The sequence below is a fragment of the Pelobates fuscus genome, chromosome 2 (genome assembly GCF_036172605.1).
Source record: "Pelobates fuscus isolate aPelFus1 chromosome 2, aPelFus1.pri, whole genome shotgun sequence".
NCBI lineage: Eukaryota > Metazoa > Chordata > Amphibia > Anura > Pelobatidae > Pelobates > Pelobates fuscus.
In genome coordinates, this window is record NC_086318.1 from 85,250,650 (window position 1) to 85,394,828 (window position 144,179).

Here is a 144,179-nt window from a genome sequence, read left to right on the forward strand (position 1 = left end):
TTCTTAAATATCCAATCCTTGTGTTCCATTTGTCACCACCATTTATGCAAGCGTGCTATTGGGTTTCCAGCTTCAAAAAGCCTTTTTAAACACTCTGTGAGCCATTAAACTTCTGGCAGGCCTGCATTACCTGTACTGGATGAGCTGATTGTAGCTTTGATGTAAGTTCTCCTCTTCTCAGATTACAGCGAATTTACCTTGTATTGAAAGCCCTGGTTTGTTGTATTTATCAGATTTCTTACTCTACTTTCACTTACATGTTCCTGATTTCTGTAACTCTGACTCTTGTTTCCACCAGAAAATGGTAATTAAACTAAATGTATAATCAGGAATGAGACAAAAGTTAAGGACACAAAAAACCATAAAGAACCTAGCCAAGTCAGGGATGTTAGAGAAAGAGAGTCCGAGAAACACGGCGAGTGAAAACAAAAGCACACACAGCAATGAGGAATGTCACAAGAACCACAAAAGTGTCTGATAACTAAATATGTCATCAGCCATCTTCAGATAAGCTTCTTAAAGCGGCTCTGTCATGACTAGACCAGTTTTAAAAATACTCTTTACCCATGTTTTTGTCATTCTTTGTTTTATTGAAGCAAAAATATAAACATACAGGTATTACATTATATTTTTAGCTCTGTTTTCTACCTGGCCCAGATCTTTTTTTCAATACACCATCTTCTAGGTACTGGCAATGACGAATTGTCCTCGCCCTCGCCTGCCCAGCAGCAGGAAGGAAGACGAGGTTGTACTGGAAATGTGCAAAGTTTGGGGAATACTGCAAGGGATGCTATGGTCAGCTTAGCATTATATTAATATTAAGTTTGACAAACTAAGTGGAGCTCACCTTAAAGCGGAACTGTCATGCCGAACCTACCTTTCCCCAATCGCTACCTCTTCTCTCCCTTTCTCAGAATCTGTTCTTCTTTTCTTCCTATCTCATCTAGTTTTCTTTTTTTTTTACTCAATAGACGTAGCAAGTGTACATCAACTTTTGGGCTTTCGCAGAAGCCAACTTGAATACAATTCTTGGAAACATAATGCAGTTCAACAAATACAATACATAGCCATTCCTTAAAAACCATTGGCACCTGCCGTCTACCGAGGGTTTTATATTTTTATAAGGACAGGCATTTAGGCGGTATGAGTAGCCCTTTCTATTCAATAACTAATCTTACTCATGAGCTACCTTGTTCCTCCGACAGATCTAGTTTTCTTTAAAACATAAGACAAAGGAGGGACTATTTTGTCTTTTGTATTTATCCTACGCTTGACCAGCTTTGACCCAGAGGAGGAGCTAAGTCTGCTCCATTTTCTGTGGTCAAATAAATTATGTATTAAAGAAAACTAGACCAGATAGGAAGAAATGAAGAACAGATCCCGAAAGAGGAACAGAAGAGGAAGCGATTGGGAACAGGTACGTTTGGCATGACTGTGCAGCTTTAAACGGCACCCTTTGTCAAGCATTGTCAAGTATAGTAATTTGTAAGGCAAAGTAGTCCTGCTTTGTGTTCTGTATTTTTTTTTTTTTCAAATTACTTTTTATTGAGCATTTTCAATTTAGGGTACAGAAAGGAAAGAGTGTGTAAAAGGGGGGAAGGGATTGCAACAACATTGGGTAAGACATAACTGTTTGTACAATCAGAACTGCTACATTTAGGCAGCGCAGTGCCCTCGTATGGTTTTTATTTCCAATAATCTTGTTCTGAGCTTGACATTTTCATTTTCTGTCTGAACCATATACACATATTTCAAATGTTACTTATTGTCATTCTCTCTATCATTGTTGCGTCCTACCAGGAGTTTTTTGTCCTCCTGCATCAGCGACTCCTCAGTGTGTAGCACTCTCTCTACTTGTGCCACTTTCCGCCCCTATTTTCTCCCGCCTGCTCCCGCAACCCCCCCTGATCTTAGAATCTCTTCTCCTTTTCCCCTTCCCTTGCTGTGTATTCCTCCCATCTGTCCCTGGCTTTTATCATGTGTGTCGATGCACCATAATGAGTAGTGAGCTTTGTTTCATACATCAGGTTTGTGCTAATTTGGTTCAGCAGATCAGTTTTTTTGGGTCTAGTGGTCTTTTTCCATGCTCTTGCTATCAGAGTGTTTGCTGCTATCAATATATGGAAAAGTAGTATCGCCTGAGGTTTGTTGTATGTCTCTAGTGTCATCAAGAGCAGTCCGCACTCCGGTTGTAGGTTTTGTTCCAAATCTAGGGTATCCCTGACGATTCCCTCCACCTTCTTCCAATATGGCGTTATCTTACTACATGTCCACCATATATGGTGCATGGTGCCTTCCTCCAACCCGCACCTCCAGCACTGTTTTGTTGTGTGTGGATATATGCTTGCTAGTCTGGTCGGCACCATGTACCACCTGTACTGGAGTTTCCTCATGAGCTTGAGGTGGGAAGTGCACCTGGATCTCCCTTTATGAGCAGAGAACGCTCTCTGCCATTGGGTGTCGGTGAAGGTTTTGTGTATGTCTTTTTGCCAGTGCTCTTTGAAGTTGTCTGCTATTGGTGTTAATGTGTTCTGTATTTAATTTAACGAGGGGAGGAAGAGCAATGTATTTAAGGAAGGTAAGTATGGCATGACAGAGCCACTTTAAGATTGCGTGCAAGCATCAATACATATTTGATACACAGGAACATATGGGGACAAATTAATGGTGCAGACTAGGGTTATACATTGACACATAGTCCAATATGCCTTGGTAAGTACTGATTTCACACGTGCCATGACATGGTGTAAGTGGTTCTCCTGACTAAGGATTATATAAAATGACAGGATTACAGGAAGAAGGTGAACAGTTTATAACAGTAAATAGGTGAGTCAAGGTATACAGGTAGGTATTTAAAAAGAGTACACATAACCTAAAATGGAATAAAGCAAGGAATGAAAATTTGGTGAGTGTTCTTCTTAAAGGGACACTATAGTCACATGAACAACTTAAGCTTAATGAAGCAGTTTTGGTGTATAGAACATGCCCCTGCAGCCTCACTGCTCAATACCCTGCCATTTAGGAGTTAAATCCCTTTGTTTATGAACCCTTGTCACACCTCCCTGCATGTGACTTGCACAGCCTTCCATAAACACTTCCTGTAAAGATAGCCCTATTTAGGCTTTCTTTATTGCAAGTTCTGTTTAATTAAGATTTTCTTACCCCCTGCTATGTTAATAGCTTGCTAGACCCTGCAAGAGCCTCCTGTATGTGATTAAAGTTCAATTTAGAGATTGAGATACAATTATTTATTTAAGGTAAATTACATCTGTTTGAAAGTGAAACCATTTTTTTTTGTTTTTTTTTCATGCAGGCTCTGTCAATCATAGCCAGGGGAGGTGTGGCTAGGACTACATAAACAAAAACAAAGTGATTTAAAGTTAAAAGTAATTTAGGTGACTATAGTGTTCCTTTAACGACTTCCATACTAGTTTTGCAACAATTTTTTTTTGTTTAGTTATACATTTTTTTGCTTTTTGTCCCTGGACTTATTATATAATTTTCACATGTGATGTTAACCACATGCACATATTTATAATAACCTTTATATTTAAAAAACATTGACATCTATTGTGACAAGTGGTGGGCTTTGAAATCAGGTCTATATCTAGTTAGCTTGTACTTGCCAACCTATTAACTGATCATTTTTGCATTTCTACATCCAGAATTTGGGTACATCTTATCTTTATTTTTTATAACTAAGATTTTAATCAATCTAAATAATAGATAATAATAATAACAGTCCAAAGAGTATGTATGTAACAACAAGAAAAACAAGGGTGGGATGTGTGGTACTCATATTGAATGGCGGCTGAATACATGATAAACCATATAGCAGCAAGTTCTAGGATTATAGGAAGTCCCAGTGGGGTCAAATGATCATTTCTGAGCTCTCCTGCTACATATAGTGAAGCCTTGGCATTGCAGACTTGTAAATTAGAGTAGTTTGGGTCCATGGGAGGCTTTCCAGTTAGCCGTAGAAATTGCTGATTAAGGTGTCAGGTTAACACTTGACTATTTCTCCTGTTGGAAAATCTGTTCACCAAAAACTGTTCAGTTTATCCTCTCCTTGTTCTGAAGCTGTAAGACCAGTTTTCTTCGGGTACATTACCAGAGACAGATAAAGGAAAGCCATTTATCTAGCCAAAAGCTGTAAAACAAAACTGGTTTTCGGTTACAAAATATTGTTTAAATATATTAGCCCATCAGAGCTAGGATATTTACTGATCAGCCACAACATTAAAACCACTGACAGGTGAAGTGAATAACATTGATTATAATGTTACAATGATACCTGCCAAGAGGTGGGTTATATTAGGCAGCAAGTGAACAGTCCGTTCTTGAATTTCATGTGTTGGAAGAAGGAAAAATGGGCAAGCGAAAAGATCTGAGTTTCTTTAACAATGGCCAAAAGTGGTGCAAGGAAGGCTTACAGGGGAGCTGGCATCAGGGTTATAGGTGCCTAAGGCTTATCGTGGCATGTGAGGAGCAAAGGCTAGTCTGTCTGGTCCGATCACATGGAAGTGCAGCCAAAACACACCGTGTATGGCAGTTTGCTGCGTATGGGGCTGTGAAGCCACAGGCCGGTCAGAGTGCCCATGATTACACCTGTCCACCTCAGCACCTTCAATGGGGATGTGAGCGTCAGAGCTTGGCCATAGAATTATGGAAGAAGGTTACCTGGTCTGATTGCGTTTCCTTTTAGATCAGGTGGATGGCCAGGTGCATGTGCGTTGATTATCTGGGGAAAAGATGGCAACAGGATGCAGTATGGAAAAAAAGGCAGGCTGGCAGAGTCAGTGTTATGCTATGAGCAATGTTCTGCTGGGAAACCTTGAGTTCTGGCATTCATGTGGATGTTACTTTGACACATACCATCTACCTAGAGAGTGTTGCAGACTACGTGCACCCCTTCATGGCAATGGTGTTAACTGATGGCACTTTCAGCAGCATAATTCACAATGCTACACTGCAAAAATTGTTCAGGAATGGTTTGAGGAACATGACAAAGAGTTCAAGGTGTTGCCTTGGCCACAGGGCACAGGTTGCATTCAGAGGTCTTGTGGAGTTGATGTCTCAACACATCAGAGCTGTTTCGGTAGCACTGGAGGGACCAACACGATATTAGGCAGGTTGGTTTAATGTTGTGGCTGATCAGTGCATGTTTTTGGAAGCCACTAAAATGTTCTAGGATTCTTACAAAAACATTACTTTGCTAGCTTCCGAACTTACTCAGACCAAAATCTATTCTTTTCTAATAAGAGCTATTTTGTACCACTTTAGGATGCATGCTCTAAACATTTGATCAGTGCACTATATATCAAGGATAATTGGTTTTCAGTGGCAAGACAATAAAACTTGAGGAGCTATTCACTATCCCTGAGAAGGAGCACTGTATGGACACCAATTACTAATGTTTTATGAAGTTTAAAATACATGGAAATTCAGGATGCTGAGAATCAGATTATTATGCTGCTACATTATACACATGGTCCAATCATCTTTGAGTAGTTCCCAACCAAGTACCCTAGCTACTGAAAGAGAAATTCAGTGTAGGACAGTGATGGTGAACATTTTTGAGCCGAGTGCCCAAACCGCAATATAAACCATTTTTTCCCCCTCAAAGTGCCAACACGGCAATTATACACACTCTCACTCACAGATACACACACTGACACACACATACTCACAGAAAAACAGACATTTACAGATACACATACCTAAACATACACATGGGCAAACACACAAATTGCAATTTACTTTTGTTAACCATCCTCCTGTACCTTTTTGTTTGCAGGCAGGTTAATTCCTGGGGCTGGCTGATGATGATGGGAGTCTGAAGGAGAAGCTGCAGAGCTCTCTCTCCTGCCGCCTCCTCCTCTCTCAGTTGCTTCTTCAGTGTCCTGTCAGCCCACGCGGTCTATATGCTGGCAGGAAGTAACAGTCCCTTCCTCCCAGCACTCTCTGCAACATTAAAGGGGCCCGGTCTGCCAAAGTGATGCAGCACCCAACCGGGCCCCTGGTGAGGTAGTTCCCCTATGGGAGCTGCACAAATTTCTCAGGAGGGGCAATTGCCCCGTTGCCCCCCTATCCCCCCCGTATCCGCCACTGCAGCTGTGGCAGTGGTGCAGCTCAGCTCATTCTGGGACACGACATTGTCCCGGAATGAGGGTGCCCGGGATAGACTCTCAAAATGTGGGACTGTCCTGGGAGATGTGGGACTGTCCTGGGAGATCTGGGACATGTGGGCACCCTCAGTGGTGTATTTTTCATTTGTGCTGCCCTAGGCATGAACAAACTCAGGCACTCCCCCTAATTTAAATTTTCCCCATCCCTTCCTGTCAAGGCCGCTCACACTTTGACTGACAGACACTCCCCCACTGCTGCATGCACTGAAATACACACTGTTTAGCCAACACACACACTTTCACTCTGACAGTCACACACTATTACGCAGACACACAGACAGACATACACACTCACTGACAAACACACACTGACAGTCACACACTCATTGACAGACGCACACACTCATTGACAGACGCACATACTCACTGACAGACGCACATACTCACTGACAGACACACACACACTCATTGACAAACCTATACTCTCACTGACAGACACACATTCACAAACACTGACACACACACACACTGACAGACACACACACACACACACTCACTGACAGACACACACACTCACTGACATACATTAACTGACAGACACACACTGATACACATTTCCCCCAACACTCACAAATTACTATTATTATTATTTTTTATTTAAATGTAACTTCACCCAGCCTTTATGGGAAAACTGGAATGGATTCCTCACCTGGGGTCCAGTAGGGCTGCAGGAGCTGCTTGTGCTGCAGGACAGGCAGGCAGGGGGTGAACTGGCAGAGTAGGTAGCGAGGGAGCTCTGATCTTCCTGCTCAGCTCCCTCGTGCGCCGCTTAGTGATGCCATGAGCCGTTGTGATGTCATATTCCGGCTCCCCGTCCAACTGCAAATCAAGCTGCCGCCTGCCTTGGGGGGTGCCCAAAGGTAGACAAGCTGGCCAGCTCTTGGGCCCCTCAGGACACGAGGCTAACAAGGCATCCGCTGGGGTGTTTGTAAAAGTGCTGCCCAATCAAATGCCTTGTTAGCCTCGCGGTAAATACACTGCTGGGCACCCTACTGGCGACCTATGGCTGCGTGCCCACAGAGAGGTTTGTGCCATATGTTCGCCATCTCTGGCATAGGAGATCATTTAGGAAACCTACATAATCCATACAAAGTCATGTTATGAGAGCTATCATGCGCTGCAGTTAAAGTTTTAAATTCAAATATTTAAATATTCCACTATACTTCTATACTTGTTGCATCATGGTTCTCCAGTTATCTAGGTCCTTAGAAATGAATGTACTAACTGGACGATGATTAGGGTAGGTGTGGGATGTTAGAAGATAAATAGTGGCAAATGTAGTGTTATAGGGTTATTCACTAAAGTGAGAATTCAAGATTAAGTCAAAGAGAATTTCACATTTAAAGGGACACTATAGTCACCAGAACTACAGCTTATTGTATTTGTTCTGGTGAGTAGAATCATTACCTTCAGGCTTTTGCTGTAAACACTGTCAGTACTGTGAAAATGCAGTGTTTACATTACAGATTAGGGATAACTACACGTGTCACTCCTCAGATGGCTACTAGAGCTGCTTCCTGGGGCAGTGCTGTATACTGTGCAGCACTCCCATTCAGTGTCTCCACCTTCTGCATGCAGACACTGAACTTTCCTCACAGAGATAAATTGATTCAATGCAAATGTGTTTGGCTTGTGCTGGCTCTGCCTCCTTGACAAGCACAGCAAATCCAATGCTTTCCTGTGGGAAAGCATTGTGATTGGCTGAAATCACCACTTCTGATGATGTCAGCCAAGCCGGCAGATCAGGGGCAGAGTCAGCACCAGCAGATTGGAAAAAAGGTAAAGTTTTACTATATTGGGGGGAGGGGTAGTGGGCTATATTGTGTTTTTAACACTATAGTGTCAGGAATACATGTTTGTTTTCCTGGCACTATAGTATTCCTTTAAGGTCAAAATAGTCAAAATGGAAAAACTCTCTAACTCAGCTAAGCTTTCCATTCAGATTCTCTGGCCTTAAATTCACTTTGAATTATCACTTCAGTGAGAATCCTGTTAGTCTGCATATTTACCAAAAGAATGGTGGAAAAAAGAAAAAAATTAAATAGCATTTATTTTCCAGCTTTTTACTTTTCTGCTCCACTAGTCATCCATAAACACAAGTAACACACAGATATAGAAACTAACATGGGTAAACCAGCACTAGTTGGAAATATTCAGATAAAAATATATAGTTTTACACACCAAAAACAACATAAACATACAACGTTCCATTCACCTCGGTAATGAGACATTCCAGTTCATGTCGGCTCAGTGTCAGGTTGTGTCCTGCAGCTTCAGTCGGAACCTGGGGACAATGACACACTGAAACATACAGGGGTTCATTTATTAAACATCGAGACGTGCAACGTTGATAACAGACTTGCAATATGTAGACAAGAACAAATATTCTCCTGTTTTAACCTGCATATTGAAAGTCAGTAATCAACTCATTACATCGCACTGGTAAATGAATAATTCCACTTGTGTATAGGACAAAATCACTTATTTATCTTTCTTAAAGAGATACTACAGCCATGTTTCTTACTAGCATTAGGCAGACTCCAAAATGGATTGCCATGAGAGTATATTTGCAAAAGTAGGTGAGGAATAGGTTCATCTTCTACCTTTACACCTCCTGGTGCCTACCTGACATCTAAGGAAAAAATGTGACCAGCAGAAGACTGACATGTCTCGTCCACATTCTGACTGAAAATGGTGCGGGGAAAAAAAGCTACATAGTGAGAATTGTTTGCCATTTTTAAAATGTAAGTTATGTTTGTGAATGCCATTAAAAGCATTAAGTGTGTGTAACACATTAAAGCACTATAGTCTTGATTTCAGATTGTTGGATAAACTTTTAAAAATATTTTTTCAAACTATTAAAATATCAAAAAAATATATCATAAAAAAAATTCAATAGAAATACAGTAGTTAATAAAAAAACATGCTACGTTGCATGAGTACTGCTGAGATCATGATTGTACAGAAAGCATTATATTTAGCGTAATGGTAAATATATGTTTCTAATTAATATGCACAGATTTGTGTATATATGTATGATCTCATAATTGGTTTTCTCAACTCAAACTGCCCTTTATTAGTACATTTTCTGTGTGGCATGCATTGATCTCCCAGCATGCTGTTCTCTACATTATATGCTTTGGTGCAGTCCTACTTCAATTTGCGAGGTACAAGCTGGTTTATGAGTGCTGTCTCAGGCAAACCTTTGATGTTATGTAAGAGAATTCTTTTGTCCCAACACCTACTTTTAGTTCTATAAAACACAACAATAAAAATGAAAACAATATAAAACTATCTAGTATAACTGCAACAATCCTGGAAAATATACATCTAAAAAAAAAAAGAGAGGTACATGCAAAATTACCATTGCGATGAACTATATGAAGACTTGGGTAGCATTGCAAACTAACATTTATTTTCAAATAATATATATTTTACTTAATTATTATGGCTTTATTCACGTATGATCCCTGCAATTAAAAGACGTGGTAATGACTATGGCAACTCATCTTCAACAGTTGAATAATTAAAGCTTTTTTCCTGTGTTAATAGTTCGGGTATGAGTTGCTTTGCCAAAATATTACTCACCTTAGTTTCTCCTCCATCTGTATGCAGTGCTACGAAAGGAGGTCTGATATCTGCTTCACCTAAAGAAGCAGCAGGTCCAGGGTCCGTCCTTGATACTGATTGAGAGCGAAGGTCACATTGAGACAGAGAAACAGGTTTGACTCCATAAGGGGGTTCATTAGGGCTGGGACGAGGGAGACTAAGTTCGACCTGAGTCAAAGGACATGTCTCCTGCTGAAATGCAGATTCTGTGCTATTGAGTGTCTGGGCAAAGGGTATGGTGCAAATACGTGTATGATGCCCAGGTGGTGGGCAATTTTGAGGCTGGGTAGGTGGAAGAGACATATGGGGTACAGGAGTGGAACACCGGTGAAGATGGTGTGTGTATTGAGAACTCGGCTGAATATTGTGTGTGGTTTTTACATGAGACTTAGGTGGGATCTGGGGGCAACTCTGCTGTGTGGGAGCTTGAGTACCAAACATACGTAACAGGGACTGAGGACAGTACTGAGACAGTTTAGGTGGGATGGGTGGAAGCTGATAGGTGGTCTGGGAATTTGGTTGTGGGCAATTTTCAGGCAGAGACACAGGAGCAACACAGATCTCAGGCTGAGATGGAAGTTCAGGGCATATCGGAGACTGATCCGAGGAGGTCTTTGTATTTGGAATTGCACTGAAACAAGAAAAATTGATAACAGATCACAACAAAAACCAAAACAAGCATCAAAACAACTTTCTGTTTAGTGAACAAACCTCTAAGTGTTCTAGTATTTTCTGAATTGTAGTCCTGAGGGTGATAGAGGGGGGCGGATTTAAGATAAAAGTTGGCCTAATGTCAAATGTCTCCATGTAGAAAATTAATATTAAACCAGTCCTTACTCTTCTATTAATCTAAAACCGTTTTTTAGTGTTTATTTAAAATAAAATAACAAGTTGTGATCATCTGAGTGTAGAAAACACTAAACTACATTTCCTGTTTGATTCTTAAAGGGTTATCCTGAGCATCATAACTACTACAGCCAACTGTAGTGATTATGATATTAAAAGTAAGCTGACGCTTTTTACTGGTAATGGTGCAAGGAATATGGACATAATTGACATTAGCCGAATGTGGAGTTACAACCTTTGGCAGATAGCCTAAATCTTAGTATGTGTAATACTTCTTGGGAGAAATTTATTTGGAACTCAACTGCAGGTGAACAAATAAATTTGAAGCTGTCACTTTAAGGAAATTTAATTTATTTAAATAAAGAAATTTAACTTTGGCAGACTTCTGCAGCAATAAGGTTTTCAAATAATAATCCATGAATATTTGTAATCTTGTTTCAAAATTGCATCACAAGAATATAGTATATAAAAAATACGGAAATGCTTAAATAGCAATACAGCCCATAGACTTCAATAAAGTCAATAAAATAGACTTCAATAAAATCAGTAAAGAACCTATTGTTAATCCCTGTAAGAGGAGAATTTATCTTGCATTGAGTGATGAGGATGAGGGTTCTTCCAGGATAGAGTGGATTATGGTTCCTTGAGGTATGTGGAGAAAGGCAGGAATCAGTAGTGAAATCTTGTTCCAAGTCAGGGAATCGAGAGTAGAGCGTAGTCAGGATCAAGCCAAGAGATTCGGCACACAGGAAATTAATTAGAAGCTCGTCGGTAAATAGGCAACAAGGTAGCAAGTATGCAAGAGTATCAAACACAGGAAAACATTGATTGAGCCATTTGGATGTGGTCGCGGCTTCCTTTTGAAGGGAAGCGTGTGACATCAGACGCATGGGCAGAGAGACATCGGCGAAAGCTGGAAGTCATACGGGTAGTGCCGATCTGGCTAAAATCAAACAAGGAGGAATTCTGAGAGAATAGGGAGGAATCCTAACAGTATGTGAGTTCCTGGCTGCTAATCACACAGCCGTAGGTGGACTTACACCTCTGTCAGCAAAGTTAATTATCTCTATATGTACACCATTTCTTACTAAAATGTTGCACACACAGACCCAAAGCACCATAACCAGTTGACATCACTGAAGATGTCACTGTGCTTGGAGTAACCATTTAAATGTAAATGTTTATTCAGTAAACCGTTATTTGCAATAAATTGACAGGAAGATTGCAAAAGCAAAATTGAGTTTAAAATAGTTGAGTTGAATAATTTTTTTGAATAGACTGACTATAATATAAAGTTCATCACTGTTGGCTAAAGGCCCAATGATTCAGTTTTTAACAGACACTGTTCTAGTTAATGTGCAGTTCTGTTACGCTGTATAATCTGTTAAATCTGTTGGTTTACCAGTAAAGTTAAATTCCCTTGAGCTCACATTTTTGTACTGGAAGAACTAAGGAGATATTGTTTTGAAGTGTATCATGACTGCTGGAAGAATATAGAAAGGTGGACACATCTGCAGTGACAAATGTAAATAATGGAAATTATCAGCTGTGGGAATTGGAGGTGGAAACTGTTTTTCAAAGCTGATTTGTGGGATGTGTTACACAAACTACATGACCTGTCCACAACCTGGGAGAATGGGAGATAGAGATCATACAAGCAAAAACAATTATATTAGTATATTAGTAAAATATTGTCACCCGATTCACACCAGAACTGTACACACCAAAACACATATGAGCAGTCAACTTTAAACAGTAAGTAGCATTTAAAAAAAAATTGTATTAAATAAGGCTGGGAAAATACAAGAACATGTTAGCATTATACTGGAAAATGTGGAAAGCTTTTAGCAATTGGTGTAGATACAGAGTGCAATCATATAGTTGCAATTTAGCATTGCAGTGTTCCAGAGTAACTCACTGATCGTATAATGTCAGTACAACCTAAACCTCCATGATAAATTACACTAGAATATGCCAAAGACAATTTAATTGCTATTATTATTATTATTTGTAAAGCACTAACTTCTTCCACAGCGCTGTACAATAGGTTCATAAGACATACAAATAAGTTCAACTGAGAACTGAGGGGGCAGGGCTTGATTATCATTGCGACTGGACGTGTTTCCAGAGAGCTCCTCAAGAAGCACTGAATACATTCCCCTTACTGGCTGTTTCAGCACCAATTTTAACACGTGCACATACTCTCCGTTACATGTATCTACAGTCCGACTGGGGAACGTGTCCCGGGGTCTTCAGAGCCCATCCAGACGGCAATTACCAGTGAAGCCTAGCAGGCGCTCAGGAGGGGAAAGGAGGCCGATCTCCCAGTACATTGCAGGCAGGACTCTAACTGTTGTTTTTGCACCCCGCTGTACTCCCCTTTGGACCGAAATCATCAGCTCTCAAGCCTTATCAGGGATCTGTGGTGATGCTGCAAAAATCAGCAGTGACAACGGAGACAAGTGTAAAATGGTGTACACAGCGGATACCCCACATCTCAGAGGAGAGGAGTCCACCACTCTTCATCGCTTAGAAGCAATATTTGCCGCATTCTGGCAAAGGCTGAGACTTCATCTGTCCCTGAGCTTGTGGCAGCTCCTTCCGGACCAGCCCAACACAATCTAGGTTCTCCAGCAGCTTCGATCAGGGGCCCAACACGCCTGAGGTGGCCAAGGCTACACCAGTGTGTCACGAGAAAAACAGATAGCCAGTAAGCACCAAAGATGCATAACCCCAAGTTGTCAGGGTACCTGAAGTCTCTACCTCGGAGGAGGTTAGACTTCCCGACGTCCGTTCTCTCAGCGGGGCTGATTCATCTAATCCTCACAGCTCTCATAGTCATTCCCACGCCGGCCGCGAGAACCCCACTTCCTTTTATGACACGACGCTCAGGAGCCGACGTCATGACGGCAATCACATCCTGACCTGTCAATCTGGTTCGGAACAACGAATCAGGGCTCGGCAAGGGCGGAGCCATGATTTAGAGAACCAGGGTATAAAAGAGGGATGTGGCTAATGGTGCATTGCCCTGTCGTGGTTCTAGCTTGTCTGGTCCCTCAGTGCTCTTATGTTTATCGTTCTATCTGGTTTTGACTCGGTTTGTACTATCGTTCCTGTTTACCTCTCGTGTCCTTTGACCTCGGCTTGTCTCTCGCTTACCTGTCCTCTCGTTCCCTCGACCCCGGCTTGTCTCTGACTATTCTCTGCTTTCTCCTTACGTTAGTCCGGCCATTCTAAGGTCCGGTATACGTACATCTCTACTGTTCGTACTCTGCGTGTTGGATCCCTGTCCTGATCCTGACACAAGTCAAGCGTGAGGGAATTCCAGATGATTGGAGTGCGGAGGGGAAAGCAACTGAAGACACAAGAGCTACAGCTATCATCTTTAGCCATGAACCTGAATACCACTGCTCTGTAGGACTGTGGTCTACCTATAGTGGGAGTAGGCTCACAAACATTATAAGCTGCTGATATAAGTCTCATCGCAGTTTGCTGAGTTTTCTTGTAATTTGCTTTTTATCTTTTCCTGCTTGAATAATTATTTTAAACACTCCACATCAGCTAGGTCCAGAAGACCATGCATTACTATTTGCTAGTTCTGTTTAACCCCTTAAGGACCAAACTTCTGGAATAAAAGGGAATCATGACGTGTCACACACGTCATGTGTCCTTAAGGGGTTAAGGTGGTTCACTCTGTTTTCTATTTCTACCATGTCTACTCATATACGTTAATTAGCATTTGACATGATTCTAGATTAGTATGACCAACATGTTTAAGTAATAACACAAAATTGTGCATAAGTTTCATGTGCCATATATCTGTTTACTTATGTGTTGTATCGCACTTGCTATAGCTGTTGTGGCATCGCAATTCTGACTGTACTTTTTCTCTGCACAACAATAAAATGTAAATTAAAAAAAATTCAACTGAGAAGTTTGACTTACAGGAAAAAGAGGTAGTGAAGGAGAGAACAGAGACCATTCTCAAAGCCCATGAGGATACAAAACAAAATGAACTGTGAGTGTGAGATCCTCCATAGAACTTATCTCATGACATGTAACTTGAAAACGAAAGTTCTGACTTCTGTAAAGTTTTGTCAGCCGAGGACATTACTATAATACAACATAGGAAATATGCAGCAGCTAAACTGAAACTGAGACTTGTATACTTCCCAACATACGCATCAGGTCAGGCACTCCTGCCGTTGCCAGTGATGCCTACAATGGTCTTGCACTGTTCTCACCCAGAAATGGGGGCAGGTCCGATGAAGAGGTGCGCCAATCTGACATCAAGCATGCCAGGCTGACAGATCTTCACACCAGAACTGTACACACCAAAACACATATGAGCAGTCATATTGTCAGGATCGGGACAGGGATCCAACACGCAGAGTACAAAGAGTGGAAAGGTACGTATACCGGGCCTTAGAATGGCCGGACTAACGTACCGAGAGTAAAGAATAGTCAGAGACAAGCCGGGGTCGAGGGAACGAGAAGACAGATAAGCGAGAGACAAGCCGGGTCAAGGGATAACAGAGAAACAGGGTAGTACAACGAGCCGAGTCAAAACCAAAAGAGCAAACTAGAATACCAGAGCACTGAGTGACTAGACAAGCTAGAACCACGACAGGGCAATGAGCTGAAGTGAGAAGTAAGCTTAAATACCCTGGCTCTGGATAGTAATCACGCCTCTGACAAGTACCGATTGGATATCGGACACTTGAGTGACAGGTCGCTCGTGATAGCGTCATGACGTCACGTATTGAGCGTCCTGCTAGAAAAGGACGTGGATTCCTCGCGGCCGGTGTTTAAGTGACTGGATGAACCGCGAGGAACGGAGGAAACAGCTCGCCTGGACGGATAAACCACCAAGTCTCTACCTCCCTTAGAGGTAGAGGCCTCAGGTACCCTGACAGTACCCCCCCTCTCAGATACGCCCACCGGGCGGAATGAACCGGGGCGAGATGGGAAGCGGAGGTGAAATGCTCTGCGAAGGCGAGAAGCATGAACGTCCTCCTGAGGTACCCAACTCCTCTCCTCAGGACCATAACCCCTCCAGTTGACCAGATATTGCAATTTTCCCCTTGAAATTCTGGAGTCAATGATGGAGCTGACCTCGTACTCCTCCCGACCCTCCACCTGAACAGGACGAGGTGAGGAGACCTTAGAGGAGAATTTGTTGCAAATAAGAGGTTTCAACAAGGAGACATGAAAGGAGTTAGGAATGCGTAAGGCAGGTGGCAGAGCAAGGCGATACGCAACCGGATTGATACGAGTGAGAACCCTGTAAGGGCCTATGTAGCGAGGAGCAAACTTCATAGATGGAACTTTTAGGCGAATATTCTTGGTACTCAACCATACCCTATCCCCCGGAACAAAAACAGGAGCCGCTCTTCTATGCTTGTCAGCGTGTTTCTTGAACAGCGAGGAACTATGTAATAGAATTTGCCGAGTCTGATCCCATAATTTCTTCAGGTTGGCGACATGATCATCAACCGACGGTATCCCCTGAGAAGAGGAAACCGAAGGAAAAATCGAAGGATGAAAGCCATAGTTCATGAAGAAAGGGCTAGAGCGAGTTGAATCGCAAACAAGGTTATTGTGTGCGAACTCCGCCCAAGGAATCAGACCGACCCAATCGTCCTGGTGTTCGGAAACAAAGCAACGCAGATACTGTTCGATCTTTTGATTAGTACGTTCAGCAGCTCCGTTAGACTGAGGGTGATAGGCAGAGGAGAAGTTCAATTTGATGCCCATTTGAGAACAAAAGGATCTCCAGAAACGTGAGACAAATTGAGAACCTCTATCAGAAACAATCTCTGAAGGGATCCCATGTAGGCGAAAAACTTCTCTCGCAAAAATCTCCGCCAATTCAGGGGAAGTCGGAAGTTTAGGTAATGGCACGAAATGAGCCATCTTGGTAAATCTATCCACCACCGTGAGAATAACAGTCTGTCTTTTGGAAGCAGGCAAATCAACGATAAAGTCAATGGACAAACAGGACCAAGGTTTCTCAGGAATGTCCAAGGGGTGTAACAGGCCACATGGGGATGCATGAGATAGTTTAGTCTTGGCACAAGTCTCACAAGCTGCGACGAACTCCTCAATATCCTTACGAAGTGAAGGCCACCAGAAATCCTTGGATATCAGAGAGTACGTCTTGCGAATACCAGGATGACCAGCTATTTTACTTTCATGAAAACATTGTAAGAGCTCCAGTTGAAGTTCAGGAGGAACAAAGTTTCTTCCCTCAGGAGTGTTTCCGGGAGCTAGATGTTGTGACTTCAAGATCTGGTCAAGTAGCGGGGAATGAATTTTGAGACTGGTATTAGCAATAATATTGCATTTGGGTACAATGGAAGACAAAAGTGGTTCAACTGAAGCAGAGGGTTCATATTGGCGAGATAGCGCATCGGCTTTAGAATTCTTTGACCCAGGTCTGTAAGTCAGAACGTAATTGAAATGGGTAAGAAACAACGACCAACGAGCCTGCCTGGAGGACAGACGCTTGGCCTCTCCGATATAAGACAAGTTTTTGTGGTCTGTCAGGATGGTAACAGGATGTAATGTACCTTCCAATAAATGTCTCCATTCTTTCAAAGCCTTGATAACCGCTAGTAATTCTCTGTCACCAATGTCATACCTGCTTTCAGTACCGGTCAATTTTTTAGAGAAAAATCCACATGGATGTAATGGTTTATCAACACCCAACCTTTGGGATAGAACAGCACCTAAACCAGTCTCTGATGCGTCTACCTCGAGCAAAAATGGCAGAGAAGTGTCAGGGTGAACTAAAATTGGAGCGGAAGCGAAAAGCTCCTTGAGAGTTTTGAACGCAAGGAGAGCTTCAGTAGTCCAATTCTTAGTGTCAGCCCCCTGTTTGGTCATGTTAGTGATAGGTGCAATAATGGAAGAATAGCCCTTAATAAAGCGCCTATAATAATTGGAAAAACCAATAAATCTCTGTATGGCTTTAAGACCTGTGGGTAAAGGCCACTCTAGAATGGATTGGAGCTTATCCGGATCCATCTTAAACCCCTCCCCAGAGATCACATAGCCGAGAAAGGTTACCTGGGTTTGATCAAAGCTACATTTCTCCAACTTGCAGTACAAGCCATGCTGGAGAAGCTTGTGCAAAACCCTCCTGACTTGTTTGTGATGAATCTCAATGTCACTAGAATGAATGAGTATATCATCTAGGTATACAATGACGCACTCTTGCTGAAATTCCCTAAGAACCTCGTTAATCAGATCTTGGAATACTGCTGGTGCATTGCATAACCCAAAAGGCATGACGGTATATTCATAGTGGCCATATCGAGTATTGAATGCCGTCATCCACTCATGTCCCTGCTGGATTCTCACCAAGTTATATGCCCCTCTGAGGTCTAACTTGGTGAAAATTGTAGAGCCCTTCAAACGATCGAAGAGTTCGGTGATCAAGGGAATCGGGTAGGCATTTTTAATGGTTATCTTATTCAGGCCTCGATAATCAATACAAGGTCTCAAAGAACCATCTTTCTTTTTAACAAAAAAAAATCCAGCCCCGGCAGGGGAGGAGGACCTCCTGATGAATCCCTTGTCTAAATTCTCGTGAATATATTCCTCTAGGACTGAGTTCTCCTTTATAGATAATGGGTATACATGACCTCTGGGAGGCATGGTACCAGGGAGTAGGTTAATTTTGCAATCAAAGGACCTGTGTGGGGGTAAGGTATCGGCTTTCTTTTTGTCAAATACTGCCTTTAAATCTAGATACTGAGACGGAATTTGTGTCTCTGTAGGATTGTCAGAGGTATTCGATGTATTAGTTAACCCAAGAGGTAAGACCTTCCGCAAGCATTTTTCTTGACAATTCTCTCCCCACGAAACTATCTCCCCTGATTCCCAATTAATAATAGGGTTGTGTCTCCTCAGCCAGGAGTACCCCAGAACTATGGGAATAGACGGAGAAGAAATGAGCATCAAGGATATATCCTCTTTATGCAGGATGCCAACAGTCAAGTTAATCGGTATGGTCTCATGAAAAATAACAGGCTCAAGTAACGGTCTACCATCGATGGCCTCAACAGCCAGAGGTGTCTCTTTTAACTGGGATGGAATAGCATGCTTGGCAGCAAAACCCTGATCTATAAAGCTCTCAGCAGCTCCAGAATCGATTAGTGCCATAGCCTTAACTACTCCCCTCTCCCACTTTAAAGAAACGGGTAACACAAGCCTGAGCTCCTTGTAGTTGTGAATAGAGGACAAAGTAGAAACACCCAAGGCCTGTCCTCTAGAGGAACTTAGGTGCGAGCGTTTCCCGAACGATTGGGACAACTTAGGCGTAAATGACCCCTGACTCCACAATACATACATAAACCCTCCCTTCTCCTGTACTGTCTCTCCCTTTCAGTGAGATGAGTACTGCCTATCTGCATAGGTTCAGGAATACGTAAGTCTTCGAACTCAGAGATTTGAAAGGTAGGCGCTAGTTTAAAGGAGGGTCTACGGGTCCTATCTCGAGTGTTCTGCCTCTCTCTTAAGCGTTCATCAATACGAGATATAAAAGAAATTAAATCCTCCAAATTTTCAGGGAGTTCTCTAGTAGCGACCTCGTCAAGAATTACATCTGATAACCCATTCAGAAACACATCTATATAAGCCTGTTCGTTCCACTTAACTTCTGCCGCCAAGGATCTGAACTCTAGTGCATAATCCACAAGTGTTCGATTGTCCTGTTTAAGGCGCAACATTAATCTAGCTGCATTGACCTTTCTGCCAGGAGGGTCAAAAGTTCTTCTAAACGCAGCTACAAAGGCATTATAATTATAGACGAGTGGATTATCATTCTCCCATAAAGGATTGGCCCATCTCAAAGCTTTTTCAATGAGCAGAGTAATAATAAATCCAACTTTTGCTCTATCTGTAGGATAAGAGCGGGGTTGTAGTTCGAAATGGATGCTAATCTGGTTTAGAAAGCCACGACACTTCTCCGGTGACCCGCCATAACGTACTGGTGGGGTAATACGGGAAGAAGCACCTACAGTGGCTACCTCTAAACCTGAGACTGCAGGAGAGATAGAAGGAGTACGTGTCTCCTCAGGTGGATTACTAGCACGGGACAAAAGTGCCTGTAGTGCCAAAGCCATCTGATCCATCCTATGTTCCATGGCGTCAAACCTGGGATCCGAAGAACCAAGCTGACTGTTTGTACCTGCAGGATCCATTGGCCCTGTCGTAATGTCAGGATCGGGACAGGGATCCAACACGCAGAGTACAAAGAGTGGAAAGGTACGTATACCGGGCCTTAGAATGGCCGGACTAACGTACCGAGAGTAAAGAATAGTCAGAGACAAGCCGGGGTCGAGGGAACGAGAAGACAGATAAGCGAGAGACAAGCCGGGTCAAGGGATAACAGAGAAACAGGGTAGTACAACGAGCCGAGTCAAAACCAAAAGAGCAAACTAGAATACCAGAGCACTGAGTGACTAGACAAGCTAGAACCACGACAGGGCAATGAGCTGAAGTGAGAAGTAAGCTTAAATACCCTGGCTCTGGATAGTAATCACGCCTCTGACAAGTACCGATTGGATATCGGACACTTGAGTGACAGGTCGCTCGTGATAGCGTCATGACGTCACGTATTGAGCGTCCTGCTAGAAAAGGACGTGGATTCCTCGCGGCCGGTGTTTAAGTGACTGGATGAACCGCGAGGAACGGAGGAAACAGCTCGCCTGGACGGATAAACCACCAAGTCTCTACCTCCCTTAGAGGTAGAGGCCTCAGGTACCCTGACACATATACGCTGTGTTACCTGGGAACAGATCACTGGTGTCCCGGGATGTGGGACACTAAGGAACTAAATCAGGATGGAGGACAGGGTGCTAAATGGGAACTGACCTGCCTAAATTGGGAAAGTTAGGAGACCTGGACTTGGAGGCTTACAGATCTGCCACAGGATATTAAGCTGTTTCGAGAATAGGAACTTTTAAAACTGAATACATTTGGCAATTAAACAAAAGGCAGTGGGGTGGGGCCTGAAAGCCGACCGAGGCAGACGTGCGAAGCCAGAGCTCCTCGACAAAAAGCTTGATTCTGACCATAAATCAGCGGTATTGAACCCAATCTCCAACAGCAATCCTGCCCTGGCTACTTGCCGATGCAAGGTTAGCAGAGTGAACGCGTCTAAGCAAACAGGCTGTGTGATACCAGCACTGCCAGTGTCCGAGGCCTGCTGCATTGGGGTGGTGGGGACGGCCGCTCCTCCACCTCACACAGCTCCTGCTTGTCTCTGTGCCCTGTTCCCCCCCCCCTCTAAACCGGTGGGGGATATCCCGGTCCCCACTGGTGGATTGACCTGCGGCAGTGGAACACAGCCGTTGAGATCAAAAAGCGGCATAACAACCGTGACCAACTTTGCAAGATGGCCGCCACAACAACGTGGGCCTTCCACGAGGCGTGGATAGAACAGGCCTTCGAGCGCTTTTGGTCTCAATTCTGGCCTACAGTGGGCCAAAGAGCAGAGAGGGAGGTTGTGGCAAGCTCACCACTAACAAACCCTAGAAGAGGGGGGGCGGGGCCGGACCGCCATGCCGAGCGGACGCACTGAGGAATAGCTCCCGACAAGCTACCCAGTTTTAGCCCCTAAAAACCGGCAAAATTCTTATTCAGCAACTGGCAGCTGTGCCACAACACAAGAGGCGACCCTGGTACCGGGGAGAGGCTTGCCGTGAGGTTTTAGTCCCTCGGTGGGGCGGTCCCTGTCGGCTAAGATGGGGACCGCTCGGGCGGTGAGCGGGGTGGACGGCCGCTGCCCAGCTATCCTGTCCACCAGAGGTACGGCAGAACCGAGAGGCTAGAAGGCTAGGTGGGTCAGGCCCTGTTCCCCCCCCTATGGGCCGGCGGGGGTGATCCCGGCCCCCACCCTGTGTCCCACCGGAGTGCCACGAACTTGCCGCTTCCAAAATGGCGGAGACCGCGTGGCAGGCGACTCTGCCGGACGCATCCCCCTCTTGCTACACAGGCGGCCTGCAGACCCTGAACGAGCAGGAACCGGCGAATAAGCACCAAGGTACCACAAGCCTGGGAGGTGCAGCACAACTACCCACATCATCAGAAGGTACTGACCGCACCAAGGGACAATGTTTTAAGGCCCTGATTTGCCCTACTAAGCCACTTATCTCACCGCAGAGGGGCTGGAACAAACTGCCAGACAACGTAAAGTCGCCTTACTGGGTCTCTCCCCCTGTACAAGGCAGGCATCAGGCTGGACAACACACGGCCCTGGGTGGAAGATTGTTTCCCTGCACGGACACCTCATGGGACTGCATTTACCGCCAAAGACGTCAATCCGCTCATCCCACTACGGCAGGCCGCACGGCAAACAGACGGATCGCCCGGCTTCCCGGCAAGGAAGCATGATTAGCTACATTGGCCCAACATGGGGTGGACACTCTAATATTATCTAGCAGCACTCTTATTTACACTTTTATGCTAAATATCTCAATGGTTAAACAGCACTTTATACTTGCCATACTTAGACCTGGTTTATCTGCTTAACCAATACACTGAAAGTCAATGTTACTCTAAGTCCTTAGCATTAGCACAAACAGAACAGGTTACCCAAGCAAAGTTAACCCACGAGTTTGTCTAATTAGTACAGCGATGTTACTCTACAATATAAGCGAATTTTACAAGATTCAAGCGTACTTTGTCTACCACATAGAAAAGCATGATTAGCTGTATAGCCTAACGAATACCGCTTACCATATACTCCTTAACAGTATGTAACCTAGATATGTCTTCCTATGCATAATAGCTATAAAGTACAGCCTAACGCGAACGTGATTTATATCTATCCTTACTGTCCCAGCGTACTGTACACCTAACTTTTAAGCCATGTTGAACGACGTACTAATTAATCAATACACAAATGCTGATATCTCGACTCGTTATACCTTACTATCTTAAAAAATTATATGCAAATCCAACAAGCCACAACGTTGTTATACTATGTGAATGAAACTTGAGCCTGCGGATGCCGTTGTGGCAATACAGGCACTGTTGTAACTACCTGCATATCAAAAATAAAGAATTAAAAAAAAAAAAACCCTAGAAGAGTCCTCAACCCACAGCCTGCTTCACGTGGCCGCGACATTCCTCTGAAAGCAAGAAGGAGGAGGAAGAAGAAGCGACGAGCACCTCAATCACAGAGGCTCAGCGCTGCTGGCATCCGCAACTTACCCAAGCCTCAACCCGACCGGGGTCGACCCCGCTTGCAGGGCTCAACTCCTCGACCAGCGCAAGCTCTCTTACGGGCGGGGGGCCAGAAGGACACCATAACCAAGCATGGAATTGCTGCCTTGTGCCGAGTCTCCTTTGCCGCATGATGGCTCTACACTCCATACAGCATGATGCTATGAACGGGACAATTAGCCTCTATGAACTATTGGTGTGCACAGTAGCTTGCCGATCACCGGCGTAGGCTGAGCGGGTATTTTGTACTGCGTGCATGCATTCGGTCTGCGTTCCCTCTGAGTTTACTAACAACTGGCCATACTTAACAGGTTTACTTTCTTTATACTGAACAAAGTTGCACCTCACCTAGCATGCCCACTGCCTCCTGAACTACCTCATCTGTCTCGGGTTAAACTTAGCTCCAGAGGGCTTCACCCAGTCACAAGGTTACCAGTGGTAATATTATTAATAGAACTGTCAGTTACTATAGTGAGATATACTCCCTGTTTTCCCTTAACTCCCCATTGACATGTTCCCTATTGTACTCATATTATTAATATGCTACCCTCTCTTATCCAGACCAGTCAGTCCACGTAAAATGTTTTGAAAATACTTCTGATTTCACGCTTCTGACACCCCTATAACGCTTGTTTCACTATTTTGAACCTACTCTGACTCTACTAAAAATTGTGCCGTTATCTATTGCCATGCAAATGCCTAATATGTATTGTTTTACTAGCTTGTACTTGCTATTGTGGCAACCCAAGCCTGTTTATAACTCACAGCACTACAAAAATAAAGAATATGAAAAAAAAAAAAAAAAAAAAAAGGCAATGTATTATGTAAAGATGAAAATTATGTTTAGAAGTGATATTGGAGAGCAACCATCAGATTTGATCATAAAAGTTTATTTTACCAACTCCAACACTAGTTAGAACTGCTGTGAAATAGATTGATATACTTTAATGGAATATACAGCTTATTTCAGTGTTCTACAGGTCTCTACAGTTACCTGTTACTCTCCTGTTCTAAGTGACTGCATGACTATTTTAACCTACATTTTGCAATTCAAATCATTATATAAATCTGTTAGTTTCTTCACTCAGTATAGTTTCATCATTTCGAGTTCACATTTTAATTCCTGTCTAAAATTAACAGACTCTGCTAATTATTAACGTTTTATTATTAAATGATTAACCATATCTAAAATATACTACTATGCAATATATCATTGCTGTATGCTGCAAGTTAATTATAGTATATAAAAAGAAACCATAAACCGGACACGTCAACTAAATATCTCCTGCAGAAGCAGAGAAAGGCATCAATTAAAGAAACTCCAACAAATTAGCCCTCTCCTGTGCATGTTCACCATACAGATAGTTATGGAAGCAAGATCACTCAAGGTGTGTAGTCTCCAACCAATATCTGGTAGAGGCTAGTTTGAGCTGCATGAGTTGCATAATTTACCCCAGCAAGCATTCCAATATAGTTTACTTTGGTAAATAAAAAAAAACAATGGCTACAAAGAAAAAAAAACTGACAATGTTTCCTATTACTGCCCTATGACACAGATTTTTGTTTCATAGAGATCTGTCACATAAATAAGTTATGGTTAACTACGATACTGCAGGTATTTCCCCATTCCAGCTGGCTATGACTATGTAGTAGTCCACAAATGTCTGCAAAGTCAATGTTTCCATCGTAGGTATAGGAGTTTGCAAGGAGCACACAGGTGAGGCTCTTACCTGTGAGATCCAGAATTATCTGGAAGAATACTGCTGCCTTCACTTCCTTTCGGAGCTCTGTCTTCTGCCGGCCCCTGCAAGTGGAGGATATATCAGAGAATCACAGTTCAGCAGGCGTCAAAAAGCATAAATAATTTGCTTGGTTTCTATTTCAATCTAATTAGCCTTTTAGTGTCTAATATTTCTATAAATACATTAATAACAGAAATAGTAGTAACTTAACTCAACATGTTGGAGTTGCCTAAATATTGCACACTAGCTATGAACTTACACTGTTAAAAAAATGATTTAAATATTTAAAAATTAACTGGTATTTGCTCTTTTATCCATTTACTTCAGTACTTGTGTTCACTTGTATCACTTGAAAATCAATACAAATGATTGAAAGGCAATGGAATGGGTTGAAAGCTCTAGAAGCTGGGTAAGCCCAGCACACTTGGTTTATTTTGATTTTCCACCAAACATTGGACAGCTAATGATAGGCTGAGCCGTATCATATGGGCTGCACCCGGTCTTGTTCCTGGTGGTGTGTCCTGTTCTAGTCGTTTCCAGAGCACATCTGGATTGAAGTCTGGATTCTACCCTGTTTGATCTTGACCTTGTTAATGCTATGTTTCTGTGACACTAAAAAGCATTGCTTTATACAGCAGTCTTCGTTTTGTTCATTTAATGTCATTTTTTTTAAAATTTTTGCATTAATATACAATCGATGTATATGTGACCTTGACTTTGCATCTCGTCCACTATAATGACCACATCATCATATATTACCTGACATATGGCTTAAGGCTTGAAGTAAGTCCAGGAGAGGGAAATTTCCCTCGAAGCCATCTCCTGTAATCTAAATCCACTTTTACTGGCAATAAAGAAAACAACTGTGTGTATTGCTGGGCCTCTGCTTGTTATCGTAAAATATGATTTGTCTGCTGTTCTGATGAGTAGTTGAACACTCCAGCTCTAAACACAGGATACAGTTAATACTAGCACAAACAGCCTAAAAACCACAGATTTGTCTTTCAGAGAGTTAACACAACACATATGGTTTTTCTATGATTCACCAATGAGTGAATATTCTAAAGTTTATTTTATTTTTTGCTGATGCAGGTGTGGTTGCTTTCTTTATAATGACACTTAGGTTTAGAGAGTACTATTAAGTAAGATTTGTTTTGATAAATAATGTAATCAACTCCTGAACTACTGCTTGGCGTGCTTTAAACATCTGGTTTTATACATCTTGTACTAGATGTAATGCTCAACCGCTTTAAAATACATTTACAAATTTGAGTGGTCGTATGGTCCGCATTTGTCAGGTCAAACGTGGAGAAATTAAAAGAACACTAAAGTGTTATTGAAAACTTGTATTCCTATGCTTTCGTGTCCCTGTCCCTAGTTATCTAGATCACCCCAGAGATTTTCCTCCTAAAATGACACTCTGGGGATTACTCCTTGGCTTCAACTGTCTGACATCCAGTAGTTACCGGAAAACCCGCACAAACTTCCTGCTAGAGAGAATAGCGCACCATCTACCAAAGTTGATATCAAATCCATCCTGCGCGATAACTGCCTGATGTTTTAAGCGGACATGGAAGTGGTGTGGGAAGCGATGTCTACATTAACAGGCTGCATCACGGCAGTGGAGTAGGATGTAAGAAATACCTGCATGGCACATTCGACAATGGACACTGCTCTACGTACCTTTTAAAGAGCTACACGTATCTATCCACGCTTCCAATCTTACTCTGGAAGACTGCTCTCATCTGGCCAAGGGAAGCTCTTTCAAGATTTCAGAAGAACTTAGATAGGGCCCTATTGTTGGTGGTCCAAGAGTTTATTAGAAGTATCACAACTTTTTTACAGGGACTTATTCTGACATACCGTGTTGTGGCATCAATCTTTTTGCTCCATCACCAAGCTACTATGAGATCACGACATCACCAATAAATGGGACCCTCAATATTTGCTTGCTGACAAGGGTCCTATATTTTTTGCAGTCCTTCGGACTATCTACTGAGTGTTTCCTGCCTAATTTGCATCACCAGTAGAAATGGAATAACCATAATTCCATTTTCCCTAAACTACCCATCCATTGCCAGATGGACATCAATCTTAGGACTGTCAGTCTATAGTTCTCTAAGGTTCATTATATTTCTGTAATGGCTCCGTAATACTGTGCTAAGTTTTATTTCGAAATATATTTTCCCTTATTTCATTTTCTATGCCTTTTTTCTTCTATCCTAGATATTTTTTAAAACTGATTTTATTGTACTGTTTCAAACTGATTTCCAGAAAGGTAGTTCAGGTAGCAGTGTCATTTTACGCCTATTCTGTAATACTTTAAAGCATGAGAGATGTGCAGTATGTGGATCAGCTTGACAATAATTTTGTTTAATAATATTAGAAGGCCGTACTTTTATAGATAACGTTGCATCATCTTCTGCAGGATTGTTCTTTTGTCCAATAAGAACTGGTTCCTCTGTGTTGCAAGTGTCACATCTCCATGTACCACTGGGAGGCAATGAGAGAAATAGACATTTAATTGTATGAGGTGTATGTCTTTTTACACAAATCCTTTTCCTTCTGTCTGAAACAGTAACCTCGGAATTAATTGTGTCTGACAAATTTAGACTTCTTATAAATTTCTTGAATGAGGAATTAAAAATAAAAGGCACGGGGGCGGGGCTAAGCCAGCGAGCCAAACGGTCGCATGTAAGCTGGGCTCCCGTCTAACGGGCCCTGTTACTGCTGATTTTTGCCAAACCCGAGCCGAAAACTAAACCTGGAAACGCTGATCGAGATAAGCGAGACCTGGTGACAAGATTGATACCCGTTCTGAGAACCTCGGAGACCGGGAGGCTATGCTGGCCAGACGCGGCCTAGAGGTGAGGGGACTGGGGGGAGGCGGCCGCTCTCCCCGACCCTGCATCGGAAGGGCAACTGACAAAACACCCTGTTCCCCCCCCCGGACCGGTGGGGGTTATCCCGGTCAAAGCTTGACAGACCAACTACCTGCTAAAACCCCAAACAGGGAGCTCCATCGACGGCGGGAAGAGGCGAACTCCGGCAAAATGGCCGCCTTCGCACAAGCTCGACCTATGGAGGGGACTGACCTCCTTGCCAAACTAGATGCGCTATTTGCCAAATTCTGGGAGAAGCTGGCACTCAGAGAGCAGCAAGCCCAGGCACACAACTCTCATACCCGCACTCTCACAGCGGAGCAAGCAAGCATCCAACAAGAGCGCAACCCCCCCCCTGGCAACCAAGGCCCTAAAATGGCGACAGCCTGCCAGAGGAGAACACATAAGCACTAAGAAGCGACCCAGGCAGCCTCCTAAAAGCCGACACTCACCCCGAGACAGCACGACAATCTTGAAGAGACGAAAGCCGCGGAGACTACCTCACCGGCTGAATAAGCGTGCAGCAGACAGACACCTCGCCCGTCACACCAGTGCAGACACGAACCCTCAAAAGCATACCTACCTAAAGCATCTCGTCCAGCCGCAACCCGCTACACGAATCCCCACATCAGTGCAGAAAACGAAGAGTCCTGCTGAATACTGCCAGCTCAGCCACGCCGGGCAACACAGAGCACGAGCACTGAGAAGACCCAGAGACCACGGTCTGGTAACTGGACTATGCCGCTATACAGCCAGAGCAGGGCGGGAGCACAAGGGCACTAGGGACTGGTGGCTCCCTTCCATACAAAGAGGTGAACTTGTGGGTTCTAGTCTTAGCAGCGTGCCATTAACGGGCATAGGGTGATCAGCCCCATACAGATCCATCAACATACAGCTTGTTTTCACGGGTCACCTTGCCTTACACCAGCTCCAAGCCTTGATAAGACAGTGCAGTGGTATAACACTGGCCCAAAAAATGTTTTCTCTTGTTTCTTTTTATATTACTTCTTGTTTGTATGCCGGTTAAATTAGTGCTATCTTCTTCATGCACATAATCATCTCATGGCAAGCATAACATCTTACCAGTATGAGCCTGATCAGTTAGCAATTTGATGTTCAGTCGTCCACTCTGACAATGTTAATGTCTGCCTACCTAATATGCCTTGATAACACTGTCTCAGATGCCCATAGCAATCTGTAATGTGCCCCCTGTACCTAACAGCAGGGTCCAAGCTAACGTATTATTAGTCTTATCATTTAAAGGAACCCTACGCTAACATCTCGTGTTACTCATCATTACTTTGTACCTAATGGGACTTCGTGTTACTCATCATTACTTTGCACCTAACGGGACTTTTCGCAACTAAACGGTTAAAGCGTGTTTAAACATTATTATAAAAATGTGCATGTTCCTCAAATGTCATTCCCAGTTCTAAAAGTATAATGCTGAAACTTGTTTACAATGCTGTGACATACTGAACGCTTATGTGATTATCATAAATGCACAACCAAAATAAAGAATTTAAAAAAAATAAAATAAAAGGCACACTACACTATCCAACAGCACTATCCCCAAATGAAAACTTGCTTTTAATTATGCGATTTTAAATTGAGGGTATATCTTTAACCAGCTCTCAAAAGCAGCAGATCTCTTGTCTGCAGCCTTCCCAAGCCCTCCCGTTCTAACCCCGCCCAGTCTTTTTGCGGCTTTCCAATCACAGACTTCCCAATGCAGTTCAATGAGAAGTCTTTGCAAGGCAGGTGCTCTGAGCAATTGCTGCCCTTTTGAGTTTAGCAATACTGAGCTAACCAAACCAGGAAGTAACAGAACCGATTGTCTGGAAGCCAAGGGGTTGTAACAAGGTTAATTTATAAAAGTGTTAAATTCTGCTGAAATCATCACTTTCTTCACACATAAAGCACTTCAGCAAGCTAAAGTGCTTTGGGAGTCTGGAGTGCCCATTTAAATAAACCAACACGTGAAATGCAAGCAGAATCGTATATGAGGGCAGGTTCTTGTTGAAAATGTAAATTATGTAAAGCACAGTTTAAACAATGATTTATATTAAGAACCAAGTTTTTGCTACAAAAGAGAGTTTTGTTTTTGCAAATAAAGAGATGAACACTGTAGGAAATATAGGATAAATACACTGAGTACACTTCTCCATACTATAGTGTGTAACATGGAAAGCGCAAAGTGGTTTAGCAACATGCTCCAAAATTCAATCTTTTTTTTTTTATGACCTTGCAATGTTGTATAGCTGTCATTATATATAAAAAAAAAAACCCTATGCCAGCAATTAAACAGTAATGCAACAAGCATAATTTTACCATGTTCCATTCGTATACCTTGGAATTTCTGTTAGTGGGGGCACTAAGCAAGAAAGGTGGAAGGAACGCGGACATCCATCACAACATATCAACTCTCCACCATCGTGACACACTGAGCATTCATCATCGTTGCTCTGAGGAAATGATAGATAGGTCACATTATGTTAGTCCTTGAGGTAAAAGAATAAAAAACGGATAAACGACAGGCTAGGACAAGTTAAACTTGTTAACAATATATAACAAAACTATCAATGAAGAACGAACACAGGATTGGAAACTCCAATCAGAGCATCTTGCTCTATGGGGACACACCATATCCCATTATTCAATGTCCAGCGGGCGATTTGGGTATGTAGTTTATCCCCAAAGAGTGTTTCCACTCATCACACTGAATGGGGAAAAAAGGAGAAGCAGCAAAGCCTGTTAATGAACTGGACTGTGTTTTGCTATCCGCAAGTAAAAACGATATAGGGAAATCACCACCCAGTACATGAGAGTTAACTCAAAAGTGTCTCCCTAACACCGAAAACCATATAAACCCTGAGGAAGTCCCCTGGTGAGGGACGAACATATGCGTTGGATTTGCTGCTCTTGTTGGACTATTTATTTTTATATTAATTTATTGTATTGTGGATTAACTTTTTTTTTTTTGCTTCTATTATCCTGCATCTGGATAATTTACATCTACTCCCTACATCTACTCCACTTTCTGTGGAGATATGCAGTTTTATCTTGTTTGTTTGTAAGTGCATTTGTCCATGAAATTGTTTTATACCACACAGTACTATACTATATTCCTTTCCTTTACATCTATAGAATATAGTAAAGATTCCCTTTGGATCAAGATACCATTGCTGGATGTATACCCCTATGGGGTGATGTGCCTTCTCTAACTCCCCCCTCCCTGATTGGTTTATAACTGTATTACATCATATTTGTGTTTTTTCTCTCCTAGATTTATATATATTTTTTCACACAAGGTTGTATTATATCTATTTATCCTTTTTAGTTTCCCTTTTGTGTGTGTGTATATATATATATTAATATATGTGTGTGTATGCACTATGCACACACATATATGTATTCATACATATTTTCTTTGTGTTTTGCTATCTGATGAGCCACAGACCTCATACGCGTAGTCCAGAGTTCCTCACTCTATAGGGAAGAATTTGCCTTTCCTATTTTTTTGTGGCATGCACATGCTCCGCACACACTCTAGAATCTAGATCAAACTGATAAAAGGCAATTCGGAACTAACAGAATTATTTACTAAAGTGAGAATTACCAGAAATTCTAACTGGATTTGAAGTTAATTTCAAATTTAAGGTCTAAGTAGCCAAACTGTAATAATTCTCCAAGTCAGGTTATATTTTAACATTAGCTGCTCTGGCCTTACATTTGCATTCACTTTGAATTCCCAACAATTCTCTCTTTAGTGAACGATCCCACATGTGTTTCAGGCTGTCTGATTGACAGTCCTGATGAGCTGCCTTATAGCAGCAGTTTTCAGAAACCCACTCTCAGAAATGAAAAAAAAAGCAATTTTACTCACCGTAAATTCCTTTTTCCTTAATATGGTGGCAGTACAATAGGGATGTACTCTTCCCTTAGGGCAAGCATCTGAAATAAATAATTAATTAACGTAAAAAGTTCCTCCCCTTACCAGGTATAAGAGACCCTGCAGCCTTAGGACCTCAGTACGTAACAAGAACACCACAGTGGAACCACAAAAACTTCAGAAAACTTTTTATTAATTAGATAAAGGGAGGGTGTGCTGTACTGCCACCATATTAAGGAAAAAGGAATTTACGGTGAGTAAAATTGCAGGTTTTTCCTGGCATATGGTGGCAGTACAATAGGGATATATCGAGATCCCAGAGTAAGGGCGGGAATTTAGGCCATAACAGCTTGTAACACCCTGTGCCCGAAATCAGCGTCAGAGGCAGAGAATACGTCTAGCCTGTAATGTTTCACAAAGGTGTTGAAAGAAGACCAGGAAGCTGCTTTACATATCTCTTCCGGAGATGCACATGCTTTTTCGGCCCAAGACGTAGCCATGGCTCTAGTGGAATGTGCTTTCAAGGAAGCAGGTATAGGAAGGTTCGATGAAGAATAAGCCAACTTTATAACCTCTACCAACCATCTTGCCAAAGTGGCTTTGGATGCCACTTGACCTTTGAATTTTCCCAAAAAATTTACAAAAAGATGGTCTGTCTTCCTATATGCAGAGGAGCGTTCTAAGTAGATTTCAAGCGACCTCCCTACATCGAGTAGGTTCCAATCAAACTCCCAATCAGGCTTAGCCGGACCAATGAAGGAAGGTAGACAAATAGGTTGGTTGATAACTTTGGAGGAGATGACTTTAAGAAGAAAGGAAGGTTTAGGGAACATAACCACTTTATCCGGATAAAACTTAGTAAAGTCAGGCGAGGAGGACAGTGCCTGTAGTTCCCCAACTCTCTTAGCTGAAGTAACTGCTACCAAAAACACGGATTTTAGGGACACATTCTTCAAAGAGGCCTTTTCTAAAGGCTCAAATGGCTGAGAACACAGAAATTTTAAAACTAAGGACAAATCCCAAGAGGGAAACCGGATTTTAATAGGAGGCTTTAAAAGCCTAACTGCTTTAAAAAAAACTCCTAATGAGAGGATTAGAAGCCCAATTTTTCACCAAAAAATGACTTAAAGCAGAAACTTGGACCTTGAGGGTAGAAAGACTAAAACCCTGTTCAAGACCATCTTGCAAAAAAATGAAGGATTGTGTCAGCAGACGGATGGGATCTAGTGCAATCTTTAGCAATGCACCAGTGAAGAAATCATGTCCAAATCTTCAAGTATATAGAAGAGGTAGAGCTCCTGGTGGAATTTAAAAGCAATTGAAACCTCTCTTTCTTATTACCCTTATGATGCAGAACCAGCCTTGCAGCTGTCAATTTGAACATCTTCAACACTCCCACTGGGACCTCCGCGTTTTCCAGGAGATCCGGCGTAACCGGAAGAGTCCAGTACTCTAAAGTCATATTCTTCAAAACCGAGAACCAGCTGCAATTTGGCCAGCACGGCAGTATGGCCAGGAGACGTGTCTGATCTGATGCCACTTTTTGCAGAATTCTCGGGATTAAGCTTACCGGGGGGAAGATGTACGCAAGGGGAAATTCCCACCGGATTGAAAGACCATCTATTACCAGAGGCCTGTCCACCTTGAAGAGGGAGGCAAACGAACTCACTTTTGCATCGGATCTTCTTGCCATAAGGTCTATAACTGGAAGACCGAATCTCTCCACCAGCTGAGCAAAAACTACTTGATTGAAAGACCACTCGTTCTGGGACCATTTTGATCTGCTCAAATCGTCTGCAACCACGTTGTCTACACCATGAATGTGAACTGCTGAAATGTCGTCCAGATGGTACTGAGCCCAAGACATGATCCGTGAGTAAAGGAGATACAATTTTTTTACTTTTGTACCGCCTTGTTTGTTCAGATAGGACACAGTAGTCTGATTGTCCGACTGGATCTTTACAGCTTTCCCCAAAATGAAAACTTTGAACTGTTGAAGGGCCTAGAAGACTGCTAGCATTTCTCTGAAATTTGAAGATTCCTTTGTTTCGTCTTTTGACCAAACACCCTGTCTTAAGTGATTTCCTAGGTAAGCTCCCCAACCTGTCTTTGAGGCATCTGTCGAAATTACTACCCAAGATTTTAGACGAAAGGACCGGCCTTTTGTAAGGAATTTTTTCTCCAGCCACCAAGAGATTCTCTCTTTTGTATGATCTGATATACACATGATTGCATCTAAGTCTTCTTCCTTTTTTGACCACTGCACAAGGATTTCCCATTGTAAGGGTCTTGATTCCGCTCTGGCCCATTTTACTGCTGGAATCGTAGAGGTCAGATGACCCAAAACCTGCATGGCTTTTCTTACGGAACATTCTGATACTTGAAGTAGTTTCGTTATCAAATTTTTTATCTTTTTCTTCTTCTTGCTTGAAAGATGAATTGACAGAGTGTCTGACTTGATAAAAAACCCTAAAAACAGGATGGACTTTGAAGGGGTAAGGTGTGACTTTTCTAGATTTATAATCCAACCATGTTCTTCCAGGACTTTTAGAGTGTAGGTCACATCTGAGTTCAGCGTGGTTCTTGAATCTGCTTTTATCCACCAGTCGTCCAAATAGGGCACGATTGTGATACCTTGTAGCCTTAAGAGTGCTGTGATAGGCGTGAGGATCTTTGTAAAAATCCTGGGTGCCGAGGCTAGCCCGAACGGGAGAGCTTTGAACTGGAAATGATGGATGCTTTTCCCTTTCTTTATAGCAAACCTGAGGTATCTTCTTGAGTTCACATCCATAGGAACATGCAGATAGGCATCCTTCAGATCCAAGGTGGCCATAAAATCTCCTTTTCGAAGGATATGTGTGACAGACTCTATTGTCTCCATTCTCAAATGTTGATAAGGAACGAGTTTGTTTAGGGATTTTAATTCTAAGATTGGGTGAAAAGACAAGTCTAGTTTTGGAACAAGGAACAAATGGGAGTATACCCCTTGATAAACTTGGGAATTTGGAACCTTTTCTATAACACCCTTTCTTAAAAGGGAAACAGTGGCGGAAAAAAGGGCTTGGTTTTTTAATTTTCACCGGTGGGAGGAGACAAGGAAAGTTGACCTTGGAACATCCAAGAAATCTATTCGGTAACCTTTTTGGACTAGATTCAAAACCCATGGATTTGTAGTCGTCTCTCTCCATTTGTGAACAAAATTCTGCAACCTTCCGCCCACTCTGATGGCGTCAGAAACGTTTGTTTCTGTCAGTTTTATCTTTTTGTGTGTCAAACTTCGGATTTCTCCTTTGTTGACGAAAACCCCTGGGTTTGTCTTGAAAATCCCTCCGATGCCTAAATTGGAAATTTCTGTACCTGGGCTTCCAGGAATACTTTCTGTCTTGAGGCAAGGCCTTTTAGTGTCCGACATCTGTCGAACTAACTCTTCTAGGGGAGAACCAAACAACTTTTTCTTCTCCAAGGGAAGTTCACATAATGCAGATTTTGAAGCAGTGTCTGCTGCCCAGGCCTTAAGCCACAGTGCCCTTCGGGTTACTGACGACAAACCCATGACACGAGCTGATAGTTTAATCACCTCCGTAACAATATCCATAAGGTACTCATTGGACAACCTCAAATTTTGGAATAGGAGGGACAGGCCTTTGTCCTGGGTATCACCCAGACATTCTTCCAAGGTATTCAAAGATTCTGAGCTCTCGCCACTGAAGCCCCGGCTAAAGCAGCTTTAGCCTGAAAACCTGCTGCCTGATAGGCCCTTCTGCTGGAAGTTTCAGCTCTCTTATCCATAGGGTCTTTCAGACCCGAAATTTCCCCAATAGGCAAGGTAGTTTTTTTAGACAATTGAGCAACCTGTACATCAACTACCGGTAAATCTTCCAATTTATCTTCCTCCTGTATTTTAACAATACTTATAAAATGACTGGAAATAAAGGCCCTTTTTTCTGGGTTCTTCCATTCCCTGGAAATGAAATCCAGCATATTTTGTTGGATTGGAAGAGCTTCACTCCTGGTTTTATCTACCGTCTCATCAGAAAGGACCATAGACACCTCTTTAATAAATTTCCTCAGCTCGTCACGAGGAAACCCCACCTCGTTATCAGAAGAGTCGCTAGAGGATTCTGAATCCAAAAAGGAACATTCCCCTGAAGAGAATTCTGAGCCCGATGGTGTCCTCTTCCTTTTAGCTCTCTGCTTAGTAGCTTTAACAGGAGAAGTGTGAGCTGTTTCTGTAAAAGACTCAAAGGTCTGGGCTAGATTATCCTGAAACCAAGACAAAAAAGACTTAATTTCTTGTTGCTTGGATTTTTCTAGCGATAATGAGGAGCAAATTACAGATTTTCCTCTTAAACACATCTGGCAAAGGAGTGGAGTATTCACTACAACAGAGATGCTTAGACTTGGAACTAGCTTTTTTTTTTTTGAAGCAGGAGTACGAACCTTGTCTTTATCCATATTGTCAGTAGAAACAGGGCTAGACATATCTGTAATACACAAAATTTAAACAATATTTGTATTCGAAAAATAATTTAAATACCTAGAGAGTTTTAAAGAATAGAAACCAGCAGGATCCTACCTGTAAAACCTCTGACCCGTGTGGGGGGGCTGGTGACACGGGAGATCTTCACTGCCTAGCATCCATGCTGACAGAAAGATCTGCACAGCATATATAGGCAGATCGTTTCAAATCTGGTGCCATTTCCGGGGAGCTCAGCCCGCGCATGCGCGATAGCGCGATAGCGCGGTCGGAACTCCGGTGGAACGCAAAACCACCCGGGTGTGCGTTCCACCGCTGTGCGCATGCTCCTCCGACGGACAGGGATTCGCTGCCCTAATGGACCGCCTCCTTGCGTAGCCGGTGACCTCACGCGGCATAAAAGCAGGCTTTCATACCTGCCTCCGTAACTGCAGTATGTCCCATGGCCACTCAGCGCTCCACCCGGGAGGCTATCAGGCCGAATCTCCCTGGCAGCAACCCATGTGCCTCACCAATCTCTCCAACTTCGAGATGCCGTCCGTTCCTGTTGGAACAAGAAAGAGAACTGAGGTCCTAAGGCTGCAGGGTCTCTTATACCTGGTAAGGGGAGGAACTTATTATGTTAATTAATTATTTCTTTAAGATGCTTGCCCTAAGGGAAGAGTACATCCCTATTGTACTGCCATCATATGCCAGGATAAAAGTTATATGCTTATGGTGCTTAGAATGACTTTTCAAAACCTTTCTAGACATTTATACAAATTTTTAGACAAATTAACGTTTAAGGTTTAATTAATTTTCAGATGGAAATCCCAATTTGTGATGCTGACACTTATTTAAAAAAAACAGTTTAAACTCAGTGTTTTTCGTATATTTTATGGGGCTTTGAGGCAGCCCATGTGTCAGTACACACTGATTGAAAACCCCTAACACAGAGAGAGAGAATGTTAAAGATGTTTGCACTCACATGTTGAGAGGCCAACTTTGGTCGTATAGTCAGCTTCAGAGGCTGCATCTTGTTCTTCTCTAAGACTTCTGGTTCTACTTCTTTCTGTACATGCTTCTCTGAGGAACGAGAGTTGAATAAGGTACACTTATACACACACACACTCACCGACACAAACTTACACAGGCGCACACTCACCGACACGCACTGACACAGACGCACACTCACTGACACGCACTTACACACACTCACTCACCGACAAGGCATTATGTAGCTGAAGTTTTTAATCTTCAGAAAATGGCAATGATGTATAACAGGGTTTTTAGTATTAGAAGTTTGGTTGACATAAGTGTGTGCAAGGGGTATTCCCAGGTACACATTAATGTATGGCGAAAATGGTCCTCCCTGACCCATGTTTAAATGCCAGTGGGTATGGTTTGTGTTTACTTATTCAAATCATGAATAGCTTTGTATACCTCTAGTTATCACTACAGAGTAAATGTGTATTTTTTGTAAAAACAATAGGTATATCTTGAGAAAAGTTTACATAGTAATTTAATTTGGGTACACATTCTAAAGCAATATGTAGCATACATCTATGGTGATCAAGGCTTCAAAATCTACTTTAATGTGACTTGGCACACACAAACACCATACATCCTACACAAACAAACCCATTGAGATGTTGGTGTTAAAACAAGACTGATTTGGTACATCTATGCAGGCATGTGCACACATATATTTATTAATTTATAACAGCATAAAAATATTAAAACTCATATTTACTAGGGAAAGGTATAAACCGGTAATATGGATGCCATAACAATAGAGTCACCTGCATTTTTACCTGTGTTCTCCACGGTGTTGGTCATCGACCTGCTGATAGTGAAGGTCAGAGGCTTCCCCTCGACGTGACTCATGCACACCGTCGCTGGGGCTTTGTGTGAAACTGTGAAGCTCAGAGCACATGATACATTAATGTCAAACTGTGAAATGAGAAGGTAGGTGATAAAAGAATAATAGGCCACAAACAGCAGAGAAGGTCCTGATCTGCACGGGGATGGTGCAAGGGGATGGTGATTGAGATAAAAGTTTTATGGGGTAGTCTGGCTTGCAAATGGAAAATTGAAGGGGACACCTCCTAGCTGATTGACCAAAGGGAATTTGGGAATTAAAGGGGAACTGCCACTTCCCAGGATTCTTAAAAGAAGAAATCCACACTTTTTTCTCCTTCGACTGGGTGCCTCCATCTTACCTCCCTGTTAGTCATTGTTCAGCTCCATCCATTCATGTTACAGTCCGCATAGTGAAAGAATAAAGAAAATAGGAAACATGAAACATTGTTTTTATCGCTCCTCTTCATTTCCAGTTTTCTTTGACTTTGCCTTGCCTGAGCTGGGTTACGCCATTTGCTAAAATGTTAAAGGGACACTATAGTCACCCAGACCACTTCAGCTCAATGAAGTGGTCTGGGTGCCAGGTCCCCCAGGTTTTAACCCTTTAGATGTAAACATAGCAGTTTCAGAGAAACTGCTATGTTTACATTGCAGGGTTAATCCAACCTCTAGTGGCTGTCTTCCTGACAGCCGCTAGAGGAGCTTCTGTGACGCTGGATGCGAAATTCGCATCCAGTGTGCAGAACGTCTATAGGAAAGCATTGAGAAATGCTTTCCTATTGACTGTTTGGAGGTGTGCGGCTCTTGCCGTGCATGCGCATTCCGTTCCACTCGGGAGCTGATGTCGGCAGGGGAGGAGAGGTCACCAGCGCCGAGGGAGACCGGCGCTGGATAAAGGTAAGCGGCTGAAGGGGTTTTAACCCCTTCAGCACCAAGGGAGGGGGACCCTGAGGGTAGGGGGGGGTTCCTATGGATACTATAGTGTCAGGAAAACGAGTTTGTTTTCCTGACACTATGGTGATCATTTAATACAAATTTAAAGGGAAATAGAATATTTCATGTAAAAGTTTAACTCCAGTTATAGGTAGTTTCAATATTTTATCCAATGGTGTAAATTGCAGAGAAGTGACAGTTCTCCTTTAAGGAACTAATAGATTTTGGGTAACACATTTCCAACTTATATTATTTTCCTGCTAATGGAGATATCCCCCAGCTGCTCAGTGTATATAGGAAGGCATTCTATTGAGGATAATGGTATGGCTCAGTGTGATGTGAGCACATATCTAAGTGATAAATGGTGCGGTAATTAGTGCAGTGCCATTAAAGCTTTGTCATAATACCAATTGAAAGCGTAATGCTGCTATTTTAACAGTATTGTTTTGATATCCAATTGTTCCACAAAAATCTGACCACTGAAAAAATTTGATTAGACAGCACGGATGTCTTCTGATGTTTGTAGCAAATTTTGATTGTATGGGGAAGCTCTGGGGGTTGCAAGGGACTCACAAATAGTTTCTGACATTTGTGAATTGGCTGTTTTCTCTGTTTTCCGGGGAACCTTTGATTTTGATGTGGGGCCTGCAAAAGACAAAACACAATAAACTTGTTAAGGTTCATTCTGGGCACCATAGCAACTTCATCACAATGAAGTTGTTCTGGTGCAAGGAGGACCTAGGCGCCGTTTTACCCAAAGGGGGTTACACAGTTAATGAACAGTTTAACCCCAAAGATACATTCAGGGCAGAACCAATCATTAAAGGTTTAACCCCTTCAGGTAAGACGGCACCCAGGACCTCATCGCACCTTAACAACTTGTTATGGTGCCGGGAAAGTCCTTTTAATGCACGAGCATAGCAAAGAGTCACCTGATGCCAGATTTGACAATTATTTAATTGATATGGTACTCTGCTCCCACCCAGTGTTCATTCTAAGGATTTACATGGATACATACACTAAAGTGTGAATTACTGGTAATTCAAAGTACATTGCAAATTGTAGGCCAAAATAGGGTAACTGGAAACATAGTTGACTTAGGAGGTTTTTTTGCAGTTTAGATTTTTTTGTACATAAAATGTTAAATTCATTTCAAATTCACAATTTACATATTGAATAGTGAAAAACCCTCTGGTACAAAATAGTTATTTATACAAAAATGCTAAATGCACACAATATTTCCTTAATTGTTTCAACACTGAACTGCTTACAGTAAAGCAACAGTTAATCACTAAGCTATTGCAGTATTCCATTGACGCCTTACATGCTTAAAAAGCGTTACTTAAAGGCTTTGAATGTCTGGAGAAAAAAAACGTCAGCATATACCAATCACTTTCCAGAGCAAATATTCTGTCTATAGCAGCACTAGGACACCTATCAAAATGAAACTGTAGGTGTTTGCGGCATACCACGAGATGGCCACATCTGCTTGAAGCCTGTGTTGGCCACCGCTCACTTAAAATTGACAGCACTATGCAAATACTTTGTTATCACAAAAGTCATTGGTTTGGAAAATATTAAATGCCTGAAACCTTTATACAGGTCTGACAAATTACAGCATTGCAGGCTCCTATTAATAAATGTACTGACTCAACTTTGAAGATGTATGCTATCTTGGTTGAACTTCAATTCTATTTCACCCCTGCTCACCCCGACTTGCTTCATAATGTCTATCTTCATTCATTACATTCTTTGGTCTTACCTATGGCTAGTGATGCCTTAAAATCACTGCCATGTTGATACCGGAGAAACTGACGGAAGCCAAGCACAGAGAGATGGACACAGGTTTCTTCAGGAAGGAAGAGATTCTTTATTGGATCACCGATCGGGACTCAGAGGGACTAGCGTCACCAAAATACAGCAAAGTCTGAGTACTGAATACATAGAGTACATTCCTTATATAGCACTGTAGCTCCTCCCACAATTAACTACACCCACACATACCCTTAACCTATTTAATAAATAGAGTCTAAACTCATCCATCCGGTCTAACCACGTGGCTCATCTGATACAAAGGAGAGGGACGCGTAATTCCAGTTCTTACATTCCTGCACCTGGTCAGTACAGTGATAACAGTATCTTAGCTACGTGTAATTAACTAACTGATACTACAAACACATATACATACATATGCCTTGTGGCAATCTTAGCCTGCTAAACTTGTATTTTACTGGAATTACATCACATTCCCCCCTTTGATGCCTCTGATATTTCACAATTACTTGAGGCATCACTTAACCTTGGTTTGCATATACCTCAGGTTACCATGAACCAGACCAGACTTATCTTATGATGTGAATCTTTTAACACTCATCTTCCTGCATTGGTTCTCCTTGATCTAGAGCCTTATACTTATATATCGCCATTATCTGTGCAGCAGCCTTCCTCTCTGCTATACTTCCTATCAGGCTTTGCACAGACCTAACTACTAAGGGTATAAGACACGGTAGGAGTAGACACAACAGTAAAATCAGTAGGACTCCACCTACCACTGCCTTAAGCCCTCCAAACCACTCATACCAGCTACCAAACCAACTACTTGGATTGTACCCTTTCCATACCTGAGTAGGCACATGCACTAGTTTAACCATATGGCTAGTAAGCTCAGCTATTGCTTGCCCTTCGTCATCTATTTGAAGACAGCAATTGCTCAGGTTAAACTTCCCACATACACCTCCCTCTACTGCCAAAAGGTAATCCAAGGCTAATCTATTTTGGTACACTGCTGTCCTCATCCTGGTATTATGCTTCGCTAGAAGATTGAGTGCTTGTGAGGTCTCATTAGTAATAATCTCAACCACCGCCTGTAATCTTATAATACGGTTGAGCATATAAATTGGGGTTCTATAACCAAAGGTACCATCTTCTGCCCACGTGGCTGGCCCATAATAATCTATGATACGCTGGGGAGGCCATTCATTATCTTCCCAGGTGCCTATCTCTAAGGGTCCCCTTTTCTTCCTATGATTCACATCATACACTTTAACACCTAAAGTCTCACCTGTTTCAATCGGTAACAAGAAGAAGGATGGTTTGAGCATACCCAACACACATGCCCCTTCCCAGTCCTGTGGCAACTCCGAATAGGCTTTCTTACCACAGATCCAGTACAAATTTGCTGGGGCTCTCCAGGTAGATGTGATGGATAAATCAAACCACACATCCTTTAAACTGGCATATCTAGCAAACGGGTTAGATGGTTCTGAGACATTTGAAGCCGACCACCAAGTTGTATTTTTAGTATCATCATCATAAGCTTTTTGCCCTAGACAAGTTAATTCTCCTACAGAAGTATTATACATTATTCCTTTCCTTGCTATGCAAACATAACCTATGATGGAGGTCTTTAATCTCCACTCAGATTTACCTCTAACACTCAAATGATAATCGGCTTGTGTAGATATTAGTTGGTCAACTGCCTCAGAACCGGACATTACCTCCTTTGCTTCCCAAGGCCATTGGTCTCCCATGTTAGTACCTCCACACACATAGCAGTTGGTAACATTAAGACTACCGGCAATACTTTCAGCTAGGTCAATGAACAGGTTTTTAGCGTTATGGGGGATCTTATTATCTATACTCATCTCTTCATAAAAGGAATGGTATACTTGATGAGTCTGGGAGGATACCGTATCAGTCTCTATTCCTATAAACAATAATGTCCCAGGATCTAAACCCGTCCCGTATATCTGAAACCCAAATAAATTTCCATACTTATCTAGGAACTTGTCGGGGTTATTAATAAGTATATGGACTGGGTTGCATTCCATAGACTTACAATAAGGGCTAGTCGGCAACTTAGTCACTATCATGTCTTTATCTACTGTCTGTCCCCAAGTCGCCCACCCCACACAAGACCAATATGGACAAAAGTTATAGTCTTTATTTGGGCATCTAGGACTCACATATTTATTTTTACTACTGGGACAAATATATTTATCATTAGACCCATACGTCCTCTCCCATCTAAGATCCCCACATACATTCCACGGTTTTCTACCACTTGATATCGCCTTACATGCATCAAATAGCAGAACACCCGAAGAATGTACGGATTCTAACACCGTCTTATTAATTAGGGTCCCCTGAGGATCTCCATTCCTGAGAGTCAACCAAATTGTACGAGGTTGATACTCTGGACTGAAGCACTTAGGTTCTCCTACTCCTAAATGGCACACACTATAGTCTATATTTAGGTATCTACATCTTGATACCTCTCCTTTACATTCGTATTGTGAATGCCAAATTAGGGTTTGGGAAATATGGTTACCTGTTCTCGTAGTCTTAATGCATACCTCACAGCTAGGAGTGTCGGTACCTCTACCTTCCTGAATATAAAAACACATATAAATAAACACAATCAAAAGCACATCTTTCGCCGTCATCCTCAGTCTTCGTCCGTGCGATGGAACCTCAGCTTCCAGGATGTGAGGGCTGCAGGGAATGGAGTTCTGCTCGTCTTCACAGGTGTCCCTTCGAGACTTTCCTGGCTTATACACTATGTGTTGGTAAGCGGACAGGCTTTATTATGGCCTTCTCACTCACACCTGTAACAATAAAATTTGTAATCCACAATAATTCCTCGTTACTCCGACTGAGTAGTGCGTTTCAACCGGATCTTGCAGGGATTCTCTGGATCTGCTGTAATTTGCCAAGAATCGACTGCTGCTGGTTTAACCCTGGAGTGATGTATCCACGGAGTTACTTCGGCTACTTTTATCGCTGTAGGGGTAGACAAAAGAACAACATAAGGACCTCTCCACTTGGGCCCTAACGGTACATTATTCCACTCTTTAATCCACACTTGGTCTCCTGGATGATAACTATGAACAGGGGGATAAATATTCACAGGTAATCTATCTTGTACCCATTTCTGTACCTCCTCCATAGTCTTACCCAACTCTACAACCTGCTGCCGGGTAATTCCTTCTCCCAACTGACTCAAGTCCCCCCTTAAGTTACCAAGTACGGGAGGTGGTCGCCCATACATGATTTCAAAAGGAGAGAGGCCCATCCTTCTGGTAGGGGTACTGCGGATTCGCAATAAAGCTATGGGTAAGAGAACGTTCCACTTAAGTTGGGTTTCCTGACACATTTTAGCCAACTGGTTCTTTATAGTTCTATTCATTCTCTCTACCTTACCAGAACTCTGGGGTCTATATGCAGTATGAAGCCTCCACTTTATACCAAGCATATGAGTCAGTTGTTGTAGGCACTGATGAACAAAAGCTGGACCATTGTCCGATCCTATAGAACAGGGTAGTCCATATCGGGGTATTATTTCTCGTAGCAGGAATCTTACAACTTCTCCTGCTTTCTCTGTACGAGTAGGACATGCTTCTACCCAGCCTGAATAGGTGCACACAATTACCAACAGGTAACGATGTCCACCCGATTTAGGCATTACTGTAAAGTCTATTTGTAGATCGGACATGGGGAGTCCCCCCATAAACTGGACTCCTGGTGGCTTTACTGGTCCTTGTCTTGCATTATTCTTAGCACACGTTACACATCTGCGTACAATGGCCTGAGTCAAGTTGGACAATCTTGGTATGTAGAAATGTTTCCTGAGAGATTCTTCAGTACTGTCTCTCCCAGAATGTGTCCCGTTGTGATAATTTTGGACAATTTCTACCGCTAGTGATGCTGGTATGACTATTCTTCCATCTTCTAGCTGATACCACTTGTTCTCCAAATACTTTCCCGGTTCAGTCTTTAACCACTCCTCTTCTTGAGCTGTATAAACTGGAGTCCATTGGGACAGTGGAGTTGGTATAAGAGCAGCTATATGCCCCACATACTCCTGTCTTCCTGATTCAGCAGCACGCTTAGCTGCACTATCTGCCATCCGATTTCCCTTGGTTACATCACCATCTCCTCTCAGATGCGCTCGACAATGTATGATACCGACTTCTTTCGGCTCCCACACTGCTTCCAATAGTTGTAGGATTTCAGCTGCGTACTTGATTTCTTTGCCTTCTGAATTCAGTAGTCCTCTTTCTTTATACAAAGCTCCGTGGGCATGAGTGGTTAAAAACGCATACTTAGAGTCCGTATAGATATTTACTCTTAAACCTTCAGCCAATTGTAACGCTCGTGTTAGTGCTATTAATTCTGCCTTTTGTGCTGATGTTCCTTTCGCCAGTGGCCGAGCTTCTATCACCTTGTCTATTGTTGTCACTGCATATCCTGCATAGCGGATCCCTTCTTTCACATAACTACTGCCGTCGGTGTAATATTGAACATCGGGGTTCTGGATGGGAAAATCACGAAGATCTGGTCTACTTGAAAATACTTCATCCATTACTTCCAAACAATCATGTTGACTTTCAGTAGGTTGCGGCAAAAGGGTAGCTGGATTTAAGGTGTTTACAGTCTCTAAATGCACTCTTGGGTTTTCACACAACATTGCTTGATACTTGGTCATACGGCTGTTACTAAACCAATGATTTCCTTTGTAATCCAACAACGTCTGTACTGCATGTGGGACTCGTACATAAAGTTCTTGACCCAGAGTGAGTTTATCGGCTTCAGCTACTAGCAGGGCGGCTGCAGCTACGGCTCTTAGACAAGGTGGAAGTCCGCTGGCCACTGCATCCAGTTGCTTAGACATGTAGGCAACAGGTCTTTGCCATGATCCCAAGTACTGTGTCAATACTCCCACAGCCATTCTTCTTTGCTCGTGTACATATAAGTAGAATGGTCGTGTGTGATCAGGTAGACCTAATGCTGGGGCACTCATCAAAGCCTTCTTCACATCTTCAAATGCCGTTTGCTGTTCTTGGGTCCATAAGAAGGGGTCGTGCTCTGTACCTTTGATGGCTGCGTACAGAGGTTTTGCCAGTATCGCATAGCTGGGAATCCATATCCTACAGAAGCCTGCTGCCCCCAAGAATTCTCGCACTTGTCTTCTATTCTTGGGTATTGGTATTTGGCAGACAGCTTCTTTTCTCTCTGGCCCCATAATCCTTTGACCTTCAGAGATATGGAATCCCAGATACTTGACAGTTGGCAAACACAACTGAGCCTTCTTCCTGGACACCTTGTATCCTGCCTTCCAGAGAATATGTAGTAGATCGTGCGTTGCTTGCTGACATTTTTCTTTTGTAACTGCTGCTATCAACAAGTCATCTACATATTGTAACAATACACATTCTCCTGGGATAGACTCGAAATCCAGTAGATCTTGACTTAGAGCTGAACCAAATAGGGTAGGTGAATTTTTAAACCCTTGGGGCAGTCTTGTCCAAGTCATTTGGCGTTTTGAGCCCGTTACAGCGTTCTCCCATTGGAAAGCGAAAATACATTGGCTTTCTGCGGCAATTCGGAGGCAAAAGAAGGCATCTTTGAGATCTAAGACTGTGAAGTAAGTAGCCCCGCCCGGAATTAAAGCAAGCAGGTTATATGGATTGGGTACAACTGGATGTATGCTAACAACCGCATCATTGACTGCTCTTAAGTCCTGTACAGGTCGATACTCATCTGTACCGGGCTTTTGAACAGGCAGCAATGGGGTGTTCCAGGGGGAAGTACAGAATTTTAGGATACCATACCGTATGAACTTATCCAGATAGGATTGGATGTTCTTCTTAGCCTTCTGCGGAATGTGATATTGTCTTAGGCTCACTGGATAAACCCCATGTTTCAGTTCAATTTTTATTGGTGGAATATTGCGGGCCAGTCCTGGTGGGTTGTTCTCTGCCCAAACTCCTGGTATGTTAAACAATGTCTCATCACTCCTAGGGTTTTGGCTAGTCAACACTGTATAAAGTCGCCACTCTTCTTCCTTTGGTACGGATAAAGTCATAATACCTGAAGGTCCATTAAACTTTAAGGATGTTGTTCCATTTGGTAGGAACGTAATCTGCGCTTGTAATTTTGATAGCATATCACGTCCCAGCAATTGGACTGGACATTCAGGCATATAAAGGAATTGGTGTTTTACTACGTGGCCTCCCAATGTACAGAGTCGACTTTTAAGAACCGGTTTTTCAGCACTTCTTCCAGTTGCTCCTATCACAGTAATAGTCCTTCCAGATGGAGGAGCAACTAGATTAGTCACCACTGAATGTTCAGCACCAGTGTCGATCATGAACGCACTCCTTTTCCCCCCTATTGATACATCGACCATAGGCTCCGCTCGACCAAGGGGGATGGAGCCCGGTCGGTATCAATAGTCCTCCATGACAGTGTCAGCCAATCCTACAAAGTCCCTACCTTCTCTATCGCGGGACCTTTGCGCTGCTGGAATATACCTGTCTTCCCTAACACTTCCTCTGTTCCCATTACTCCCTCTATAACCATTACTCCCTCCGGGGCCTCCTCTACCTCTCGCTCTACCTCTAAAGTTTCCGTAGCCTGCCCTGGGTTGGTCTCTCTCGTACTGCTCTCTTTGCGGACATTCGTTCCTCCAATGCCCTTCTTCCTTGCAATACGCGCATTGATCCCTACTCAAAGGCTCCCTACTCCATCTATTATTGCCTCTATCTGGGCCCCGTTTATCTACGCCTGCGATCGCTACCGCTAGCATATCAGCCTTTTTACGCATCTTGCGCTCTTCCTCTTTCTTACTTTCTGTATCCCTGTTCATATAGACCTTATTTGCTACCTCCATTAGTTGGGTGATGGACATACCTGCAAACCCTTCTAACTTTTGTAGCTTGCGCTTAATATCTCCGTATGCTTGGCTGACAAAGGCGGAGTTAACCATTCGGGAATTGTCTGCGTCTTCCGGATTAAAGGGGGTATACAAGCGGTATGCCTCCAATAATCGGTCATAAAAGACACTGGGCGCTTCATCGCTTTTCTGGATCACCTCAACTGTCTTCGACATGTTAATGGCTTTCTTTCCTCCGGCTTTCATGCCAGCAATTATAGCGTCTCTATAGGCTCTGAGTTGAACCATATCAGCACCATTTACGTTCCAATCGGGATCGGTGTTGGGATAGTGTGTCGCGGCCCATGCTGCTGGATTGGCTTGGTTCAAAGCACGGGCTCTATCCTCTAATGCTTTAATGGCTGCTTGATTTATTCTTGTCCTTTCCTCATTGTTAAATAAAGTCATTAGTAACTGCTGGCAATCAGCCCATGTCGGATTATGCGTCTGTACTATTGAGGTGAACAGATCAGTCATAGCTTGTGGTTTCTCAGTATACGAGGAATTATGGGTCTTCCAGTTTAAAAGATCGGTTGTGGTAAATGGGACATATACGAAGACTGGGTCAGCGTGTGCCATTTGACCTGCGGCATCGATATAAGCTGACCCGGGATTCAGACGAAGAGGCATCTGATAGTGCTTTAATTGTTGGGCACCAGTCAACTGTCGGGTTTGGATGGGGCTACGTAGAGAGGCGTCAGTCATGGGTTCCGGTCGGGGAGAGATAGGGTATGGGGATGTGGGAGGTCGGTTTTGGGAAAAGGTCGTAAATAAAACACTTCGAGCCGAGCTAGATGAAGCTTGACCGGAAGTCTGAAGTGGCGCCAAATCAGGATATTCGTTTCTAATGGGGGTGGATTCTGGTTCCGGAAGGGGAGATTTAGTACGAGGGGGGGTGGATCCTGTACTGGAGGAGGAAGCGGAAGTGGATGAGGGTAATGAGGGGAGGGGTGCAGGACTTCCTGCGTTTGCGTCACTTCTTCTTAACGGAAAGTAAGGGGGCGGCAAAGGGATCTCGGACTCAGGGGGCGTGTCCAAAATGGGCCTAACACCAGTCCTAGTGGACGAGCAAGTCCTAGCTACCATGAGGCGACACTGCTCCTCGTGGCATGTCTGGAGCCATTTTGGCGAGTCATTTACGGCCTGTCTCCAACAGTCAATATAAGGAAACTGGCCGTAAAGTTCAGGCCTACCCGATACAGCCACGTGTAAGCGCTGTACCAGAGTTGGATCCAAACTGCCACGTGGCGGCCATGCCGCAACCAAAGTAGGCCACTCCCTAGTACACAAAGTGACCAAACGTACAGGAGACATCTTTACCCCAAAATCACAAACTTTGAATCCCTTTTTAAAATTCTTAACCATACATCCTAAGGGATCCGGAATCGTTGACTGCGACGCACCCATACTTAACAATGGAACGTCGTCGACAACGAATACTATACACGCGTACTATTCAACAGTCACACCCGTTTCCTCTGGCAACAGCACCACGTGGTACGGTTACCAAGTGAAACGTACACAATAACAATAAACACTCAGGGAATTCCCGTACACACACAGCTGTTACACCAGTCACTATATAATCAATATTATGCCCTTTGGCGTAACTATACAGTCACCCACGCTATAATTCTCTATATACGAATTACCCGTCTATAACACACCCCAGTAACATCGTCTTTTACAAATAGCGGTTACAGTACGGTTAGCATAGGTCAAAGCACAAGTTAAGGTCACAATACAATTATTAGTGGTTATGGTGTTAAACATGCAATGGACGACAATGATTAGTACTTATTATATAATGTCAGTAAATATACAGGGTTATGGTACCGTGCACTATAATACAGCAACACACTATTAACACTCTCGCTAGACGGCTGAGCTCGCGCTATCTAACAAGATATACACTTTACTAAAACAATCGTTAACACATTTACAATTCCCAACTAAACTATTGGCCAGTACCTTGAATGGACTACCTAAAACTATATACACCCGTTTTGGTTAGCCACACTGCCCAATCACCACATATATAGCGAGCTAGAGAACCGAATTTACACAGGCGCCTCTTAGTCGCACTATCAAAAGTCTAGTGGGTTCCAAATTTACACGCCTTCCCACTTAGCCCAGATAGGATGAGAACTAGCGAACCGAATTTACACAGGCGCCGCTTAGTCTCCCGGTCCCTCCGACCTAGCGAACGTAATATACACCCTAGAACGCTAGTCTAGACAAGACACCGGTGTCCGGCTAGGGCTATTTACACCAGGACCCCGCCTGACTAACCAAATCAAACGGTCTGACTAAAGAGCGTTCGATCGAGCGGTGCGCCTTCGCTCCTTCCCTCCGACAGAGGGGGCAGATACACAGATTCAAAACCCCTTTGGGCCTACCGCACAATCGGTATACCCCTAGTGGGTCCTGCCGTCTAAAACAGCAGTTGTCTTACCTCCTCGTTCCTGAACCTGAGTTCACACTCATCGACGGGGACACCCCAGCACTTCTCACGTAGAGGCCGATGATCTCCTGGACAACAGACCAGTGGCGCCGAGACGAAGGGAGGTCCACGCAGAAGTTCAGGGGTGCAGCCGTAGAGAACGTGGGCAAAGATAGACCGTCTCACGCCTCTGCCTCTCAGCTACTGTTGAACGATGAGCTTCCCGGCCAATGCACCAAATGATACCGGAGAAACTGACGGAAGCCAAGCACAGAGAGATGGACACAGGTTTCTTCAGGAAGGAAGAGATTCTTTATTGGATCACCGATCGGGACTCAGAGGGACTAGCGTCACCAAAATACAGCAAAGTCTGAGTACTGAATACATAGAGTACATTCCTTATATAGCACTGTAGCTCCTCCCACAATTAACTACACCCACACATACCCTTAACCTATTTAATAAATAGAGTCTAAACTCATCCATCCGGTCTAACCACGTGGCTCATCTGATACAAAGGAGAGGGACGCGTAATTCCAGTTCTTACATTCCTGCACCTGGTCAGTACAGTGATAACAGTATCTTAGCTACGTGTAATTAACTAACTGATACTACAAACACATATACATACATATGCCTTGTGGCAATCTTAGCCTGCTAAACTTGTATTTTACTGGAATTACATCACAATGTCAGGTTGGGGATAATAACTCTGAACAGCTAACCTGTTTATGTTCAGTCTATACATTTCTGAATCATCACATGAATGTGTTCATTCATTATCACACTAAGACTACTAGTATGATCTGCATATGCGTTGTACCAGTGCCTACTGCTGCAGACGTACACAGACACACACCAATGTACAGGGGACACGGTCACACTGGAACCAGTACAGAATTATAACAGTCCTGTAATACAGCAAAGTGGCTGAAAAGATGTTGTTCCTGCAAATATAGTAATAATAGGTATACAAATCTCCAAATCTCTTTTCTAACTCGTCTGTTTCATCCTAAATTTCCCAACTCACTCAGACAGTACTTTATACCAATACAATAAAATGGGTGCACAATGTGGGGGTGATTAGGGACTAATGCTCAAACACCTAAAAAGTGGTATCCCCTACACCACTTAAAAACACATAGCATACATACATAAAAAGGTGGAGCTCAATGCAGCAAATATTCTGAAAAACAAAATAATGCAGCAAAATAGTGTAACACAGTACATAAAAATTTTTTTGATATAAAAATATAATGGTATCACTCACAAGCCTGGAGTCATACCGTCATATGACTCAGGTGGTATGCGCCTCTGGACCATTCAAGGTTGTCCAAACCCCTTCTGTGTAAGGTGTTTTCCTTTAAAGTGCTGTAGTTCCTCCTTCCAAGTGCTTTGGGTTCTTTCTTTCACTTTTTTGGCCGGTTTCAAATAATAGGTACACCAGGTCCAGGGTAGTGAATCCAATAAAGTGCTTTATTACTTTAAAAATCAAAGAGTGAAAAATAAATAAATAAATCTGTGCCAGATAAGTACCTGGATAGACTAAATAGTCAAATGTCAAATGGCCAAAACGCGTTTCGCCTTGTTAAAAGGCTTCCTCAGTTGGTTGTTCTGTCTCTTCCTCTCTTCTTCTGTTTTTAAATCGCCCGCTTCAGATTGTTAATTGTTGTGTTTCCGGTTTATATCAAAAAAAATTTGAAGTACTTTATACCATAATTTTTGGGCATGCCCAAAACTATCCAACTATTGGCAAATGATCATATATATATCACTGAGTTCTCTGTTGATTTAAATCCGTGATTATGCTTACTTAAACATCTCCCTGAAGATTTACCAAAACACAAAAGAATAATATTAGGCCATCTCCTAATCTCGGCTACATCAATTATTCCTAGATACTGGAAATCTGTTACAATTCCCTCTGTCAAAGATGTCCTACTGTTTTGTTTTTTTTTAAATAAAAGATGCAAACTTGCTCTCCGAGTACTATCGACAACAAATATATTCCTCAGACATGACTGTTCTAAGTGGGAGAAGTCATTGAGGAGTAAGTACAAGTTTCCACCTGACATGAAAACTGTTTTTATCACTTATGTTTGACTCGTTATTTACTGTATTTCTCCTTTAATATACAATATTTTTATAAATATATATGACATATAATAATTTTACTTTTTTTTTTCTTCCTTTTTCTTTTTTAATTATTTGTATCATACTATGAATGTGCAATTTATTCATTTCCCCCCAGTTTTGTTACTTATAATATTAATAATGTAACTATGTAATGCTCGCCTTCAAGACTTCTCGAGGGCTGCACTGTTCCTGTGGAACTCGCTTCCCTCCTCCGTTAGATGCTCACCCAGTCTCCACTCCTTCAAAAAATCATTAAAAACCCACTTCTTCATAAAAGCGTATCAATTAAACTCTTAATAGCTCCCAACTGATTCCTCTTCTGCAACTGTCACTAGTCTAATACTATCCTTACCTTTTTGTGTCATTTTACCCCACTCCCTCTAGCATGTAAGCTCATTGAGCAGGGCCCTCAACCCCTCTGTTCCTGTGTGTCCAACTTGTCTGGTTACAACTACATGTCTGTTCGTCCACCCATTGTAAAGCGCTGCAGAATTTGACGGCGCTCTATAAATAATATAATAATAATAATAATAATAATAACTATAACAGAAGATCCTTGCTATTATGTCACTGTTCATATACCATAATGTTTAAATATTATTGACTGTTGAAAATGTTGACAAAAATGTACAATTGTTATTTTTATTATTATTTTTCAAAACAATAAAAAACATTTGAAAGGATTCCAGTTCGCTGGTTAGTAAAATGAAGTTTTATTAGCAAAATATTTCCCTTGTAAATACTAGTTATCACGCAAAACAAAGGACATGACAGAGCACTCTTCTATTCAGTGCTTACAAATGTTTTATAGAAGTCATCCCTCACAATGGCAATGTTTCGGCTCCAAAACAGGCCTTTGTAAAATCATGACATAGCCCAGTTTGCAGCTAAAAAGTTGTCATTGTGAGGGATGACTTCTATAAATAAAATCTTTAAGCACTGAAAGTAAGAGTATTGTATTATTTTCTTTGTTAAGATTACTAAACAGTTTTGTGGGACTGGAGGTTGGTGCACCACTCCTGGTTAGTGTGTTCTCGTTTGTTTAAAGGTCTAGCCCCTAATGGCCCCTTTCAATATTTTTGACACTTTCTACTGACACACTAATTATTACTCCACTATTAAAATAATACCTATCAATGGGCACTGTTAGTGCTGGTATCACACTGCCTTTGTCACTTTCAGTATCTCAGTTTTCTTAATCCCCCATAGAGTGTAGACAAGCAGCTACCTAGGCTTAGATTTCACATAACACACAAGAAAATAATTTAGAGAAAAATTCAGAAAAAATATAGAGAAAGTATTTTCAGAACCAACAATGGAAATGAATAATGAAGCTAAAAATAATTTAAACTTTTACAATTACACTTACGGTGTTCCCTATGAAAAGTACCTGATTTTCTGAAGGTGACGCATTCTATAGCAGGAAACAAGATCAGAGCGTTCTGACAGTTAAGTCCCACTGACTCACTGATCTGTCAGGTTTTTCGGTAATTTCTGACAAATTGAAATTTGATAACTTGCATTTCTTACAAGTAAATGAATCGCATGAAAATTGAATGATAACAAATCCCCAAGTCTAATAGAAACTTGAAGAATTCTCATGGTATATAGTAATGTAAAAGAGAAAGAAGGTAGATAGAAAATAATAATATAATATGAAATTGGAGTGAGGAACACATCACGGCAATATCAGAAAATCTCTTTTTACAGTAAGAGGTGTAGATTCACGTAGCAGCCTACAAGCGGAAATAAGACCAATAATAAAGTATGTGATTTTAGAAAATAAATTAGAACACTAGGATAAGCTTTCATCTACAATTGTGAAATCTACGTGTGGCTTTACGTATACTTTTAAAAGTAGGTCATGGTTGCGAAAGAGCCGAATGATAACCATTCCTACCCCCAAAAATGATCATACCAGCACTAGATGTATGTGTGGCAGATACGGTATCTTTATCTCCTCCAGATTTCCTCTTTGCCTGTGATTTCTGCTGCGGTGCAGATTTGCATGATGGAGGGGATCTCCGGGCTTTTCGATGAGCCAAGGATTCTGTCACTAAAAAAAAAGTCAAATGAATAGGACAAAACACATAAGACAATAGTAAAATAGTGTGGAATAGATTAAAAGTTGGAGACTATGGAACCCCTTTTACGCTAAATTCTCATTGATTACCACTTTTAAGAGAACTGTGTATGCCAGAGAGACGGGGGTAGCTGCGTAATATATACTCAGAAGACAAGAGAGACCAGAAGCCCTGGATGGTTCGTACATCACGACTCAGTAGCCACGTAAGGAGAGCATGTGATGCCTTCTGGGCACCAACACCTTCACCTGCCCTCTGTATCTCCTGTAAAAACAAAATCTGGATGAATGGAGCAATCAATACTGCATGGAATAGCATGGTTCACATTATCACTGTCCAACTTTTTCCAGCTGCTGGGTCACAGAAGGTTCATATTTCTAAGACAGATGGCAGCATTTAATTAAAAAATTGTAAATCCCCTCTTTTTATAATAGTGAAACCTGAGTGAAATTAACATTTCAATTCATTTTTCTGTAATGCCTATGATTCTTCATAGCTTTTCTGTAGGAAATTCTTTGTAGTCCACATTTGTATTTTGTCACCTGAAATCTGCACCTCATCTTATGACCTGATCATGTTGGGTGTCTCCTGAATCCAATACTAAATCTGGGACCAGTGGGCTGCCTCAGCTTAAAGGGGTACAGTTACTTCTCTGGAATTTAGCCCATAGAATAAAGGAGAGATTTTACAGCAATGAATGACAAGTATCAGAGATGGAGGCATGAATATTTTTTTACACTTCACAAACACATATTTTTAAAATATATATAGAAATTGACAGCCCTGGAAGTGAAAATTTCACTTTAAACAGGTCTGCATGCCAACTGTTTATTTCCCATGCTGTAGCATGTCTGTCAGCCCAGTTATTTCCCGTGTTGTGGCATGTCTTTATGTCCAACCATTTACTTCCCTTGTTGTAGCATGCCCTTTCGAGGATTCTTCAATGAGGTTTTAGAACACATATGCTTTCTGTGTGTGCAGAAAGCTGGAACACAATCTTACATCATGATCATTACCATCCACTGTGCTTCAAAAGGAAGAAACACAGGCAACATTCCAACTTGGAGTGTTGCCTGCGTTTATTCCTTTTGAAGACTTTACTGGTGGATCCAGCGATGCCCACCTGACACTAAGCACCTCCACTGTGGATGCATTGTGGAGCATTTACACGGTATCAGTGTGCAGGGTTCTTTGGTTATTTCATCCACTGTGCTTGACATTGTGTTGTTTTCCATTATAGACAACATTTTGACATTATTTAATTTACAGACACTCCTCACTTACCGACCGGGCTCCGTTCCTACGACCCGGTTGGAGAACGATTGGTCGGTAAGTGAGGAGTTAAGGGATTCCCTGCTCTGCTGCGTTCTTCTGTGTTCGGGAAATGTCCCTGAACATAGACAAACGCAACAGAGCAGGGAATACCTCTAATCTATGTTGAGGGAAATTTCCCCGAACATAGATTAAGGGATTCCCCGCTCTGGTGCGCATGTCTGAGTTCAGGGACATTTCCCCGAACATAGACGAACGCAGCAGAGCAGGGAATCCCTATAATCTATGTTTGGCTGAAATTTCCCATAACATAGCTGAACGCAGCAGATCAGGGAATCCCTATAATCTATGTTCGGGGAAATTTCCCAGACCATAGACGAACGCAGCAGATCAGGGAATCCCTATAATCTATGTTCGGGGAAATTTCCCAGAACATAGATGAACGCAGCAGATCAGGGAATCCCTATAATCTATGTTTGGCGGAAATTTCCCAGAACATAGAAGAGCGCAGCATCGCACTTACCACCCCACAAAATAGAGCTGGTCGTAAGTGCGAGCCGTCGAAAAGCAGGTAGGTCGTAAAACGAGGATCATCTGCAGTAGTTTATCTAATATTGTTTCTCTCCTTCTTCCAGATTGTTAGGCTTGTAGAACTATCTGTTCATTAGAATTCCTGTATGAAACACTGCCATCTAGAGGTAACACAGTATACATATTTTTTGTTGCAGGTATGTACTATAAATGTGTTTTGGGAGATTCATTATGGATAATTTAAAAAAATAAACAACAACTAAAAAATAGTGTATTTTATTGGTATGAGATATAGGGATATGATTTAATTTTTTTTGTATGTCCTGTAATGGAAAAACGTCCTGAAATTTGGTTCAACAGGATGGGGATACTGCCCATACAGCAAGGGCCACAACGGACCTCCTGAGACAACTGTTCGTCAAGTGGATAATTTCAAGAAATTCCCAGATTAATTGGCCCCACATTTGCCGACCTTTCAGCTCTCGATTACTTCCTGTGGGGATATCTGAAGGAGTGGATGTACATAAACAAACTGAGTACACTTGCTAAGCTCAAGTAGAATATCTGTACAGAAATTCGAGCGCTAGAGCCTCAAACATTAACTAGTCAGTGCTACGAACAATGCAATCGAAACAGGTGGTGAATAGAGCTCATTTAAAAGATGTACTATACCGTACCTAGACAAACAAATCTTCTTATGTTTAGCATTCATTGTATGTAATGTCAATGAAATGAAATAAAAAAAAAACTACTCTGAATTCTGACCCACCCTATATAAACTTTCTTTGATCTATTTTTCAAAGGAGGCAGTTTATGTCCCTGTTAAATATAGTACATTTAATTATATGGACTCTTCTGCAATACTGTGAAACTCCTATTTTTATTAGTGGCATACAATAAAATATAATCTTCATTTTCACACAGTACACCTTTTATTAGTATATTTTATTTGGTTTCAGTAACATTTTGTTTTACTACACTCATTCCTTTTAGAACATTTTATTTCTCAGGTACTTCTGTGACTGGGAAAATATTTGAAGGGCTATTATTCAGGAATTCATTGGGAAGAACTTATTAGCAATAATCAGCATGGTTTAATCAAACATAGGTCATGTCAAACTAACCTAGTTGCATTCTACGAAGAAGTAAGTAGAAGTATAGATCAGGGTGTTGCAGTGGATGTGATCTACTTGGATTTTGCCAAGGCATTTGATACGGTTCCTCACAATAGGTTAGTCTTCAAACTAAAAGAAATTGGTCTAGATGAATATTCTTGTTCTTGGGTAGAACATTGGCTTAAGGATAGAGTACAACGAGTTGTCATTAATGGTAAATTTTCAAGCTGGACAAAAGTGGTAAGTGGTGGGGGGCGGAGCCAACTACCAAGCTGATCGGACGCCATTTCTGACAGCTCCGACACTCATCCTAATATTTTGCCTCAATCTTGAGAATCCAGCCTGATCCTACCGCTCCAAACATATACCCGACCCGGGAACCCGAACTGCACCGATAGATGCCATTCTTTATGAAAAAGACAGCACCAAAGAGGAAAAGCAAGCCCGGGGCCTACTCCACGCTCGCACCACTTACCTTGGAGGCGCTCCTCGGCGGAATCTACCAGGGAACCACGAGCACCCCTGCCACTGAACCCCTCTCCAACCCGGGGTCCACATGCCAGCCATGGGGCGACGCTCCCAGAAAGCCGGTATACAGACAGAAGGAAGAGACATTGGGGCCATGCTCCAGCAGCCTGCAAGGCCCAAACTGACCCCAGAAGAAACCCAGCCTACCACTAATCAAAACACTTAGCCTGATCAAGCAGAGAGGAATGACCTCTGCACCATGATACCAGCACCCCCGGAGGGATCGCCTCCAGCGATGAAACACGACCTGCAAATACCTTTACAGGACTTCCATAAAATCCTGTCGAAGGAACTAGCAGGACTTAAAGCGGACTTACAAACCACAAAAGACCTAATAATGGCGGCACTGCGGGGCAAGACCCCACTGACGTTTGAAGACTCCAGCCTCACCTTTTATCAGGACCTAACGAGGGCCACACTACAGTGGCGCCAGTTCACTCCATCCTGTGACCCAACAACTACGGGCCGCTAACATACAGTACAGATGGGGAGCGCCGGGCTCACTACTAACGACACACAATGGGACTACCCACACACTCACATCACTCAAGGAAGCCCCGTCATTCTTTGCAACGCTAGGGCTGAAAAACGCTGATGCACAAACCTCTGAGGGACCGGAAGATTTGGAGGGAAGCGCTCTCCCGGCTCCAGGCACCGGCCAGACACCCCGCATGACCACCTGAACACAGCAGGAGGAACAACTTCACGGGACATTGCATAGTGACTATAAGTTACTGACCTCATTAGATGATACCTATACTATGCCGGCTTGGTTTTAAATGTTTAAATTATTTACAAGTTAAATACCCTAGTGCAGAATAAGTTTAACCTGAGCGATAGGGTCTCGTACCTGACCCCTCTGACGTACTGGGCCCCCTCTCAGGACGCCCGTGCCCGATAAAATAACTGCAAGATAACAACTAACCCCCCCCCCCCCCCCCGGCTGCACCCAAGGTTAGGGGTAAAAAGCTTGACAATAAACAAATGTTGTTATGCATCACACAGGGATGAGAGAGCAGTCAGTGGGACAGCAAAATCGCCCCCAACCCTCATGACTTACAAACGTAGACTACAACACCCTCACTGGCGACACTCCTATCCTGGGATCTAGCATGTTATTGTCCCTTAAAAACTAGGGCCTGAGCCTACAGCGCACTGAACTTACACTCAACACCAGCATAGACACCTTCATGATCTCAGACCCACAAGCCAACGCTTAAATCTCTTTCTTGAGTACTGACATATCCTATTTAACCTGACAGACACAGATCTAATCTTTGACATGCCCTATCAAACGCAGTAGATATCCAAAAAAGTGCTGATTAAAACCTGTTATTTTTCTATGTCACACAAATGTATGCATGATCAAATACCTATTCCCGCTGTTGTGGCAGGATAGGTACAATTGTACCACTTTCACACAATTAAATAAAGAATAAAAAAAAATAAAAAAAAGTGGTAAGTGGTGTCTCTCAGGGTTCTGTTTTGGGACCGCTTCTATTTAACATATTTATAAATGATCTTGAAATAGGCATTGAAAGCCATGTTTCAGTTTTTGCAGATGACACGAAACTTTGTAAAGTAATAAAATGTGAGCAGGATATTGCTTTGCTGCAGAGGGATTTGGATAGATTGGGGGCTGGGCACTAAAATGGCAGATGAAATTGAATGTAGAGAAATGCAAAGTTATGCACTTCGGGGTCAAGAATGCACAAGCAAATTACACCCTAAATGTTAGTGAATTAGGGATACCCATACACGAGAAGGATTTGGGAATTGTTATAGACAACAAATTAGGCAGCAATATGCAATGTCAATCTGCAGTTATAAGGCCAATAAGGTTTTGTCATGTATAAATAAAATAGGGGCATAAATTCTCGGGATGAAAATAAATCGCTGGTCAGACCACACCTTGAATATGCTATGCAATTTTGGGCACCTGTTCTAAAGAAGGATATCATGGTACTAGACAAAAGTGCAGAGACGAGCTACAAAATTGACAAAAGGAATGGAGCATTTTAGTTATGAAGAAAAGTAAAAAAATTTAAATATCTTTAGTTTGGAAAAACGGCACCTCAGAGGGGATATGATAACATTATACAAATATATTCGGAGCCAGTACAAACCATTGTCTGGAAATCTATTCATAAACAGGGCTATACATAGGACACAAGGTCACACATTTAGGCTGGAAGAAAGGAGATTTAATCTAAGGCAAAGAAAAGGTTTTTTTTTACAGTAAGAGTAATAAGGATATGGAATTCTCTGCCTGAAGAGGTGGTTTTATCAGAGTCCATACAGATGTTTAAACTGCAATTGGATAAATACTTGTAAAAACATAACATACAGGGATATAATTTCTAATTAGTGGGGTAATAGCTGCTTGATCCAAGGAGACATCTGACTGCTATTTTGGGGCCAAGAAGGATTTTTTTCCTAGTTTGTTGCAAAATTGGAAGCGCTTCAAACTAGGTTTTTTGCCTTTTTTTGGATGAACAGCAAAAACATATGTGAGATAGGCTGAACTTGACGGACATAAGTCTCTTTTCAGCTATGTAACTATGTAACTATGTATTCTTCCACAGATTTAACCTGTTGTCTTTTGTGGCACATTTTCTTTAATTCTTAATAATGTGGCTCATAATTTATATCTGCTTTTTAAATTTTCTACAATTTCCAATTTATTAAATAGACCCAAATGTCTGTTAGTTTCTAAATGTTAATTTTTCATTATAAATAAAGCAAAGGTAAATAGAAAAAAAGAACACCATTTTTTTTTTTTTTTTTAAATAAATGTGATTCGTCTGATGTTTTTATTTCCTTTTGGTTGTTATTTTATTCTGCTATAAAGATGTCTGAATAGACAATACAGATAAAATCATGGCACAATTCCAGCTTTTTTTAGCCTAGATTGGAATTTGTATTCCAATCTGTATTCTCTTACTTCTCACACAGTAGATACAGGTCAGATACGGGGTGCAATAAACCTGTTGTACCTTTATAAAGGTGTCACTAAGAGAAAAGTGATTTGAAGTTCAAAAAGTGGTGACATTGTCATAAAAAGCAATAATTTTCCAAGGTGCTTATTCCCTATTAAGAACTTTACACTGCATTTATCAGTTACTTTTAATTTTTAATCACTTTTATAAATCTCCTCATTTTAAATCAGTTTGTCTAAAACTTAGAGCATCTTTACATCTATTTGTATACGTTGTCAGCAGCGAAGTTCCCAGGCTATAATTACTCGGCTCTTCAATATTGATGCAAATTCTGCTTTGACAGTTTGTGTGATGGTTTAATTGTTTTATACATTTTATATATTTAGCAGACAGTAAATGTTCCTCTCGGTACAATGTATGTGCATTATCTAACACTGTTACTTCAGAAATCTTGCGCATGCATAGTGTGATGATAACATACCAGCAGACTTACCTGGAACCTGTCCTCAGGGACTAGATCTCTGTCCATCATCCCATGCAGTAAAGGGAAGAGGTCAGTCACTGCCACAGCAATCTCTGTACGATGCCACTTAAGCAGAGCTTTCAGATCACCGACATTGTGTGTAATATCTTGCTCTGTCATTCTCCACCACAAGAAAATACAAAATCTACTCTTGCTCTATGAAAAAATTAAATAAAACAAATGAAAAGTTAAAGTTCTCCTAACACGTCACAGCTTTAGGTTCTTCCTGCCTAATTCTGGGTACTTCTTACTCTTAGCTACCTACACCATGTGCTATAAACATCTCCCCGAGTACTATAGCATGTGCTCCCTAGGACACTCTATAATTTATACAACAACCTATTCAGAGTTATTCACTAAGCAGGGAACTTGTTAGAATTTCAAGACAAATTTTTTTAAGACAAAACATGTGAAATTGCATTTTTTTTCACTTTAGCTACATTGGCTTAAAATTTGAAATCCCACTAAAATCCTCCGAAAATTTTTAGTTTATTGAATAACCCTGTCTGTTTTGCTCAACCTGCATACTTATATGTAAATCACATCTTTGTTTACTGATGTACGTAAAAGTCTACGTGTGATTTATTTCCTATTCTCTCTGCGTACATGACATATAGTTTCTCCACTTCATAGGGACTGAACTTGCCACTTATATTTAAGTAATGTAACCTACATCTTTTTCATACAGATCCCCCATCTATCCATGTTTGTTACATGCAATGTTGTGTGTAGAGTCTTTTTGATAAGTTTTTTTCTTCATCTACAGGATATTCAACAAATCCTTATATTTCTGTTAAATCTAGATTATGCCTTACCTTTTTTTTTTAGAACACCCTGTTTCTCTCCTTTTCTATCATCTAATTTGATTATTATATACTCTGGCATTATGTTTAATTGACTCAGCCAATAATGTTGCATAAGGTTCAGCCAATCACGAGGGTATTGCCCATCCCTTCAGAATAATCTGGATGGATAAGGTTCATTGATATTAAACAACAAATGATAAACAGCAGAGAACTGATATACCGACCCATATACAAGAGTAAAGCGTGTCTTATCTGAACATTAGCTTGGATTTTACACCTTGAAGGTTTCACATTACATTATGTTTGAGCTTTTGGGAGACACTTTTTTAAAATGTGGTTGTCACTGAGGTTACAAGCCTTTTGAATCTCCGTAACTATCAGTCTCAATTCCTTATCAAATTGAAAGAATTCCAACTTGCACTAGTGTTTCCAATTCATCTTCTTGATACATATTGATCGTATGATAACACTAGTCCTAAAATAAAGAAAAACTTTAGTAATGAAAGTACTGCAGAGCAGAAATGCAACATATCCCTGAAAAGATGTGTAAAACTAACTGTTTTATTATTAACATTAACTTTTTTGCTGACCATATTAAGAATCTAATAGATCGCCTATATTCCTATACAAATATAGAGGTGAGTTGTGTTTAAGAACCTGGCCATTTATTATGGTGTGTCATTGTATTTGGTGAATTGGGAAGCCGTGGATCTGTCTGTACCATTACTCAAACATCACATAGCACTGCAGGATACAGAACTTGGTGGTCGCATTGAGCTGCTCCTGTCTGATATATTAACAGCTAACCTAGAGAAGTAGAGAAGAGGCATAGCTGCCACTGGTTTGTAGGATGCCCTGTGTACTAGCCCATCAGTCCCTCTCCAGTTACTGAGCACCAAACATTTCAGTTACTATGGTGATTTTATGAGATGAAGTGACAACATGGATTTCCTCTGGTAATAAGGGATTCCTGTGTATCCTCATGCCCTTTATTAGAAGGACAAAATAATTATCTAGAATTACAGTGACTAACCGAAGGTCAAACTATTAAACCTGTGTCACTTCTCAGCTTTTACCCACGCTATTTTTGCTTTTTTTGTTTTTATATGTATTTATGTTTGGTCTTTGGTGCATATTGCATAGCGGAGGAGCTCTTTGTTGCTTCACGATTTAACACTGAAAGGTATAATTTAATCAGAACCTGGTATGTAGATCATCCATAGTGAGATTTAATATTCAGAATAAATGTTTTATGGGGTAGGCCAGGTGCAAAAAAAACAAGGGCACAGCCAGTATGATGGTACTATGGGCCCCAATGATTCCAGAGGCCTGTTAATAATTAATGAACCACCTCTTGTTCCTGCAGCAAAGAAGAGGAAGGCAGGAATGCAATGAGACCCACTTGACGTGGGAGGTGACATGTGAGGGAGAGCTGGAGTGTATGGAGTGGGTGAGTGTATCTAAGTTGTTTGCATGTGTGTCAGTGTAGGTGGATATGTATGTAATTATCTGTGCCTGTATGTTTCTGTGCATGTGTGTGCGTCACTGTATCTTTTCATGTCTGTCATCGTGTTTGTGCATATCTCTTGGAGTGTATCTGTGTGTCTGAATAGATCAACGTGTGCCAGTGTATGTGTGTATCTTTGATTGGCAGTGTTTGTGTATTTCTGCATGTGGCAATGTATGAGTGTGCGAACACACATCTGCAAGAAACACCAACATCAGACACAAACACACCCAAGCTTTCAAACTCCACCCACAAAAATACTACTGCTGTTAAACACCGACAGTACAGAAAAAACCACACCCCTACATTCAAATACCAACATTAAACATAATTACACCCTTGCATTAAAAAATACCACTGCATTCAAACGCCAACACTGTTCAAAAAACTGTCTTACAAACCAACACTACATACAAATATACCCCTGCACCCAAATACTAACACTACAAAAAACACACCCCTGCACACCGACTCAACACACAAACACCCCTAGATCCATGCAAACATTTTTGCACCAGTGCATTCTCTTCTCTCTAGACCCCTGTGCATTGCTTGTGGTTGGATGCATTTCTGGGCACACAAATTACAGTGTTTTTCCCCTTGGCTTTAGTACGAAAACCCTCATGAAGCCTCCTTAAAGGACCACTATAGTCACACAGACCACTTCAGCTCAATAAAGTGGTCTGGGTGACAGGTGTCAGGGTACCTGAAGTCTCTACCTCGGAGGAGGTTAGACTTTCCAGCAGCCGTCCTCTCAGGGGGGCTGATTCACCCAATCCTCACAGCTCTCATAGCCGTTCACACGCCGGCCGCGATAGCCCCGCTTCCTTTTATGACGCGGCGCTCAGGAGCCGACGTCATGACGGCAATCACATCCCGACCTGTCAATCTAGTTCTGAACAACGAATCAGGGCTCGGCAAGGGCGGAGTCATCAATTAAAGAACCAAGGTATAAAAGAGGGATGTGTGTAATGGTTCATTGCCCTGTCATGGTTCTAGCTTGTCTGGTCCCTCAGTGCTCTTTTTACTATTGTCTATTTGGTTTTGACTCGGCTTGTACTTTCGTTCCTGTTTATCTCTCGTGTCCTTTGACCTCATCTCGTCTCTCGCTTACCTGTTCTCTCGTTCCCTCGACCTTGGCTTGTCTCTGACCATTCTTTGCTTTCTCCTTACGTTAGTCCGGCCATTCTAAGGTCCGGTATACGTACCTATCTCCTGTTTGTATTCTGCGTGTTGGATCCCTGTCCCGATCCTGACATTACGACAGGGCCATGGATCCTGCAGGTACTAACGCTCAGATTGGTTCTCCTGACTCGAGGTTTGAAGCCATGGACCATAGAATGGACCAAATGGCTCTAACGCTGCAAGCATTGCTATCCCATCCGAGCAATCAAGCAGAGGAGATGCGTACACCACCCATCTCTCTTGCTAACACAAGCCTAGAGGTAGCCACAGTGGGAGCCTCTTCCCGTGTTACTTCTCCTTTACGGTATGGCGGTTCTCCGGATACCTGTCGAGGTTTCCTAAACCAGATAGGGATTCATTTTGAATTACAACCCCGCGCCTACCCTACAGACAGGGCGAAGGTTGGATTCATAATCTCGCTACTCAAAGCTCTTAGATGGGCTAACCCTCTGTGGGAAAATGATAATCCAGTAGTCTATAATTATAATGCATTTGTTACTACTTTTAGGAGGACTTTTGATCCCCCAGGAAGAAAGGCCAGTGCAGCTAGATTACTATTACGTCTTAGACAGCATAGTCTAACACTTGTGGATTATGCGTTAGAGTTCAGATCCTTGGCAGCAGAGGTCAAGTGGAATGAACAAGCCTATATGGACGTATTTCTTAACGGATTATCAGATGTGATCTTAGACGAGGTTGCCACAAGAGATCTTCCTGAAAATTTGGAAGAATTAATTTAATTTATCTCTCGAATAGATGAACGCATGAGACAGAGGCAGAACACTCGTGATAGAAGTTATAGACCTTCCTTAAGACTAGCTCCCGCATTTCAGAATTCTGAATCTACTACTCTAGCTCTCCCAGAACCTATGCAGATTGGTAACACTCGTCTCTCAGAAAATGAAAGACAATATAGGAGAAGGGAGGGTCTGTGTATGTATTGTGGAATAGGAGGTCACCTACGCCTAAATTGCCCTAACCGTCCGGGAAACGCTCGCACCTAAGTTCCTCAAGAGGACAGGTATTGGGTGTTTCTATTTTGTCCTCTACATATGATTACAAGGATCATAGGCTACTGTTACCTGTTTCTTTAACTTGGGAAAAGGGAGTACTTAATGCTATGGCATTAATAGATTCCGGAGCAGCTGAAAGCTTTATTGACCAAGCCTTTGTCAAGAACCACTCTATCCCATCTCAGCTAAGGGAGACACCCTTGGCCGTTGAGGCCATCGATGGTAGACCATTATCAGATCCTGTTATTTCTCGTGAGACTATACCAGTTAAGTTGACCATTGGTATTTTACACGAGGAGGATATTTCTCTCATGCTTATCTCATCTCCTTCAGTTCCTATAGTCTTGGGGTACCCCTGGCTTAAAAAGCATAACCCTATTATTGATTGGGAACAAGGTGAGATAGTCTCCTGGGGTCAGGGTTGCCAGAAGGGTTGTGTACAGAAAATCTCACCGGTTTGCGTAGTGGACACACCTAGTAACTCTAACCAGCCCACAGATTTATGGATACCATCTCAGTACCTGGATTTAAAGGCAGTCTTTGATAAAAGGAGGGCTGATACTTTACCCCCACACAAGTCCTTTGACGGTAAGATTAAACTCCTACCTGGTACTATGCCTCCGAGGGGTAATGTATATCCTCTATCCACTAAGGAGAACTTAGTCTTAGAGGAATACATACAGGAGAATCTAGACAAAGGATTTATTAGGAGATCCTCTTCTCCAGCCGGGGCCGGTTTCTTTTTTGTAGATAAGAAGGACGGCACACTACGGCCTTGCATTGATTATCGGGGCTTGAATAAGATAACAATCAGAAATGCTTATCCTATTCCCCTGATTACTGAGCTATTTGATCGCCTGAAAGGCTCCAAGATTTTTACCAAGTTAGATCTGAGGGGAGCTTATAACTTGGTGAGAATTCAGCAGGGTGATGAATGGAAAACGGCTTTCAATACCCGGTATGGCCACTATGAGTATACGGTAATGCCCTTCGGACTTTGCAATGCTCCTGCCGTATTCCAGGACTTAATTAATGAGGTTCTTAGGGAATTTCAACATGAATGTGTTATAGTTTATTTGGATGATATACTAATACACTCTAGAGAGCCTGAGATTCACCACAAACAAGTCAGAAGGGTATTGCATAAGCTTCTACAACATGGTTTGTACTGCAAATTGGAGAAGTGTAGCTTTGACCAATCTCAGGTAAATTTTCTTGGTTACGTTATTTCTGGAGAGGGGTTTAAGATGGACCCGGTTAAACTCCAATCAATCTTAGATTGGCCATTGCCCAAGGGACTCAAGGCCATTCAGAGGTTTATCGGATTCTCAAATTACTATAGGCGCTTCATTAAGGGGTACTCGTCTATTATTGCTCCTATTACCAACATGACTAGACAGGGTGCTGATACTAAGACCTGGTCTCCGGAGGCGCTTGTTGCTTTCAGTACTCTCAAGGAACAGTTTGCCTCAGCACCGATATTAGTTCATCCTGACACATCTTTGCCGTTTTTACTCGAGGTAGACGCCTCAGAGACAGGTGTAGGCGCTATCCTGTCCCAAAGGCTAGGTTTGAATAAACCGCTGCACCCATGTGGTTTCTTTTCCAGAAAATTGTCTGGGCCTGAGAGCAGATATGATATTGGTGACAGGGAACTATTAGCGGTCATTATGGCTTTAAAGGAGTGGAGACATTTGTTGGAAGGGACTTTACACCCGGTTACTATTTTGACGGATCACAAGAATTTGTCATATATAGGGGAAGCCAAACGCTTATCCGCCAGGCAGGCTCGTTGGTCTTTGTTCCTTACTCATTTCAACTACGTGCTCACTTATAGACCTGGTTCTAAGAACTCTAAGGCCGATGCATTGTCCCGCCAACATGAACCTTCTACTATGTCTGATATGGTTTTTTCTTCTATAGTTCCCAAGTGTAATATTATTGCCAGCACTAGCATCAAGATTCACTCTCCGTTGCTGGATGAGATCAAGAAGTTACAGCATCTGGCACCCGGACTTATTCCTGGGGATCGGTACTTCGTCCCTCCTAAACTCCAACTGGAACTAAAGCAGTGTTTTCATAACAGTAAATTTGCCGGATACCCTGGCATACGCAAGTCATGTTCTCTGATTTCTAAAGATTTCTGGTGGCCTTCGTTACGTAAGGATGTGAAGGACTTCGTCGGGGCATGTTATGTCTGTATGAGGACTAAACAACCTCATACGCTTCCATGTGGGCTTTTGCACCCCCTAGAAATTCCCGAGAAACCATGGTCTTGTTTGGCTATGGACTTCATTGTTGATTTGCCTGTTTCTAAGAAACACACTGTTATCCTCACAGTGATTGACAGGTTTACTAAAATGGCTCATTTTGTACCTCTGCCTAAATTGCCCTCTTCTCCTGAATTGGCTGAGATTTTTGCGAGGGAGATTTTTCGTTTACATGGTATTCCTTCTGAAATTGTTTCTGATAGAGGGTCCCAATTTGTTTCCCGGTTTTGGAGGTCCTTCTGTTCTCAACTTGGCATCAAATTAAATTTTCCTCTGCCTATCATCCTCAGTCCAACGGAGCTGCCGAACGCACCAACCAAAAGGTTGAACAGTTTTTGCGTTGTTTTGTTTCTGAACACCAGGACGATTGGGTCGGTCTGATTCCTTGGGCGGAGTTTGCGCACAACAACCTTGTTTGCGATTCTACTCGTTCTAGCCCCTTTTTCATGAATTGTGGCTTCCATCCTTCCGTTCTTCCGTCGGTCTCCCCCTCCCAAGGGATACCGTCGGTTGATGTTCATGTTGCCAATCTGAGAAAGTTGTGGGATCAGACTCGACGAATTCTTCTTCATAATTCCACGGTGTCCAAACGACACGCTGACAAACGCAGACGGGTGGCTCCAGTGTTCTCCCCGGGTGATAGGGTATGGTTGAGTACCAGAAACATCCGCTTGAAGGTTCCTTCCATGAAATTTGCTCCTCGTTACATAGGCCCTTACAGGGTTCTGTCTCGTATAAACCCGGTTGCGTATCGTCTGGCTCTTCCGCCTGCCCTGCACATCCCGAACTCCTTTCATGTTTCCTTATTGAAACCTTTGGTGTGTAACAGATTTTCCTCCGCTGTGTCCTCCCCTCGTTCTGTCCAGGTTGAGGGTCAGGAGGAGTATGAGATCAAGTCCATTCTCGATTCTCGAATTTCTCGGGGGAGGGTGCAATATCTTGTTGACTGGAAAGGTTATGGTCCTGAGGAAAGGTCTTGGGTGGTCCAGGAAGATGTGCATGCTCCTCGCCTCCTCAGGGCTTTTCATGCTCGTTTTCCGTCTCGCCCCGGTTCCTTCCGCCCGGTGGGCGTTTCTGAGAGGGGGGGTACTGTCAGGGTACCTGAAGTCTCTACCTCGGAGGAGGTTAGACTTTCCAGCGGCCGTCCTCTCAGGGGGGCTGATTCACCCAATCCTCACAGCTCTCATAGCCGTTCACATGCCGGCCGCGATAGCCCCGCTTCCTTTTATGACGCGGCGTCCAGGAGCCGACGTCATGACGGCAATCACATCCCGACCTGTCAATCTAGTTCTGAACAACGAATCAGGGCTCGGCAAGGGCGCAGTCATCAATTAAAGAACCAAGGTATAAAAGAGGGATGTGTGTAATGGTTCATTGCCCTGTCGTGGTTCTAGCTTGTCTGGTCCCTCAGTGCTCTTATTACTATTGTCTATTTGGTTTTGACTCGGCTTGTACTTTCGTTCCTGTTTATCTCTCGTGTCCTTTGACCTCGGCTCGTCTCTCGCTTACCTGTTCTCTCGTTCCCTCGACCTCGGCTTGTCTCTGACCATTCTTTGCTTTCTCCTTACGTTAGTCCGGCCATTCTAAGGTCCGGTATACGTACCTATCTCCTGTTTGTATTCTGCGTGTTGGATCCCTGTCCCGATTCTGACAACAGGTCCCCCAGGGTTTTAACCCTGCAGCTGTAAACATAGCAGTTTCAGAGAAACTGCTATGTTTACATTGCAGGGTTAATCCAGCCTCTAGTGGCTGTCTTCCTGACAGCCACTAGAGGCGCTTCCCCGACGCTCAATGCGAAAATCGCATTGAGCACGCAGAATGTCCATAGGAAAGCATTGAGAAATGCTTTCCTGTGGGTGTTTTTAATGTGTGCGCGGCTCTGGAATGCGCATTCGGCTCCACTTGGGAGCTGACGTCGGAGGGAGAGGAGAGGTCACCAGCACCAAGGGAGCCCGGTGCTGGATAAAGGTAAGTGGTTGAAGGAGGGGGGGGGGGGGGAGAGGGGTACCTAAGGATTATATACAAGTTTGTTTTCCTGACCCTACAGTGATCCTTTAAGGTTTTGGTCTTTATAGGACAAGGTAGAATGGAACAGCAAGCAGGATAGGCCAAACTATCCCACTTCTTTCAAATTTGTTATGTTTATGTAGATTAGTTGTAATTTTATTACACCATGTAAATTACTGATATACTAATAAGAGAATTTCCCAAATCTGTGCAGTTAAATTCATATCAACATTTCAATCTCAAGCAATGTTGGATTCTTCTTAATTTGATTATACATTTCAATGATGTGACTGTTTTTTATTCACTGTGTGAGTTGTGTGACTCTTAAAATATAAGACAAGACAGCCAAGTTATAAAAAGCTCATTAGTTCAGCTACTTCATGTATCCCAGAGCTGTGGTATCTGACAACGTACAGGTACATATTGGCTTTCTGTATTTACGATATTTGTGGACTGTGCAGCGGCCCCTGGAAAGTCCATGTTATTCTGAATTTCATGTGGCCAGATAAAAACAGCTCTGGTTACATTGTATGGTTTATTCAGAGCTTCCAGAAACATACACAGAAAAGGTTGACAGTGCACATAGATGGACATATCAGTACACTCAGATCCAGGTGAACTGCTAGTAAAAAACAAAATTCTGTTATAAATAAACACTCTCTCTGGGCCCTGGGATATTTAGTTAAAATTGCAAATATAATGAATTCACCAGAAAATTGCATATTGCAGCAGGCATAATAGCTTATCTAGGATAATATAGTTGGAAAAGTCAGTTGTTTTCCTTATATATGCAATTGCCCATTGGATTTTCAAATACTCTCAGTTTAGAGAATAACCCTGGTCTACAACCAACATAAACTGTGACAGTTTTAACAATTCTAAACTGTATGGTGTTAGAATGGCATACCATGATGCTATTTCAAATGAAAATCTTATCATAATGCAATAAGGTGTCCACTGCTCCTTGGCAGCAGAGGATAGGGCATTGAGTGAAGTACAACAAAAAAAGAGTAAAACAATAAGGTTAGAGATGATATAGAGAAGGGAAATAAAAAAGACATGATGTTTTGATGTAGAGGAAAGACAATAAAGGATAGAGAACAGGAAGTGCAGAAAAGGGAAACCAGACGACACAATGAGATCTTCAGAAAGAACAATAGTGTGTATTGAGGGGGTGATATGGAAGGAGATGAGAATGAAGGTTGGAGGAGATGTACTGATTGGTTGGCTATGAAACATAAAAGTTGATGCTGTCGTGAGATTTGTAGACTGGTAGAGAAGATGTAGAAAAAATAAAAATGTGTAGGATGCAGGATAAAAGAGATAATATAATATAAGATGGAGGAGATGGAGAGAAGATAAAATAGTGTAGGATAGAGGAGATAATATAATATAGGATGGAGGAGATGGAGAGAAGATAAAATAGTGTAGGATAGAGGAGATGTAGAGAAGAGATAATATAATATAGGATGGAGGAGATGGGGAGAAGATAAAGTAGTGTAGGATGGAGGAGATGTAGAGAAGAGATAATATAATATCGGATGGAGGAGATGTAGAGAAGATACAGTAGTGTAGGATGGAGGAGATGTAGAGAAGAGATAATATAATATAGGATGGAGGAGATGGAGAGAAGATAAAATAGTGTAGGATAGAGGAGATGTAGAGAAGAGATAATATAATATAGGATGGAGGAGATGGGGAGAAGATAAAGTAGTGTAGGATGGATGAGATGTAGAGAAGAGATAATATAATATAGGATGGAGGAGATGTAGAGAAGATACAGTAGTGTAGGATGGAGGAGATGTAGAGAAGAGATAATATAATATAGGATGGAGGAGATGGAGAGAAGATAAAATAGTGTAGGATGCAGGAGATGTAGAGGAGAGATAATTTAATATAGGATGGAGGAGATGGAGAGAAGATAAAGTAGTGTAGGATAGAGGAGATGTAGAGAAGAGATCATATAATATAGGATGGAGGAGATGGAGAGAAGATAAAATAGTGTAGGATGCAGGAGATGTAGAGGAGAGATATTATAATATAGGATGGAGGAGATGGAGAAAAGATAAAATAGTGTAGGATGCAAGAGATGTAGAGGAGAGATAATATAATATAGGATGGAGGAGATGGAGAGAAGATAAAGTAGTGTAGGATGCAGGAGATGTAGAGGAGAGATAATATAATATAGGATGGAGGAGATGGAGAGAAGAGAAAACACGGTGTAAGATGTTATCCAACATTGTAGCATTTAAAAAAAAAAATGTAATTCTTTATTTTTGTTGTGCGGGTGAGTACAGTATAGTTAGCGGTCGCCACAACAGCGTTTCACTAGGTTCACAACATTTTGACAGTGGCATAAGAGTGCACACAGGTTTTGTTATTTTTTTTTTTTTTTAAACATGCTTAACTAAACAGATAAATAGGTTGATAAAATAAGATAAACTAAAGTATCATTAGCTATACTGACGATTAGTTGTCAATTCTATTTTGCTGTGCTGTCTTGGTCATAGTATAGAGGCACAGAGAGCATAGTGGTAGTAGCTGTTTGAGAGGGTGTACCTCAAAGATGGACTATGTTTTAAAGCATTAAAACATTGTTAAAGCCTGCCTATGTTGTGTAGACTGAGTTCTATTCACTCAGGGCATAGCATGCTCTATTGCAGTGTTTCCCAAACCAGTCCTCAAGGCACACCTACCAGTCCAGGATTTAGGGGTGACCCAGTTGTGTCTAAGGTGTTTTTTCTTTTTTTTCTAAAAACACCTTAGACAAAACTGGGTAATCCTTAAATCCTGGACTGGTAAGCGTGCCTTGAGGACTGGGTTGGGAAACACTGCTCTATTGTGTCGTGATGCAAATAAGTATTAGCTGGAAGCAGGGTTCCACAAACATAACGTTAGACTAGCAGGTTCGCGTTGACCTGAGAGAATGATAGACTATGAGATAGGCATTAAGAGATGATAAAGTCATACGTTTAGCATTTGCTAGGTGAGATAACCGCTGGAGCACGGTTTGGTATGATGTGTATACTGGCGCTTTTATGGAAGAATAGCTTAGCTAGGGTACTCGCTTAGGTAATGTACCACCGGGCAGACTGTGGCTGACTGGGTATTGACAGCGATAAGCAGGGTATCGAAATCAACATGTACTGTAACCTCAACTGTTGGTAGCAGGTAAGTCAGTTTAGTGGTTACTACAGCCAGGGTGTCTTCTGTTAAGGCTGTTGGTGATGAGTCCTGCGGTGTGCGCCTTAGTTGCCTTCCGTCGTGAGGCTCTGAGGCAGCTGTCGGCTTTGGCTTCAGGAATAGCTCCAGTAGGCATCCCGCTTTCCGGCACAGGCGCAATCCCCGTAGGGTACCCCAGAGTCCTTTGAGTTCCGAGCACCCGCTGCAGGGCAAAGTGTCCGTGCATCGCCGTGTTCCCACCACCCGGTCGGTAAGTGAGTGCGGGTGTGGTGCTTTACGGGCTACAGTGTCCAGGTGCGGGTAGCGGTGTGATGGAGTTGTTGTGTGTGGATGATCTTTCCGGGTACTCACTCAGAGTTAGTCTGTGGTCTTAGTTGTAGGGAGCTCCGGTGGGGTGTGCACAGTTGGGGTAGGCACCATGCCTGCTCCTGGGGGTTGCCGTTGCAGAGTTACTCCAGAGGCTCTGGCTGTGTGTTGTGAAGTTCAGCGCGCCATGCAAGGTTCTTCTCCGATGGCCTGTTAGCTAGATGCGACGCTGTCGGCCATTTTGTTGGGGCCGCGTGATAGCCGTTAGTTGTCGGCGTTGAGTCGCCCAGGGGCACTGCAGATGTTTATGTGCCCGGTGGGGACCGGGATAACCCCCTCCGGTCCAAAAGGGGGGTGAACGGTGCCGGGGAGGGGGGGCGCAACTGTGCTGTTCATTAGCCGGGTTGGAGAGTGAGGCAGCGGCCGTCCGCCCCACTCCCCCCCGTATAGGCCTCGGACCCCAAGCCCCGGAGCATCTCACCAGGACCCAGGTTCACCCGAAATCAGGTGCTCCAGCTGCACCGGGACACTCCAGGACCCCGTACCATGAACTTCCAGGATGGTCCATGCTGAGTAAAGTGGGTATGTGCTCATTTTTTGTTGAATTCCTCAGGAGCCATGGTGTCTTAGAAACATAGAAACATAGAAACATAGACTGTGACGGCAGATAAGAACCATTCGGCCCATCTAGTCTGCCCAGTTTTCTAAATACTTTCATTAGTCCCTGGCATTATCTTATAGTTAGGATAGCATTATGCCTATCCCACGCATGCTTAAACTCCTTTACTGTGTTAACCTCTACCACTTCAGCTGGAAGGCTATTCCATGCATCCACTACCCTCTCAGTAAAGTAATACTTCCTGATATTATTTTTAAACCTTTGTCCCTCTAATTTAAGACTATGTCCTCTTGTTGTGGTAGTTTTTCTTCTTTTAAATATAGTCTTCTCCTTTACTGTGTTGATTCCCTTTATGTATTTAAATGTTTCTATCATATCCCCCCAGTCTCGTCTATCCACCAAGCTATACATGTTAAGATCCTTTAACCTTTCCTGGTAAGTTTTATCCTGCAATCCATGAACCAATTTAGTAGCCCTTCTTTGAACTCTCTCTAAGGTGTCAATATCCTTCTGAAGATATGGTCTCCAGTACTGTGTACAGTACTCCAAGTGAGGTCTCACCAGTGTTCTGTACAATGGCATGAGCACTTCACTCTTTCTACTGCTAATACCTCTCTCTATACAACCAAGCATTCTGCTAGCATTTCCTGCTGCTCTATTACATTGTCTGCCTACCTTTAAGTCCTCAGAAATAATCACCCCTAAATCCCTTTCCTCAGATGTTGAGGTTAGGACTCTATCAAATATTCTGTACTCTGCCCTTGGGTTTTTACGTCCAAGATGCATTATCTTGCACTTATCCACATTAAATGTCAGTTGCCACAACTCTGACCATTTTTCTAGTTTACCTAAATCATTTGCCATTTGGCTTATCCCTCCTGGAACATCAACCCTGTTACATATCTTAGTATCATCCGCAAAAAGACACACCTTACCATCAAGACCTTCTGCAATATCACTAATAAAAATATTAAAGAGAATGGGTCCATGTACAGATCCCTGAGGTACCCCACTGGTGACAAGCCCAAGCTTCGAATATACTCCATTGACTACAACCCTCTGTTGCCTGTCACTCAGCCACTGCCTTACCCATTCAACAATATTGGAATCCAAACTTAAAGATTGCAGTTTATTGATAAGCCTTCTATGTGCAACAGTGTCAAAAGCCTTACTGAAATCTAGGTAAGCAATGTCTACTGCACCACCCTGATCTATAATTTTAGTTACCCAATCAAAAAAATCAATAAGATTAGTTTGGCATGATCTCCCTGAAGTAAACCCATGTTGTCTCTGATCTTGAAATCCATGTGTTTTTAGATGTTCAACAATCCTATCCTTTAACATGGTTTCCATCACTTTCCCCACTACTGAAGTAAGGCTTACTGGCCTATAGTTGCCCGACTCCTCCCTATTACCTTTCTTGTGAATGGGCACAACATTCGCTAACTTCCAATCTTCTGGGACTACTCCTGTTAACAATGATTGGTTAAATAAATTTGTTAATGGTTTTGCTAGTACACCACTAAGCTCTTTTAATAGCTTTGGGTGTATTCCATCAGGTCCCATTGACTTATTTGTCTTTACTTTTGACAGTTGAAATAGAACCTCTTCCTCTGTAAACTCACGTGTAATAAATGACTCATTTATCTTTTTTTTAACGGAGGTCCCTTTCCTTCATTTTCAGCTGTAAATACCGAACAAAAATATTCATTGAGGCAGTCAACTAGACCTTTATCCTCATCTACATACCTTCCTTCTTTTGTTTTTAATCTAACTAATCCTTGTTTTACTTTTCTTTTCTCATTTATGTATCTAAAAAAAGTTTTGTCCCCCTTTTTTACTGACTGTGCTATTTTCTCTTCTGTGTGTGATTTGGAAGCTCTTATAACTTGCTTAGCCTCTTTCTGCCTAATCTTATAGGTCATTCTGTCTTCCTCACTCTGGGTTTTTTTATAATTACTAAATGCTAACTTTTAGTTTTTTACTATTTTGGCCACATCTGCGGAGTACCACAGTGGTTTCTTGAATGTTTTGCTTTTACTGACAAGCCTAATGCAATTTTCTGTTGCCTTCAGTAGTGCAGCTTTTAAATAATCCCATTTCTTTTGGACTCCATTTAAGTTTCTCCAGTCTGATAATGACTCCTTTACACATATTCTAATTTTAGAAAAGTCTGTTTTTCTAAAGTCTAAAACTTTTGTTTTTGTGTGGTGTGACTCAGTCCCTGTTCTTATATTAAACCACACTGACTGATGATCACTGGATCCTAAACTTTCACCTACAGTAATGTCTGATACCAAATCTCCATTTGTTAACACTAAATCTAGTATGGCCTCTTTACGAGTTGGCTCCTCAACGACTTGTTTTAGAGACAATCCCAGTAGGGAGTTTAGAATATGTGTGCTTCTGGCACAAGCAGCTATTTTTGTTTTCCAATTCACATCAGGAAGATTAAAGTCACCCATGATGATAACTTCCCCCTTCATTGTCATTTTAGCTATTTCTTCAACTAGTAGATTATCTAACTCTTCAATTTGTCCTGGGGGCCTATAAATCACCTACACGAATTACTGTCTGATTACCAAATTCTAACGTAACCCAAATGGACTCTATGTTCGTCTCACTAACCTTTATTAGGCTAGATTTTATGCTATCCTTCACTTGCTAGCATGGCCGCCCGGCCCCTCCCCCCCCATTGTAGCATTTTTGATAATATTGTATACTTATGATTCCATTGTTGAATTTAGCTGGTATCAAAAACATGTGGTTTAAGCTAACTACAGAGAGTTTTGCATTTTCTTGCATGGCGACTTTCTTTCCACAAAGAAGTTTTTTGGGGACTTTCCTACTCACGAAGGAAATCCAATGTTCATGTGTTATCTATAATGAAATGTACACAACAAAACCGGTTTGGAGATGGGGTGTTGGCACATGGCAATATTATAGTACAAATGTAATAAACAAACAAAGTTATCAGATTATCACGGAGTAGGTGCACTTTGTGTGTTTAGTAAAATACAAAAAAACTAACAACTGGTTTATGTTGGGGACAGGTACAGTGCTTGAATGTTGGAAACTGCCTCAAAGTAACATTAAAATGGAAAGTACATTCAGCCCCCTCCCCCCCAAAAAAATATGTATATATATATATATAGATATATATATACACATACATATATGTAAATCATATATACACTGAATAAAATTATAAACGCAACACTTGTTTTTGCCCCATTTTTCACAAGCTGAACTCAAAGATCTAAGACTTTTTCTATGTACACAAAAGGCCTATTTCTCTCAAATATTCACAAAGCTGTCTAAATCTGTGTTAGTGAGCACTTCTCCTTTGCCGAGATAATCCATCCACCTCACAGGTGTGGCATATCAAGATGCTGATTAGACAGCATGATTATTGCACAGGTGTGCCTTAGGCTGGCCACAATAAAAGGTCACTCTAAAATGTGCAGTTTTACTGTATTGGTGGGATCCGGGGGGGTCCTAAAACCAGTCAGTATCTGGTGTGACCACCATTTGCCTCACGCAGTGCAAAACATCTCCTTTGCATACAGTTGACCAGGTTGTTGATTGTGGCCTGTGGAATTTTAGTCCACTCCTCTTTAATGGCTGTGCGGCGTTGCTAGATATTGGCAGGACATGGAATATGCCAATCCAAAGCATCCCAAACATGCTCAATGGGTGACATGTCCGGTGAGTATGCTGGCCATGCAAGAACTGGGATGTTTTCAGCTTCCAGGAATTGTGTACAGATCCTTGCAACATGGGGCCGTGCATTATCATGCTGCAACATGGGGTGATGGTCGTGGATGAATGGCACAACAATGGGCCTTAGGATCTCGTCACGGTATCTCTGATGTATTCAAAATCCCATAAATAAAATGCACCTGTGTTTGTTGTCCATAACGTACGCCTGCCCATACCATAACCCCACTGCCACCATGGGCCACTCGATCCACAACGTTGACATCAGCAAACCGCTCACGCACACTATGCCATACACGCTGTCTGCCATCTGCCCTGTACAGTGAAAACAGGGATTCACCCATGAAGAGAACACCTCTCCAAAGTTCCAGATGCCATCAAATGTGAGCATTTGCCCACTCAAGTCAGTTATGACGACGAACTGCAGTCAGGTTGAGACCCCGATGAGGACGACGAGCATGCAGATGAGCTTCGCTGAGACGGTTTCTGACAGTTTGTGCAGAAATTCTTTGGTTATGCAAACCGATTGTTGCAGCAGCCTTTGGAGACGGCTTATGGTAGAGAAATGAACATTCAATTCACGGGCAACAGCTCTGGTGGACATTCCTGCAGTCAGCATGCCGATTGCATGCTCCCTCAAAACTTGCGACATCTGTGGCATTGTGCTGTGTGATAAAACTGCACATTTTAGAGTGGCCTTTTATTGTGGCCAGCCTAAGGCACACCTGTGCAATAATCATGCTGTCTAATCAGCATCCTGATATGTCACACCTGTGAGGGGGATGGATTATCTCGGCAAAGGAGAAGTGCTCACTAACACAGATTTAGACACATTTGTGAACAATATTTGAGAGAAATAGGCCTTTTGTGTACATAGAAAAAGTCTTAGATCTTTGAGTTCAGTTCATGAAAAATGGGGGAAAAAACAAAAGTGTTGCGTTTATCATTTTGTTCAGTGTATGTACATTTCAAAACATTCTAGTTTATTTAATAAAATGAGGATATGAAGTGAATTCACAACTGATTTAATATTTAAGGCCAAACTGAAAGAACTGGAAAGCTATGCTTTCGCTTTGGCTACCTTGGCCTTAAAGCGGCACTGTCATGCCGAACTTACCTTTCCTCAATCTCTTCCTCTTCTACCCCTCTCTCAGGATCTGTTCTTCTTTTCTTCCTGTCTTCTTTAGTTTTCTTTAAAACCATAAGACAAAGTAGGGACTCTTTGTCTTATGGGATTCCTCCGCTTGACCAGCTCTGACCAGCGGAGGAGCAAAGTGTGCTTCATTTCCACTGGTCAGAGCAATTTTCCCATGATCCCTAGCTTTCCTCCCTGTTCCCACAATGCTTCCTGTCAGTATTGCCAAACGTCCTGTCACTTAGACAGAACGCCGGCAAAACTGCCGAATTGCATCCTAACAGAATTCTCCATTGGTGTTAGGATGCAATTCGGTACTTTGTTTGTATCGGAATTTCATTCTAATGAATGAAACTCCGATCCTATTCATTGCCGCGGCTGCATCTTGCAGCCGCTTAGTAGATAACTCCCTAATTCCCACGGTATCAGGGAGCTATCTACTAAAAGGCTGAAAGACCTGAATTGGTCTTTCAGCCAACTTTACTAATACTAAGTAAAGATTACTTAGTATTAGTAAATAATATGCCCCTACTCGCTATACCGCGAGTAGGGGCATGTCTAGTAAGCAGTGAGCAGCCTGTAGCCTGTGGCTGCTCACTGTAAAAAACAAAAACAAAAAAAAAAAACTAATAAACACCCCCCCTCCCCTGCGCGGGGGTTAAAGATTGGGGGGGGGACCTACTGTCCCCCCCCCCGGCCCCCACCCCTGCGCGGTGGGTGGGTGCCCTAATAAAACAATAAGGGGGGGGGGGACCTACTGTCCTCCCCCCCTGGCCCCCACCCCTGCGCGGTGGGTGGGGGCCCTAATAAAACAATAAGGGGGGGGGGACCTATTGTCCTCCCCCCCTGGCCCCCACCCCTGCGCGGTGGGTAGGGGCCCTAATAAAACAATAAGGGGGGGGACCTATTGTCCTCCCCCCCTGGCCCCCACCCCTGCGTGGTGGGTGGGGGCCCTAATAAAACAATAAGGGGGGGGACCTATTGTCCTCCCCCCCTGGCCCCCACCCCTGCGCGGTGGGTGGGGGCCCTAATAAAACAATAAGGGGGGGGGACCTACTGTCCTCCCCCCCGGCCCCCACCCCTGAGCGGTGGGTGGGGGCCCTAATAAAACAATAAGGGGGGGGACCTACTGTCCTCCCCCCCTGGCCCCCACCCCTGCGCGGTGGGTGGGGGCCCTAATAAAACAATAAGGGGGGGGGACCTACTGTCCTCCCCCCCTGGCCCCCACCCTTGCGCGGTGGGTGGGGGCCCTAATAAAACAATAAGGGGGGGGGACCTACTGTCCTCCCCCCCTGGCCCCCACCCTTGCGCGGTGGGTGGGGGCCCTAAATGACCCCCCCCCCATCAAGGTGACTAGGGGTCCCAAGCCCCTAGTCACCCCCCACCCAAAACATTCTATCCCCTACCTACCCCCCTCACCCTAAAAATAGTGAGGGGGGAATAAAATAACTAACCTGTAAAAAAAAAAAATTAAACTTACCATTTGACGTCTTCTTTTTTCTAAATTCTTCTTACTTCAGCCCCCCAAAAGGCCAAATAAAAATCCATAAACCCGTCGCACTTTAAAAAAAACAAAAAAAAAAAAAACGAGCGCAAACAAAAATTAATCCATCTTCACCCATGGAGGGCACGCCGCGTACTGAGCTCCGCAGGGCGGGTCAAGGCTTATAAAGCCTTGCCCCGCCCTGCAATTAGGCTTAGAACACAATGATTGGTTGGTTTAAGCCAATCAGAGTGCTCTGTGTCATTTTACACAGCGTGGGAAAATTCAAAAGAACTTTCCCACGCTGTGTAAAATGACAGATCACTGTGATTGGATGGTTTTCAAGCCATCCAATCACAGTGCTCTGTGTCATTTTACAAGCGTGGGAAAATTCCAAAGAACTTTCCCACGCTTGTAAAATGACACAGAGCAGTGTGATTGGATGGATTTCAAGCCATCCAATCACAGTGCTCTGTGTCATTTTACACAGCGTGGGAAAATTGAACTTTCCCACGCTGTGTAAAATGACACAGAGCACTGTGATTGGATGGTTTGAAATCCATCCAATCACAGTGCTCTGTGTCATTTTACAAGCGTGGGAAAGTTCTTTGGAATTTTCCCACGCTTGTAAAATGACACAGAGCACTGTGATTGGATGGCTTGAAAACCATCCAATCACAGTGATCTGTCATTTTACACAGCGTGGGAAAGTTCTTTTGAATTTTCCCACGCTGTGTAAAATGACACAGAGCACTCTGATTGGCTTAAACCAACCAATCATTGTGTTCTAAGCCTAATTGCAGGGCGGGGCAAGGCTTTATAAGCCTTGACCCGCCCTGCGGAGCTCAGTACGCGGCGTGCCCTCCATGGGTGAAGATGGATTAATTTTTGTTTGCGCTCGTTTTTTTTTTAAAGTGCGACGGGTTTATGGATTTTTATTTGGCCTTTTGGGGGGCTGAAGTAAGAAGAATTTAGAAAAAAGAAGACGTCAAATGGTAAGTTTAATTTTTTTTTTTTTTTACAGGTTAGTTATTTTATTCCCCCCTCACTATTTTTAGGGTGAGGGGGGTAGGTAGGGGATATAATGTTTTGGGTGGGGGGTGACTAGGGGCTTGGGACCCCTAGTCACCTTGATGGGGGGGGGTCATTTAGGGCCCCCACCCACCGCGCAAGGGTGGGGGCCAGGGGGGGAGGACAATAGGTCCCCCCCCCTTATTGTTTTTATTAGGGCCCCCACCCACCGCTCAGGGGTGGGGGCCAGGGGGGAGGACAGAAGGTCCCCCCCCCTTATTGTTTTATTAGGGCCCCCACCCACCGCGCAGGGGTGGGGGCCAGGGGGGGAGGACAATAGGTCCCCCCCCCTTATTGTTTTTATTAGGGCCCCCACCCACCGCTCAGGGGTGGGGGCCGGGGGGGAGGACAGAAGGTCCCCCCCCCTTATTGTTTTATTAGGGCCCCCACCCACCGCGCAGGGGTGGGGGCCGGGGGGACAGTAGGTCCCCCCCTTATTACCATTTTTTTGTTTTTTTACAGTGAGCAGCCACAGGCTGCTCACTGTTTAGTGGACATACCCCTACTCGCGGTATAGCGAGTAGGGGTATTGGGGAGATTTTAATCTCCCTTGTCCTATTATGGGGGTCATATTGACCCCCATAGAGTGAGGGGGGACATGGGGGGCTTAGGAAGTGGCGAGGAGCACTGCTCCCTGCCGCTTCTATAGTTACATATTACAAGGAGGGAGCTGCACGCCGGTAGCTCCCTCCTTGTAATAAACTGAAGGAACAAACTAACACTGATACTCAGTGTTAGTTTGTTCATCTGATTTTTTCTATTCATTCATTCGTCTGTCTGATGAATGAATGAATAGATGAAATTCCCGTTCGCATGTCCAGGTGTTTCACTGGGCATGTGCGGGAATCTCACAGTCTGTGTAGTGTGGGTAGATGACGTGTCCCACAGGGACTTCACCTACCCACACAAAGATGGCGGCGCCCTGAATAAAGATCGGGGCAGAAGATAAAGAATTAAAAAGAGGTAATGTGGGGGGCATAGGGGCATTTGGGGGTGACTAGGGGGTCGATTGGATGTAGTGGAGGCGGGAGGGGGGTTAAAAAAAAAAACGGGATTCGGCATGACAGTGCCGCTTTAAGTTTGAAATTTACTTTGAATTCTCACTAGTACATAAACCTGTTAAAGTTGTGCATCTACATATCACAAGTCAAATCTTGGGGAAAGAGTACCCTGCTGGATAAACCAATGAGCACAGACAGGCATCTTATTTCAGTCTCTTACCCTTATTTATGGAGCACGGTTAAATACAGTTTTTTTTTCACCATAGCATGGACCAAAGACCATGCACCAAGCATGGACTGTACAGTTGTGTCCTTTTGGGACTGATCAGTATGGCACAGTTCTAGACCTAGAGTTGATGTCTTTCTGGCAGCATCTAGGTAGGTATTATAGAAGGTTTTGGCAAGGGCAAAACATAATAAAATTCTCCACTGATTGATGTTCATTTACGTATAAAGCTTCTGGAAAAATTACAGAAACATGATTTCTTAGAATTTCCATGAACATTTCCATCTGTATGCATCTGACTTGTATAATAATATCCCATACACAATTAAAGGAACACTATAGAATTAGGAATGCAAGCATGTTCTCGTAACTAGTCAGACTATCGCCCCTTCCTAAATGAAATAAATAAAGATTTTTACTTAAGTGAAAAAAAAAAACAGGTACTGGACGAACAACCTAAATACAGAAAATTAACCCCTTAAGACCGCAGGGCGTACTATTACGTCCTTTTTAAAGCGGCTCTAAACGCCGCAGGACGTAATAGTACGCCCTCCGTTTTTTTTTTACTTACCCGGTCGCCGGCGATCCCACGCCGGCGATCGCGGTTGGGGGGACTCCCAGGGCGCCCCCCTCAGCACCTCCGTCCTCTTCAGCCCCCCCGGGCCATGTGAGAGTGAGGTCCTTGCGAGGACCTCACAATCACATGGCCGGGATAGCTGCCTGGTGCATTGCCAGCATGGGGACTAACTGTAATGACAGTTAGTCCCCCTGCTGGCTGAAAATCAAATTAAAATAACTTAAAATAAGTGTAAAAAAAAAAAAATATATATATACTTAGATCATATATATATGTTATCATATATATATGTTATATATATATATGATCTAAGTATATATCATATATATATGTTATATATATATGATCTAAGTATATATATATATATACACACATACACATACACTGTCTAGGTGTATTTTAATATTAATATATATATAATTATATATATACATTAATATCAAATTACACGTAGACTGATACTGATTAAATATATATATAATTATTGTTATATATATTTATATATAATATAAAAAAAAATATGTAAATATGTAAAAAAATAAAATAAAAAATAATTAAAAATAAAATATAAAAAAATATATAGATGTGTTTTATTTCGTTCTAACTGTATTGTGATATTAATATATATATATTTATATCAAAATACACGTAGAACGAAATAATATATATATCTATATACATAAATATATACGTATATATCACTATATATGTACCTATATATAAATAAAAATATTTAAAAAAATATATATATATATACGTATATATACACATATGTATATATATACATATATTAATTCTACACATATATTTATGTAATAATTTTACATAATTAGGTATCCTAATTAATTACAATTAGCGGGACCTGCCTGACAACCCATGCTGAAAGTATAGGGAATTTAATTTGCTAGCACTATATTTAACCCTATAACTTTCCAAGACACCGTAAAACCTGTACATGGGGGGTACTGTTTTACTCGGGAGACTTCGCTGAACACAAATATTAGTGTTTCAAAACAGTAAAATGTATTACAACGATGATATCGCCAGTAAAAGTGACGTTTTTTGCATTTTTCACGCACAAACAGCACTTACACGGACGATATTATTGCTGCAATACTTTTTACTGTTTTGAAACACAAATATTTGTGTTCAGCAAAGTCTCCCGAGTACAACAGTACCCCTCATGTACAGGTTTTATGGTGTTTTCAAAAATTACAGCATCAAATATAAGGCTTGTGTTTCATTTTTTTCACATTTCACATTTTTTTCACATTAAAATTCGCCAGATTGCTTACGTTGCCTTTATGACCCTATGGTAGCCCAAGAATGAAAATTACCCCTATAATGGCATACTATTTGCAATAGTAGACAACCCAAGGTATTGCAAATGAGGTATGTCCAGTCTTTTTTAGTAGCCACTTAGTCACAAACTCTGGCCAAAATTGGCGTTTTTTGCATTTTTCACACACAAACAAATACATACCCCATTTGCAATACCTTGGGTCGTCTACTATTGCAAATGGTATGCCATTATGGGTGTAAATTTATTTCCTGGGCTACTATACAGTCTCAAAGGCAACATAACCAATCTGGCGAATTTAAATTTCAAATGTAACACGCTATATTTGACCCTGTAACTTCCCAAAACACCATAAAACCTGTACATAGGGGGTACTGTTTTACACGTGAGACTTTGCTGAATACAAATATGTGTATTTTATTGCAGTAAAAGCAAACAGTATTATGACATTGACAGTTAAAATGTCATGTAGAACTAAAAAAATAAAAAATAAATCTTATTTTCTCCCATTTTTTTCATATTAAATTATGTTTCATAGCTAAATATTTGATATTAAATGAAAGCCCTGTTTCCCCTGAATAAAATTATATATAATAAGGGGGGGTGCATTTAATATGAAAGAGGTGAATTACGGTTGGACAGACATATAGCGCAAATGCCAGGTTTTGTTTACATTTTGTTTCGTTCACAACTTGTACATTTGGCTGCGGTCTTAAGGGGTTAAATATGTAGATGTGTAAACTTAAAGGGACTCTTTAGTCACCAAAACAAATTTAGCTTAATTAAGCAGTTTTAGTGTATAGATCATGCCCGTGCAGTCTCACTGCTCAATTCACTGCCATTTAGGAGTTAAATCAATTTGTTTCTATTTGTGCAGTCCTAGCCACACCTCCCCTGGCTGTGATTGAAACAGTCTGCATGAATACAAGATAGTTTCATTTTCAATCTTTAAAAAATGTTTAGCTCCTGTTCTGTAAATTGAACTTTAATCACACACAGGAGGTCTAGCAAGCTATTAACAGAGCAGGAGATAATTAAACAGAATTTGCGATAAGGGAAATGTAAACATTAGATGACTCTTAACAGGAAGTGTTTAATAAGGCTCTGCAACTCAATGCAATGAGATGTGACTAGGGCTGCATAAACAAAGTGATTTAACTCCTAAATGGCAGATAATTTGGCAGTGAGACTGCAGGGCATGATCTATACACAAAACCTGCTTCATTAAAGGATCACTATAGTGTCAGGAAAACAACGCGGTTTTCCTGACACTATAGTGCCCTGAGGGTGCCCCCACCTTCAGGGTCCCCCTCCCGTGGCACTGAAGGGGTTAAAAGCCCTTCAGCAGCTTACCTTAATTCAGCGCCGGGCTCCCTCAGCACTGGTGACCTCTCCTCCCCCGCCAACGTCAGCTCACCTATCCGGCGTCAGCGGAGCCGAATGCGCGGCAAGTACCGCACGCATTCAAACTCTGTGCGATGGAGGCGAAATGCGCCTCCAGCGTCGCAGATGCGCCTCTAGTGGCTGTCCAGAAGACAGCCACTAGAGGTTGGATTAACCTCAAATGTAAACATAGCAGTTTCTCTGAAACTGCTATGTTTGCATCTGAAGGGTTAAAACCAGAGGGACCTGGCACCCAGACCACTTCATTGAGCTGAAGTGGTCTGGGTCACGATAGTGTCCCTTTAAGCCTATGTTTTTCTGCTGACTAAAGTGTCCCTTTAATGAGTTAAAGTGTGGAATTACACACAATTACACAGACAAATAAAGGGGGGAAAAGCATATAAATTGTGCCCACACCAGAACTCACTATTTATATCAAGAGTTAAATAAAGCACACTTTGGCATACTCACTTAATTAGTCTTTTCAATGGGTGTTTAGAGTCTGCTGGTAACATTTTATTTGCAGTGAAGTTCTCCTCCTTAAAAAAGAGATACCGGTATGCCTCAATGTTTTGTAATAAAGACACCATCGAAATCCTACCCAAACGTGTAGAACAGCTACTATATTTAACATAAATACATTTTCGGATACATAATTTTTCTGGAGATTATTTGGGATTATCTATGTGTGCGGAACTACATGCACCTATTGTTTCAGTTTCAGTTTTGATATAAATAGTGAGTTCTGGCGTGGACACAAAGTTTTTTGTTTGTCTGTGTAAAGGATTTATTTTTACCATATCACCCGTACCCTCTCATAGGGAAGCATTGCATGCAGATGTGCATCAAATTGCCTCGCTGTACTAACCAGCATCTCCTCATAGTGAATGTATGTCTATAAGTAGACTTCTACATCTCTCTGAACATCGGTCTAAACTCAGGAAAGGTCACAAAAAAATGTATCATAGCAGCTCCACACCTGCTCATACTATCCCACTCACAACCATAAAATTAGAGAGTCCCTCTTGGCCAATTTGTCAGTGTTGGGAAGTATGGTTCTATCTCCAAAACATTTTACATGCATTCAGTCATGTTTTATTACACACTTTACCCCCACACGTCTCTAATAAAACTCTTCAAAACCTTCACTGCAAGAGAAGGGTAAAATAAATCGAATTATAGAGTTACACGGTATTCACTACACTGCCTATTGTCAGGGCCTTCTTTAACACGGGGCAGCTGCCCGGGCCAGGCCCAGTTAGACCTGGGGTGGCCTAAGGCAGCTGCCCCATGAGCCCGCTGCAGCACCTGAAGTAATCAGGGGTCCCCAGCCCTTTAATACTGCTCTGGACTGGGAACCTGTTATATGGTGGTGACTGACTACATACACACAGCTAGCCCCCTCACACACTGCCCTGTGATTCTCTTTGTTCCATGCGGCATGCTGGGAGGAAGAGAGGGCAGATCACTTCCTCCCAGTAAGTTCAGATCACTTCCTCCTCAGTGCCGCTGGGGAGGAGGCACACACCACCCAGAGGAGGATGCAAACATGGTGGAGGAGATGGACTGAGAAAGCTGTTGGCAGACTCCCATCAGCCTGGGCCAGCAAGCTCCCACTGAACCTCAGGGAAGCCACCCTTCTTTACCCAACAGGTAAGGAGACAAGGTGGCTAAATATGCAAATAGTTTTGTTTGTTTTGCTAATTTCTGATTTCACTTTTATTTATCAAACATTACAAACATCCATGTGTTCATATTGTGATGTAATTCCAGTAAAATACAAGTTTAGCAGGCTAAGATTGCCACAAGGCATATGTATGTATATGTGTTTGTAGTATCAGTTAGTTAATTACACGTAGCTAAGATACTGTTATCACTGTACTGACCAGGTGCAGGAATGTAAGAACTGGAATTACGCGTCCCTCTCCTTTGTATCAGATGAGCCACGTGGTTAGACCGGATGGATGAGTTTAGACTCTATTTATTAAATAGGTTAAGGGTATGTGTGGGTGTAGTTAATTGTGGGAGGAGCTACAGTGCTATATAAGGAATGTACTCTATGTATTCAGTACTCAGACTTTGCTGTATTTTGGTGACACTAGTCCCTCTGAGTCCCGATCGGTGATCCAATAAAGAATCTCTTCCTTCCTGAAGAAACCTGTGTCCATCTCTCTGTGCTTGGCTTCCGTCAGTTTCTCCGGTATCATTTGGTGCATTGGCCGGGAAACTCATCGTTCAACGGTAGCTGAGAGGCAGAGGCGTGAGACGGTCTATCTTTGCCCACGTTCTCTACGGCTGCACCCCTGAACTTCTGCGTGGACCTCCCTTCGTCTCGGCGCCACTGGTCTGTTGTCCAGGAGATCATCGGCCTCTACGTGAGAAGTGCTGGGGTGTCCCCGTCGATGAGTGTGAACTCAGGTTCAGGAACGAGGAGGTAAGACAACTGCTGTTTTAGACGGCAGGACCCACTAGGGGTATACCGATTGTGCGGTAGGCCCAAAGGGGTTTTGAATCTGTGTATCTGCCCCCTCTGTCGGAGGGAAGGAGCGAAGGCGCACCGCTCGATCGAACGCTCTTTAGTCAGACCGTTTGATTTGGTTAGTCAGGCGGGGTCCTGGTGTAAATAGCCCTAGCCGGACACCGGTGTCTTGTCTAGACTAGCGTTCTAGGGTGTATATTACGTTCGCTAGGTCGGAGGGACCGGGAGACTAAGCGGCGCCTGTGTAAATTCGGTTCGCTAGTTCTCATCCTATCTGGGCTAAGTGGGAAGGCGTGTAAATTTGGAACCCACTAGACTTTTGATAGTGCGACTAAGAGGCGCCTGTGTAAATTCGGTTCTCTAGCTCGCTATATATGTGGTGATTGGGCAGTGTGGCTAACCAAAACGGGTGTATATAGTTTTAGGTAGTCCATTCAAGGTACTGGCCAATAGTTTAGTTGGGAATTGTAAATGTGTTAACGATTGTTTTAGTAAAGTGTATATCTTGTTAGATAGCGCGAGCTCAGCCGTCTAGCGAGAGTGTTAATAGTGTGTTGCTGTATTATAGTGCACGGTACCATAACCCTGTATATTTACTGACATTATATAATAAGTACTAATCATTGTCGTCCATTGCATGTTTAACACCATAACCACTAATAATTGTATTGTGACCTTAACTTGTGCTTTGACCTATGCTAACCGTACTGTAACCGCTATTTGTAAAAGACGATGTTACTGGGGTGTGTTATAGACGGGTAATTCGTATATAGAGAATTATAGCGTGGGTGACTGTATAGTTACGCCAAAGGGCATAATATTGATTATATAGTGACTGGTGTAACAGCTGTGTGTGTACGGGAATTCCCTGAGTGTTTATTGTTATTGTGTACGTTTCACTTGGTAACCGTACCACGTGGTGCTGTTGCCAGAGGAAACGGGTGTGACTGTTGAATAGTACGCGTGTATAGTATTCGTTGTCGACGACGTTCCATTGTTAAGTATGGGTGCGTCGCAGTCAACGATTCCGGATCCCTTAGGATGTATGGTTAAGAATTTTAAAAAGGGATTCAAAGTTTGTGATTTTGGGGTAAAGATGTCTCCTGTACGTTTGGTCACTTTGTGTACTAGGGAGTGGCCTACTTTGGTTGCGGCATGGCCGCCACGTGGCAGTTTGGATCCAACTCTGGTACAGCGCTTACACGTGGCTGTATCGGGTAGGCCTGAACTTTACGGCCAGTTTCCTTATATTGACTGTTGGAGACAGGCCGTAAATGACTCGCCAAAATGGCTCCAGACATGCCACGAGGAGCAGTGTCGCCTCATGGTAGCTAGGACTTGCTCGTCCACTAGGACTGGTGTTAGGCCCATTTTGGACACGCCCCCTGAGTCCGAGATCCCTTTGCCGCCCCCTTACTTTCCGTTAAGAAGAAGTGACGCAAACGCAGGAAGTCCTGCACCCCTCCCCTCATTACCCTCATCCACTTCCGCTTCCTCCTCCAGTACAGGATCCACCCCCCCTCGTACTAAATCTCCCCTTCCGGAACCAGAATCCACCCCCATTAGAAACGAATATCCTGATTTGGCGCCACTTCAGACTTCCGGTCAAGCTTCATCTAGCTCGGCTCGAAGTGTTTTATTTACGACCTTTTCCCAAAACCGACCTCCCACATCCCCATACCCTATCTCTCCCCGACCGGAACCCATGACTGACGCCTCTCTACGTAGCCCCATCCAAACCCGACAGTTGACTGGTGCCCAACAATTAAAGCACTATCAGATGCCTCTTCGTCTGAATCCCGGGTCAGCTTATATCGATGCCGCAGGTCAAATGGCACACGCTGACCCAGTCTTCGTATATGTCCCATTTACCACAACCGATCTTTTAAACTGGAAGACCCATAATTCCTCGTATACTGAGAAACCACAAGCTATGACTGATCTGTTCACCTCAATAGTACAGACGCATAATCCGACATGGGCTGATTGCCAGCAGTTACTAATGACTTTATTTAACAATGAGGAAAGGACAAGAATAAATCAAGCAGCCATTAAAGCATTAGAGGATAGAGCCCGTGCTTTGAACCAAGCCAATCCAGCAGCATGGGCCGCGACACACTATCCCAACACCGATCCCGATTGGAACGTAAATGGTGCTGATATGGTTCAACTCAGAGCCTATAGAGACGCTATAATTGCTGGCATGAAAGCCGGAGGAAAGAAAGCCATTAACATGTCGAAGACAGTTGAGGTGATCCAGAAAAGCGATGAAGCGCCCAGTGTCTTTTATGACCGATTATTGGAGGCATACCGCTTGTATACCCCCTTTAATCCGGAAGACGCAGACAATTCCCGAATGGTTAACTCCGCCTTTGTCAGCCAAGCATACGGAGATATTAAGCGCAAGCTACAAAAGTTAGAAGGGTTTGCAGGTATGTCCATCACCCAACTAATGGAGGTAGCAAATAAGGTCTATATGAACAGGGATACAGAAAGTAAGAAAGAGGAAGAGCGCAAGATGCGTAAAAAGGCTGATATGCTAGCGGTAGCGATCGCAGGCGTAGATAAACGGGGCCCAGATAGAGGCAATAATAGATGGAGTAGGGAGCCTTTGAGTAGGGATCAATGCGCGTATTGCAAGGAAGAAGGGCATTGGAGGAACGAATGTCCGCAAAGAGAGCAGTACGAGAGAGACCAACCCAGGGCAGGCTACGGAAACTTTAGAGGTAGAGCGAGAGGTAGAGGAGGCCCCGGAGGGAGTAATGGTTATAGAGGGAGTAATGGGAACAGAGGAAGTGTTAGGGAAGACAGGTATATTCCAGCAGCGCAAAGGTCCCGCGATAGAGAAGGTAGGGACTTTGTAGGATTGGCTGACACTGTCATGGAGGACTATTGATACCGACCGGGCTCCATCCCCCTTGGTCGAGCGGAGCCTATGGTCGATGTATCAATAGGGGGGAAAAGGAGTGCGTTCATGATCGACACTGGTGCTGAACATTCAGTGGTGACTAATCTAGTTGCTCCTCCATCTGGAAGGACTATTACTGTGATAGGAGCAACTGGAAGAAGTGCTGAAAAACCGGTTCTTAAAAGTCGACTCTGTACATTGGGAGGCCACGTAGTAAAACACCAATTCCTTTATATGCCTGAATGTCCAGTCCAATTGCTGGGACGTGATATGCTATCAAAATTACAAGCGCAGATTACGTTCCTACCAAATGGAACAACATCCTTAAAGTTTAATGGACCTTCAGGTATTATGACTTTATCCGTACCAAAGGAAGAAGAGTGGCGACTTTATACAGTGTTGACTAGCCAAAACCCTAGGAGTGATGAGACATTGTTTAACATACCAGGAGTTTGGGCAGAGAACAACCCACCAGGACTGGCCCGCAATATTCCACCAATAAAAATTGAACTGAAACATGGGGTTTATCCAGTGAGCCTAAGACAATATCACATTCCGCAGAAGGCTAAGAAGAACATCCAATCCTATCTGGATAAGTTCATACGGTATGGTATCCTAAAATTCTGTACTTCCCCCTGGAACACCCCATTGCTGCCTGTTCAAAAGCCCGGTACAGATGAGTATCGACCTGTACAGGACTTAAGAGCAGTCAATGATGCGGTTGTTAGCATACATCCAGTTGTACCCAATCCATATAACCTGCTTGCTTTAATTCCGGGCGGGGCTACTTACTTCACAGTCTTAGATCTCAAAGATGCCTTCTTTTGCCTCCGAATTGCCGCAGAAAGCCAATGTATTTTCGCTTTCCAATGGGAGAACGCTGTAACGGGCTCAAAACGCCAAATGACTTGGACAAGACTGCCCCAAGGGTTTAAAAATTCACCTACCCTATTTGGTTCAGCTCTAAGTCAAGATCTACTGGATTTCGAGTCTATCCCAGGAGAATGTGTATTGTTACAATATGTAGATGACTTGTTGATAGCAGCAGTTACAAAAGAAAAATGTCAGCAAGCAACGCACGATCTACTACATATTCTCTGGAAGGCAGGATACAAGGTGTCCAGGAAGAAGGCTCAGTTGTGTTTGCCAACTGTCAAGTATCTGGGATTCCATATCTCTGAAGGTCAAAGGATTATGGGGCCAGAGAGAAAAGAAGCTGTCTGCCAAATACCAATACCCAAGAATAGAAGACAAGTGCGAGAATTCTTGGGGGCAGCAGGCTTCTGTAGGATATGGATTCCCAGCTATGCGATACTGGCGAAACCTCTGTACGCAGCCATCAAAGGTACAGAGCACGACCCCTTCTTATGGACCCAAGAACAGCAAACGGCATTTGAAGATGTGAAGAAGGCTTTGATGAGTGCCCCAGCATTAGGTCTACCTGATCACACACGACCATTCTACTTATATGTACACGAGCAAAGAAGAATGGCTGTGGGAGTATTGACACAGTACTTGGGATCATGGCAAAGACCTGTTGCCTACATGTCTAAGCAACTGGATGCAGTGGCCAGCGGACTTCCACCTTGTCTAAGAGCCGTAGCTGCAGCCGCCCTGCTAGTAGCTGAAGCCGATAAACTCACTCTGGGTCAAGAACTTTATGTACGAGTCCCACATGCAGTACAGACGTTGTTGGATTACAAAGGAAATCATTGGTTTAGTAACAGCCGTATGACCAAGTATCAAGCAATGTTGTGTGAAAACCCAAGAGTGCATTTAGAGACTGTAAACACCTTAAATCCAGCTACCCTTTTGCCGCAACCTACTGAAAGTCAACATGATTGTTTGGAAGTAATGGATGAAGTATTTTCAAGTAGACCAGATCTTCGTGATTTTCCCATCCAGAACCCCGATGTTCAATATTACACCGACGGCAGTAGTTATGTGAAAGAAGGGATCCGCTATGCAGGATATGCAGTGACAACAATAGACAAGGTGATAGAAGCTCGGCCACTGGCGAAAGGAACATCAGCACAAAAGGCAGAATTAATAGCACTAACACGAGCGTTACAATTGGCTGAAGGTTTAAGAGTAAATATCTATACGGACTCTAAGTATGCGTTTTTAACCACTCATGCCCACGGAGCTTTGTATAAAGAAAGAGGACTACTGAATTCAGAAGGCAAAGAAATCAAGTACGCAGCTGAAATCCTACAACTATTGGAAGCAGTGTGGGAGCCGAAAGAAGTCGGTATCATACATTGTCGAGCGCATCTGAGAGGAGATGGTGATGTAACCAAGGGAAATCGGATGGCAGATAGTGCAGCTAAGCGTGCTGCTGAATCAGGAAGACAGGAGTATGTGGGGCATATAGCTGCTCTTATACCAACTCCACTGTCCCAATGGACTCCAGTTTATACAGCTCAAGAAGAGGAGTGGTTAAAGACTGAACCGGGAAAGTATTTGGAGAACAAGTGGTATCAGCTAGAAGATGGAAGAATAGTCATACCAGCATCACTAGCGGTAGAAATTGTCCAAAATTATCACAACGGGACACATTCTGGGAGAGACAGTACTGAAGAATCTCTCAGGAAACATTTCTACATACCAAGATTGTCCAACTTGACTCAGGCCATTGTACGCAGATGTGTAACGTGTGCTAAGAATAATGCAAGACAAGGACCAGTAAAGCCACCAGGAGTCCAGTTTATGGGGGGACTCCCCATGTCCGATCTACAAATAGACTTTACAGTAATGCCTAAATCGGGTGGACATCGTTACCTGTTGGTAATTGTGTGCACCTATTCAGGCTGGGTAGAAGCATGTCCTACTCGTACAGAGAAAGCAGGAGAAGTTGTAAGATTCCTGCTACGAGAAATAATACCCCGATATGGACTACCCTGTTCTATAGGATCGGACAATGGTCCAGCTTTTGTTCATCAGTGCCTACAACAACTGACTCATATGCTTGGTATAAAGTGGAGGCTTCATACTGCATATAGACCCCAGAGTTCTGGTAAGGTAGAGAGAATGAATAGAACTATAAAGAACCAGTTGGCTAAAATGTGTCAGGAAACCCAACTTAAGTGGAACGTTCTCTTACCCATAGCTTTATTGCGAATCCGCAGTACCCCTACCAGAAGGATGGGCCTCTCTCCTTTTGAAATCATGTATGGGCGACCACCTCCCGTACTTGGTAACTTAAGGGGGGACTTGAGTCAGTTGGGAGAAGGAATTACCCGGCAGCAGGTTGTAGAGTTGGGTAAGACTATGGAGGAGGTACAGAAATGGGTACAAGATAGATTACCTGTGAATATTTATCCCCCTGTTCATAGTTATCATCCAGGAGACCAAGTGTGGATTAAAGAGTGGAATAATGTACCGTTAGGGCCCAAGTGGAGAGGTCCTTATGTTGTTCTTTTGTCTACCCCTACAGCGATAAAAGTAGCCGAAGTAACTCCGTGGATACATCACTCCAGGGTTAAACCAGCAGCAGTCGATTCTTGGCAAATTACAGCAGATCCAGAGAATCCCTGCAAGATCCGGTTGAAACGCACTACTCAGTCGGAGTAACGAGGAATTATTGTGGATTACAAATTTTATTGTTACAGGTGTGAGTGAGAAGGCCATAATAAAGCCTGTCCGCTTACCAACACATAGTGTATAAGCCAGGAAAGTCTCGAAGGGACACCTGTGAAGACGAGCAGAACTCCATTCCCTGCAGCCCTCACATCCTGGAAGCTGAGGTTCCATCGCACGGACGAAGACTGAGGATGACGGCGAAAGATGTGCTTTTGATTGTGTTTATTTATATGTGTTTTTATATTCAGGAAGGTAGAGGTACCGACACTCCTAGCTGTGAGGTATGCATTAAGACTACGAGAACAGGTAACCATATTTCCCAAACCCTAATTTGGCATTCACAATACGAATGTAAAGGAGAGGTATCAAGATGTAGATACCTAAATATAGACTATAGTGTGTGCCATTTAGGAGTAGGAGAACCTAAGTGCTTCAGTCCAGAGTATCAACCTCGTACAATTTGGTTGACTCTCAGGAATGGAGATCCTCAGGGGACCCTAATTAATAAGACGGTGTTAGAATCCGTACATTCTTCGGGTGTTCTGCTATTTGATGCATGTAAGGCGATATCAAGTGGTAGAAAACCGTGGAATGTATGTGGGGATCTTAGATGGGAGAGGACGTATGGGTCTAATGATAAATATATTTGTCCCAGTAGTAAAAATAAATATGTGAGTCCTAGATGCCCAAATAAAGACTATAACTTTTGTCCATATTGGTCTTGTGTGGGGTGGGCGACTTGGGGACAGACAGTAGATAAAGACATGATAGTGACTAAGTTGCCGACTAGCCCTTATTGTAAGTCTATGGAATGCAACCCAGTCCATATACTTATTAATAACCCCGACAAGTTCCTAGATAAGTATGGAAATTTATTTGGGTTTCAGATATACGGGACGGGTTTAGATCCTGGGACATTATTGTTTATAGGAATAGAGACTGATACGGTATCCTCCCAGACTCATCAAGTATACCATTCCTTTTATGAAGAGATGAGTATAGATAATAAGATCCCCCATAACGCTAAAAACCTGTTCATTGACCTAGCTGAAAGTATTGCCGGTAGTCTTAATGTTACCAACTGCTATGTGTGTGGAGGTACTAACATGGGAGACCAATGGCCTTGGGAAGCAAAGGAGGTAATGTCCGGTTCTGAGGCAGTTGACCAACTAATATCTACACAAGCCGATTATCATTTGAGTGTTAGAGGTAAATCTGAGTGGAGATTAAAGACCTCCATCATAGGTTATGTTTGCATAGCAAGGAAAGGAATAATGTATAATACTTCTGTAGGAGAATTAACTTGTCTAGGGCAAAAAGCTTATGATGATGATACTAAAAATACAACTTGGTGGTCGGCTTCAAATGTCTCAGAACCATCTAACCCGTTTGCTAGATATGCCAGTTTAAAGGATGTGTGGTTTGATTTATCCATCACATCTACCTGGAGAGCCCCAGCAAATTTGTACTGGATCTGTGGTAAGAAAGCCTATTCGGAGTTGCCACAGGACTGGGAAGGGGCATGTGTGTTGGGTATGCTCAAACCATCCTTCTTCTTGTTACCGATTGAAACAGGTGAGACTTTAGGTGTTAAAGTGTATGATGTGAATCATAGGAAGAAAAGGGGACCCTTAGAGATAGGCACCTGGGAAGATAATGAATGGCCTCCCCAGCGTATCATAGATTATTATGGGCCAGCCACGTGGGCAGAAGATGGTACCTTTGGTTATAGAACCCCAATTTATATGCTCAACCGTATTATAAGATTACAGGCGGTGGTTGAGATTATTACTAATGAGACCTCACAAGCACTCAATCTTCTAGCGAAGCATAATACCAGGATGAGGACAGCAGTGTACCAAAATAGATTAGCCTTGGATTACCTTTTGGCAATAGAGGGAGGTGTATGTGGGAAGTTTAACCTGAGCAATTGCTGTCTTCAAATAGATGACGAAGGGCAAGCAATAGCTGAGCTTACTAGCCATATGGTTAAACTAGTGCATGTGCCTACTCAGGTATGGAAAGGGTACAATCCAAGTAGTTGGTTTGGTAGCTGGTATGAGTGGTTTGGAGGGCTTAAGGCAGTGGTAGGTGGAGTCCTACTGATTTTACTGTTGTGTCTACTCCTACCGTGTCTTATACCCTTAGTAGTTAGGTCTGTGCAAAGCCTGATAGGAAGTATAGCAGAGAGGAAGGCTGCTGCACAGATAATGGCGATATATAAGTATAAGGCTCTAGATCAAGGAGAACCAATGCAGGAAGATGAGTGTTAAAAGATTCACATCATAAGATAAGTCTGGTCTGGTTCATGGTAACCTGAGGTATATGCAAACCAAGGTTAAGTGATGCCTCAAGTAATTGTGAAATATCAGAGGCATCAAAGGGGGGAATGTGATGTAATTCCAGTAAAATACAAGTTTAGCAGGCTAAGATTGCCACAAGGCATATGTATGTATATGTGTTTGTAGTATCAGTTAGTTAATTACACGTAGCTAAGATACTGTTATCACTGTACTGACCAGGTGCAGGAATGTAAGAACTGGAATTACGCGTCCCTCTCCTTTGTATCAGATGAGCCACGTGGTTAGACCGGATGGATGAGTTTAGACTCTATTTATTAAATAGGTTAAGGGTATGTGTGGGTGTAGTTAATTGTGGGAGGAGCTACAGTGCTATATAAGGAATGTACTCTATGTATTCAGTACTCAGACTTTGCTGTATTTTGGTGACGCTAGTCCCTCTGAGTCCCGATCGGTGATCCAATAAAGAATCTCTTCCTTCCTGAAGAAACCTGTGTCCATCTCTCTGTGCTTGGCTTCCGTCAGTTTCTCCGGTATCAATATTTGTAATGTAACACACAGGGGATAACTACATGTTGAAAATCCTAGATCCTGACAGTTCCCTATTAAATATAAATTACAAAAACAATCAAAAATAGTTATTTTATCTGTGTAAGAACAGAGTTGAGACATTATATTGGCCAAGGTTGTTTTGAGTTGCTGTCCAGGAGCTGCTATTATTCTGCCATGTTAACTAACGCCAGTGTTGCAGTGCTGCCGTGTTTACATTAAAAGGTCTGCAGGGACAGGCTTTAGACACCAGAACCACTACATTAAGCTGCAGTGGTTCTGGGGACTATAGTGTTTCTTTAATGTGAGGTAAATTAGAGATTAGTGCCACGAATAATATGCTAGATTGCATAGGCGTGCGCAGCCTATTGCATTAGGGTGTGCACCCAAAAGCACAAACAAACGCCGCATGTGTATGTGTGTGTGTATATATATATATATATAAATACAAAATAGAATGGCTGCACTCACGGAATTTCTTCAGTTTAAAATATAACTTTTAATGAAATCGCATAAAAATCGACGTTTCAGTCCAGCCTGTGGACTTTCATCAGGATATGTCATCATTAAAAACATTGCTGTATATATAGGCATATAATCATAGTAATACACTAATTAAACAAACATGTGTAACTCACCCCAGGTGATGTGCCAGCGTCCTCCCCATCCAAGTGCGCATGTGCACCAGTGTACACGCCCCCTTCGTGACGTAATCGCGCTACGCTGCCGGCGTAGTCATGGGACCGCGGCTTAAACAAAACCCACCTCCATAATCATGTGAGCTATCACTTACACATGTGCATCACCCCAAGTGTCAATATTATGTTGCCGGCTCGTGATCCGGTCATGTGCGCACACACGTCATTATGCCCGCCTCCAACGTGACGTCATCACGCCGCGTTTATCGGCGTTGTTATGGCAACGCGGTGTCTCTAACTTCCATCACCATAGTGATGTAAACTACCACTGTTTACAACTACACGTAGAGTGATCAATGAAAAATGGATGAAATATATAAAAACTAAACTGCATGATGTGAAAGTGCTAAGTGAGAAAATTATCCTACTTACATATAAACCATCTAGTGCATAATATTAAGGGCAATTATAAATTGCTACTATAGTGCTTCCCAGCACTCCTGCATAGAAACAACGTGTCATTAAGCCTCCATTATAGAGGTCTGTGCATATGAATACTGTATGTATTTAAAGTGACAAGTGCAAAAAAATATAAAACAACCAAACAAAAGTGAATATCAAAGTGACAACGTGAAAACACATAATGATCCTATCTAGTATACATATCAGCACATCAATTTATATTAAAATATATTAGATAGCTAGACAATACGAATGGATGGTACTAGGCACTCATGGTACCAGGGGATTATATATGGATTTAACTAAACTCATACGTAAATGAGTACTCAGTTAACATGTATATATCTTTTTATCAAAAAAAGGTTATTGCTATTGAACAGCATTATCATGTACTTACTGTACCATAAGTCCCTGACTTCTGCCACCATTCGCATGTCGGCACTTAAAATAAAAAAACATCAATGCATGAAGTTTAAACATAAAAATATTGGAGCAAGTAACCTAGAGCAATAGAATATCATTATTGTTATTCACAGAAATGAGTATAATGGTAATGATTCATTTAACCCTTTAGGTGAAACAGTATCTAATTCATGAATCCAGAAAGCCTCTTTATTGAGAAGTATCTTTCCCCGATCACCCCCTCTTCTCGACAATGGGATATGGTCAATTGCCACAAATTTTAATGTGGTCAAGGGGTGTCCAAACTCTAAGAAGTGTTTTGCCACTGGTTTGTCTGTTCGACCATCCCTGTAGGCCAGTCGGATACTGGAGCGATGCCCCCTGATGCGTTCACAAATGGCAGTTTCAGTTTTGCCAATATAACACAGGCCACATGGGCAATTCAACTTATATATCACGTGCGTTGTTTTGCACGTTATTGTAAACCTGATGGTATAGATTTTGTTGCTATGTGGGTTATTGAATTGTTTGGCCGGAATCATATGACTGCATGTGACGCATCCAAGGCATCCAACTGATCCCCTTATCTGTTCTTTAGATGTACCATGGTAACTCGCTACGGGATCCGTGCGCACTAGCAAGTCCTTTAAATTTTGATTTCTTTTAAAACAGATTAATGGTGCTTTTTTAAATTCCTTTGGCAATGTTGTATCACTTGTCAGGATTCTCCAGTTTTTCTTGACCGACGCTGCTACTTGTGGTGACACGGGTTGATACATCATGGGAAAAACTAGTTGTGTAGACTCCTGTTCCTTCCTCTCGTCGGCGCGTGCACTCTGTGCTTCTTGAAGCGCTCTGTCGAGAATACGGCTACTGTAGCCTCTTTGTAAGAATCTGGTCTTCATTTCTAAAAGTTGATTTCCCATGATTTGAGTATCCGAGTTGTTTCTAATCACTCTCAAAAACTGTGCCTTTGGTAGCGAGTCCTTGAGGGCTTTTGGATGTGCACTCTGGTAATGCAAGGTAGTGTTTCTATCTGTTGGTTTCGTGTAAAGTGAATACTGCAAACTTGTTTCTCCCACCTCAATCTGGAGATCCAGGTAATGTATTTTATCACTGCTTATCTCTGCCGTAAACCTAACTGGTGATGGTAGTTGGTTAAGGTTCTCAAACATCTCTTCTGCATCCTCTCTTGATTTATTCCATATAATGAGCAGGTCATCTATAAATCTATGGTATGATGTAATACTGCTACCATATCGTTCCAAAATATGTGTTTCTTCATAGATGAACATGTACGCGTTAGCGTACATGGGTGCCATGGGTGACCCCATTGAAGTTCCTGCTATTTGGAGGTACCACTTGTCTTCAAATCTGAAGTAATTATTCTGAAGTACAAAGGTAAGGAGTTCCAGCACAAACTCTATGGGCGGGCCTCTATATACTGTAGATCGTACCAATACTTGTCGCATGGCTTCTACGCCTTCTTCATGCGGTATAATAGTATATAGGCTTTGTACATCCATAGTGATAAGTATGGGTTTGTGCTCCTCAAAATGAATCTCTTTGATGTTCGAGATGAGAGATGGAGTATCTTTGATGCAGGTATGCAGTTGTCTTACTGGGTCCTGAAAGAGGTGGTCTAGCCACTTGGCAATAGGCTCTAAAGCGCCCCCTATTGCCGAAACTATAGGGCGGCCTGGTGGTTGGTTTGCGTTTTTGTGAATTTTAGGGATCGTATATATGATGGGCGTGCGTGGATGTTGCCTAGCCAGGTACTGTCGCAATTTTAAATCAATATGGCCTGCCATTAGGCCCATATTCAGAATATCATCAATCTTATTTTGAATACTCCTAGTCGGATCCCCTTCCAATAGCTTGTATGTATTCCGGTCAGCTAATTGGGATTTTAATTCTGTGGCGTAATAGATATAATCCAACACCACAATACCTCCTCCTTTATCTGCTGAACGTATTATTATTGAGGGGTCTTCAGCCAATTTTTTGATGATCATTCTCTGTTGTTTTGTTACGTTCTGTTTCCTTTTAGTATCCTGCTGCATATATCCAATTGCATCCTGATTCACAACCGACAAGAAGGTTTTAATGGAGGCTTTATTTGATACTGGGTCGAAGTTGGATTTCTTCTGGAATGTCCCTCCAGTGCCATCTGTATTGTTTTCTGTAATTGTACGTGGGGCTGAAAAAAAATCTTTTAATCTCATTGTTCTCCCAAATTTGTGCAGTTCAATCTTCCACTTGAACTGGTCCGGCCTTGATGTTGGCACAAACGATAGACCCCTACTTAGGAGGTCTATTTCAGCTGCATCCAAAGGCCTGTGGGACAAATTAAATATGGGGATTATCTCCTGAGCGGTGGTTTCCCCAGTGCTCCCCTTCTTCCCTTTATGCCCCCTCCTTGTTCTAGATCTCCGCTTCCTCTGTCCTGGCTCCTTGTTACTGCACCACTCCCCGTGGTGTCTAAAAAAGGTGCTGTATGGCTCTGTTGTTGAGTATCTGTATCTGAGGCTGACTCACCCGAAGTTATATCAATAGTATGAATTGGAGGACGCTGTATCCTCCTACGCTGCCTCCTGGGTCTCTGAGTATTCATCCTACCGGTCAGCCACCCATAAACTCTGTGATCCAAGTAGTCCTGAGTTACTCTTTCAAACTTCTGCTTCTTGAATCGTATTAAATCTGTCTTGTATTTTAGGATTTCCTCCTTGAGTTTATGCACCGATTTGATACCCTCCGATGATGCCAGTAGTACAGCATGTTCGGTTTCTAGTTGAGTAATCTTCAAGTTGGTGTCTATTAAATCTGTTTTAACGTCTTTGATGATGATAAGCATGAGGTCCAGAGACGCCTTATTAAGGACATGAGTCCAGTCTCTGCAAACAGTTGCTTTTGCTCTTCCTATCGTTGGTATATTGTGGATTCTGAAGCCTCTTGGAATCCTTTTAGACTTGAAATAATCAGATAAAAAAGTACCATGCAAGTCCAGATCCACTTGTTTTCTATACAGACGTAACAGTTTAAAATAGACATCCTTGATAGACACATTATGGGGTAGGTCAGTGCCAGACTGTTGCCATAAAATAGTAGCAGCCTCCTCTTGTGAGAAATATAAAGTCTCTGCTTCTGTACAATATGCTCCCGCTTGCTCCAAAAATACATCCATAATGAAAAAATATTACTAAAAAATTAGCCAAATTGCTTCTAATGGCTTTAAATGCAAGTATATTGCTGTAATTATTGCACAAATGCATATAATTTTAGCTGGCTGGTGCATAGGTTGGAGTGAAAAAGCCCACACTCCTAATACAAAAACATATATAATACCTTGCACTCAAGCTGTCCTTCAGTTCTTGCAATGAACCGGGTGCATTACCAGGGCTCCAAATATCCAAATACAAAATAGAATGGCTGCACTCACGGAATTTCTTCAGTTTAAAATATAACTTTTAATGAAATCGCATAAAAATCGACGTTTCAGTCCAGCCTGTGGACTTTCATCAGGATATGTCATCATTAAAAACATTGCTGTATATATAGGCATATAATCATAGTAATACACTAATTAAACAAACATGTGTAACTCACCCCAGGTGATGTGCCAGCGTCCTCCCCATCCAAGTGCGCATGTGCACCAGTGTACACGCCCCCTTCGTGACGTAATCGCGCTACGCTGCCGGCGTAGTCATGGGACCGCGGCTTAAACAAAACCCACCTCCATAATCATGTGAGCTATCACTTACACATGTGCATCACCCCAAGTGTCAATATTATGTTGCCGGCTCGTGATCCGGTCATGTGCGCACACACGTCATTATGCCCGCCTCCAACGTGACGTCATCACGCCGCGTTTATCGGCGTTGTTATGGCAACGCGGTGTCTCTAACTTCCATCACCATAGTGATGTAAACTACCACTGTTTACAACTACACGTAGAGTGATCAATGAAAAATGGATGAAATATATAAAAACTAAACTGCATGATGTGAAAGTGCTAAGTGAGAAAATTATCCTACTTACATATAAACCATCTAGTGCATAATATTAAGGGCAATTATAAATTGCTACTATAGTGCTTCCCAGCACTCCTGCATAGAAACAACGTGTCATTAAGCCTCCATTATAGAGGTCTGTGCATATGAATACTGTATGTATTTAAAGTGACAAGTGCAAAAAAATATAAAACAACCAAACAAAAGTGAATATCAAAGTGTCAACGTGAAAACACATAATGATCCTATCTAGTATACATATCAGCACATCAATTTATATTAAAATATATTAGATAGCTAGACAATACGAATGGATGGTACTAGGCACTCATGGTACCAGGGGATTATATATGGATTTAACTAAACTCATACGTAAATGAGTACTCAGTTAACATGTATATATCTTTTTATCAAAAAAAGGTTATTGCTATTGAACAGCATTATCATGTACTTACTGTACCATAAGTCCCTGACTTCTGCCACCATTCGCATGTCGGCACTTAAAATAAAAAAACATCAATGCATGAAGTTTAAACATAAAAATATTGGAGCAAGTAACCTAGAGCAATAGAATATCATTATTGTTATTCACAGAAATGAGTATAATGGTAATGATTCATTTAACCCTTTAGGTGAAACAGTATCTAATTCATGAATCCAGAAAGCCTCTTTATTGAGAAGTATCTTTCCCCGATCACCCCCTCTTCTCGACAATGGGATATGGTCAATTGCCACAAATTTTAATGTGGTCAAGGGGTGTCCAAACTCTAAGAAGTGTTTTGCCACTGGTTTGTCTGTTCGACCATCCCTGTAGGCCAGTCGGATACTGGAGCGATGCCCCCTGATGCGTTCACAAATGGCAGTTTCAGTTTTGCCAATATAACACAGGCCACATGGGCAATTCAACTTATATATCACGTGCGTTGTTTTGCACGTTATTGTAAACCTGATGGTATAGATATTGTTGCTATGTGGGTTATTGAATTGTTTGGCCGGAATCATATGACTGCATGTGACGCATCCAAGGCATCTAACTGATCCCCTTATCTGTTCTTTAGATGTACCATGGTAACTCGCTACGGGATCCGTGCGCACTAGCAAGTCCTTTAAATTTTGATTTCTTTTAAAACAGATTAATGGTGCTTTTTTAAATTCCTTTGGCAATGTTGTATCACTTGTCAGGATTCTCCAGTTTTTCTTGACCGACGCTGCTACTTGTGGTGACACGGGTTGATACATCATGGGAAAAACTAGTTGTGTACACTCCTGTTCCTTCCTCTCGTCGGCGCGTGCACTCTGTGCTTCTTGAAGCGCTCTGTCGAGAATACGGCTACTGTAGCCTCTTTGTAAGAATCTGGTCTTCATTTCTAAAAGTTGATTTCCCATGATTTGAGTATCCGAGTTGTTTCTAATCACTCTCAAAAACTGTGCCTTTGGTAGCGAGTCCTTGAGGGCTTTTGGATGTGCACTCTGGTAATGCAAGGTAGTGTTTCTATCTGTTGGTTTCGTGTAAAGTGAATACTGCAAACTTGTTTCTCCCACCTCAATCTGGAGATCCAGGTAATGTATTTTATCACTGCTTATCTCTGCCGTAAACCTAACTGGTGATGGTAGTTGGTTAAGGTTCTCAAACATCTCTTCTGCATCCTCTCTTGATTTATTCCATATAATGAGCAGGTCATCTATAAATCTATGGTATGATGTAATACTGCTACCATATCGTTCCAAAATATGTGTTTCTTCATAGATGAACATGTACGCGTTAGCGTACATGGGTGCCATGGGTGACCCCATTGAAGTTCCTGCTATTTGGAGGTACCACTTGTCTTCAAATCTGAAGTAATTATTCTGAAGTACAAAGGTAAGGAGTTCCAGCACAAACTCTATGGGCGGGCCTCTATATACTGTAGATCGTACCAATACTTGTCGCATGGCTTCTACGCCTTCTTCATGCGGTATAATAGTATATAGGCTTTGTACATCCATAGTGATAAGTATGGGTTTGTGCTCCTCAAAATGAATCTCTTTGATGTTCGAGATGAGAGATGGAGTATCTTTGATGCAGGTATGCAGTTGTCTTACTGGGTCCTGAAAGAGGTGGTCTAGCCACTTGGCAATAGGCTCTAAAGCGCCCCCTATTGCCGAAACTATAGGGCGGCCTGGTGGTTGGTTTGCGTTTTTGTGAATTTTAGGGATCGTATATATGATGGGCGTGCGTGGATGTTGCCTAGCCAGGTACTGTCGCAATTTTAAATCAATATGGCCTGCCATTAGGCCCATATTCAGAATATCATCAATCTTATTTTGAATACTCCTAGTCGGATCCCCTTCCAATAGCTTGTATGTATTCCGGTCAGCTAATTGGGATTTTAATTCTGTGGCGTAATAGATATAATCCAACACCACAATACCTCCTCCTTTATCTGCTGAACGTATTATTATTGAGGGGTCTTCAGCCAATTTTTTGATGATCATTCTCTGTTGTTTTGTTACGTTCTGTTTCCTTTTAGTATCCTGCTGCATATATCCAATTGCATCCTGATTCACAACCGACAAGAAGGTTTTAATGGAGGCTTTATTTGATACTGGGTCGAAGTTGGATTTCTTCTGGAATGTCCCTCCAGTGCCATCTGTATTGTTTTCTGTAATTGTACGTGGGGCTGAAAAAAAATCTTTTAATCTCATTGTTCTCCCAAATTTGTGCAGTTCAATCTTCCACTTGAACTGGTCCGGCCTTGATGTTGGCACAAACGATAGACCCCTACTTAGGAGGTCTATTTCAGCTGCATCCAAAGGCCTGTGGGACAAATTAAATATGGGGATTATCTCCTGAGCGGTGGTTTCCCCAGTGCTCCCCTTCTTCCCTTTATGCCCCCTCCTTGTTCTAGATCTCCGCTTCCTCTGTCCTGGCTCCTTGTTACTGCACCACTCCCCGTGGTGTCTAAAAAAGGTGCTGTATGGCTCTGTTGTTGAGTATCTGTATCTGAGGCTGACTCACCCGAAGTTATATCAATAGTATGAATTGGAGGACGCTGTATCCTCCTACGCTGCCTCCTGGGTCTCTGAGTATTCATCCTACCGGTCAGCCACCCATAAACTCTGTGATCCAAGTAGTCCTGAGTTACTCTTTCAAACTTCTGCTTCTTGAATCGTATTAAATCTGTCTTGTATTTTAGGATTTCCTCCTTGAGTTTATGCACCGATTTGATACCCTCCGATGATGCCAGTAGTACAGCATGTTCGGTTTCTAGTTGAGTAATCTTCAAGTTGGTGTCTATTAAATCTGTTTTAACGTCTTTGATGATGATAAGCATGAGGTCCAGAGACGCCTTATTAAGGACATGAGTCCAGTCTCTGCAAACAGTTGCTTTTGCTCTTCCTATCGTTGGTATATTGTGGATTCTGAAGCCTCTTGGAATCCTTTTAGACTTGAAATAATCAGATAAAAAAGTACCATGCAAGTCCAGATCCACTTGTTTTCTATACAGACGTAACAGTTTAAAATAGACATCCTTGATAGACACATTATGGGGTAGGTCAGTGCCAGACTGTTGCCATAAAATAGTAGCAGCCTCCTCTTGTGAGAAATATAAAGTCTCTGCTTCTGTACAATATGCTCCCGCTTGCTCCAAAAATACATCCATAATGAAAAAATATTACTAAAAAATTAGCCAAATTGCTTCTAATGGCTTTAAATGCAAGTATATTGCTGTAATTATTGCACAAATGCATATAATTTTAGCTGGCTGGTGCATAGGTTGGAGTGAAAAAGCCCACACTCCTAATACAAAAACATATATAATACCTTGCACTCAAGCTGTCCTTCAGTTCTTGCAATGAACCGGGTGCATTACCAGGGCTCCAAATATCCAAATACAAAATAGAATGGCTGCACTCACGGAATTTCTTCAGTTTAAAATATAACTTTTAATGAAATCGCATAAAAATCCAGTAAAATACAAGTTTAGCAGGCTAAGATTGCCACAAGGCATATGTATGTATATGTGTTTGTAGTATCAGTTAGTTAATTACACGTAGCTAAGATACTGTTATCACTGTACTGACCAGGTGCAGGAATGTAAGAACTGGAATTACGCGTCCCTCTCCTTTGTATCAGATGAGCCACGTGGTTAGACCGGATGGATGAGTTTAGACTCTATTTATTAAATAGGTTAAGGGTATGTGTGGGTGTAGTTAATTGTGGGAGGAGCTACAGTGCTATATAAGGAATGTACTCTATGTATTCAGTACTCAGACTTTGCTGTATTTTGGTGACGCTAGTCCCTCTGAGTCCCGATCGGTGATCCAATAAAGAATCTCTTCCTTCCTGAAGAAACCTGTGTCCATCTCTCTGTGCTTGGCTTCCGTCAGTTTCTCCGGTATCAATATTTGTAATGTAACACACAGGGGATAACTACATGTTGAAAATCCTAGATCCTGACAGTTCCCTATTAAATATAAATTACAAAAACAATCAAAAATAGTTATTTTATCTGTGTAAGAACAGAGTTGAGACATTATATTGGCCAAGGTTGTTTTGAGTTGCTGTCCAGGAGCTGCTATTATTCTGCCATGTTAACTAACGCCAGTGTTGCAGTGCTGCCGTGTTTACATTAAAAGGTCTGCAGGGACAGGCTTTAGACACCAGAACCACTACATTAAGCTGCAGTGGTTCTGGGGACTATAGTGTTTCTTTAATGTGAGGTAAATTAGAGATTAGTGCCACGAATAATATGCTAGATTGCATAGGCGTGCGCAGCCTATTGCATTAGGGTGTGCACCCAAAAGCACAAACAAACGCTGCATGTGTATGTGTGTGTGTATATATATATATATATATATATATATATATATATATATATATATACACACACACTGCTGTGTGTGTGTGTGCTGTTAGTGTGCTGTGTGTAAGGGTGCTGCTGTGTGTGTATGTGTGAGGGTGCTGGTAGTGTGCTATGTGGGTGAGGGTGTTTGTGTGTGTGTGTTTGTGAGGGTGCTGTTTGGGTGTGAGGGTGTGTGTGTTTGTTAGGGTCCTGTTAGTGTGCTGTGTGTGTGAGGGTGCTGTTTGTGTGATGTGTGTGTGTGATGGTGCTGTTAGTGTGCTGTGTGTGAGGGTGTTGTGTGTTTGTGAGAGTGTGGTTAGTGTACTGTGTGTGTGAGCGTGCTGTGTGTGGGTGCTGTATGTGTACTGTATGTGTGTGGGTGCTGTGTGTGTGCTGTTTGTGTGAGGGTGCTGTATTTCTGTAGGTGCTGTTTGTGTGTGGGTGCTGTATGTGTGTGTGTTCTGTATGTTTGGAGGAATTGTGGAGGTGGGGGCAGATTAGTAAATATCCCCCCTCCCTTCGTACCTTATGTAGGGAGGGGGGATCCTTGCTGCCATGTGCCATCCCTGGTGGTCCAGTGGAGAGTTAACTCTAGCCTGCGGGGCTAGAGTTAACTCTTGCGAGATCTGAGCGTTGCCACGGCAACGCTAAGATATCGCGAGAGGAACCTGACGGAGCGGCTGTCTGGAGTTCCCCGGGTCCTCTCTTGCCTCCCTCCATGCTGCTGTGGGCCGGTGAGGTAGATCTTTGATCTCCCCGCCGGCCCATGGAGGCTTAGAGCAGAGCCGGCACTCAGATAGCGCCGGTTCTGTGTGAGCCGACAGGGGAGAATAAAGTCCTGGGGAATAAAGTGTGGGAACTCTCCCAAGATTCCCCCCCCCCCCAAAAAAAAATAATATACACTCCAATGTGTGTGTGTGTGTGTGTGTGCATATATATATATATATATATATATATGCACACACACACTGACACGCATACTCAGACACACACACTCATACATTCACAGACAAACATACACACACACATTCACATACACTGACACACACTCATACATTCACAGATACACATACACACACATTCATATACACACACATTCACAGACACACACTCATACATTCACAGACACCCACACATACATTCACAGACACACATATACACACACATTCAGACACATATACACACACACATTCACAGACACACAAATTATTATTTTTTAATTAAAAAAGGTCCACCCAGCCTCCCTACCTGGAGTGCTGGCGTGGACTTGTCCCTGGGGTCCAGTGGGTCGGGCGCCTGTCTTCATCTCAGCCGCGGCGAGGGAGCTGTGTGCTCTCTGCTCCCTCTCACCGCGCGGGCTGTCTGCTGTAGCTGGGAGCTGGAATATGACGTCATATTCCGGCTCCGGCATCAGCAAACGGCGCGCGGCGAGAGGGAGCAGAGAGCACACAGCTCCCTCGCCGCGGCTGAGATGAAGACAGGCGCCCGACCGGGGCGGGGGGTTTGGGGTCCATCCCCTCTTGCCTCCCCATGACAGGGGGTGAAAGGGGGGCATTTGGGGGCGCTGAGTGCCTGCAGGAACGGTGTTCCTGCTCATAAAAAGTGCAGGAACTCCGTTCCTGCAGGACTTAATCCATAGGCATGCCCAGGCACACCCCGTGCGCACGCCTATGCTAGATTGCCTACTTACAACCATATGAGGATTATGATGGGCTCTAGCTGCAGTCTGGCTCCACTAGTCTGGTGTAGAACAGGCTCTCTGGAGGCTGTTTGTAACTGTGGTCACAAAAATCAATGTTCTGGGAGAACGGGAAGCAGCTCCATTTTTTGGGGGCCCTTTACACAGCTCAAGGTCTGGGTCCCAGGGTCCACCTTCATGTTCCACCAATGAGTTTGTTCACAGGGGGTGGAGTGTGTAGGGGATGTCCTGATATGTGTGTAAGGAATGCATTGTGTGAATCTGTGTTTGTATGTGTAAGGGCTGCAAGGTGTGTTTCTGTGTATGTACGGGATGCAGTGTGTGCGTCTGTAAGGGGTGCATTGAGTGTGTGTACAGGGTGCATTTAGTGTGTGTGTAAGGAATGCATTGTGTGTTTCTGTGTGTGTAAGGGTTGCATGATTGTGTGATTGTGTGTGTGTGTGATGGATGTCAATCTCTCTCCCTCCCTTGTCACTCTCTTTCTCCCCCTCCCTCCCTCCCTTGTCTCTCTCTTTCTCCCCCTCCCTCCCTCCCTCCCTCGTCACTTTCTTTCCCCCCCTCCCTCCCTCGTCACTTTCTTTCTCCCCCTCCCTTGTCACTCTCTTTCTTCCCCTCCCTTGTCACTCTCTTTCTCCCCCTCCCTTGTCACTCTCTTTCTCCCCCTCCCTTGTCACTCTCTTTCTCCCCCTCCCTTGTCACTCTCTTTCTCCCCCTCCGTCCCCTCCTTGTCACTCTCTTTCTCCCCCTCCCTCCCTTGTCACTCTCTTTCTCCCTCCCTTGTCACTCTCTTTCTCCCTCCGTTGTCACTCTCTTTCTCCCTCCCTTGTCACTCTCTTTCTCCCCCTCCCTCCCTTGTCACTCTCTTTCTCCCCCTCCCTCCCTTGTCACTTTCTTTCTCCCCCTCCCTCCCTTGTCACTTTCTTTCTCCCCCTCCCTCCCTCCCTTGTCACTCTTTCTCCCCCTCCCTTGTCACTCTTTCTCCCCCCTCCCTTGTCACTTTCTTTCTCCCCCTCCCTCCCTTGTCACTTTCTTTCTCCCCATCCCTTGTCACTCTCTTTCTCCCCATCCCTTGTCACTCTCTTTCTCCCCCTCCGTCCCCCCCTTGTCACTCTCTTTCTCCCCCTCCCTTGTCACTCTCTTTCTCCCCCTCCCTTGTCACTCTTTCTCCCCATCCCTTGTCACTCTCTTTCTCCCCCTCCCTTGTCACTCTCTTTCTCCCCATCCCTTGTCACTCTCTTTCTCCCCCTCCGTCCCCCCTTGTCACTCTCTTTCTCCCTCCCTTGTCACTCTCTTTTTTTTCTCCCCCTCCCTTCCTCCCTTGTCACTCTCTTTCTCCCCCTCCCTCCCTTGTCACTCTCTTTTTTTCTCCCCCTCCCTTCCTCCCTTGTCACTCTCTTTTTTCTCCCCCTCCCTTCCTCCCTTGTCACTCTCTTTTTTCTCCCCCTCCCTTCCTCCCTTGTCACTCTCTTCCCCCCCCCCCTTGTCACTCTCTTTTTTTCTCCCCCCCCTCCCTTGTCACTATTTTTTCTCCCCCCCTCCCTCCTCTCTTCCTCCCCCCCTCCCTCCTCTCTTCCTCCCCCCTCCCCTACCTCTGTTGTAGCGTGGCCGAGCCCTGTATGGTACGCGGGTACAGGGAGCTTTTGTTTCCTGTACCCGGCCGGACTAAAAGGAAGTGCACACTCAGTGTGCACTTCCTGTTAGTCCGGCCGGGTACAGGAGACAGATGCTCCCTGTACCCGCGGACCATACAGGGCTCGGCCACGCTACAGTGAGGGAGTGACAGGAGGGAGCGCTGAGCGCTTACCTCCTGTCAGCCCCTGTCCTCATGCTGCGCCCGGGCGGTGCGCCCTCATGGACGCACCAGCCCGGGCAAAGCTGCAGCGGCCTGAGGCTCTCTACAGAGCGCTCGGGCGGCTGCAGCATGAGGGGGGCCGGCGGAGCTGGGGGGATTTCCCCATAACCTGTCCCCCCCGCATGATTTGCTGGGGGGGATGCGTCCCCCCCACGCCCCCGGTTCCTACGCCCATGCATACACGCTAAATAAAACATGCTTACATTCAAATGTACAAACACTGCTCACAAATACAACCCTTCAAAGATGGTAGATCCCAAGCTGGCATAGCATTGCTGGACTTGTATGACTGATGGTATTTCTTTTCTTCACTCTTGCACTACAGGGGAGGCCTGAAAAAAAAATTCTTGCACCAGGGCACTTTCTACATTAGTTCCACTGCTGGTTTGGGGTGGAGGTTGTGATTGCATGCCTGGGAGGGTGGTGGGGTGGCAGGGTCCAGTGGCCCGAGAAAATACTTGCCCTGGGTCCAATCAATATTAAAGGACCACTATAGGCACAATGAAGTGGTCTGGGTGCCAGGTTCCCCTAGTTTTAACCCTGCAGCTGAAACCATAGCAGTTTCAGAGAAACTGCTATGTTTGCACTGCAAGGTTAATCCAGCCTCTAGTGGCTGTCTCCCTGACAGCCATAAGAGGCGCTTCCGTGATTTACACAGAGTAAATCGCAGTTATTTGATGCTGGATGTTCTCACGTAGTCCAGCATCACAAAAGATCCCCATAGGAAAGCATTGTGTAATGCTTTCCTATGGACGGGTTTGAATGTGCGTGCGGCTCTGCCCGCACATGCGCATTTGGCTCCACGCAGGAGATGTCGTCGATGGAGTAGGAGAGGTCACCAGCGCCGAGGGAGCCCGGTGCTGGTGTGGGATAAGCAAATAAATGGTTAATTAACCATTTATTCGCCACGGAACAGTCACCGTTTAGATGAGTAGGCTCTATAGCGTTAGGTATACATATTTGTATTCCTAACGCTATAGTGTTCATTTAAAGATGACCCTGCGTATTGTTGTGAATTGAAATCTGATATGCAAAATTTAGGCAAAAACGAGTTAATCTGCAAACATTCTCCAACTCATCTCTAATTACAATTTGTCTTTTTTACCCTGTGTTTTTCCATTCTGTTTTCAATTCACTGCAATTTATAGTTCACTGAATGTTTTACAAACTAATTTCTACATAGACCAAATACAGGTTCAATTACTAACTATATGGCTAATTCCATGGTGCACAACCAGCAGGCTGAGCACAAAGAGAGACACAGTCCACAAACCTTACGCATAAAATGTTAATTTACATTCACATTGCATTAAATTGTGAAAATACTGACTCCAGCCTGTCAGAATATAGAGAAAGCAGCTCCTGCTGTCTGTCTATCCATTCTATTTTTCTATGGTTAGTGACGCTCTTTCCCTGCCCTACCGCTCTATGGTCTGTTTCAGCTTCCTTCTCCCTGCGTGAGTGTACGTAACGTTCTAAGATTTGTTACATTGTTGCAGGGTCTGAGGTGTGTGTTCTGTCGGTGACAGGTGATGGGACATGCTGCAGTAATACAGTTACTGGAGGGGTAGAAGTGTGTGTTTTTGACTGGGCTGGTGTTTTGATATTTTAATTGCTTTGCTATGCTAAGACATCACCAGCTGTCAGGGATGGTGTCCTGCTATTATCAGATCGTACAACCTGCAGGTTAATAATGCATAGTGTGAGCACGTTTTTTTTTTTATATTTTTCCATAATAAATGATTGGAGTAAATGTATAATATTAATAATGCTTTTCTATGAAGGAAAGCAACATCAGGTTGTTTTGTAGGACTACAACTCACATGATGCTTTGCATTCTTTTAGCTATAAAAGCATCAAGGGAGTTGTAGTTTTAGAACATCTGGGGATCTACCCTGGGCACCTCTGCTCTACAGCATTATTTTTTCCCAGTGGATTATTTTGATGCACTTTGGACACAATTCTGTGTATGCTGCACAGTGATGTCAAGTAGAATTTAAAGTAAATATGTCTAGAGTCTTTGAAATGGTTTTATTTTATCAAATGTATTCTTTTCAATGTGGAAGTTAGCATCAGAAACCATTTAGGGACACTCAAGTTATTGTCCGAGGAGTTCCTGGGTGATGTTGTACCCCAAGGTTTAACCCAAAGGTCTGCAAGATGACACCTGATTGCTCTGCTCCTGCGCTTCTGCTCAGTGTCTGAGGCTTCCATGATGAAGCCGAGTACTGGGTGCTGGTGATAGGCTGTGAAAATGGTACATGTTTATTTGCCTTTATTCTTCAATGAGAATCTGATAGCCTGAAAGCACCATCTGAGGCACTCAGCATATCCGTGGAAACTGGTCTGAGGCTTCCTGATTGAAACAAAAACTGATAAAATGAGAACTCTGAGAATGTGCAAAAGCTTTGAGAAACTTCAGCTTGCCCTTCGATTTGTATTGCAGTGGAAATGCAGGGACACCAGGACCGAGTAATCGGGCGCCAGCTTGCAGACTGTGGGATTAAACTGTACATTAATGTTTAATTATTTCAGATAAGATATCAATCACCTTGTATTCCTCAAACGGAAACACTGCACATCCAGACTCATACCACCATGGACACTTCTATTCACAATGTAAACATGAGGAGTAGGGGGCACTTGGAACCCAGATTACTTCATTTCAGTAAAGTGATCTGGGTGCCTGTAATGTTATTTTAAATCTGATTTGCAAATCTAAGCCTAAATATGCTAATTTGGCTCAATTCTCCAACTCCGCTTTCAGTCAAAATGTGGATATTAAAGGAACACTATAGTCACCTAAATTACTTTAGCTAAATAAAGCAGTTTTAGTGTATAGATCATTCCCCTGAAATTTCACTGCTCAATTCACTGTCATTTAGGAGTTAAATCACTTTGTTTCTGTTTATGCAGCCCTAGCCACACCTCCCCTGGCTATGATTGAGAGAGCCTGCATGAAAAAAAAAACTGGTTTCACTTTCAAACAGATGTGATTTACCTTAAATAATTGTATCTCAATCTCAAAATTGAACTTTAATTCAAGGATTTTACTATTACCATGACGTAAAGTCATGATTTTATTAATGACACGGAGGCGAGTATTATGCTGCACTCTTTCTTTATTTCCCTCAGCAGCAAAGAAAAAAACTTTATAAATATAACAGTAGTAACATTAACAGTCTTAGGTGTATTCTTCCTAGTAACGGGAACAGCCAATCAGGAACAGCCAATCAGGTTCCACTTCTCCAGCATAATAGGCTCTGTCAGCCAATCCTGTTCCTCTTTATTTGCAGTCCCGAAGTAGTAAAGTGTCCAACCGACCATGAAACTGTACAGGAAGGAGTTGTCCCTTTCGATGTAGGTTAGATTAGGCTGTAAAAGAGGAGAAATATGGTAATACCTTAGCATCAAACTGGGTGTATGCATAATCATAGGTATTTGAGCTAGTGTTTGGTCAATGTCAGTCCAAGGGGATATTATTTAATCTGTACCTACTGGTGAACGTATAGACAAAGACTATCATAGTGAAGATTCATCTGGTTGCAAGTATAACTGTAATTAATAGTCTGTTAAAATGACTTACCGTAGGTCAACTTACCCAACTCCCGTCTACCTTTCCACCGTCGCCGGGTGGGAGGGAGGGATAATACTCGCCTCCGTGTCATTAATAAAATCATGACTTTACGTCATGGTAATAGTAAAATCCTTGAATTTTATTAAGACACGGAGGCTCCTATTATGCTGGTTTAAAGCTGAGAAACTACCGTTCCTGCGAAGTGTTGTATTGGTTTGAAGTAGAAATCACGGAAGGTGGTTTCTGAGGACCAGTCGGCCGCTTTCAAAATGTCTTCCAGGCGACAACCCATGGAAGAGGCCTTGGAAGCCATTGCTCCTCTTATGGAGTGAGGAGAAAATATGGAGGTGTCAATTCCTGCCGTAGTCATGATCCATTTGACCCAGCGGGCCAGGGTTGTGGTAGACACCGGTAGGTGTGGTCTTTGGAAAGAGATGAAGAGTTCATGTTTATTTGGGTCCCGCAACGTCATGGTGCGCATTTCGTAGAGTTGTAGGCATTTAACCGGGCATAAGAGAGGCTTGTCAGGAAAGGCTGGGTATGTCACTCTCTTTGTCGAGCTTTTTGTTCTCCGTGATATATCAAAAGTGACCCCTTCTGGCGTGTAGGACCGTGCGGTGATGTCTAACGCTCTAACATCTGAGACCCTTTTGCAGGATATGAGGCATAGGAGCATGACCAGTTTTGCCGACAGTTGTTTCAACGATAGTGATGCATTATCCGGCCAAGATTCGAGGAAAAGGAGGATAGTGGAGACGTCCCATAGCACTGAATAGCGTGGTAGCGGGGGTCGTGCAAATCTGATGCCGCGTATGAGACGGCATACCAATGGGTGGCGTCCTATCGGTGCGCCATTGATGCCTTGGTGTGCGGCCGAAATGGCCGATCTGTAGAGGTTCACCGTACGGTATGCTTTGCCGTTTTCAAATAATGCAGTTAAGAACTGCAGGATCGAATTCAGAGGAGCCGATATGGGATCCAGGTTCCGTTCCATGCTCCAATTGTGCCATTTGCTCCAAGCAGATTTATAAGCTTGTCTCGTGCCGGGTGCCCATGCGCTCTCGAGAAGTTGGAGAGTTGATTCCGAAACCCTTCGATTGAGTAGGGTTCCCGGAAACCAGCCATGCCGTGAGATGCAGTAATTCCTGTTGAATCAGGGGGTGAGGGGACCCGTCCGGGTCTTGGAGAAGATAGTTGAAGTGTGGGAGCGTGCGGGGTATGTCTACCGCCATTTCCAACAGAGAAGGAAACCATGGTTGAGACGGCCATAATGGTGCCACGAGCACTGTCGTTCCCATCTGTTGCCGTAAGTGTATTAGGCATCGGGGGATCAACGCAAAGGGAGGAAACGCGTAGTTCCTTGTGTAGGACCAGTCTTGGGTAAATGCATCTGTTGCCAGTGCCTCTGGGTCTGGTTTCCAACTGAAAAATCTGGGGAGTTGTTTGTTCAAACGGGAGGCGAACAAGTCCTTGTCCAGAGGGCCCCATAGGGATTGGATGTCTTGAAAGACCCTGGGATCCAATTGCCAATCGCTGGAATCCCTGAGGTGTCTTGAGTACCAATCCGCCGTTGTGTTGCAGAGGCCCGGGATGTACTCCGCTGTGACCGAGATGCCCTGTGCCAGGCAGAACTGCCAAAAGTCTCGTGCCAGATTCGCCAGGACCTTGGATTTCGTCCCGCCCAAGTGATTTATATAGCGGACTGCCGATATGTTGTCCATTTTCAATAAGATGGCACATCGGGCTTGAGTCGTTGAGAAACTGCGGATTGCAAAAGAACCGGCCAGGAGTTCTAGGCAATTGATGTGAAGCGTAGATTCCATTTCGGACCATCTGCCACCTGTAGAGATATTGCCACAGCGCGCACCCCAACCGTGCAAGCTCGCATCGGATTCTATTACTATGTCTGGTGTGGTGCCGAAAATGGCCCGGCCATTCCATGCTTCCATATGGGAGAGCCACCATCTGAGTTCTGTTTTTGCCTCTGTGTCCAGAGAGATCATGTCCGCGTATGAGGACCCGTCTCTCAGATGAGAGGCTTGTAGGCGCTGTAGCGCTCGATAGTGTAGAGGGCCCGGGAAGATGGCCTGGATGGAGGCCGCCAAGAGACCAATCACTCTCGCCAATTGTTTTAGGGAGATCAGGGGAATCTTCAGAGTGCGTCTGATTTCCTTCTTTATGGTGGCCAATTTCGCAGTCGGCAAGTGTAGTGTCTGTAGAGTAGAGTCCACTACGAGGCCCAAGAACTCTATGCGTTGTGTAGGGGTCAGGATGGACTTTTTCCCATTGATAAGGAAACCCAGGTTCTGCAAGAGGTTCTGAGTCCACGTCAGATGGGTCTTGATAATGTGGGTGGATTGACCCATGATGAGGATGTCGTCTAAGTAGATTATTAGACGAACCCCTCGACTTCGAAGTAGAGCCACCACGGGTTTCAGGAGCTTTGTGAAACACCATGGGGCTGAGGATAGACCGAATGGGAGGCAGGCGAATCTCCATTTTCTTCCTTGCCATATGAATTGGAGGAAGTTTTGGTGTTGACGTGCGATTGGTATAGTGAGGTAGGCGTCCTGTAGGTCTAACTTGACCATCCAGTCTGACGGTTGGAGGAGATCTCGGAGGCAGTGTATTCCTTCCATTTTGAAATGGTTGTAGGCAATAAAAGTGTTGAGCTGTTTCAAGTTTATCACTGGGCGGACGCCGCCGCCTTTCTTGGCAACTAAGAATAGGTTGCTCACATAGCCTGGGGTAGTCATAGGGATCTCTAAGATGGCTTGTTTGAGTGCCAATTCTGAGACCTCCTTGGAAACAAGAGAGGCGTCTTGTTGGGAGAATAACATTCCCCGTGGCGGGGAGATTTGTACTGGGAGTGACAGGAACTCTAAGGAATACCCTCTTACTGTGTTCAATACCCAGGCATCTGAAGAAATGTGTGACCATACATGGGAAAAAAGTCGGAGTCTGCCCCCCACTGCCCCTAGGGAAGAAGGAAGTAGGAGATGACTTACCATAAGGTCGTCTGCTTGGTCTGGTGCCACGTGATCCACGAGCAACCCATGGCCGCCCACGTTGTGGGAAGAAGGCCGGGGTGTTGCGGTGCTCCGTGAAGGAGGTTTGTCCAGTGTAGGAGCCTCGGTTCTGTCGGAATGAACCCCTGTTAACACGGCCGGACAGACGGCTCCTGGCTCTTCCGGCCCCACCAAAAACCTTAGGGTGGAAAACTTTGCGCATGTTTGATTGCGCCTTGTCTAGGGCAGTAAAAGTATGTACAAAGGAGCCAAGCTCCTTGACAAAATTGTCTCCGAACAGGAGACCACGGGCCTGGGTGCCCGGCTCGGTAATAGCCATATTCACCAATTTTGGCTCTATCTTTAATAAGATCGCCTTGCGACGCTCTGTGGCTATCGCACAGTTGGCATTGCCGATCAGGCATATTACTCTTTGAATCCAACCACTTATGGCGGTACGATCGAAGTCTTGGTCGTTTTCGACCATATCAAAAATTTTGATTGCTGGGCCCAATATATCCAGTAATTTATCCTGGCAATTGCGCAGGGAGAAATCCAGGCCCTTATTAGGCTTCCAGCCAGTCTTGCCCAGGAATTGGACGATTTTTGGGTCTACTGCAGGTGTTCTGCAGGCCTCGTCCGGGACAGTAGGACGTGGGCATTCTGCCCGTAGCTTATTGCGTGTTGCCTTATTTAAAGGCTTGCGAGTCCTTGATGCAACGTATTTGGCCACATGGGCCGAAGGGGACCAGTCTGCTGACCTTGGATGACGTAGGTCATCGGGGTCGAACAGGGGTTCCCCATAGGGGTCAACTAATTTGTTTGCATCGTCTGGGACCTTAAGCTCCATGTCAAACGATTCAGATGGAGGCGTATTATGCTCTCTGAGGCCATGTTCCTCGACCATATCATCGGATTCGGGATCTGATGGATCCTCAGTATCCATGCAGTTTTCCTCTTCAATCTCGCTGAGATCTGACTCAGAATCTAGTTGGGCTTTTGCCCGTTTCCATAACCTAGCCGATTTTGCCCGGCTAGTGGCTCTTTTGCGCGGTGGTATATTAGGCGCGCCATCTGTGACAGGTTTGTAGCTGTCCATCTGTGAGATTGAAGAGTGTTTGGTTTTTGCAGTGGCCTTACGGCCAGTGTGAGGTTGTGAAGGGACCACTACTGGCAAGGCCTGGGTAACGGTCGGCTGAGCCGATTTCTGTGCCTCAAGCAGAGCCTGTGTAAGAGTCTGCGAGAAAGATTCAGACATCAATCCCATGGCCGATGTGAGGGCCTTAGTCATAACGTGAGACATAGTGTCGTCAATCAGAGACTGCATATCAGCAGTGGGAGCAAAATCAGCGGGGTTAGCCGCTCCAATTTCAGATACCCCTGAGGGTGTTGTAACACTCCCTGGTTTGGTGACAAGGGACCCAGAGGGGGTGGGTAAATCTTTCTCACCAGGCATGCTTAGTATGACACTGGTAGTACTAATAATATCTTGAGCTGAAACTAAAATGGGTTGATTAACCCAAAGGAAAACAATATACCTTTAAGAACAAAATGAATTACTCACATAAACTTTAAACTAACAGCAGTACTTGAAGATTCACAGGTAATAAGTAGGAAATAGCAAGGAGGGAGCAAAGAGCCGTCCGACCGCCACTACAGCTTTAACCCAACTCCGAGGTCCGGACGTTGGGGGTGGAGCTGTATGTGAGCGCGGGAAGGCAAGAAAATGGCCGCCGCGGGCGGCAGAGATGGAAAATATAGGAGGATTTAGCCGGTAAGTTGTGCTCGCGGCGAATGTGTGATCACTATAAAGTGTACACACTCCAGCGCCGCGAGCAGGGAACCGGCATTTGAGCTCTGTGAGCTCCGCGGATGGCGGCCACTCACGGCGCCAGTAATGAGAGGGAGAGGCGCGAAGCGCCGAATGCGGTTCCAGCCGGCGTCCCCGAGCCGCTCGTTAAATTAGGCTCTGGGAACGGGCTGGACCGCGGAAAGGATTAAAGGCAAGAGAATATAGCGAAATTAGAATGAATCAATAAATGAATTCAAAGAACAGTAAAATACAATAACGGTATAATACTAATAGTAGTAATAAGAATAATAGTAATAATAATAATTAATAATAGTAAAATGATAATAATAATGATAATATAATCCCACAGTTAAGGAGCTGAGGGATCAGGTATACTTAACTGAGGGAGCAGCAAAGAAAGAGGAACAGGATTGGCTGACAGAGCCTATTATGCTGGAGAAGTGGAACCTGATTGGCTGTTCCTGATTGGCTGTTCCCGTTACTAGGAAGAATACACCTAAGACTGTTAATGTTACTACTGTTATATTTATAAAGTTTTTTTCTTTGCTGCTGAGGGAAATAAAGAAAGAGTGCAGCATAATAGGAGCCTCCGTGTCTTAATAAAATCACATACAGGAGGCTCTTGCAGTGTCTAGCAAGCTATTAACATAACAGGGGATAAGAAAATCTTAATTAAACAGAACTTGCAATAAAGAAAGCCTAAATAGGGCTCTCTATACAGGAAGTGTTTATGGAAGGCTGTGCAAGTCACATGCAAGGAGGTGTGACTAGGGTTCATAAACAAAGGGATTTAACTCCTAAATAGCAGAGGATTGAGCAGTGAGGCTGCAGGGGCATGTTCAATACACCAAAACTGCTTCATTAAGCTAAAGTTGTTCAGGTGACTATAGTGTCCCTTTAACCTTCAATCTTGTCATTCAGATTTAATTCACTAAAATATTGTGTTTAGTAAATTGTATCAAACTCTAACTTGGATTAAAAAAAAATACGTTTGTATATAACAGCATTTCTGTAATAAAATGGCACAATTAGGCAAATATGCATAAAAAGCATCAAGTTCGCCTTCTCTTATGTGCTTATTTTGTGCCGGTGCTATTTTCTTATGCATAAAACTGTTACTCCACCTTTTCTACATTGGGTACTTTTTTTCTTTACACACCTTCTGTAGCGTGGCAAAATATTTTTGTTGCATTTTTTTCAATACTAATTTCATCTTGAAGAGACAGGAAGTAGAAAAAGCAATGCCACACAGAATGGAGATATAGCAAAGAGAAGAAGAAACAAGACTGTGATCGTGTAACACTGCTAGATACTAAATTCAAATACCACATAATTAGTGAACTTACAAGTGTAGGAAATAACTGTGCCTTGAACAAGTGGAGTGACAATGTGCAGCAGAGGCCATGCTACGTATACTCATTTGTTGGTTTTGTAATCAGTAAACTGTTTCTATAAATCTTTTTTTATTTATGCTCTTCTGTGCTCCCCATTTATAATAATAAAAAAAAAAGTGAACCATACATGTCTGCAGGTTTGTGTAAAAAAAACCAACAACAAATAACTGCCTACCGCAGCAAGATCGAAAATGCTTCTAATCATTAAGTTATTTTATTGCACATTATGTATAAAAGTTACCTCAAAAGTGTACCATTTTTTCGATCACTTTATTGAACTATAGTTCTTCACCATTGTGCAAGGGATATCCTGCACTGTAAGAAAGTAAAAAAAAAAAGAGTAATATAAATTTGAGAATAATGAGGTTTATGTACAAATAATGGTGCACACAATCACTAAGCTTGATTTATTTGTTTATATTTTCTATTCTATTGTAAGTTACGGTATGTATAAACATGTCTAAATAGGCTTTATACATGAGAACAAAATTGAGCATATTCGCACATCTTCTTCTTACATTTGCAGCTTTTATTACTATATTATTACATATGCACCATAACCACTACATCTGACTAGTAAATGTAGGAAGCCATAAGTAATAAATGTAATTAACCACACTATGTTTAAACTGTTTGATAGTTTATCACAACAATGTATTGTTGTCTCTTTGTCTAAAGACTTCTTACATGGCAGCAAACGCAGGGACAGACACGATGCCGGGAGAGGGGAAGCACTGTCTGGACAAAACAGAGAACAATTTAGTACAGTGAGTATGGACAATGTGACTACTTTACCATGAAACTAATTGTTGTAGTGTGATGACAACCCAGGTGATACTCGAAAAATTAGAATATCGTGCAAAAGTTAATTTATTTCAGTAATGTAAAAGGGGAAACTAATATATGAGACGCATTACATGCAAAACAAGATAGTTCAAGCCGTGATTTGTCATAAGTGCGATGAATATGGCTTACAGCTCATGAAAACCCCAAATCCACAATCTCAGTAAATTAGAATATTGTGAAAAGGTGCAATATTCTAGGCTCACAGTGTCCCACTCTTATCAGCTAAGTAAGCCATAACACCTGCAAAGGGTTTCTGAGCCTTTAAATTGCCTCTCAGTCTGGTTCAGTAGGAATCACAATCATGGGGAAGACTGCTGACCTGACCATCGTGGACACCTTTCATAAGAAGGGAAAGCCTCAAAAGGTAATTGCGAAGGAAGTTGGATGTTCCCAAAGTGCTGTATCAAAGCACATTAATAGAAAGTTGTGTGGAAGAAAAAGGGATGACCACAGCCTGGAGAGTATTGTCAGGAAAAGTCCATTCAAAAGTGTTGGGGACTTTCACAAGGAGTGGACTGAGGCTGGAGTAAGTGCATCAAGAGCCACCACACACAGACGGATCCTGGACATGGGCTTCAGATGTCGTATTCCTCTTGTCAAGCCGCTCCTGAACAACAAACAACGTCAGAAGCGTCTTACCTGGGCTAAAGAAAAACAGACCTGGTCTGTTGCTCAGTGGTCCAAAGTCCTCTTTTCCGATGAGAGCAACTTTTGCATCTCCTTTGGAAACCAAGGACCCATAGTCTGGCACACAGTGCAAGATGCTTGAAGTCCAGTGTGAAGTTTCCAGTCTGTGTTGATTTGGGAAGCCATGTCATCTGTTGGTGTTGCTCCACTGTGCTTCATTAAGTCCAGGGTCAACACAGCCGTCTACAAGGAGATTTTGAAACACTTCATGCTTCCTTCCGCAGACGAGCTTTATGGGGATGCTGGCTTCATTTTCCAGCAGGACGTGGCACCTGCCCACACTGCCAAAAGCACCAAAGCCTGGTTCAGTGAATGTGGGATTACTGTGCTTGATTGGCCAGCAAACTCACCTGACCTGAACCCCATAGAGAATATATGGGGCATTTCCAAGAGAAAGATGAGAGACATAAGACTGAACAATGCAGAAGAGCTGAAGGCCGCTATTGAAGCATCCTGGTCTTTCATAACACATCAGCAGTGCCACTGGCTGATAGGTTCCATGCCACGCCGCATTAAGGCAGTAATTGCTAAAGGGACCCAAGTAAAAGGGACCCAAACCAAGTACTGAGTCCATATGCATGCTTATACTTTTCAGAGGTCCGATATTATTCTATGTACACTCCTTGTTTTATTGATTGCATGTAATATTCTAATTTACTGAGATTGTAGTTTTCATGAGCTGTAAGCCATAATCATCGCACTTATGACAAATCACGGCTTGAACTATCTTGCTTTGCATGTAATGCGTCTATCCCCTTTTACGTTGCATTACTGAAATAAATGAACTTTTGCACGATATTCTAATTTTTCGAGTATCACCTGTATTAACAAAAGAAAGTTGGGCACACCTGATTGATTAGCCATTAACGATGGACTAAGAAAACTAATATATACATAAGGGTGCTCACTCCAAAAGCTCAATTTCCAAGGAGCTACTAATATAATCATATATTAATGAAAGGATGATCACAATCAATAAAAATGCAGAAAACTTAATTGCACAGGCTCACATATAACAGGTATCAACGAGGACATCATAGAATGATAATATACTTAAACATATCTACCCAATATGTAAGCAATGACTAAGACCAGAGTGGTATAACCACTGATACAAAAAAGTAATGTTATGATACCAGTATAAGATAGTGAACCAAACAATACATACCAAACACAGACCCTATCAAGAAACACGAGAAGAGGGTGAAGACGTCAAACACAAAATAGCCCCCAGAGGGTTATGGCAAGGTATGAGAATGCTTGTTTTATAAATTGAGTCAACACAAAGCCTGTAAGTAGAATGTTTTTTTTTTTTTTTCTTTTGTAGTTGTCTTCATTGGACGTTTAAGAAAAATTGGGTCTTTAAAATATAGTGCGTTTTCTCTATTTGTAGATGCTTTTTAAAGCCAAGGGTATGCTCTAATCTCCTCAATGAATTGTTATGATTAGTGGGATATCATGACTTTCCCTCCTGTTTATCTTACAAGAAGAGTTTTTTTTTTTTTTTTAACTCTTGAAGTGATATGGAGCCATATAATACAGTATATATTTTTTTCTTTTCTTTTCCTGCCTACTTTTTATGTTTTCCCACACTGTGCATCTTATGCCCCCTATAGCAAGGTGTACCTCGATTACAATGCGACTACGCCTACTGTGCCAGAAGTAGTCGAGGCTGTGAAAGAGGCCATGCAAGATGCCTGGGGAAATCCAAGTAGCAGCTATGCAGCAGGTAACTGAATATGTGATGCAGTGTATAATATAAATTAAGATTTGCAGCAATGGATACGATGGCATTTCATTTTAATGCACTCATAAGTAGATATGTTGTGAGAAAGAAATTATAATAATAAGAAAACACCCATGTTATATCTATAGTTATTTTTTTTTTTCCATCTGGGCTCTTTGTTATGTAAATGTAGGGACTGCTCTACTTATGGGCTTCTCTTTCTTCTGGTAATATCAGAGTGACTATTAGCTTCTTGCAATCATGTCCTCATGCCAGCTTCAAAAACAAGTCACACTGCATAATTATCTAAATAATCTTCCACAAATATCACCAGGACGAAAAAACTCACAAAGTAAAGTTATCTTTGTATTACCAATAATAATATGTAAATGGGACATGACATCCCCTAGATAGCTAAAAAACAAACAAACACGATATACCTTATTTAAATTGTCTTATGGGTTATATTGTAGAAGGAAAACATTAGAAAGCTTGATGCAAGTGCTATACCACACGTTAAAAGGGACACTATAGGCACCCGGACCACTTCAACTCATTGAAATAGTCTGGGTGCAGTGTCCCAGGCCCCTTAATCCTGCAATTGTAATTATTGCAATTTTTAATAAACTGGAATAATAGAAACATAAATGTGACGGCAGATAAGAACCATTTGGCCCTTCTAGTCTGCCCAATTTCTGAATACTTTCATTAGTCCCTGGCCTTATCTTTTATCTAGGATAGCCTTATGCCCAGTGGCGTACACACAACCCATGGGGCCTCTGTGCAAAACTGATCCATGGGCCCCCCCCTTCCTTTTGCCCCCTCTAATTCCCCACTGACAGAGACACACACACACAGACAGATATATACAGACACAAACACACATACATACACATAAATACATACAAACAGACAGACATACATACAAAGACACAGACAGACAGACAGACACACACACACAAGACATACATACAAACAGACAGGCACACATACACACACACACACACATAATATTTAAGTCACCCTCCTGTTTCCTACCTTTTAGGTGCAGGAGGGTGACTTTCCATGGGGTCCAGTGGTGGCTCAGGCTAGTGGGAGTCAGAGTTCCCACTCTGACTCCCTCTGCTGCCTCCCGTGCGGGCTCTCAATGATAGCTGTGAGGAGTGATAGGGAGCCACTTCCTCCCATCGTGTGATGGCCCAGTCGTGTTGTTAAAGCGCCGCAGCGCTGACCAGGCCCCCTGAAAATCCATCTCCATCGGGTGGCCCTGACAGCATGGGCCACCCAATGGGCACCTTGACATGCAGCCGGCCGGGGCCGCAAATGATGATAGCGGGCATCCGGGCGCGGGGTCTGCAGGGTGGCCGGGCCCGGTCGCACCTGCGACCGCTAGAAGGACTTCCAGGTGATTACGCAAATATTGATCACCTAACTGATGCTGGACGTCCTCACATATAGTAAAGCTTCAGAAATCCTAGATAAGCTTAGATTCTAGGAATGTTAAGGTTTATTAGTAAACATTGATTCCCTGGTGATATATTTGATTGAATCTAAGATTTTGCACACATTTGTCAGTTGTTGGTTTACAGCATGTCATCTGTCATTGTGGAAAGAATAATCTATGTAAAGATACTATAATGAAGGATTAGTGTAAGCACTCTACAGTTGGCTTTAAAAACCAGTTGTTTCAGGGGACATTTAGGAAACTTTCATATGGGGACCAGCCAAAGAGATATATAGGGCTATTCACTAAATTGAGAATTCTATGCAAATCAAAGTGAATTTCAAATTTAAGGTTAAAATACCCAAAATGGAAAACCCCATTAAGTCTGCTATGCTTTCAGTATGTCTGCTCTGGCCTTAAATTTGAAATTCTCTTTGAATTTAATTGAATTCTCACAAAAGTCCTGATCGTAGAGAGAGAGAGATTTTATGTAGCAGATTAAAAATAGCCCAAAGTGGGATTGAAACAGCATGACTTATATAGACAATACATTGATTGTTTATGGCTTTATGAATGTACAGCACTGCAATGTCTAATAATGACTATAAATAGGTCGCAGTTGGCAAGCAGCTGTGTAGTTTTGGGGTGTTAATGTGTGTGAAAAGCTTTAGTCCACAGCTGCGTGACTTCAGTAATGTAAACTAAATGACCTTTCTCATTATGATAGGTCGTCCACTTGTCTGTCTGTTCCTAAGTTGCAACTGTGTGCGCCCCAGCAGCTATTTTTCAGTTTAGTAGAACCAGTATTATTAGACTCCAGAGCATTGATGATAGTCTATATTCCTGCATGTCCAGCTGGGGACTCTGGGATAGTTGTGGAAACATGATTTCTCGAGTTTCCATGCCCAAAAAGGACTTCTCAAAGTTTTTAATTTTTTTTGTATTTTATATATACAATATATGGTCATATTTACATATAATAGCAAGCAATAGGCCAGACTCTCCTGGATGGATTCCTTAGTATGTTTCCTGGTGCTGCTGCATGAGCAACAATCATAGCATAAACTGCTTTGACATACTCACTAATCAGAACCTCCAGACAGAAGGGTCTGTATCTCCCCAAATGATGCCCTCTGCATTAGATAGATGGCTTTTTAAAAATATGTAAATAGTAGCCCAGACCCTTCCTCGATCTGGATCCGCATGTCTTCCATTCAGATATCTGTAATTGCAATGTATAAGAAGATTAGAAGGAGAGTTGGGAAGGTACAGCTTTTGCCTTGCAGAACACGTATTACTTTGTTGTTATTAACTATTATCATTTAGAATGTTGCAAGGCTGAAGGTTTTGGTTCTGGATTTAAAAAGATGTAAGCTAAATCAGAACTTTCTTCACCTCCTCCGGTAGGCTGTAAGGCCAAGGAACTGATAGACGCTGCACGGGTGAATGTGGCAAGGATGGTGGGTGGAAAACCAGAGGACATTATCTTCACCTCAGGTGGCACAGAGGTGAGATCGTTACCAATGTATCAGCTTTGTCCTCGATGTAGAACACATTTCCATATTTCCAATTACAGTTTTAGATTAAACTTTTCGTCTTTCTAACCTGTTGAATATAATCTGGGAGATAATTACCTGCAAAGTGTCAACATATTTCACAGCTCTATACAATGGAACATAGTTAATTCAACACTAGTGCCCGAGTTCCTTAAGGTTTTGATGTTTTGAAGGGTAGTCCCAGGCAATTGATTTTTTTTTTCATCTTCTAGGCCAACAACATGGTGCTATTTTCTGCAGTGGAGCATTTTATGAAGGATTCTAAAGAGAGACACAATAATGTGCTGGAGAATGAATTGCCACACATTATCACCTCAAACGTGGAACATGACTCTATAGCTCTTCCACTCTTGCACTTACAAAAGATACAGAAAGCTGGTAAGGTCATCGCACAATACATATTAAAGAAAAAGCTGAAAAACCCCCTGCTTGGAAAATTACTGAAACCACAGTAATCTATAAAACTTAATGGACTGTGTTTAGAAATATGAAACCATAACAGAACCATTTAATTAGTTGTTTCTGCATTTTGCTGTTTTTGGCTTTTCTTTTATGGTTATTTATGTTAGTTTTTTTTCAAGAGAAAAAAAGATATTAGAAATTCTAAGATCTAATCAGTTTGATCAGAATGTAAAATCTCCATCATATTATCTATGTCTCTGTCTTGTTCTATTTTTTATTTGTTTCCATTTCTTAGTCTTTTTTCTGTCTTCGGGACCAAATCCATTTCAGCTATGTCTCTCAACATTTAGTCTCTTTTGTATGTGTGCAAGGAGAAAGCTTCCAGCCTGACTTGATAGAACCACCATGGTTAAATGAGGCAATTAAACAAAATAAAAATAATACGGGCATCTTAAAGCCAATCATGTGATATTCTAAATGGTTCTATGTACTTGGCGTTTAAATCTATACTAGTCAGACCAGAGTCTGAGAGAGTAACTAGAACCTAACCAGTGCAAAATCACACCCCCAGCCCCTCCATGTACCTATGTCTCATTCTCCCCACCATCTCCTCCATTTGTCTCGCCCCACCATCCCCTCCAGACGTCTCATCCTCTGCCCCTCCAGGCGTCTCACTCTCCCGCTGCCCCTCCAGGCGTCTCACTCTCCCGCTGCCCCTCCAGGCGTCTCACTCTCCCGCTGCCCCTCCAGGCGTCTCACTCTCCCGCTGCCCCTCCAGGCATCTCACTCTCCCCCTGCCCCGCCAGGCGTCTCACTCTCCTCCTGCCCCTCCATGAATCTCACTCTCCCCCTGCCCCTCCATGCGTCTGATTCACCCCCTTGCTCCTCCATACGTCTCATCCTCGCCAGTCCCTTCCATGCGGCTCAATAGCCCCCAGTCCCTTCCATGTGGCTCAAACCCCACCCACCCAGTCCCTTCCATGTGTCTCAATTCACCGCCCTTGATCCTCCATGTGTCTCATCCTCGCCAGTTCCTTCTATGTGCCTCAATAGCCCCCTCCTCCCCATTCCTTCCATGTGTCTTTCCCTCATTTCCCTCTGTACCTGCTCTCAGTAAGCACTTCCTGTCAGACCGGCCAGATAGAGGGAAACAGAGGCCCCTCTATGCACGGTCCACTTGGCCATGCTACTTACAGAGACTGACTGGAAGGGGCCCTGGGCCGATGCGGCAGTGCACTGACCCTGAATATATGCCGACCCACGGTGGCTGGGCCCCCTAGAGCGACAAGCCTGGCTGCGAACCCTCAACCTCTATTGTTACGTCACTGAGTCTGAGCCCATCTTACACTTTTAAAATAAGTAGGAATGTAGACAGTTCTATTCATCCAATATTATCATCATAGCTCACTGATTTCCATGTGGCTGAACGGAGACGCATCCTGACAGTGATGTTCCATCAATCTATTTGTGAAGCTGCTATTGCAAAAAGATGGAATCGGCTCCATATTCTAAATGGTTCTATGTACTTGGCGTTTAAATCTATACTAGACCAGAGTCTGCGAGAGTAACTAGGACCTAACCAGTGCAAAATTACACCCCCAGCCCCTCCATGTGCCTATGTCTCATTCTCCCCACCATCTCCTCCATTTGTCTCGCCCCACCATCCCCTCCAGACGTCTCATCCTCTGCCCCTCCAGGCGTCTAACTCTCCCGCTGCCCCTCCAGGCATCTCACTCTCCCGCTGGGGGGGGAGAGGAATTGCTGTCAATGCATTTGTGTCTGAAAAACAAATATACTTTATAGCATAATGTTGTTTTTGAGTCTCACCATCCAAAATAGTACTATGGCCATCATTCTAGAAAAATAGGAAATGACTGGTCTTTATTTTTCTAGGACAAGGGTAGGTAACCTTTGGCACTTCAGATGCTGTGGACTGCATCTCCCCAGATGCTTTATCAGCATAATAGGGGATGTAGTCCACATCAGCTGGATTGCCAAACAGATAACTGTTAGATGATTGAAGAATAGATTCACTCCTGAAACTAAAATAAACTACTCAGTGCTAATACATTTAGGCAAGAATTCTAAGTCTTCGGACTCCGTGACCGGTATTTGAGCTGCAGCCCAAGCTGCTGTTGGTCTCACTTAAATACTGGAACCGGTAATGTAAACTTAGGCATTTATATAAAGATTTCTGACCAATATCTCTACGTATATTTTTCGGGCATATCCGTTTCTGTTGTGTGGGTTTCTTTTTTTGCTTTGTTTAACATGCAAGGCTTAATATTACACATGACTTGTTTACTCACACTTCTTTTTTCTTTTCTTTTTTTTTTATCTTCGAGGCGTGTTTATTTGACAGTAAAATGAATATTAATGTATCACTTTGTTTTTCTGATTCAGAAGTCACCTTTGTGCCGGTATCCAAACTAACAGGACGTGTTGAGGTTGATGATGTCATCGCAGCTGTACGCCCTAACACGTGTTTAGTGTCCATTATGCTAGCAAATAATGAAACTGGAGTAATCATGGTGAGCAACTGCTTGTTTTAATTGTCAAACCATGTCTTATTGAACAACACCTTGTATAAAATGATCATATTCTCTACTGATTTGTAGCATTCACTTCCATGTAGATGAGTTATTTCTAATATTACCCCCACCCCTCCCATTTGGAAATATAGTAATAAATAAAAAAAAAATAAAAAAACAGCTGGAGGCAAAAAATATGGATAACCATGATCTAGATGTAGTATATCTTATTTACAAACACTAGCATGGCCATGAATATACATGGCTAACGTGTACCCTTTTTAAAATTGTAAAGTGCTCACTTGTGCCATTAATGAGGATTTTATTACAATTTGGCTATCAGAATGATTCCATTAACAAGAGCAGTCCAATAACTACATACCAGGCATCTGCACTTCCCTCTGCACTAGATATAAAAAAACAAACTTTAGACAATCATTTTGGCCTCCATAGAATTTTTTTAAGTGACCATGGAAACCAAAATAGCTGGATATCCCAATTCTTAATTTTCCCCAGAATTATTTCTTATCTGGATCTAGTCCAATAAGTAGGTTAGACAACGTAAGTAATATTAAATCACTTAATCTATATTTGTTCTAAACATTTAGTTTTTTGCCCCAAGGTCAATTTTTCAATCCCTCTGTTTATACATCACTTTGCACACAGCAGTCCCATTGATCCAATTCTCCCTTGAGATAAATGCTCTAAGATAATATCTGTTCATAAAAATATTTGTCAAATTTGGGAAAAATTTGGAATTTCCTCCATTATTTTGCATCGAATCTGGCAAGTCGGTTGATGAGAACAGGCATTATTGTCCGCCATGTGTAATAGATGCCAATAGTGCCTTATTGTGCATGCATGATTTTATCTGTGGAAGATTACACAGCCTCTTAGATCCCGTTTTGTACTCTTGCGCATGTTCGAGAGTACAGTAATGACAACAACTATAAGCAGGTGAGGTTGCAAGGAGCTACAAACCAATGGTAGTAAAGAATTGGCACCTCAGCAAGAAAGCCATAATGGTGTTATATTTAGTCATTCAAAAAGGTAGGCAACAATTCAGCATGCTACATGTCTTCATCAAGCTTGATAAAGATAATTATTGTGTCGAAATGTTGCCTGTCTCTTTCTTTTAAAACAGCATTTATTGAGTAAACACAAATATAAAGCCGTGAATAAGGCCGAAAACTTCCCATATGAGCATTAACAAACGATGGTAAAGAAACATGAATATGTCAAACTTGCACGGCTCCAGTTTGCATATACTAAACCAGGCATAGGCAACCTTCGGCACTGCTGATGTTTTGGACTACACCTCCCATGATGCTTTGCCAGCATTATGTGTGTTAGAGCATTATGGGGGATGTAGTCTACAACATCTGGAGTGCCAAAGGTTGCCTATCCCTGTACTAAACCATCAGATTTGTGTGTACAGAAATTCCAAACGTGGACTATTAAAGGTCTCAGTGTCTGTCAAAATGGGTATTTTGGGAAAAAATTCCAGGGATAATGACTACCATTCATGCAATATGGGATTCAAAAATTTAAATAATGGGCAGATCATTAGATATTCACAATTACAGTTATGTATGCTGCCAGTTTACTACACATTATGCATAGCTGTATCTTGTTTTCATTTGTCTTTTGCTCTCTCCCTGTAGCCTATAGGTGATTTGTCAAATCGCTTGTCTTCCATTTCATTGAAACGTATAGCCCAGCGATTCCCAAAAATCCTGCTGCACACAGACGCAGCACAAGCCCTGGGGAAGGTGGAGGTGGATGTACGAGAATTGGGAGTGGATTACTTGACCGTTGTGGGACACAAGGTACTCAGAGGGTGTGATGTGCTTTAATGCTTAGTGATAGACTGCAACATTGCAGGCACTACATTCCGCTAATGACTAATAAGCTTTAGCATGGAGACATGAGTGTGTTGGTTTTAGTCTCCAATTTATCTCCAGACTGGAGAAGAGGTTTTAGTTTTAAACTTGGAACTACCCAGTTTATGCTCCTAGTTGAGTAAGAAGGGGGTGGTCTTCAAATTCCCCAACATGATGAAAACCTTCATATTTTTAGTTTCAATGATCTCTCTTCTGATGAACTGTTATAGTTTTTACTTGCGTCTTGATAATTTCAGAATAGAAAAAATAAATAAACTAAGGTGTATGTTCTCTTGGATAAATTTCCTTATCTCTCACTAGTGGTACTCAAACTTCCAAAGCCACAGTCCATTATAATTCTGCAATCATACCAAATTTATTTCATCATTTAGATAAAGAATACAGTCCTCTGGTGACCAAATGTCTTTGTTTAACAAAAGATGGCTATTAAGCATTCTGACAAGAACCCTGTATGTATCAAGTGCTACTCTGTATTTTCGATACAGCAGAGTTGCCACTTACTAGTGTGCAATACCTAGAACTCTCTTGTGAGAGATACAGATGCTGACGAGTGACTTGGGATGCAGCAGAGTTGGCCCAAAAAGAATATATAACACATCTTAAGAAAGATGGGCTACTCGGTAACTATAAGTTAAATTGCATTGATTGGCTGAGACTGACAAGGAGGCAGATTAGGGGCAGAGCCAGCACAATTCAAACACAGTCCTGGCCAATCAGCATCTCCTCATAGAGAAGAATTGAATCAATTGGACATTTAGGAAACCCCTATGGAAATACAAAATACAGCAGGTTGTGTAATAATGACCTATGCTAGCTTTCCGTGGGGAGATGATCGTAATGATTTAAGTTGGTGCTTTGAAGAATAGGCTGGTAAGATAGAGAAGTTATAGACCGATCAGAGCAGGAGATGGTTTGGTGGCCCTGGTCTCAGCTGTAAGGGAAACACACTGTCTGCGTGCTATCAATACAACAATAGGTTACGGTCAAGCTTTTGTAAAGAGAGCATTTACCAACAGGAGATACTCTGCAAAGGAGAAACACTATGTATATATTTGACTGGACGGATAATAAACATTTCAAGAAAGCCTCGTAGTAAATGTGCTGTAATCTTATTTCAATTGTCTATTCTAAAATTCCTGCAAATCTGACATGCGCACATCCTCATAGCACAATATGTTCTAACAAACCATTTTTTAAAACCTATAGAAGGAAACATTCACACTAAATACGTACAGCTAAAGTAAATTTAGTGCAAAATAGACATGTTCATGTATAGCTGGTTACCAGTCCACAGTGGACTCCTAAATAATAATTTTTCTTCTTATAAATAGCTCTGAGAACAAATCGTGAGCTTAGTCTTAACCACAAATAGTTGTGTCCCATCGTGCATTTCATTGACCTCTCTCGCCTTTCTCAGATGGATGTGGCTATCAGAATATGTTATCACTGTTAATATTGCTAAATCCTGTATAACTGAGATAATTGCACTCACAGCTAAACATGTGTGGCAAAAATGACAATGTAGATATACGTCCACTAATGTGAATTTAAATGCACCCATTTACGCTGTTTCTGATGTTTTGATGCAGTTCTATGGGCCGCGTATTGGAGCACTATACGTCAATGGCATTGGGCAATTAAATCCACTGCTTCCTGTTTTTTATGGAGGAGGACAGGAACGCAACTTTCGACCAGGGTGAGAATTGTTGTCTGCATTTGATTAGAATTACCTTTTCAATATATTTTACAGCAATGCCTTGGATCATGCACCTCACTCTCTCATAGGACTAAAACATGAAGATGTGTTGTTGGCTTAGTAATGCTGTCTAATAGCATTTTGTAATATAAAGCAAAAAGTAACTTTGACTGTGGAGGATGGCTTGCAGATTAATACGTTTTACTAAATCTGACTAGTATGTAAAAATAAATCTTATTTAAAAAAATAAAATAACCATAAGTCAGATTATCTCTAAAACAAGGGATATGATGGCAAGCATTAACAAACCCTTAAAAGAAAATTAAGTTGCTTCTCCTGACAAGTAATATTCCCTGTATATAATCTAGAATTATTAGAATGCTGACTGTGCATTGTCCTAACCATCGTTTTTGTGACTGTGTCCCTGTATTTTAAATAAGGAATGTCTAACAAAAATACTGATTGTAAGTGGTTGTGAATTATTGATTCCAACATGATGCCCAGTGGACAAAATTCACATAGAAGGGGAGTGGGGCCTGACCGCTGATTGGATCAGATGCTTTGTCTGAGGCCCTGCATCTGAGCCAGAAAATCGAAGCTAACTCTGTGCCGGATACTGACACTAACCCAAACCGGTGATTATACTACCCAGCAGATGACGGTAAACACAAGACCCTATACGGCATTGGGGGGGGGGGGGGGTTATCCAGGTCCCCATGGGCGACCACCTCTGCACACCGCTGTGCTTAAGTACCCACCCGGCTGAGAATCACAGACAGGGCAGTTTATCCCAAGATGGCTGATGACCAAGCCTTGTGCAAAGCATGGTGTGAGGACCATGCAGAGTGCATGTAAGTTCATACTACCACGCATGGCCCAGACCCTGAACAGCTTATGGGACAAATTATCTGTCCACCTTGAGACACCAAACGCACCGGCTGCAGAGAATACACAGAGAGAAGGGAGGCGGGAGACGAGTGGGACCCCCCTGGGCGCTCCTTTCAAAGCAACGTTGCAGCCTCACACGCTGAGCCCATCCGGGCAGAAGACCACCAGGGATGAATTCCCTGTGACAAGGAGGATCCGACGCCACAGTCTGCCGGGATCCAACTCTGTCCCCTGGAAGGAAAGAACTCTGCCTCCTACGCGAATAACAAAGTTTGTGGTTCAAAGATGCAGGCCTTCATGACGCCCCGGGGCTATGGGTAGCACTTGTACTTTGCCTCTTGTTGCCACGCCACCCCCAAAGCCTGTTACCAAGCCGAGGCATAAGCTGGTCCGGGACTTTGCACCCCAAACACACAGCCGGGGAGGTCTCCCACAAGCTGGATTATCCCCCTGATTTCAAAATACCTGCATACATCTATATTCCTATATCTATACAGAACGCTCAGATATCTGGGACTTGGTAAGTTGAGTTTTGTACATGCCCACATGTTGTAGCATAACGGTTAGTCGATATCCATGCCACACGCAAGCACACACCAAGAGGGGGATCCCGTGATATCCCAAGCCTGTAACTATACCATGAAGAATACGCAATACTAACGCACCCACACATATCTAGCCTGTAACACTCAGTTCTTCGCTTGTACCAGCATCGTAGTACACTCATGAACACACTGCATGTACTATCATATCTAATACCAAACTGTTCAGGCACATCTAGTTTGACACAACATGCACCACTATACCATTGCGGCTGCTTCGCTTAGGAGTTTCTTCTGCTTAGCGTTATTGTCTCTCTGATCTAACTCCTTTCAGAATATTCCGGTTTCTATTATTATAAAATTGTCCATGTCTACTCTACTACCATAAAATATAATGCTTGATGCACTGCTTGAGGATTGACATCAGGGTACCTCTAGTTTGCCTGTTATACTCTTATGCACTGCAAAAATACAAAACAATAATAATAAAAAAAATCATATAGAAATCTCTGTTTACATATAAAATAGTAATACTGTCCAAATACGGTCCAATATGGAGCTGTGCAATATCAGCTTGTGAGTTGTACCAGTGCTAATTTTACACTGCACTGTCAGTAAGTGAATGGGCTGTTTTAAGTCAGTCTATAAATGCAGGAGACATAAACACTAATTGAGTTAATGCATTTTATTTAATCTAATTTATTGTGAATTAAGTGTGATGTAGTATCTTTGTTGAACTATTCATGTACATTTTTGTGTTTTCTCTCATAGCACAGAGAATACACCAATGATTGCTGGACTGGGGAAGGTGAGCCACAAAGAATCCTGCATGGGCTTTTCTGATGATCTACAACATCATTTATTGAGTGCAACCACTGGCATACGTGAAAACACAATCCAACAGAAAAAGTCCACTGTCCTAAAGAAAAATGCCCACAAACAAAAAAATGTGTCCACACTCTCTCGAGCAGGCTGACTAGTTTAACTGGAGTTGTATATAAGCAGAGTAATATTTTACACATTACGTTTTTTCCTCTATATTAATATATTACGCATTTGTTACTTTTTGGTAACCAAAATAGAGGTGGATGTGCAGTGTCCCAAGTGTCCTTCCACATCTCTCCCTCCAACACTTTCCCCAGGTCGTCGTCGTCGTCGTCGTCACACTGCTTACTCCACATTAAGGAGTTAGAGCAGATATAACCATAACTATGGGAGAGATAAACCCTTTCTGCACATTGGTTAATTGCATAGGATTTCAAAATAAGTAAGCTCTTGTTTAGCTGTCCTTTTAACCTTTTCTTCAGTTGTATAGTCAATAACTTGGATATAGCAGAAGAAATCCCTGGGGATTTCTCAGCTTCTTCTATTTTTCCAAAATCCTGTGGATCCAACCCATAGGGGAGGAAGCAACTGATAGGCTAAATCTATCACGGACTCTGTCCCATACTTTGTGGGAATTAAGGATGGCGAGCATTAAGTAATTATACATGGCTCTCTGTGATCCTCCCAGCCACAAACTAAACTATGGGAGATCAAGGTAGACTGTTGATCTACCCATTTCTCGACACCTGGTGGGGCATGTCATGACACAATCTGGGCTAGTCGGGCCACGTAATAATACCTAATCAGGTTAAGTAAACCCAAACCTCCCCTTCTCTTGGGTTTGTACAATAATTTCCTTGCTATTCGATCTCACTTATCATTCCAAATAAGCCTGCCAATGCAGTCTGTAGGATGTCAAGGTACATTTTAGTGACCGATATGGTGAGGGAAGAAAATAGGAAGGCGGGGCAATAAATGAATTTGAATTGAATACAGTCTGCCAAGCCACAAAATCGCCTTAGTTTCCCAGGAATCTATATTCTTCCTAAGAGTCTGAAACAAGGGGGGGAGTAGTTGGCTCTGAAGAGGGTCATCGGATCTGAGGTGAGGTTGGTTTCTCGGTATTTAATCATCTCTGGTTTTACTGGTAGGCCATAAGTCTTAGTTGTAGTAATGAGTTTGGCAGTCGATAGTTTCAAGGGCATGGCACTAGATTTCTCGAAATGTTATTATATGTATTATTTTATTTTATATCCAGTTATTGCTCCAAAGTGTTTTATGGTATTAAATAAATGTGGAAGTGAATCTATCAGACCAGTTATTGTAAGCAGGACATCATCAGCATATGCCAAAAGTTTATTATGATCGGTACTTACCTGGATTCCTTTTATACTTTTCCAGCGTCCAATGATCGCACCTGTGAAGGTGTTCTTTTATCCTTTATTACCCAAGTAAAAACCACTGTCTTCCTCATGTTTTTAAATAACTGTCTATTGGGAATATAGTCGACTTGGTCGCTGTGTATTAGTTTCTGAAGTATGGGTTTGACTCTGGCTGCTAGGGTATGCGCTAAGATTAACATCATTATTAATTAAAGATATGGCTCTATAATTTCCACTCTCGTAAGGTCTTTTCCTTCTTTAGGGATTAGCACTACATCTGTCATCAATGTTTCCTATGTAAGGTCTTCTTCATGTCTTTGGATATTGAAAAGTTTTGCTAAGTGTGGAATGAGTGTTTCTCGAAAAGTTTTATACTAGGATCCATGAAACCATCTGCTCCTGGAGTTTTATATTCTTTAAGTGTCGGAATCGCATTGGAAGTCTTGTCTTCCATGAGCTCAGTGTCCAATAAGGAAACTGGTTCCTCTGGTAGGCTTGGTAAACTAAGGGAGGTAAAATATTTGTGTAGAGCCTCCTTGTAGAAAGCATTATTTAACTTATGTTTCTAAGAGAGTAATTATACAATTCACTAAAAAAGGTAAAGGCTTTGCCAAGTGAGTCTGTGTCTTAAGGGCAGGTTGTAATTCCAACAGGGTTTGTGACTTTGTTTTCTTCCTTTTCGAGGCTAAACTAATTAAGTGTCCTCTCATGACCGACTTGTGGACTGACCATAGAGTAAATAAGGAGATTTCTCATTAGGTGTTCTTTGCAATGTTTGTCTGTAATTTTTGTGTAACATCCTCTACCGTATTCTTATCTCGCAGCAGAGAGTCATTTGGGTGCCATGTCTATATATGGTGGTTTGGATGTAGATGCTCTTATGTGAATCATAATAACAGCAGGATCAGACCATGGGCCGAATGGTTCTTATCTGCCGCCACATTCTATGTTTCTATGATGCTCCCTATTTCAGACTTGGTTATCAAATGTTTCATGGGTCTGTTCACTAAGAATATGTCTATGTGAAAATATGTATTGTGTGGATTGGAATAGAAAGTATAATCTGTGGTGTCTGGGTGATGTTCCCGCTACATATCAATCAGCGCTGGTCTATGTATAAACTGGGAAAACAGTTTGTCTTGTCGTCCCATGCCATGTGACCATGGGCCACCATGCCCCTTACTTCTGTCGACAGTCAAACATGGCCTTGCAATAAAGTCCCTACCTATAATTAGTGGTTCTTGGGATATGGGGGCTAGAAGGGTAGCTATGTATTTCCAGAATCAAGTGTTTTGGTGCATGTATGGTCAGAATATTAATATTTCTATTACCAATTATATCCTTTGAGAGAATGTATCTCTCTTCATTATCTTGTATGGTCTGAGAAATCTGGATGGCCACTCCATTTTGCTTTCTGTGAGCCAGAGGTATATACCGATGTAAAGATGTGATCAGGAAGTCATATTTTCTCAGTTTTTGGGATATATGTTTCCTGTATTAAGGCTACATCAGCTTTTAATCATTTTATAATCTTCTCTTATTAGGGGTATACAACCCTTTTACATTTAGGGAAACAACTTCAATAGCCATTTCGTCTGTAACAGAATTATCTGTTTTATGACTGTGTATGATTATCTACTCGTATTGTCCAGGTCAAATGCGTTGCTATTTTCATACTCCCCAAAAGTCTCTGACTCTCACCAAACCACTACAGCATCATGGAAAGGACTGAAAAGGAGAAGGGCAGGTCAATCTATATATAAATATAAAAATGAGCATGTAACTAAACTTGAACGTGTTAAGTTTAATTGCTTGATGTTTTGGCATAAACAGCACAGATATGAACACCTGGTCTTATAATGCGCCAGGTAATATTAAGGGTGCAGTCCCCTCGACTCTTTGTCCACCCTAAAACTTGGACGGTCGAGGGTAGAGGTATTGCGGCCTCCTGAGACAGCCTATCTCTGTTAACTGTGTCAAAAGCGATAGGGTATACATTATCACCCTTCTGTGTGTTCTCCCAATGGTCTCCCCTTTAAATCAGTCTCGAGACCTTCAGTCCATGTAAATCCGGGCGAGAGAGAAAAAAAAACTTCTATCTGTCAAAGGGGAGCTACATTCTTGTAACAGAATGTATTGTTGTCAGACGATTCTCTAAAATTTAAATCCTCTGTTATACAGGGATCTAACTGATACCTGATGTTTCATGGCACACCTAAAGTATCATAGGGAGAAAAGCTCTTTGTTTCCCTAGCTTGGCCTTAACATTCAATAAATTCTGACAGCTTCAAACTTGGGATTTGGTTTTCTGCTCATCCAAGCTGTGATTTAGTAAGGTGGAATAGCTTGGCAGCAGCTTTTAATTATGTGACTTATTCAATATTCCTTTTCCACAGGCTGCAGAGTTGGTATCATTACATTGTAGTTCATATCATGCTCACATGAAGAGTACTCGGGATTACCTGGAACAGAAATTAAAGGTGAGGGAAAACAGTGTGTGGCTTGTGTATGTGTATGTGTAAAATGCATGCCAATGAATGCAAGAAATCACACAATAAAAGATGTGCAAATCATTGGTGCAAGATAACCTGTAGCTCAGGGGTTATTGTAACTATGATCTTGGGTATTCAAATTTGTTATTATAGCACCGTACAGAGCATGTCACTCAGATAGGTGTTTATAATTGATTTTGTTCACTGTAGCACTTGCACAGCATTTCATTTTAAAAGTACTTGTTGGGGTCTGTAATAGTTTATTGTTTTATTATTTCTTCTCCTTTTAATTATGTTTTTTTTATGCTTCTTTTAATTCTGGGAAGACTGCGTTTTTGTATTTAATACAGATTGTATAGTTCACAAATACATAAATAATTTAACATTTCATAAGTAAAGAAATTTGCATGTTGATTCTAATTTTGTTTAGCTGATATTTTTTTTTTTTTATTTTATTATTATTATTATTATTATTAAAGAGTGACACCTGCTGGAAATGGCAGCATCTCTCCTGATCCAGTTTGGGACCCACAATTAGCATCATTTTCAATAAAAAAAAACAAATCTGTAAATGCAGATTTTTCAAAAGACTACTAGGGCTAATCACTAAAGTGTAAATTGTTGCTAATTCAAAGTGAATTTCAAATTTTGGGCATAAAGATTTAAATTCACTTGGAATTCCTGATAATTCACACTTTATGGAATAATCCTGCACTGTTACAGTTGTGCTCCATGTTCTAATTTTGGTTTTCTGAAGTGTATATTCTTAGATTTAACTGACTTGACAACTGATTAGTAGATATTACACCGCTCAATGTGGATTTTTTTTTGTTTTTGTTTTTTTAATTCTTTATTTTCTTTGTGCGTGGAGTACAAGCAAAATTCTGTGTCCTATCCGCATGAACAGTCTACAAGTGATTGTACAGCTTAATTCCATATGGCACTAGCAGGTCATGCACAATTTAATTTTATTACACGAGGAAACTGGTGCTTAAACATGTGTTGTAAGTAACCATGAACTTTAAGTACGCCTACTAACATGTCTACAGCTAGAGGTATAACAGTATACAAATGTTAAGTGAGGATGTGCATGTGTCCTTAGCTTGGTGATTATAGTGTATACGATTTTTCGCAATTAGGTTTAACGACTTATAGCATGATCGGATGTCCGGCCTAGCCAGAGTTTGCGTGGAGGACTACAAGAGTCCATTGCGCTATCAGTCGTGATATAGGGTTATCGTCTGCCAGTGGGTAGCCGCATGTTTGCAGGGCCCCTCGCGTAAGTCCTGGGAGTCCGATTATTGTTTGCTAGGGATTTGGGGGGAACTGGGAAGTGCTGCTTGGTGTTGGGCCTGATGGTGCCTGTTCGGTAGGTCTAGGCGTACTCGATTTTTGCCGTCCTGGGTAGGTTGGGGTCCCCACCCGCATTGCTGGTTAGTCAGCGAACCTAGGGTATAAATTCCCAGGTCGTTAGGGGAGAGAGGGTGAGTAGGGACCTTGCGGGTGTTTCGTCTGGGAAAGGAGTCAAAAAAGGGTCTTGTGAACCCTTCGTCGGGATAAGCCGCTGTGATGCAGTCGCGTGTTTCCACATTGCCCTCTGGTTGAATGTGGATTTGTTTTTAAATACATTTTAAACTAATTTTTATCTTTTGCAAATTTGTTTGAAATGTCAACTTGTACATAAAATTAAGTAGGGACTATTTTGTTTTATGTATAATTACTGAAAAGGAAAAACCAGTGAAAATTACTGCTTTCAAGTTTTATAATGTTAACATGATTTAAAAAAACAAAAACAAAACAACTATACACTTCACTGTTCTTTTTTACGCCCTCCTCATTTGATCAAAACTCATGTATAATATGTTGGCTGACCTCAGGTTTACTTCCATCTAGTTACAAAAATGTGAATCGGCTTCCCCGTGGTGTAACAAGAAAAAAAAGCCCATAGAGTAAATCAGCCTTATAATTTGCATAACAAAAATATGCATGATGTTGCTTTATAATCTCCCCCCCCCCAAAAAAAATAAAAAAAATAAGAAAAAAAATACTAAATATATAGACACAAGCAGGATAATTGTACTATGTCAAAGCAAGAGACAAAAAAAAAACTCTTAAAAAAAATGTTAAAAGGGTCACATTACAATTCTATGAAATAAAAATAAACATTTTCTGGGACACAATGTTAGTTCAGCTGTGTCAATACTCATTAAGAGTCCCTATATGCTGACCCAATGCTCTCTGCTCAATACATAGAGAAGGTTAGAGTCTTTTAACCTTGATGTATAAATAAATGGTTTCTTAACTTACAGACTGTGTTTGGTGACAGGATCCGATTTAACTCTCACTTTCCTGGGACAGAGCGACTTCCGAACACCTGCAGTGTATCACTACTGAAACCATCCATCCTTGGTAATATAAAATCATTATATTAACATAATTAATATTATTAGATCGATAGTTTTCTTAAGATGTGATTAAAATAAAAAAAACAGTTTGCGCCAAACATGTGGGTTGTTTCTGTTACTTCCTGGTTGGCTAGCTCGGTGGAGCTAAACTCGAGAGACAATAAAATTGCCCAGAGCACCTGCCTTGCAAAGACTTTTCATTGAGCTGCATTGGGAAGTCTGTGATTGGATAGCCATAAACGGTCCGGGCGGGGTTAGAAGGGGAGGGCTTGCAAAGGAAGCAGAGAAGAGATCTGCAGCTTTTGCAAGCTGTTTTCAGATATACCCCAATAAAAAAAATGTATCATTGAATATTTAAAAAAAATATATATATAATATTTATTAAACATAAGTATAATTAAATGTTTCCTTTGGGATATATATACTAAATTGTTAAACAAATACGACTATTCTTTTCACCTTAAAGCCAAACTTGCAAAACTTGGAAAAAATCTCCAACACTGCAAAGACGGTTTTATCCTGAATTATGCAATCTATTTACCATTCACTATAATGTTCTCTTCAGTATTCCTGAATAATAATTAATACTACGTACTGTATATACACTTTAATCTCTCTACTTCTAGCTGCCCTTGGAGGCGCACTCACAGATCGTATTCTTTTGTTTACAGACAATTTTTTTTACAAAGCAGTTGCCGCATACTGTGTTGATAATGATCATTGCATACCTGATAGTAACTGAGTGTACTAAATGAAAAACACTGATTTGCATTCTAGAAGTATTTCAAAGAACAGAATGTGCATCAGTCCACTTGGAGAACATTAGCTTAAAGGTATTCCTTCTCATGTCTCATAGCATGTCTGATCTTTGCTGAACCTTATTGTTTTGCATTTGACAGGTCGTGAGTGGTTGTCTCAATGTCGCCATCTTCTGGCTAGTGTTGGAGCTGCTTGTCATTCTGACCGAGGAGACCGGTAAAGCATGAACAATGTTTTCAAATTGTTGCACCAAAAGTACACTTGATTCTGGAGCACGAGCAATGTTTTCAAATTGTTGCTTCAAAAGCGCATTTGATTCTGGAAACAGCTGGGAAAACCGTATTCGTTGATTGTATTTTTTTTAAACTTTATTACTGTAGCTTATAAACATAGCAAATTACTGCAAGCTGATAGATCTAGTGCTAACAAAAACACAGGAACATTGTTAGCAGTGGTATAAATCCCTGGAAGTAGAGATCCTGATTTCAAAGACTTTACAGGGTATGTGTTTGTTGCAGAGAATATCACTTAACACTTCATGACTTCCTCTTACATGCATAAGCTTTTGAAATATTAAAATATGTTTTAAGAGACATCTGAAATTTGGGAATCTTGGTAGATCTACAGATTCAAATTTCATGTTATGTTATTTCATGTTTTACCATATTGTTGCCGTAAACATTTTACAAATGTATAAAGGACAAACGAGGTCGACACCAGGATTAATCTCTTAAAATGTGGCTGCTCCCAAAGATTGTTCCTAAAATAGTTAGCATAGTGTGGGCCTCTTGTTTCCCCTGTACATTAAATGGTGAGCAACATGGGATTTCCAAAAAATTCAACGATTCATTGAGCTAGTACGAATCCT

The 144,179-nt window shown here is 42.4% G+C and overlaps 2 protein-coding genes across 7 annotated transcripts in view; one reads left to right on the forward strand and one right to left on the reverse strand.

Moving 5' to 3' along the window:
• Positions 1-3,686: 3,686 nt before the first annotated feature.
• On the reverse strand, positions 3,687-61,064 carry LOC134586172 (autoimmune regulator-like). Its single transcript, XM_063441674.1, has 12 exons — positions 60,906-61,064; positions 54,117-54,291; positions 53,862-53,999; positions 39,148-39,293; positions 37,667-37,805; positions 36,841-36,938; positions 29,854-29,969; positions 27,019-27,115; positions 24,611-24,684; positions 9,777-10,428; positions 8,404-8,472; positions 3,687-4,150 (listed from the first exon to the last, which is right to left on the reverse strand). Exons 1-12 carry the CDS (start codon positions 61,053-61,055, stop codon positions 4,136-4,138), a joined length of 1,869 nt encoding a protein of 622 aa, XP_063297744.1. The 5' UTR covers positions 61,056-61,064; the 3' UTR covers positions 3,687-4,135.
• Positions 61,065-112,854: 51,790 nt separating this feature from the next.
• The window catches only part of SCLY (selenocysteine lyase), a 31,902-nt gene continuing 577 nt past the window's right edge, over positions 112,855-144,179 (forward strand). Inside the window, exons 1-12 of one of the 6 annotated variants that reach the window (XM_063440967.1) lie at positions 112,855-112,891; positions 121,905-121,993; positions 124,376-124,488; positions 127,337-127,437; positions 127,698-127,863; positions 130,291-130,418; positions 132,083-132,247; positions 133,912-134,018; positions 136,220-136,256; positions 140,052-140,135; positions 142,457-142,556; positions 143,452-143,527. In XM_063440967.1, the coding sequence (XP_063297037.1) occupies positions 121,914-121,993; positions 124,376-124,488; positions 127,337-127,437; positions 127,698-127,863; positions 130,291-130,418; positions 132,083-132,247; positions 133,912-134,018; positions 136,220-136,256; positions 140,052-140,135; positions 142,457-142,556; positions 143,452-143,527 (1,157 nt within the window). In that variant the 5' untranslated portion in view covers positions 112,855-112,891; positions 121,905-121,913. Of the gene's footprint in view, positions 113,008-113,043; positions 113,137-121,904; positions 121,994-124,375; positions 124,489-127,336; positions 127,438-127,697; positions 127,864-130,290; positions 130,419-132,082; positions 132,248-133,911; positions 134,019-136,219; positions 136,257-140,051; positions 140,136-142,456; positions 142,557-143,451; positions 143,528-144,179 lie in introns of those variants that run through there. The other 5 variants (XM_063440966.1, XM_063440965.1, XM_063440968.1 and 2 more) reach the window with 5 other exon arrangements.

What these genes read in the sequence shown, in the direction of transcription:
- LOC134586172 (XM_063441674.1), bottom strand. Translation starts at nt 61,055, where the DNA reads ATGACAGAGCAAGATATTACACACAATGTCGGTGATCTGAAAGCTCTG. An exon ending in ACACAGTTCTCTTAAAAGTG is followed by an intron (nt 54,000 to 54,116) that starts GTAATCAATGAG and finishes CTTTTTTTTTAG; the next exon opens with TGACAGAATCCTTGGCTCAT. An exon ending in ATGCAACGTTATCTATAAAA is followed by an intron (nt 24,685 to 27,018) that starts GTACGGCCTTCT and finishes CTCCACTTGCAG; the next exon opens with GGGCCGGCAGAAGACAGAGC.